Source organism: Electrophorus electricus, chromosome 3 (assembly GCF_013358815.1).
Source record: "Electrophorus electricus isolate fEleEle1 chromosome 3, fEleEle1.pri, whole genome shotgun sequence".
Taxonomy (NCBI): domain Eukaryota; kingdom Metazoa; phylum Chordata; class Actinopteri; order Gymnotiformes; family Gymnotidae; genus Electrophorus; species Electrophorus electricus.
The window spans coordinates 17,898,161-18,042,167 of NC_049537.1; the positions used below are offsets into that span (position 1 = coordinate 17,898,161).

At 39.0% G+C, this 144,007-nt stretch overlaps 9 protein-coding genes across 16 annotated transcripts; 4 read left to right on the plus strand and 5 right to left on the minus strand.

Moving 5' to 3' along the window:
- Nucleotides 1–22,008: 22,008 nt before the first annotated feature.
- On the minus strand, nt 22,009–26,884 carry zfp36l1b (zinc finger protein 36, C3H type-like 1b). The gene is made up of 2 exons (XM_027000764.2): nt 26,669–26,884; nt 22,009–25,439 (listed from the first exon to the last, which is right to left on the minus strand). Exons 1-2 carry the CDS (start codon nt 26,717–26,719, stop codon nt 24,441–24,443), a joined length of 1,050 nt encoding a protein of 349 aa, XP_026856565.2. The 5' UTR covers nt 26,720–26,884; the 3' UTR covers nt 22,009–24,440.
- A 15,062-nt stretch (nt 26,885–41,946) lies between these two features.
- nid2b (nidogen 2b (osteonidogen)) lies at nt 41,947–51,970 on the minus strand. Its single transcript, XM_035524119.1, is given in 19 exon segments — nt 41,947–42,055; nt 42,135–42,213; nt 42,216–42,257; nt 42,663–42,820; nt 42,982–43,144; nt 43,251–43,380; nt 43,626–43,795; nt 44,003–44,227; nt 46,577–46,690; nt 46,927–47,076; nt 47,934–48,062; nt 48,180–48,352; nt 48,384–48,584; nt 48,770–49,003; nt 49,092–49,167; nt 49,238–49,343; nt 49,602–49,895; nt 50,309–50,435; nt 51,939–51,970. Coding segments are annotated over 19 exon segments (2,712 nt in total).
- Nucleotides 51,971–52,025: 55 nt separating this feature from the next.
- On the plus strand, nt 52,026–54,970 carry ptger2b (prostaglandin E receptor 2b (subtype EP2)). Its single transcript, XM_035524575.1, has 2 exons — nt 52,026–52,929; nt 53,103–54,970. The coding sequence occupies exons 1-2, from the start codon at nt 52,090–52,092 to the stop codon at nt 53,382–53,384; spliced, it is 1,122 nt and encodes a 373-aa protein (XP_035380468.1). The 5' UTR covers nt 52,026–52,089; the 3' UTR covers nt 53,385–54,970.
- A 10,758-nt stretch (nt 54,971–65,728) lies between these two features.
- On the plus strand, nt 65,729–71,291 carry psmc6 (proteasome 26S subunit, ATPase 6). Its single transcript, XM_027000792.2, has 14 exons — nt 65,729–65,843; nt 66,350–66,429; nt 67,109–67,148; nt 67,226–67,278; nt 67,361–67,428; nt 67,548–67,662; nt 68,283–68,370; nt 68,475–68,536; nt 68,637–68,760; nt 68,943–69,004; nt 70,223–70,343; nt 70,532–70,612; nt 70,691–70,762; nt 70,857–71,291. The coding sequence occupies exons 1-14, from the start codon at nt 65,759–65,761 to the stop codon at nt 70,973–70,975; spliced, it is 1,170 nt and encodes a 389-aa protein (XP_026856593.1). The 5' UTR covers nt 65,729–65,758; the 3' UTR covers nt 70,976–71,291.
- Nucleotides 71,292–75,124, minus strand: cgrrf1 (cell growth regulator with ring finger domain 1). Of its 2 annotated transcripts, none has more exons than XM_035524330.1 (6): nt 74,860–75,124; nt 74,467–74,603; nt 74,007–74,184; nt 73,560–73,707; nt 73,349–73,456; nt 71,292–73,156 (listed from the first exon to the last, which is right to left on the minus strand). In XM_035524330.1, the coding sequence occupies exons 1-6, from the start codon at nt 74,961–74,963 to the stop codon at nt 72,830–72,832; spliced, it is 1,002 nt and encodes a 333-aa protein (XP_035380223.1). In that variant the 5' UTR covers nt 74,964–75,124; the 3' UTR covers nt 71,292–72,829. The 2 variants fall into 2 exon arrangements, with proteins under 2 accessions (XP_035380223.1, XP_035380224.1); XM_035524331.1 differs by having other exon boundaries at nt 72,987–73,137.
- A 63-nt stretch (nt 75,125–75,187) lies between these two features.
- On the plus strand, nt 75,188–84,814 carry ddhd1b (DDHD domain containing 1b). 5 transcript variants are annotated; one of them, XM_027000834.2, is made up of 14 exons: nt 75,188–75,266; nt 75,613–76,274; nt 76,389–76,565; nt 76,916–77,044; nt 77,298–77,445; nt 77,558–77,667; nt 77,760–77,866; nt 80,616–80,872; nt 81,299–81,374; nt 81,935–82,084; nt 82,243–82,307; nt 82,463–82,641; nt 83,636–83,890; nt 83,962–84,814. In XM_027000834.2, exons 2-14 carry the CDS (start codon nt 75,635–75,637, stop codon nt 84,141–84,143), a joined length of 2,475 nt encoding a protein of 824 aa, XP_026856635.2. In that variant the 5' UTR covers nt 75,188–75,266; nt 75,613–75,634; the 3' UTR covers nt 84,144–84,814. The 5 variants fall into 5 exon arrangements, with proteins under 5 accessions (XP_026856635.2, XP_026856634.2, XP_026856631.2 ...); XM_027000833.2 differs by having other exon boundaries at nt 75,200–76,274; nt 80,616–80,694; nt 80,788–80,872; XM_027000830.2 differs by having other exon boundaries at nt 75,200–76,274.
- A 1,063-nt stretch (nt 84,815–85,877) lies between these two features.
- On the plus strand, nt 85,878–91,089 carry stxbp6l (syntaxin binding protein 6 (amisyn), like). 3 transcript variants are annotated; one of them, XM_027000836.2, is made up of 7 exons: nt 85,878–86,171; nt 87,068–87,224; nt 87,386–87,516; nt 87,642–87,918; nt 88,077–88,184; nt 89,039–89,199; nt 89,553–91,089. In XM_027000836.2, exons 2-7 carry the CDS (start codon nt 87,071–87,073, stop codon nt 89,574–89,576), a joined length of 855 nt encoding a protein of 284 aa, XP_026856637.2. In that variant the 5' UTR covers nt 85,878–86,171; nt 87,068–87,070; the 3' UTR covers nt 89,577–91,089. The 3 variants fall into 3 exon arrangements, with proteins under 3 accessions (XP_026856637.2, XP_026856638.2, XP_026856636.2); XM_027000837.2 differs by having other exon boundaries at nt 85,879–86,171; nt 87,045–87,224; nt 87,750–87,918; XM_027000835.2 differs by having other exon boundaries at nt 85,881–86,171; nt 87,045–87,224.
- Nucleotides 91,090–104,947: 13,858 nt separating this feature from the next.
- gjd2b (gap junction protein delta 2b) lies at nt 104,948–106,154 on the minus strand. Its single transcript, XM_035524616.1, is given in 3 exon segments — nt 104,948–105,153; nt 105,156–105,775; nt 106,084–106,154. Coding segments are annotated over 3 exon segments (897 nt in total).
- An 11,621-nt stretch (nt 106,155–117,775) lies between these two features.
- Nucleotides 117,776–122,992, minus strand: znf770 (zinc finger protein 770). Its single transcript, XM_027000765.2, has 2 exons — nt 122,908–122,992; nt 117,776–122,438 (listed from the first exon to the last, which is right to left on the minus strand). Exon 2 carries the CDS (start codon nt 122,394–122,396, stop codon nt 118,818–118,820), a length of 3,579 nt encoding a protein of 1,192 aa, XP_026856566.2. The 5' UTR covers nt 122,397–122,438; nt 122,908–122,992; the 3' UTR covers nt 117,776–118,817.
- Between the last annotated feature and the right edge of the window lie 21,015 nt (nt 122,993–144,007).

The window sequence follows — 144,007 nt, forward strand, 5'->3', positions numbered from 1 at the left end:
CAGGCCTGATTCAGTGATTGGGGACATTGAAACAGGGATCTCCCTTCTCATGCAGAAAATGGCAGCTGTAAAAGGTGCCCACCCGTCTTGCTAATGTTTGCTTCCATACGACAACCCAAGTTGCTGTCGGAGTTCTAAGCACGATGACTTTTTCCACTGAATAGGTGGAATGCTAGGATAACTGTCATTGTTGCTTCAATACAAATAGATTACCTCACCCACATTGTTGACATTCCAAAAAAACTAGTTCGTAACCTAGAAGGCTAATGTAACATCATGCTACTTAGCTATGCTAAATGGAAAATAAAAGAAAAATGTATTTGAATTCATTATGAGATACTCATAAGCACTTACTCTAGCAATTATAGTAATCAGACGATTCGTGACTATACAATCCAATCCATCATAGAGTTTTACAAAATGTTGTTTACAGAATAGGGAAACTTATATCACTACTCTCCACAAACACAATTTTCCTCTTTTTTACCCCCAAAAAACCCTTAAAGGACCAGTAATATTGATAATATTACTAAACACAGAATTTTGGCTGGGCTACACATGTATAGCTAGCTAGCTAGTTACTTGTCTAGCTAAATAGTAGTGTAGTAAACCTGAGACATATTGACTTATCCAGGTAACTGAATCTATGGATTCACCTCTTTCTCAAGTCATTAGCTAGAGAATAACATTACATTTGTTTTGTTACCGAATTCATGTCCAGATTTCTTTCTAACATTAGGTAGCATTATCCTACTTGAAGATGCCACTTAGTTAGCTAGTTAAACTAACATAAGCCACCATGTCTCATATTCATCAGTAGGCCAGTTCCAAATGACCTTTTTATATTACAGTATCTTCCATGCCCAAGCCACTCTCCTTAGATGCCTCTCACTAAGTATGAACACAGAAGATAGACATGGACACCTATGCTTTCTTCCAATAAAAAAGGAGCATAAGATTTGAATTTTCACTGGACAACAAAATAGTCTGTATATATCTCAAGGATGCCAAGGACACTTTCATACTGCCTTCATTTTCAAGAACTATCATAATTGTACATATACACAGGATAACCTGTGCCATTAGAACTACTTTAGAGCTTTACAAAGGGCCCTGCTTACTCCCTTCATTCCAGCAATCACAACATCACAAGCTCTGATCACGGGTCACCAGGTACACCCCCCCCCCCCTTCATCTGTGTTGAATTACACCCACATTTCCAGAAGGCTAGCTCAACAATGAGGTTTAGCACCATAGACCCTTCAAGCTCATTTTTAACACACAATGACACAATGTCCTCATAGTCATGAGTCATAACAGCTGAGACAGGTTAAGACTCAGAAATTGAGAACAGATTATTACCTATGTCCAGACAAAGTATAAAGGTGTGTAAATTAGGGAAGTATAATGAACAAGGATGAACTCTGACATATCTAGCTATGGTAGCACAGCTAAAAGAATAGAGCCAGAAGAAAAGACAGACATGTGGGCACCATGGAACATCAGCACTCCACCTCTCTCAGTAAATAAATGTGATTGCCAAAAAAAAGTTGCATCATAACATCCAGTTTACCAGCACTCTGAATGCCCATGAACCCTCAGAGCTACACCTTTACCCAAGACGGGGGGTATTATTTAACCTTTACCCAAGAAAGGAAGTATTTAATAAATAACTATTATAAAAACCTTTACAAATAGGTTTTCAGGCTAATTATAAATATTGAGATTGTGTCTGAGGCTCAAACATTTACAGGATGGTTATTTTAAAGTGTGGGAAATTTATAGGAAAAGTCTCTGCCCTCTGCAGTAGATTTCCCTACTGGGGCTACTAATAAAGAGCACCTTTTGACCAAAGCAGATGTGATGGGTCATTGCAATGGTCTGGTGGAAAAATACACGGGTACACTGTAAGTGAGATACAAAAGAAAAGGTGATTATTGGCTCCCAGTGCTCCAGTGCAAAAGAAAAACTATATCCCATTAAAACAAACAAAACTATTAACACATTCAGTAAGGCACATTCAGTATTTACATGGCTTTACAATTTGAAGAAAAACTCCAATATACTTTCCAGAAATTATAATTGAACACCACCTCTCTCAAATCTTCCCTCCAAAACATTAAAAAACAAAACAAAGCAGAAAATTATGCAGTCATTTCTTGTCTTTTGGGCAGGAAAAGTCCCCATACAAGTCCTGTTAAACATACAGTACAGTTTCTTTTCCCACCAAAACACAAAAGTCTCTACACAGAAATAATCACAGGTAAGTTCATGTTTCTCTTAACCTATATTTGTTTACATACTTAAAATCTACAACATTTTCTGGCCAAATAAACAAACTCTAGTAAAACATTTATTAAACTTAAACAACATATTTTAAGAACAATATTTATTCTCAAATACTTACAATAAATTTCTCTTCCCCTGCAGGTTATAAATAATAATACTACCACAATAAATAACACTACCACTTCCCTGCATGTTAACATTCACTCAACCACATCATCAATAAAGGTTGGCCAAACAGTTCTTGCAGGTTAATTTACATAAATCTATATATAAATACACAGCATAGTTACATCTCAAACACAGAGTCCATATGAACACACTGTGGAGTTTGCTAAGCTACTGTGGGGCAAGGCCTTTCGGTGCTTTCTAGGTTATTAGAAGTATTTTATTAACAATACAAAATTTTACTGGGAACCAATGTAATATAGATGAGATAGGAGCACTGTGCTGAGTATAGGAGTGCTGTGTTTTGAATTAGCTGGAGCTCATTTAAGCATTTAGGGGTACAGCCAGATACTAAGACATTACAGTAGTCCAATCTGGAAATGATAAATGCATGGACTAGCTTTTCTGCATCATGTGAAGATATTATGTTCCTGAAAATGGAATAGGATTAAGTGAGCGACTGATGGAAAGGTGCATGCACAGAACCCATGTAATTAAGGAGGGGGGAACCATTGTTTATGAGCACATGTATTTAAGTGCTGTCGTCCCTAAAGCTAGTTGTTAAGTTAAACATTCAAATATGAAATGAAGATGCAGACTTCAGAATTAGTTAAAGAGATTAGCTGGTCCATCATTTATTGCAAGTTAATGTTAACAAGCATTACTGAGACTAGAGAATGTCTAGCAATCAAACAAAGAACCCACATTTTTATACAGTGGTCAGAATTGATTATGTATTTACCACACCATTTTACATACTAGGGTTTGCATTTGCCACCATTGCATCCAAACCAGACATTAGTCAACATATGCAAACTGATATTCGGCACCCACACCAGTTGTAACCCGTTACCACCACATTCCAAGAGAAGACTTCTCTTAACCTTGTCTTAAAGAAGAATGTTTTTTCTGTACCATCCTCAGCCTGGTGGAGAGGTCATATATCTTACCAAGAGGTCCATCAAAGGCTACCCAGGATCCTTTGCTAAAGCCTGCAGAGGCCTCTGGCCTGTACACAAATCATTCTAAAAGGACAAAGACTATACTCCTTTATGTTTTACTTTATTAATATATCTAATGCAATGTTAAGCCTCTTTTGCCTGTTAACACTCTTTTATTACCTCAGCGCGAAAACTGAACGGTATAGACGACGTAGGCTAGAAAAGCGTGGGGATGGCGTTTGGAAAGTGTTCTTGTCGGCGCGAACAGACACGGGAAAATCTCAGTGTTGCAGCAGAGTAGGCTGCGTCCTGAATAAAAGAAGAGCGATGGGAAAAGAAAAACATTTTAAGCGGGTAAGCGCAATTTCAGTAAATATGGCATATGATACTGTAAGGTGATGTTTAAATATGTGTTTTCATGTTTGTTGATTTTGTGCCTAATTTATGATGTGGGATAATCTGTTTCCTGATTCTGTGAGGTTTTTTTTGTTTTGTTTTGTTTTTGTTTTTTGCGTTGTAGGGTTTTATTAGGTGTGGAAATATTTTAGTTATCATAAATTGTACTGATGAAATTATTTATGCACGTGTGCACGTGTGACCACGTTAAATGGCAGTGAAGTCCTTTGTGCCTATCTCCAAACCAGATTCTTCACTCTTTGTATTTAGTTTTGTTTTTTTCAACTGTATTAATAAACTTGTTGTCTGCTCTGGTTACTGGTGGTGTTGCTTTTTAAAAAGGCCTCAGATCTTTGCAATGTTCCTGATATGGAAAAGGGCTGTCCTGGAAATATTTTTTAAAGTGAGCTTCAAATGAGAGACTGGGATCCATAATTACACCAAGATTTTTAAAGGTTAAAAGTTAACTGGCTGAGACATAAGTGAATATCATCAGCATTAGCAGTGGAAACTAACACAGTATTTACATATTGTAACTTTGAGCGGTAAGGAGGCGGACGTATGTGCGGAGAACAGCGAGATTTAATTGAGGAAAATAGAGAATCAGAGTCATTAAAGCAGTCCAGGGTCTAAGAGCCAACACGGAGAGCATGGGGATACATGATTAAACGGGACAAGAACTAGGATACATCAGTAACATACAATAATTCAATGACCAACAAGAAATGGTTTAAATACGCGAACTTAACGAAGGACAGGTGTGGAAAATCAAACAAGGGGCAGAATAAACGAAACTAAGCCATGGAACCAGGGAGTGCAGGAAAACAGACGACAGGGAAGTCAGGAGGGTGGCCATTCGTGACACACATAATGTCACCTAAAGGAAGCATATATAAACAAAAGGCCAGGGGCCCTAGAAGAGATTCTGATGGGACACCAAAACTAACTTTGGTGTATGCTGAGGCTCCATTTATGTTAACATACTGTCACGGGACGTTTTTTTTTCTAGAATCTTGGGAATAAATCGGAGGTTTGAGATCAGCCTGTAGTTTGACAGTTGACATGGGTTGAGGTTAGAATTTTGGATAAGTGGTCTGATTACTGTTAATTTAAATGATGTAGGTATGTAGCCAGGGAGGCATTTATTAAATTTAGTAATGTTTCAATTACTTCAGGTAGACTTTGTTTAAGAAGGTATGTGGGCAGTGAATCTAACAAGGAGGTGGAAGATTTTGAGTATAAGATTAGAGATGTTGGTTCAGGTTCTTGGATAGGGGTAAATGATTCTTGTGCCTTTATTGGCATGGTTATTTTGGTGTATGTAACTGCTAATGTGCTTAATTTTCTCTTTGAAAAGCTTCTACTTATGTTGTAAGTAGAGCTTTGGTGTCAGTTATATTCCTGTTTATTTGGGCAATTGTACTAAATAAAAATTTAGGATTAAAAAAAAAATTTTTCTTAGAGAACAGAGAAACCATTGAGCATTAGTAAGTGCTTTAACAAGGCTCTCCTTCCATGTGAGCTGGAAGAATACAGATTTCATGTGATGGCACTCTTTCAAGTCTTCTATTGTAAATTGAAAACATGATTACACCACGATACAATTTTTCAAAGTTTATTTGTCACGTACGTAGTCATACATGGTATAAATTGCAGTGAAATGGTTTTGTGCTCTGTCTGAGCTGAGGAAAGACACAGGGATATATATATATATATATATATATATATATATATATATATATATATATATATATATATATATATATATATATATATATATATAATGTGTGTGTGTGTGTGTGTGTGTGTGTGTGTATGTATATATACACAATGTATATATGTGTATGTACACAATGTACAATTCCAGTTTTACAATTTACAGTTTAGTTACAGTTATTTTATGATGTCTCTATGATGTTATTGACATCATACACAGTACACTGAGTGGTCCCCACAGTTCATCAGTTGCCCTGATTCAGGGCCCGAATGGCCTGTGGGAAGAAGCTCCTCTTCAGTCTCTCTGTGTTGGTCTTCAGGGAGCGAAAGTGCTTCCCTGACCTCAACAGAGAGAAGAGCCTGTTGTTTGGATGGGTAGGATCCTTCACAATGCTCCTGGCCTTGGTCTGGCACCGATTGTAATAGATGGTCTGCAGGTCAGGGAGTTCCGTATGAGTGATGCGCTCTGCTGAACGCACCACCCTCTGGAGCGCTTGTCTATCCTGCTTGGTGTTGTCTCCAAACCAGATTGTGATGGAGATTATTTCCCTGGCAATTTTTAAGGATCATTTTTTATCCTTAAGTGGAGCAACATCACTGAGTGTGCAGCAAAATGCTAAATGCTAACTTTTAAGCATTCAGTCATTTGTTCAAGTTCAAGTTTAGTTTATTTGTCACGTACATAGTCATACATGGTATAACTTGCAGTGAAATGGTTTGATTTGATCACATTCTGTAGGGTTTGAGAGTACCTCAGTCAGAAATTATAAATCTGGAGATTTGCAATAAATCTAGTTGCAGTGGCTTATGTGATTGTGTGTGGTAGTTAGGCCAGATCAGTATATTGTGGCTGATATGTAGTTCAAATTAAATGAGGGAATTGTCTGAGATGGCATCAGACTGGGGTAGTATGAATATGTTCTCTATGTATATACTGTATTGATGCACTAAATCAAGCATACGTCCGCCAGAGTGTATGGGTTCTCTTGTACACTGAGTGAAAGCAATTCTAGAACTAAAGGCAGATCAGAAGAACTTGGACACCATCAAAGTGAATGTTATAATGGCAATATGGTGCCAGTGTGTGGGGCTTGTCATATACTGTTGTTAGTTTTGTTTGTTTTTTATTATGAAATTTGCAGACTCTCTACTGACTTATGATGCATTTTGCCTTTTTTAATATCCAATACACCACAGAAAAATGATAAGGTATGACTTTAGCAGGCAGAGAACTTCTCTTCCCCCATTTTTATCAGAGATCCCTGCTTATGACTGCTGCACTCCAGCTCTACTGGCCCAGACAGAGAAACCCAAGGTAACGTCTAAACAACTAAAACACTGCATTCCAGCAAAAAATCTCATCCCTTGCGTGAAACACAGTGGTTCTAGTAGTATCATGTTTTAGGCCCGTTTTGCTGAGTCTGAGCCAGGACAGGTTGCCATCATTGATGGAACAATGAATTGCAAATTCTACCAGCAAATTCTAAAGGAAAATGTCAGGCCATCTGTCTGTGAGCTGAATCTCGAGGCTTATGCAAGAAGACAATGACCCTATGCACAGCCTATGTTATTCTACCAAAGAATGGTTAAAGAAGAATGAAGTTAAGGTTTTGGAATGGCCAAGTCAAAGTCCTGACCTTACTGCAATAGATTTTCTTTGGCTGGAGTTATGTCAAAATATGATAGGATTTTAAATATGCATTAATATTAATATTAAATATTTTTAATATTCATGTTTGCTGTCCTACCAAACCATTGTTCAAAGACTTTTTAAATATTATTTTCGGTTTAATCTTTGAGTATGTGTCTGGACCTACACAAGAACATGGACAGACACTAGATCTGTTTTATCATGTGGTTTAACTCCTTTTTAACAATTTAGTTTGTGAACCAGTTTTTTCTGATCACATGTCTGGCCAGCCACTGTCCATATATTGAATTCCTTGATTGCATCACATTTTTCTGCTTCTTTTAATGTGCTTGTTGAGAATAAATGTGGGCTTCCTCTTTGTGTAAATACTGAGGAGATAACCTCAATTTTTTTTTCAGCTGCAAAAATATTTTGGATAAAGTTGCCCAATCAAGAGTCATGTGTTCTAAATCTAAATCAAAGTTTTGGCTGAACAATGTTACTCGCACAGCTGGACAGGAAGGTAGAAGAGCTGAACACAAGTGGAAAAAGGCAAGTTGCAAGTGTCATTTGATACTTTCTCCAGCTGTCCTTTAAAATATCAGAAAATTAAGGACAAAAAGTCTAAATATTTTTTAAATATAATTTTAAAAAACGATTACAACCATTGTGTTCTTTTAAATACTATTAATGGTGTTTTTGATACCCCTCATTCATCTGGTTTTGAGGTCTCCTTGGATACCCATGAAAGTTTTCACATTTTTTTGCTGACAAGAAAAACCTCCATGAAGGGAGAAGCTGTGATGTTAGATTGACTGATAGGAGGAGGAAATGCTTTCTTTGTTTCTTTGTTGCCTGTGATGCTATGGTTGTTGTCACTCTGTGTGATGGCTTCTCTTGCTCCCTCATGATCACAGGCTAGCCTGTGCTAGCCGAATAGCATGATATTAAATCAGTCATATTTTCTTACATTTACAGAGCGGCGGAGAAGACACTTCATTTGAACAAGTAAAGCTCTCATAAACTATTGAACATGTTTTACACCAAGCAGAGAGAGATTTGTGGAACCGAGTGCAAACATAGCTTGCAAGCATAGCTTAAGAGCACTGTTGAGTAAGTTTTGACATTTTGAATGGAGTCCAAGTGTTTTGCATGTACAAATTTTGAATGGAAATAATATTGTCAAGTAGGTTATCAAGCTTTGAATGAAAGCAGTGGTTTTGTGCAGTCAAAGCACCGCTGTCTTATCAAAGTGTAACTCCTCTGCAAGTGAGGAGGTCCACCCCCTATCACAGTTACAAGTTCATTTGTAGTCCATGATCACACAACGTCCATTGTACATATGCCTTAGGTCGGAGTTGAGGTAGTTGGCCGTTACTCTGTCTATGTAGTCCCTTTTGGCTAGCCTGATAGTCCTTTACAGGTATAGGCTTTCCTGTAGGCTGTCAGGTCTCCAGAGTTGTAGGCAACAGCTCTGGCTCTTAGTTTGGCCCGAACCTCAGCATTGATCCAGGGTTTTTGATTTGGAAAGCATCTGACATTGATTTTAGGGACGATGCCATCAGTGCATTTACTGATATAGCTGGGATGGAGTCTGTGTACTTATTGATGTTGGTGCCAGCTACGTTGTGAAATAGCTGCCAGTCTGTGGACTCAAAGCAGTCCTGAAGTGTGAAGATGGCCTCCTTGCTCCATTGATAGACTGACTGGAAAACTGTTTTTTTTCCAGTTTGAGTCTTTGTCTGTATGCAGACAGGAGAAGAATGTAGGTATGATCAGATTTTCCAAAATCCATGCATAGGAGGGGTTTATAGCTGTCTTTGAGTGCAGTGTAGCAGCGATCAAGGGTTTCCTCTCCTCTGGTGTGTACACTAAGGTGTACACTAAGAAATAGTGCAAAATACAAAAATCTGCAGTTATCCTGGAGCTCTCACCAATGCAGCCATTCAAAAAATTCAAAGGCTTTTTTTTTTTAAGGCAGTGTTCTGCTTAATTACTGCCCATAAAATTGTAACCCTTGATTAACATTAAGCTGAACAATGGCCATTCTAAAGGAAAAAATATTTAATGGCTAGGCTCAAACCACTGATAGGATATGGATATGGGCAGGAGTAGGAACAGCAGCTGTGCCTCTTTTCATAAAACATCTTAAGTGGAATCTTCCCTTAAGATTACCCTTAAGTATTCCTTAAGTGTGTTGCACAAATGTTTTACCCTAAAAGTTATTTTAAGGGAAATGGTCATACGCCCTTATATTTACCCTTAAGTATTGATTTTTATTAAGTACTCCCTTAGAAACTATTATTGCAAAAATTACCTTAACTGTCAGTTCCCTTGGGATACTTTAATAACAAAATCTCCCTGTAAGATCAATCTCAATTGATAACACAGGCTGTTTAAAGCATCTTATATTTGTGAATAATCATATAGTCTACCTTCTGAGATATACATAGGGCCCTAATTTTGCTTTATGGCAAAATAAGATAAATTACAATTATTAGCTAACTAGAGCTTGTACTTGCCTTAACCTTGCATTCTAATCAGAATGGGTAACTGTCTCAGTGATGTCTTTGCAGTGTCAGACAGTTTGGCTGGGGCATATGCCTCCTATCAAGGTAATCCATATGTAACTAGGTAAACTACAAATGTATCTATTTTACTTCTTACAGTGTGTCAGCTCCTATAGCTAGCACACTCATCTCTCTAGTAAATGACACAAAGCAAAATATTTTTTGTGCATAGTTGTCAATGCTAAATGATTTTATTTTGTTGTTTTTCTATATTTTCCATCTTGACTATTTAAACTGGACTCTCAAAAGTTAAAAAGTTAAGCTATTACATTAAAGTGGTGTTTCACTAGTGACTATTGTCATTGAAAAAATAGAACATTACTGCAATCAAACTTCATTCGATGTAGTAAACCTCTCAGAATTTTCTCTTAATTAAAACATTTTAGGGCCTTTATGCAGCATCCTTAAGTAATTTTCTTGGTTATGCGAAAATAAACCCTTAAGGTTTATTCTTAAGGGAAAAATGTAAGATGTTTTTTGCAACCTGACAGTGTTCTTTAAAGGAGTGTGTGAAGTTCCATCAAAGTTCTTCTAGCTGTCTCTTTGTGTTCTACTTCAGAAAAATGAAGTAATAAAAATAAAGCTTCATTCTTTCTGAACAGCTATCTATCTGCCTTGTTTTAAAGGATGGACATATGCAGTTTATCTAAACAAACAAGGACACACTGTGTGTGTTTATTGTGTGTGTAATTTGAGTATGTTATTGCAACAATAATGCAGGAAATTCTCTTTAAGTAGCAAAATGGCTGATTTTATCACTCCCTGACTCTTTGATCCCCTGGCAGAGAAGGTGCGCTGATGCTTACTCTCTCTCTCTCTCTCTATCTCTCTCTCTCTCTCTCTTTCCCACCCTCCCTCCACACATTCAAAGTGGGTGCACGCTCACACATATGCACCCCAAAACCCAAATGCATGTCAGACAATGCATGTCTGACATGAGCTGTCTGTGTCAGACATGAAGTAGACTATCTGCTTAAAGGGAACAAAGCATGAGTGAAAATAGGTTGGTGATATAGTTTAGTCTGTTCCATCAGTGCTAACCACATATAAACCATGTCCAGTAGGACCAGTGTTTACAACAGTTCACTTATGTAAGGGCAATTACAGAACTATTTCTCCCATGTTTAGACTTTTTGAAATGGGGTGAGTGCCTCCATGGAGGAAATGGGGAATTTATGAACCAGATTGTTTCAGCTGATGTGATGTTAATTCCTATATGAAGGTAACTTGTGGCACTGCTATGGGTAAGAAGGGCTGGACTATGAAGAGCAAAATGCATGGAAACACTGAAGAGGATCTTCCGCTGATGACGTTTATCTTTAAGTAAATACTGAGCCAGTTTGTAAAGACCTTAGGAGCATAGTGTAGGCTACTATTGAAGAGCCACAGGTCAAAATGAGAAAATGTTCTTAGCTGACAGGAAGCTTTGGGGAGAATGAGGTGGTGAGGGGTGCAGAGCTGTCTGTGTGACTGGGACACAAACCTCTTCACTAACTCTTAGAATTCTATATTAGTGCTAGCCACTTTGCTCAGGAACACTAGGTGCCATCCTGGCCGAAAGACTCCCATTGCTGCTCTGAGGAGGAGTGTTTTTTTTAATGGTCTAAGCTGTAACAACTCAAATGTTGCAGCTTGGTTTGATGTCATTTTACAGCTTGGTTTGATTATTGTTGGGGTTTGAACTGGCTGTACAAACAGAGCGTCTTAGGCCCGATGGAGAGTTCTAATGACCTCTATTAGGTTTAAGATTTCAAACAAGCAAGGATGGTCTGTTACTCCGAGAGCTAGTATGTATACCTCCTTGGGTGTCAAAGTCATTGCCAGTCTCTCTCCAACCAATCTGCCTTAGGACGTGGCCTACATGTTACTTTATATTGCAGCACGTTTTAATAAGGAATTTATTTCATGAAAGCTCTTATCTCTTCTCACGGCCTTCCAGCCTCCATCTGACAGGTAAATGAACAAAGTAATATGGATTTGTGGCCCTCTCATCTGCTGCACTCTTCCCTTAATTTCTCAGGTCACTTGGGGCCAGTTATCCTCAAAGTGTTCAGTTAAGTTCCAATTTTACAAACACAAAAGTGAGGCACAAAAATGATATTATTGCCATCAACATATGATGATCTTTACAATGAAGATCTTTAACATATTTACTGGATCTTTACAATCCGGCATTTCTGACCTCATTGTGATCTCTCCTTAGTTTTATTTCTTTTAAAAACTTGTCTTCATATATTTAAATGCAAATTCACAGAGGTGTTCTGTTTTACCTTCTTTTTCATCGTTATTTTCTTTGAGACTGTTGGACTACATAAATTAGACACTGACTTGATCAATTCTTTCATGTATGTGGGTGTGTGACAGAATGGCAGCCAGATTATATAAAAGGTTCAAATGTAGTACACCTCAGAGAACACCTATGTCTGTGTCAGAGGCATGTTAAAACATCCAGACTGCATTAGTATTGCATTGCTGGAGTCTACACAGTGTTTATAGGTGTGCTTATCTGCAGATTAAGTGGACACTGCAGTACAGTTTGAAATCAGAAGCATGCAGAAATTACATCATGGAAATCAGGGCAGCTAAAGTGGGGTTAGGGAGGAGGACATGAGCACTGGATGAGCTACAGCCAAACATCTGCATCAGGTTGCTAAGCCTGGATGGGGGTCTGTAGGTGCACTGTGAGGTATGGCATGGCCTTACTATTGTTGACATAGAGAAGAATCTCAGCATCTCCAGTCAATTACTATTCTAAGCATGGCCTCATCTGGAACACAATTTCTGATGTAATTCCTCAAAATAAATTAAGTTGCAACCTCAACTTAATAGTCATGCAGTCCACACAGTTGTTTGGCTAACTCACTTAAAGAATTTTTGAATGGATTGTTAAGTAATAAAAAGGACTATCATTCTGCTGTGTGTGTTCTATGTGTCTGGTGTTCCTAAACATCAATTGCTCAAATTGTTTTCAGCCATGATTGTAGTTCACTTTGGATAAAAGTGTCAGCTAAATGTCATAAATGAAAACATAGAATACTGTAATTCTAAACTGTTTAATGGAAGACGAAAGCTCTGTTGTCTTCATACTTATTCATACTAATATATCATACTTGAGTCAATCAAAATCAACATTTCAGCTGGGGCTGGGACATTCCCCAAAAGTAAAGGCAAGCAAGCAGACTGTCACAGCTGAGTTTAGTAAATGTTATACTCTAGAACTGTTTAGGCCTGCTGTTTGTTTCACCAGTGTTCTGAGAATGGAGAAAGAACTTGTAAGTGATATCAAATCACAAATTAAACTTCAAAAATCTTGTGAAATCATCAGGAATTTATATTTATTTGTGTCTAAATAGCCTGCTTCAGACTACTAACACTGGCACAAATTCCACCCCACTCCTTTTGAAGGTATGGTGCCACCTCTAATGATGGGTATGTTGACTTGTGCATTCCTATTGTGGCAAACGTCATCAGTGAAAACAAGAAAATGAATTGACTAACAAGTTTTCTTAAGCGTTCATGCTGGTGATCATCAATTTTCATCAGTATTGGAAGTGACAAGTTACAAAGTAACGCATCACTGTAATTTCACTGCTTTTGGAGATAAAGATTAATTTATCTAATTACCTTATCAACTTAAATAATGCAATTACAATGAAATTTAAATGGCCTTGTTACTCGTTACTTTTCTCTTGTGTAAAGATATTAATAGACAAATGCAGCCTATTCTCCCAGTTTCCTGTTTATGATCTAGCTTCACCCAACATTACAGTGGTTCAATGAATTAATAAATCAGTCAGCATGAGCCCACATAATGGCCAACAGATGTGTTCAGTAGTCCTGCCTATGATGTTGGTGACATGTTTACCTCTTCATCAGATATGTGCATCACACACATTGAACCTCATTTCATGCACTGATGTGGATAAGTGGCTGATGTCAAAACTTGAAACAAGAACAATATACAGAAGTGCTACCACAAAATCTTCAGGGCTGTGTAATAAGGTGATTTGGTTCACAGTGGCCTCGGAAATTATGAACAAGAACTGTGTGAAGCAGGTGTATTAAGACTGGTATAATTCTGGATACTCCACAGACAATCAGATGTATCCAGGTGTTTTCTGTCCTGTTACAGACCCAAATACTCCTATGTACTAGGTTTGAGAGCCTGATTAGAACCATTAGTTGCCATAGTGAATAATTGAGGGTGCTTGCAAGAGAACATTTGCATTTCACACCTTGGACTACCAGGTATTCTTCGATTGGTCAAAACTCTTAGCTTGGATTGGTGGCACAATAACTTACTCCTTCTTTCCTCCCAGTTTTTGTCTTCATGATTATATATGATGGTGATTGTAGTAATAATAACAGAAAAATGGAGAAATTTATTGTTTTGACTTGTTTGTCTCTTCCTTGGCTTGTTGCAAGTGGTGATCCTGCCCTCTGCTAGATTCTCTTCTTGGATCATCTGGTCAATGTATTGTATTGTGCACACAGATTGGTTTAAAGTGGCTACAAGATACTGAACAAAGGTTTTGAAATCACAATGCATGCATAACATACTTTCAATTTTTGAATGTCGAACATTTTCTATTATCTCAAGGCTGCATTAACTAATCTATGCACACACAAATGTACATTGTGCACAAAAAAAAAAAAAAGTTCCTATCAAAAATCCTATCATGGCCCCTCCAGCGCTCCAAAGTTATGAAATAACCATGATTTGTTTATGTTACCTTACCTTGTTTCTGGATCATGTGTGCGTGTTGCTTTCAAAACATACTAATAGGCAAAAATACTAATAAGGAATACATTCAATCACATTAAGATGTAAAGCAGATAAAGAAATACGAATGCATTAGAATATGTGGTAGTCATACAACAGACTACAGGAATTACTTTCTCACTCGTTTTATCCTTTTTGGAGCTTTGAGTTGATGTCTGACTCCACTCTGTCCAACCACCCAATATTCTCTTGCAGCGAATAGTTAATTTGGCTCATGGCACATATTCTATGCATGAACTGACTCAGTGACCTGGCTGGAAAGATCCCCAATATTTTATATTCACTCAGAAAATGGACAAACCTCAGTAGAGACAGGTTTTGTGTAATATGTCCCAAGTGTGTGGACACATACACACTTGAAGAATCATACACCATCAGCAGAACTGCTTTAAAAAAAATCAGCAAAACTTGCTTATATTATTTTCCACAAACCCTCACTGGAGAGGGCTCAAGTGGTTAAAAAGTAAAAAAATATTTTTAAAAAGTATTTTTAAAAAAAAGTAAAAGTATTTTATTCAAGTCTACTTGCTACAAGAAGGTCCCTCATTCTTTGGAGACTTTTGTGAGTAAGGTCTGGATTTTGTATGAAGAATGTAAACACCTTAACATGCCTAACTAATGTATGATGCGGGGGGGGGGGGGGGGGAATAAATGTAAAATCTGGCAGGATGTTCTTGCAGAACCTAATAATTTTGTAATGATGATGAATATTTATAGGTTCCTTTAAGCATTCTCCATAGGCAGTGTCATGTCTTGTTGTTTTTAATTTGCTGATAGAAGAATGGTTCAAAGAAGAAAAAAAAGATTTAGTTGGAGTGATACCAGAACCTAAAGAAACCAACAGCAACATTAAGACATACCTTGAGCTTTTGGTTGATGACCTCAGATCTGTGGGAAGGAGCTGTCATGATGGACTCTTCACACTTGGGATGCCAGGTTTACAGAGCAGCTCTACTCTGTCTCTTAAATGATATCCCAGCTTCTCATAAGTGTGGTGATTTTGATAGCCATGGAACACTAAGAGGTAAGTTGTGATTTTTTAATGTTATTTTTATACTTATATTGTTCAGTGTTTTCTATTATATGGAATGAATCAAACAGTTAACCTTGTCTTATTTTCTTTTCAGGATGTAACAAATGTCTGAAAACATTTAAGAAGATATCATTTTGGGGGGAAACAGGCTTCTCTGGATTTCACTGTTGAACTTTGACTCTGTCTACCTCTGAAGAACACTAAAAATTTCCAAAGATGACAGAGAAGACCACAACAAACGCAGCCCAGAATGGTGCTATATGGTCTTAACTTTTCTTCCTATGATGCTACCCAATTCGGCCCATGCACAATTTACTTCTTGGAACTGCTAGACATATTTTAAAACTGTGGATTGAGCTTGAGGTATTGACCATCCAGAAGCTTTAGGAACTTTAAAAAAGAATGGACTTCCTCATGTTCAGATCTTGGAAGGATTCCTCAAAGATTTGCATCAGGGTTTAATGAGTTCATTGCAGACCAGTACAAAAACTGGATCACCATCTATTCTTTGTTATGTTTGTATGCTTAACATGCACTTACATTTAAAAGATTATGGCTCTGTCTATGCTTCTTGCAATTTCTTGTTTGAGCATTTAAATAGAATGTTGAGACAGTACTATAACAACAGAAATATTGTGGTTCTGGTTATGAGGCATTTTTAAAACATACTTAGCAGCTCCAGATGACACTGCAGAGTTCCCTTACTGCTAAAAAAAAAAAAAAAGAAAGAAAAAAAAAGAAACATCAAAATTTATTTGTACAGTGCATTTTACAACAGATATTGTCACAAAGCAGCTTTACAAATGTCCAAGTCCAAGCCCCCAGTGAGCAAACGAAGGGTGACAGTAGCAAGGAAAAACTCCTTAGAGCATGAAGAAGAAACCTTGAGAGGAACCAAGACTCAAAGGAGGGGCCCATCCTCCTCTGGCCGACAACAGACATCACAATAATAACAGTTTAAAGAGAAAAATAAATTTTACAAATGAAATAAGCAATTATTGTTTAGTCCAACTTTCTAGAAGTCCTAGTCTTGTCCCGAGGTGTGCAACCGGCCCAACCGGCAAGAGAATGTCCATTAAGGGCAACGGAGAAGTAGTTGTCTAGGGTGGGACTAAGTGTGGTAGGCTAACTATATTAACATCCTATCCAAAAAAGAAATAGGTTCACTCCATCACTCCACTTATGTACATAAAACAGTATTCATGTACTGTATGTCATCTGCAACAATTCTTATACCAAATGTGGACATGGTCAATGCCTTCCAGAATGTTTTATTAGACTCCAATAGACAAACGTTATCAATGTTGAAAAATATATATATCCTGATAGCTTAGTCTCACAGGTTGGCTGGTTGGCAAATGTTTGCAGTACAGTAAGAAGCCTTGGGTTGACTTTTTGTGTAAGCAGTAGGGCTGAAAGGTCTGCATGTGTTTGTACAGTGGTGTGTTTGTAATTTAAGCTTTGAAAAGCCTGTCCTTGACCCAACTGCAAAGGTGTGTCCTATAAAATGCAAGCCTCTATTATTCAACATGTAACGGCAAAAATAAATATGGCTGCACCCTCACCAAGACAGACATTTCTTTGGAAAAACTGTGCACATTTGGGGCATTCATAGAACAGAGACTGCACCATTATTCCTGCCTGTTCAGTGCATTACAAGCAGGTGGGTACTCAGTACAATGCGAGTCATACTAAGGAGGGAGTATTTGTGGTAATTTCATTTTACTCTTTGTTTTTGTAAACTTTATATCTTTTCGATTCATTTTACAATAAACTTTTATATCATATTGTTTTTCCTTTGATTTAAAAAGTCAGAAAACACCAAGATGTCTCTGCTATCAGGGATTCTTTGCTGGGCCACTTTCCAACAACATACAGTATGTGTAAAAGTGCTTGAAATTGTTTTTAGAAAATTGTACTGATTCAAGATAGTGTCTGTCAGATTCCAGAATAGAAAAAATTATAAAGCAAATATTGACAGTTAACACCTACTTTCCTGAACTTCTGGGGCGGTGGGCCTTCAGTACCTAGCTCCACCCAGATCATTGACTGTTATTGGCATTTGGAAGGCCAAACAATTAAACTAACAATGTGATTAGGTGGGTTCCTGAAAACGTCCATCTAACAGTTGTATTCATATATCTGCAGGTGTGTTTGCAGGTCTGCATAATATAGTTCTGCAGGTATCCAAATACATACTTTATTCTGTCAAGATATTTCCCAGACAGTACTTTTCACACAGTTGACATTATTTTCAACTGGATACTATAGTACCTTGCACTAGTTAAATTTAAAGGTTGAATTTTTTTTCTACCATGCCCTGGCTCAAATTTCTGAGATACCTATTGTTGGATTGAACAGAATCTACTCCAAACTACAGTTAAAATGTATCAGTGAAAGGGAACATCAGTTTTTCAAATAGTACTGTTTTGCCATGAAGCCACTTACTGTGGCACTGGGCATTCTACATGGAGAGGACAATTGTTTTTATAGAACAAACCTACCGACACTGAAATCATTGATGTTCATGACCCTGGATTTTAAAGATGGTCTTGCAATCCTTGTTGGCCTATCAGATGCAGTTGTTCAGGTTAGTTGTTCATTTGACTGATCTTTCATTCAATCACTCACACAATTACATTATTTTTAACATTTCACTCACATGGGTGTATAAGGTTATATTCTATATATGGACTCAAGGTAGAAGAGCCAAAACACAGATTGTACATAAATCTGAGTCTGGGTCGCAATTACAAACAGGCAGAAACATATACAAAACACACAACACAAACATAGAGCAAAGCTCATACTGTGAGCATAACAATTTAGACCTATAAACACAGTTTCATTTTATAGTGATTAATCTGTAGCCTATAGCTATATATCAACTATATTTATAATATATAATGTAATAATGTTTTATCTATTCTTGTTAAATTCTTGTCATTTATTTCAGGCAACTGAAAATAAAAATGCTGTTCTGGTTGCTGTGACACTACCTTACTTCAGGTTAAGTTGGTTATGCGACCAAGAGAAGAAGGATCTGGAAAAGAAAAGACTGGTAGCAAAGTGCTGAAAACATGTCTCCAAGCTGGATCAGCAGCAGAGAAAACTAAGACAATGCAGTGCCTGGCTCCTACCAAAAAGGAGGAATTATTTTCCTTTGAAGAGGATGAGGACACCAGTTTCACTGCTGAAACCTAAATAACCAAGTACCTCAAATCAGGAGTGACAGAGATAGACACTTTGTACCAGTTTCCAATAATAAAGAGAAGTTCTTAAACATATCGCAGGCACTTAATCCACTTTGTCAGCAGAAAGACTCTTTAGCCTCTGAAACCTGATTATCTCTCCAAAGATAAACATGCTAGTAGATCAGTTTGAGAAGCTTCTGCTCTTGAGGTACAATCATTGCTTTGATGGTTAGGAATGGTGTAGGTCACTGGATAGAGATGTGGTAGCCTTGTTAATATTGCTGCCTTACTGAAAAGTATCTGCATTTAGTTTCTTATGAGGTTGAAAACTGGAAACATTAATTTTATCCACCATTACTGATATCTTCAGTTGCTAAATGGTGAAGCGAGATTATTTTTGTTACACCATTTGAAGATACGTTTGTTAAACATTATATATCCAGATTATCATATCTCTGAGCTATATTGGATAGCATCTCAAGGCAACTGTATTTTGTTTGTCTTTGTGAGGCTGAAAATACTTTTAAGCTTGACTACCATTATTGAACATGATGTTCCCAGTTGGTGAATAAGTTGAGATGGTTTGAAGGACTTATGGTTGCAAATGATGAATCTTAGTGTGTTTTTGTTTTTGTAAATCACATTTATTTATTTTCTGTGATAAGAAATTAATGCTAAATGTCTGAGAAACAGTTATTTCATTTCACACTGACAAAACCATATTAAAACAGACTTGAACAAGTACTTCATTTGAAGGCCTGTTGCGGCTACAATAAACAGGCCTATTAAAACATATCTATTGTGTTTTGTTATTTTACTACTTACTTTTCATCATAGTGATAATGAAAATGGTAGACAAAATTTGTTATTTTGTCCCACAAACTAAAATAAAATAACTGTGCATTGATAAGAGAATTGAAGCAACATTTAAATGATGCTTTTATATGTAGTGTTTGGTAATGTGATTCAGTTACTTTTAATAGGAATAACTAGTAAATGTAATGCATTACTAATTTTCATTAACTTGCACAACACTGGTATTCCAGGGAGAGGTATGTGTGGAAGGAACAAACCTGGTATTCAGATTACTCAAAATGAAAAAGAAGTCATGGTGGAAAACTAAGTCATCAAAAGCAAAAGAGGAAGAAAGGGTGTGTTAGAATTGTATAATTAAAATTTATCATGTTTTTAAACTAAAGGAATATAAAGTCTGAATTAAAATGCCTGTGGAGGGAGATATGATTATACCAGTGTAACACACAATGTCCAATGTCTAGATATGTTGTATGAGCTGATTAGGGAGTAAGGCCACATCTCTAATAATTACCTCAGGACTTACTGTGTTTGTAACAGTTGGCCTCACTCGGCTACTGATTGACAGAGTTCTTTTTCATAAGACAAGACAACAGTCTTGCTCAACTACTTCTGGGCCTTGGCTGACTGTTGCTATAGCTGCTGTTCCCATGACTTCTGTTCTCATGGTCTCTATTTTGGAGGGAAGTCTGCCTGATTAAACTAACAATGGTGTTATTTTGAGTGGTTCCTCCGTTTTCTGGTTCAACCTACCTCCTTTCCATAGTTTACTGTTGTTTATTCTCTGGGGTAAGTAACAAATAAGTAATTATTAGACAAACATTCAGAGATTCAGCGCTTGGATATGTGTAGCATCTATTCATTGTAAATGTTTACTTTAAGGCTGGATTCCAATATGACACCCATTTAGATAAATCTACACCGAAGGACCTCTGAGCTTTCATGCAGTCTGCCTACAGGAAACCAAAACTGGGACAGAACCAACAACAGGCCATGTCTGCACCTTCAAGTGTCTTTCTCTCTCTCTCTTTTTCTCACCTTGCTTCCCACCATGTCTCACTCTTTATCTCTATCTAAGCACCCCCAACCCCTACCTTCCACACCGACATGTTCTGTGGCTTTGTATGGGTGTGTATTTCAGCTGTGTGTAATATCAGAGCTGTGCAGGCTGGTAAAGCGGTGTGTGTGTATCCACTCTCCTAACATCCATTTTGTGCTCAGGGAGGGAGGGGTGTTGTACCAGCTAGACAGGACAGGAGACTTGCTAATGCTTCAGACTTGAACAGAAAAATCAAATCAGAGTCAAAGTCCTAACAGAACAAAGTCCACAGCATCCCATCTCAACCCCCACTCCAACATACACTGTCTACCCAACTCAAAAACATCAGACATACACTTTTACTTTATGTGTCAGTTTAGGTATCAGATATGGCTGAATTTTTGGAATTTGCACTGTAGTGAAATTTGATTATTTTATTTCACAAATTACATAGTTTAATGAGGCTGTGCCTTTGTTTACACTTCCATTTTTTCCTTCTTTCTGCCTTTCAGAACTGTCAGAGGTCTGAACAGAGGTCTAACAAGGTTAAGCAAATAACCACTCCTTCCTCTTGTACTTATTTAAAACTCCCTGAAATATTCCCTCTTGTGGTGAGTTTACTTCTGTGTACTCACAGTCCTCTGCACACTCTAATGAGGGAAAACAGCTGATAAAGGAATTACAAAGTGTGCAGTATGAACATTATTTAACACCACAGCTGCCATTAAAACACACACACAGCTTTAGAAAGGCTTTTGATTGTTGTTGAGGGTGTCATCTATTCAGTTCTTGATTGTGTTGTGGGTACTGCTTTTTGGTGGGAGCATGGTAGGCCAACTGACTTTCAAACTAAACTCCACTTCCAGTTTACCTTCTGGACTGATAGCACTGTTCAAATATGTCAGAACATTTTTAATGGAAAAACTATAAAGGACAAAATTTGCCAATTTCTGACAATGATATTTCCAGTAAATTCTCAGTTTTACCCTTGCTGAATCGGAGATGTTAACATAGATATTATCTAATAACACCGGTTTTGGTAAAAGTGGGATGTAAAAGAAAAAAATATTAACTGCTAACAGAGTCTGGATTAATGCTGTTACATAAATATTTTGAAAATATATTACCCAGTAATGTTTAACTAACTAGGCTGGAAGCTGCTGTTATTGAAGGAAGTGGATCACAAAGTGTTGCCATAGCTTACAAGTGCAGTCAGAGGGAAGATAACAGCCAAACACGACTCTCCCAGCCTTACAGAGGGCAACAGCCTTTTCCTGTCTCATGTTGCATGTTTGCATTAAAAGCACATCACTTTATTTGAAGAATGATTTCAGTTTTTTAGGGGAGAAACCTTATCGAAGGAGAAAGTTAAAATAATGTTACATAATGAGATAAGTAATGGATAAGTAACAGATCAGAATCAGCCAGATGCTTGCAGATAAAAGTAAATGTTTTTAATGATGAAAGGGCGATCCAGTAACAGACAACAGGTCAAAGTCAAAACCAGTAAAATGAGAATTCCAAACCAAAAGGTACACCAGGAAGAGAGTCAGAAACAGTCCAAGTCAAAGCCAGAGAAAAAACACAAATACAAGCTACCAAATCCAACAGGGAAAATCCAAAAGCCAGTCAGGAAACAGGCGAGGACAAAACACAATGAACCACTCAGTATGCACTGAAATAACAAGGGCAATACTTCATACTGGAATAAACGCAACACAAGTCTTAATAGCCACGGCAATGAGGAACAGTTGTACATAATTAATATTCTGATGAGGATGAATGTGAGCTTGATGTTGATTTGGGTGATGGTTGACTGTAGAAGTACACCTGATTCTCCTGGGGATTCTGGGAAGGGTTGTATGGCTCTGACAGGCTTATGGTGCCAGAGGGAGGAATGACACAAGGGCAGCAATTTTTTAAAACTGTATTCTCTGAGCAAGGATTCTTGAAGCATTTGGTCAACAGTATTCCAACTTTTTACTAATATGACTGTCTTTATTTATTTAACCTTTATTAAAAAAATACAAACACCTTTCTCTGGATGGCCTGATGCTGAGCTGATATCAGTCACACATTTAGAAAGAATATATTACATTTTACAAATATGAATTGGTTTGGTTTATATTGCAGTTTGTCATCACAAAAGACACAACATGAACTACTGTAGTGAGCTTCCTCGGCTGCTACAATAGGATACATTCAAAAGGTGCTCTCAAATTCAGTCCTGTTAACCTTTACTTTTCTAACAATCTTTCTAAACATTCTTCTGGCATGTACAGGTGGCTAGAATGATCTAAAAATACATCTTTGTGGAAGCACATCATGTGTAAGAGACACTAATGGAAAAGATGACCTTGAATTGTTGATGAAAGATTAAAAAATAACCAAAGTAAATACACAGAGGCATATTTACAGTAATTCTCTTAACAGTGATCTATTTTAGATGCATGACAGTGTGCTTAAAGTTGCAAAGTGCCATCAACACATGAGATTTGTTTTATATTGATTTAGGTGATTTGTCCTTGCCAATATCAAGAAAAATCAGTGCTTTGAGACTCCTATCCTAAACACTGCAGTTAAAGGAATAGGACTGTTGTCAAGAAAACTCAGGCTACATTCCACATGGTCATCATCACATTACAGGAGATCAGAGAGTCACACAAACACACACACAAAATAAAACTGCAGTCCAACATCAGGGAGGGAAAAAGTAAATGAAATGCAACATTTTGTTTAAATTAAATTAAATTTTGCACTTCAAAACATATCATTGTGTTCTTACAATATGTCATTTCAGTTTCATATATTAATTGTGGAAACACAAGTCTACACAATTTTATTATTAATACAGGTAGTCATAATTTATGATAAAACAATAAAATATATTTTATATTTTATCAAGATAAATACAAACCAAAAAATGCTTACAATCAGTAATAAATAATTTTATAAGTTAAATAAGCCCTGCCAAGATAAACCTTCAGTCTGAAAGTTTTTACAAAGAACAAATATGAACAATAATAAAATTGCTGTAATAATAATAATAATAATATATTAACCATAATACATGTAGTAATTTTGAATTAATGACTGAACATTTTGTTGTGCTAAATGGAGGAAAATTAGACACTTGACAATTAAACACTGTGAAGTTGACTGAGTCTGTCAAACAAGAGAGGAAGGGAAAGTTGACTAAAGTTCTTGTTCATAGCTGAAAACTATAGCATACACCACTCAGGTATCTTATATTTTTGGGACTGTTACTATGGCAGCAACACATACTGACTGACATCTTAGAACCACAAGAAAACATTTCACATCTCTGTTGATTCTTTGCAAAACATCCAAGTTTTGTATAGAAAAAGTAGCACAAGGTCTAGGCACTTTACATAATGGAAGGCCATTTCTTTTAGCCATTTAACAGAGACTTACCTGAGGTTATGGACATTGGGAGCTGCTTATTGCATTCCCTAGTTTTTTTTGTAGGAAGGCCTGCTGTACTGGGAAGAGGCTTCAATGCAATGCCATAATATCTGGTTAAACAAGATTCTTTTACATTTTACCTTGTTACAAGGACCTTGTCATGTTCACTATATTTGTATTTTGGTTTTTCATGCAAAGAGAGAAACGTAGATATCACATAAATACCAACCTTACTACTGTTTTGTATTAAAATGGACTGTTGGGCCCGTGAGGCTCAAGTCAGTGCTACTTACGGAACTAAGGATTCTGGTTTGAATCAGTAGCTATGAAAAACACTTTACTGCTACATCCATCCACTTCTCTGCTGTAAACAACGGAGAGGAGGGAACGATATGGTGGCAATCATGCTATCTCTACATTCACAAATCCTCAATCTCACTCACTCCTAATCATCAGAAATGGACAGCCGGCTGAAAATGGGGAGTCTGCGTGTAGCATCTAGCACTGGAGATTCAGAATCACTGTAGCTGCCCAAACTGCTCTGGTAACTGTCAGGGTCAGAGAGGGAGTCTGTTGGACTTGGAGGGGATTGTGACATTGGGCACATAAAGGGCATGGTGGGTGAGGGCAGGGCAGGCATGTCCAGGGCTGGAGGCCCATCTATGTTTGGCCCAAACAGGCTGCCAAACTCCTGGCTAGAGTAGGTGGAGGTGCTCCCTGGCCACTCTGTCAGTTCCTCCATGGAAAACAAGGGTGGGGGTGTAATCGAGGTGGGGTTGTCTGTGGTCCCCCTGAAGCTAGGAAACCAAGCAAAGCTCCAGCTGTGCTGGAGGCATGGGCACTCCAGCTTGTTGAAGGTGAGAGGGGGAGGCCCATAGCACTCCTCTGCATTGTGGATGAAATGGCAGCGTGAACCATAGGGACAGAAGCCGATGGTGTGGAAGGTGCGGCATGGCTCTGTCTTGTATTTGGGATGGCGGCTCAGGCTGCGCAGCTCATGCAGCCCATGAGCAAATTGGCACTTATCGCCATACTTACAGGAGCCGTTCTCCTCAAAGGGCCTGCACATCTCAGTTTTGTAGCGGCTGGAGATAGTCTGGCTGCTCCCACCACTATTAACGCAGCTAGAAGTCGTTGGCTTCAGCCACTCCCTGGTTTCAGAGTAAGAGCGCTCTCGGAAACGGTTCTCCTTGTTGTTGCTGCCATTTTTAAGGGTTGGGGTATCCATCTTGAAGCTGCTCGTAAGATGGTTTGTGCTACATTTGGAGCTGTGTATAGATTCAGAGTGGCGGCACTGGTAAAGTCTCACTGCAGAGGCTCTGATGACGTTTCTGTCCAACAGAGAGGCAGCAGAGGTGGAGAAAGGTCTGTCAGCACCAGTACAGAAGATAGACTCCACCTGTGGCTGAGCAAAGCCACTGCTGTAGCTCAGCAGTTCACTGGTCTGAAAATAATAAGCATCAGAGGAGATTGCTAAAACTGGACATTCAGCTGGATCCTCACTGTGTTGGAGATGGACCTGAAGATGCTTTACCATCATCTTATATCTTATGTGGTAAGATAGGACAACAGGAACAACAGTAGCAGTTAAAGCTGTCAGTGTTCAGGGCTCACTTAGAATCTGTTCTTAAACTTCAACCTGTCTTATTCCACACCTTCAGTATACATTTTTATTCAACCATAAATAACACCTTTAGGAGGGGATGATACACCATCACCACCTGCTAGAGTCATGGTGACTATAATTTTGCACTCAGAAGAGTATGTCCCTCATGAGTACAGATAATAGTCCTTTAAAACATTTAGCTAAAAAAAAGTCTTATTATTATATAGCTCCATTGAAGATTAAATGACTGAAAAGAGCTAGTAATAAAGGTCCCAGAACTGGTTTTAAAAATTAGGGTACAACCTTTCATACACTGGGATTTGTCCTAAGAATCATATAAATAGTGATATTAACTAATTTTTTTTGAACAACATAAACAATGTTTTCAAGGTAACTTTAATTAAGGTATTAGTAGGCTAGTAATTATCCTTCTTAAATATTTGTATTATAATAAAAACATAAGAAAGACGATATTTATACAAAAATAAGTGTAATGTGTATCCAAAACCCATACCATGAAATAGAATGTCCATTGAGTTTGCAATTATATGCAATTATATTTACATTTAATATGCAATTATAATATGGAAATGAATCAATGACATGTTTCTGTAATAAACATTCAAGATGAACTGTTGCTTAGGTCAATCAATATACTATTCCAATTTAACAACGAAAATTACTTATACTGAAACTCAAATCCTGTTCAGCCTCATTTTGTAGGGAAACAGCGGCCCAGCTATTTGGTTAACTGGCTGATCGAGTCAATCGCAATCATAACATACATATGTGATGCGTAAAACCGAGATTAAAAGCGTGAAGTGAGGCTAGTGTCATTTTGCGAGTCTTAATCTTTTCTTAATCTATTATTATAGATCATGAGACACCATCTTAAGAAGGGGGAATAATCCAAGATTGAACGCTCTTGGCTCAACTGTTGCAAGATTGCGTCTACAAAAAAGTACAGTGTGCATTTTTCAGTTTGAAATACACGAGTTGTTTTTACAGCCTGTATCGAACGGTCTAGCACAATAAATGTACAAAATAGATCAGTTAAAAATGCATACCTTATTCGTCATTTCGAAGTCGAAGAAATGAGATCCAACAGTTGCCGTCATTACTGCTGATCGAGTATATCTGAAGTAGTTACAAGTTGACAAAATGATGTGTTTTAAGGCACGATGGGTATATTCCTGGGTTTGTGGAACTTGCGTCCCGCAAAAAAGCCCCCTGTCCTGAGAAAGTTCAGCGCATTTCCTTTATAAAAACTAGCACAGTTTTCTTCAAAGAGAGGGAGGGAGGGATTTTTCTCGGTGATGAACGCTTGGATATCGGTGATAACTCCTCCTCTTTTCCGCACGTCTCTCATGGTTTGACAGTCAGAACACGCCAACTTCAGGCAGTTTCAATCTCATAGCTGTAAAGACATAACCACTGCTTGACTGTTTTTCTTCCTAAAGTGAGACACCACGTGTCACTTCAGAAATATTTCACAGTTCCTAAATTAAACTTAATATTTTCAGATTGATCTTTTTTTATTTAAATAAAAAAAAAATATATATATATATATATATTTATTTTATTAAGGTGAAATAAGATGTAATGATAAAATGTGCAACATAGTCCCTTTTAACACTTCAAATATGAATACATGCTAAAGCTATGTAACAAATGACTTTAATAAATTTGTAACTTGTCAATTCAGTACCTCAGGAGGTCTCTACCCACCCTGTGTGCTATAGTGTATTTTTGTTTTGGCGGTCTTGGCTTTGGGCCCTGATTGTTTGCAGGAGGTTTGTGGTCAAGCTTTCTATGCCTCTGTTAGTTTTTGGTTGCATTCTGCTGTTTTCCACAAAAGTCTAAACAGTTTCCACACATTCATTTAAGCAGTCCTATCTCCACACACCCATACATCCATATAGCCTCTCAGCAAAATCCTGAACTCTCTGATTGCATGGAATATTTAGAGAAGCATTTCTCAAGGTCACCACTCAGCTCATCTGTGGTCTTGCTTGAAAGCACAATCCATGGAATATTCAGATTATTTTGTGTCCATTATCTTGCCAGACAACTGAGATGTACATTAATTTTTTAAGCAGTTAATCAGGGAGCAAATAATTTTCATGAGGCCTTAAAAATGTATCATACAGCAAACGTTCCTCCCTCTGAGGAGTTTGAATATGACTCTCAATTTGTAAAACAGATTTTTGTATCTTGACTTTAAAAGGCATTGTACAGTGGATACCTGAGAGATGGAGAGAATCCTGAAATTTTAAAGCCTGAAAAAAGTCAAAAGAATGTGCTTTAGATCTCTGCAGCAGTACAGCACACTGCAGTTCCATATCTGTCTCTCCTTTTTAAATTATGATCTTGTAGAACAAAAAGGTCATACTCAAGGCACACGAGCAAACTCCAGATGTGGTGTAATGCAAGTTCCCAAGTCAGATTAATTTGTGTTTCTCTTCTGAATGGGTATGTCAGAGCACTGGGTCTTTTACAGTCTTGCTGGAGGGCACAGTTCATGCTTTCTTCCCAAGGCTGTTCAAATATTTAGTTAATTAATATTAATATTCATATTATTCTCTCAGAACTTCCAATTGCCTAAGAGCAGTAAAAAGAAAAGGCAATGCAAAAAGGTTGCTCAAATTTAGAATGCCTTTGCAATAATAAACATATAATGGACAACCATATCAGCAAAAGACCCTGCAGAGCTCCTGCTTGCTGTAAGACATAGATAAGATGTCCCTGTAGCTTCTTACACACATCCAGTGGCTCTGAGAAGGAGGATGAATAAGAATATGAGAGCAACAGTATGGGCAGCCAACAGCCTCACAGAGCCAAGCAGCAAAGGAAAACACAGCAGTCAACTGTTCAGTACCACAGTGTATTCAACAAAAAAATAAAATGTTTTGCATTTGAACTGGACTCAAAGCCCTGTAGATATTATGTGTGATATATGTTTTAGACTAAGCTCATTGTACTATAAATAAGATAAAATGTCTTGGACCTATATAAACTCAGAGTTGTCTACAGTTTCTTGTGTCCCCTTTGGGAGTGCACTGACTAGAGCACATATTATAGGCTTCCAGTGATAATAACTGTTCATTTTCCACTTCTCCCCAATTAGCTGAGAGGGAGGGTTTGGTCCAAAAGCTCCAGAAGCAATTGGTTGTTTCCCCTCAAGAGAGCTGCAGCTCTGGTTTTTGGGCTGGGAGTTTTCAGGCCTTGGGCAATATGACCCATTTGAACAAGTCCTGAGTGTTTAGGGTGCCTACACTGTGTGGCCACCACTCAAAGAACTTCCACAATCGTTTGTGTAAGGCTAATAAAAGGATTCAGGGGATTTTTTCATCTTTGGCTAATACAGGTTGACACAACCATGGATCCTAAGAAGACACATATTATTTATAAACCTTGTAAAAACAAATCTATGAAAGACAAGCATAAATGTTTGTTGAATGTTGCAGTAGGCCAAGGGGAGTGTGCACTTTCGGTCATGCTGGATTGAGTATTGTCTGGTCCTCTCGTTTTAATTTATATGAAGCAAACTGGCTTTTTCTGTCATTTACTACCACAAATTGTCAGTTCATCAGCTGTAAAATACATAAACTGTGTCATTTATTTTAGAACTGGAAAAAGTGTATGAACAATTAAGATTTATTTGAATCTTCATACAGTTTTCCTGCACAGCACAGCACAGTACAATAGCTCTCTTGTAATTTGACACACACTTTACTATTTACTATTGACAATCATATTTTTCCTTGTTTTCTATTGTTATCTGTGTGGAAATCCCATGTTTTTTTCAACCTGTGTTCTCTAAAAGGGCTCTTAAAAATATTTGACTACTGACTTGGTTGGCTTTTGCAATTGAATGTAGACTGGTTAATTTTGCAGTTCACTATTAATTTAGTGTTTTGGATGTCACCATGTTTGAGACCAGAGAGAGAGAGAGAGAGAGAGAGAGAGAGAATGGGAATTTTGTCTGACATGGGAAGTTCATTAATGTGAGGAAGCCAGCTGTGACTGATTTTACTATGGTATTTTATTTTGACAAAAGCCCATGGGGCGATAAGAGCATATATTTTTAAACTTGATTGTTGGCAAAGTTTCACCATTTACAGAGCTGGACTGGAGGTTACCTTTAAGTACAAGAACTATTTAGTTTTTTTACTTGCATGTTTTTGTTTCCATCTTTCATATAAAGACCCTCCCTTTATGAAAGGAGACATGGGTCTTTTTATGAAAGGAGACATGGGTCTTTTCAGTATTTGGTGGTGCTATATAGCAGCAGTTTAAGCAAAACAAAATATCTATAAAGCCTTTATAAATACTGTAGCACTATTGAACTTTTTCTAGATATTTTGTTATTTTAATGAATGAATAATGTTACACTTATATAGCACTTTAGCAGAACCCAAGGACAATCAACACATCTTACAATCAACAACAATTTTTATATCCAGTCAACAAGCTTATTTTATTTAATAAAACACTATTCCTATCTGTGCATTGTTAAGATCTTGGACAGCTACTACAAAGTTTGAATGACTGTATACATCACCACAACTCATAAAATGAGTAAAAAAAAAAAACAGGAAACAATTTGTTGCTTAGATTAAAGATGATATGGAAAGGTCATCTTATATATAGAGAGAGGAAATAAAAAAATAGATGAGTTAGAAAGAAGGGGTAGGGTACAAAGTCTGGAGAATGAGAGAGAGAGATTGGGTAAAGTGGTTGGAGAAAGGGTGGTGTTGTGCCTCTGGAATGTGGGGGGCCACTCATGCTGAGACTGATTTTCTCATTTCTCTCTGCTGTAATATAAGGAGATGTTTTTTTGTTTGTTTGTTTGTTTTTTTGGTCACAGGCCTGGGCCATGCTCAAGCTGATTGTGTGCATATGTATTTTTGAGTACTTGTGATGCTGTGTCCTTGAAAAGACCAAATCTACCCAGGTAGGAGGAAGCATAAAAATGTCAAAACTTTAAAGCTCATTTCCAGCCATTGTAAAATATTAGAAAATTAACTCGAGATTATATTTTTATTTATTTTTAAAATATTGTTTTTGCAAAGTTGTCATGACTTTGCTGACATGTTGTGTGTATGCTTTAATTGACACGTGATCAAAGTCAAGTTTATTTATATTTACATTTACATTTACGGAATTTAGCAGACGCGCTTATCCAGAGCGACTTACAAAAGTGCTTTGTCATTTACTCATAGAATATATCCTAGTACAGTACAGTAGGTTAGAATCAAACATTCCAATGAACTAGAATACTGTAGAATACAGGGATGAATGCTGATAGCTAGAAGTACAAAATACATAAGGTCTATCATAAACAATGACAAGTGCAATAAACAATAAGTGCTACAGTTTGTTAAACAACATAAACAATACCCTACAATAAGTATTAATTTAGTCAGTCAACATGGGAGCAGTGTTAGTTGTCCTTTAAATATTCTGCAAATAGATGGGTGTTCAGTCTGCATTAGAAGACTGCAAGGGACTCTGCTGTCTGGACAGCAAGTGGGAGTTCATTCCACCATCTTGGAGCCAGGTCAGAATATAGTCTCGATGATTGTCTTCCATGAGGCCTAAAGCACACTATTTCAAGCCAAGCCAAACTTGAGGTTCGAAGTACTCGAGGTATGGATCGGGCTTTGACCATTGACCTCATGTATGAAGGGGCTGGTCCATTTTTGACTTTGTAGGCAAGCATCAAGGTTTTAAATCTGATGTGTGCAGCTACAGGGAGCCAATGAAGGAAGCACAGCAGTGGAGTAATGTGTGAACTTTGGAAGATTGAAGACCATTCGTGCTGCTGCATTCTGTACAAGTTGTAGAAGTTTGATTTATATAGTGCTTTTTACAGCACAAGTTGTCACAAAGCAGCTTTACAAATGTATGGGTCCATATCCCTAATGAGCAAGCCAAGGCTGACGTAGGCAAGGACAAACTCCATATGTAGGGATTAGAAATAAACCTTGGGAAGACCAAGACTCAAGAGGGAACCCTTCCTCCACTGGGCAGTCCAGCTAGTACCAGTCCATACTTTATCATGAAACTTTTAGTCCTAGTAGCTAGTTCAGTGATGTGGATCCTCAGTCACTCCAGTGGGTCTATGGTGGGTGGGCGAGGGTGCTTCGGCTGGCAAAACTGGAACATTTTCTAGATGTTTTGTTGCCGATGAGCATGACTAGTCCAGTGTTGGCATCATCTATGCAGTAGCATGCAAATAGAACAAAAAGATATAGATTAGATTTGTCAAGGTATACATTACATGAACAGTCCATATACAGTGCATGAGCCAGCGATTAGTATGTGGCTCCAGCAGGTTTATCTATAGCAACACAACTAAAAGGGAGGGCCTGAGGGTGACCACATTCCTGATCATCCAGATTATCATCACAAACTTGTCAGCAGATGAGGGTGACTGGACAACAGTAAGGTAATAAAAACTGTTTACAGGAAAAAAAGATGTTTAAACATTGAATTAGAAATATTAATAATATAAAACATAAAAGATCATTAAAAAAAAGGAGATTAAGTCATTTTTTAAAATGAGAAGTCTTCTCTTGGAATGTAATGATACCAAGCTCCAACTGGCATAGGTACTGAATATCAATTTGAACATATTGACTAATATATAGTTTGGATATAATGTTGGAGATTCCAAACACTAGTATGTAAAAGAAGGTGGTGTTACATAAGTTACATAATCACTCTTGAAAACTGTATAAAAATTTGGTGTCTTTGTGTGCTTGTCAGACATTTTACAGAGGATGCCTCAATAATGCTTGATGATGTTGATCTGCAATAAAGAACGGAACCAGTTATTCTCTTCAACTAATTCTCAAATTTTTATACTTGAATTAAATAGAAATTATTATGAGGCATACTGAGGAATTTAGGAACAACAACAGCATCAACATCTCAGATTACCAGAAAACTCTATGCCTGGGGGCTCCAGGCTCTGTACATTTATATGCAGAAGGCTAACTGAAAACCTGAGAAAATAAAGTCTTAAGCCTAGATTTAAACATTGGGAGTGTGTCTGAGTCTCAGATTGAAGCTGGAAGGTTGTTCCATAACTGAGGACCTTTATAGGAGAAGCCTCTACCCCTGACTGTAGTCTTACTCATTTTAGGGACTATGAGAAACTTTGCATTTTGAGAGCACAGTACGTGAGGTGGGTTATAGTATTCATTGAGTTCACTCAGACACTGTAGGGCCAGACCATTTAGCTCTTTGTCAAAAATAAATTTTAAAATAGATCTGAAATTTAAGTTGGACCCAGTGCAGAGCTGAAAGAGCAGGACTAATGTAATCAAATTTTCCAGCCCTTGTTAGGACTGTGGCTGCTGCATTCTACATTAGTTGGAGTTTATTTAGTGACATTTTAGAGCATCCAATTAGAAGCCCATTACAGTAATCCAATGTTTATGAGATAAAAGTATGGACCATTTTCTCTATCTGATAAGGAAAGTGTCTCAGTTTAGCAATATTACGTAAATGGAAAAAGGTTTAGTAACATTACATACATGTGTGTTAAATGAAAGGTCAGAGTCAATAGTAACACCTAATTTTTTTTACAACAGATTTGGTTGTTACTGAAAAGCCATTAAGGTTTAGAAGAATATTAGATACATTGCTTCTTGCAGCTTTAGGTCCAAGCAATAGCATATTGGTCTTATCGCAATTTAGAAGGAGAAAGTTAGTCAGCATCCAGTTTTTTACTTTACACAGTCCTCAGTTTTGTTAATAGTATGGACATCATCAGGATTAGAAGATACATACATAACTGAGTATTGTCCATGTAGCAATGGCAGCTAATACCACGCTTATAAATCATTGTGCCTAATGGTAGCATATGTAATGAGAATAATATGGGACCCAGTACTGACCCTTGTGGGACACGATCTTTTACTATTCTGAGCTCAGAGCATTCATTATGTACAATGACAAATTTATAATGATCTGTCAGATAATATTTGAACCAAGAGAGTGGTTGACCTCTAATACCAACAAGTGTATCCAGCCTTTCCAGTAAGATGTTGTGATCAAGGGTGTTGAAAGCAGCACTAAGATCTAAAAGTATAGGAAAAGGTCATTTTTCCATGCCACTTTAAATTCCTCTAATTTAGTATTTTGCCATTTACATTCCATCATTCATATGGCTTGTTTGAGACTATGATTGATGTGACCAGGAAAAGGTGGCATATGAAAGGTTATGTTCTATTGGAGCAAGTGAGAGCAAGTGAGAATGCTACATTTCGAAGTCTGGTGGGCACAAAATAAGCAGACCCCTCATAACAGGTTGCTCTCAATCTGCTTCCATACAGACTCTGGTGTTATTTATTTTAAATATAAACGCAGTAGTTTTCAGCGGTTAGTTTAATTTTACAGCAGTCTCCTTTAGATATTGACAATTGTACTAATTACAACTGGCACATAATTATTGTGGCCAATATTCAGCAGCTGTCTGAGTTTGTCCTTCTTGTCTTTTGACCCTTATCAGCTTTTATGGGAAAGAAAGCCAAACATTCACAATTTGTGACATCTGTGACAATTACAGATGGAAACATGTTACTACCAATTTTTTTTTTGTCTGAATGTGTCTCCATTTGAAAATTAATGCAACAACCAATTTTTGCAGGAAATTTCATCATCATAAAGTATTTTATTGCTAAAATTCAGTTTGATGGAAATGAACTAACAAATCGATTATAAATCATAAATACTCTTTAGAAATATGATTTTAATGCTGACAAAACTCAGAACCTGCTTTCTAGCATGTAGGCCATCTCTTTGACATGATTGGTTGTAATTATTTAATCATATTTTTACTTGTTTAGCAGGCATCAAGGGCTAAATAATATGCACACACTGCAAAATGTTATTAGTCCAAATTACATGATGCCACTGTTAGTGAAACCCAACCACATACAGATATATCTGCAAGGAGGCAGAGAACTAGAAAGAGCTGGAAAAAGGAACATAGAAACCCAAAACATGCATACACTCAATTGTTTACATTCTAGAAAAAGCATAAGATATAATGGTATCTTTACCACTGATGTGATTAAATTACAAGTGGACAATCTGTAAAATTAAACTCCCCAACTTCATACATGGGTGCTGATTGCACCTTCTATCAATAAATACATGATTGATGTTGACTTAAATAGGATTGAAAAATCACTCCAAGTACACCTCAAAATGCTGGAGTGTCAAAATCAAGACTAGGGAATACTTTTCTATAGTAGAACAAACCCATTAATGCTCAGTAAACTTATTGGTGTGAAGTGGGGAGTGTCAGAAAAGAGGTGTGAACAGAAAAATATTTATTCAAAATGAAAGACAAATGATAAACTGTAATTCACAAATGTCACATTTGAATACAAAAGCGGTAGCAAAGCACACGCAACACAGAGTATAGTCAGGAGACTGACCAACAATCTGTGGAGCAAACATGAGGGTTTAAATAAACACACTAATAGACAAGTAACAAATAGTAGGTGCAACAGATAATGAGCTAACAAGAGAGGGGGTTGTAACAACACAAAAACCAAACAGAAGCACATAGTGAGCTTTCACACAGATATCAGATTTTTTTTCTGTTTTGCGCCAAACACCAGACCTTACTGCTCTCTAACTTTTTTTTTGTTCCTTGGGGTTATCTACATCCTACCTGGAATTTGACAACTTCTACTAGACATTGGAGAATACTCTATAATCAAAAACTACATCCAAAGAACTACCTAAAAATTGAAGTAACGTTAACATGCTTCCGTTGTTCAGTTTGCAGAGCTAACATGTTTAGATATTCTTTGTTTGTCCTTACTGATAGTTTTATCTGTGAGAAGTGTAGATTCATTTCTTGTCTGATGGAGAAGATTCTGACGCTAGAGGTGTGCATCCAGACATTAGAAAGTGTTAGACTTATCAAGGAATTAGAAGTACAAGCTCTGGATGCCTTAGGCGAAGTTCACAAGCCCTCAGCACTAGCAATACAGCCGTCGCAGCAGGGCGATTGGGTGACATTATGGTGAAATAGCCGAACTTCCCACAGGAGCACCACACCTCTCCCATTCACGTGTCCAACAGGTTTGCCCCACTCAGCGAGGCACCCACTGAGAAGCCTTTTGAAAGAGCTCTGGTTATAGGGATCTCCACTTTGCGACATGTGAAATTAGCTAGGCCTTTAGGGACACCAGCAGCAATAGTTAGCTGTATAACAGGGGCCAGGGTGCCAGACATTGCAAGTAATCTGTAGGTCTGAGGTAAACATATGTTCTCTAAATTAATCACTCATGTAGGTACTAACAATATATGCCTTCAAAAGTCAGAGTTTACTAAAAATAATGTTGCAGAGGTGTGTCCATTAGTAAAGGCGATGGCCAATGCTGTAGTGTCCTATGAATCCTATGAAGTTGGACCAGTGGTAGTTCAGTGGTACTTGTGGTGTAGTTGGAAAGTTGCTGGTTCAAGCCCCATCATTACCACTGTTGGGCCCTTGAGCAAGACACTTAATGCTCAAGTTGGACTCACTCTTAAATGTAAGTTGCTTTGGATTAAAGTATCAGCTAAATGTAGTATGCTCTGATCCCATCCTAATGTGGTATGGCAATATAATGCAGAGCTGTTGATCTGCTGGATGTCCAAGTGGTGTTTACTAAACAATGTGGGGTGCATAGATAGACACATATGTACATCTTTTGCCCCCCAGCAATAGCTCTGTGCTACTCCCACTTTGGGAACAACTGCCATAAACAATTAATGCTCCCACAGACAATCCTAAAATGTATCTGTGTACCATGTGTTTTTTGATCATCCAGCCCTATGCTCCTGTCTCTTCTGCACACTTTTCCTTTATTTGAATTGTTTTCTAATATTGGTGATTTTCTGTTACTGTCAGTGTTGCCATAGGTTTGGTCAGAACAGGGCTTAGCTTCAGCTGGCATTTTACACTGTCTTGGGCTAAAAATCAACCATAACCACAGCACTGCATATTTCTGTGGCTTTATGGCTGTTTTTTATTGCAAGTGGCACCGCAAAATGTGTCTAAGGATATCATATGTAGGATCCCATACAGAAAAATAACTAGTCAACAAAATAAAATAGAAAAAGAAAATAACTTTTTGTAGTTTGTGTCAGAGCACTTTCCAAGAGATATTAATAATTCTGCATCACACAACCTCACCCTGTTTTATAATAGTTTTTACATGTTGATTTTAAAGTAGGCTTTACAGTGTTTTAGCATATCATTTGATTAAAATGTGATCATATTGACACCAGCAGATCTAAGTTCAGTCAGCCAAGGGCAGTATATCTGCTATCAAACCTAGTGTGACTTCTAATGTACAGTTCTACATGACTACAGAAATAGAGCATGTCTGTAGTCAACCAGCTGTTTTTCCCTCAAGTAATAAGAGAGAACAGATGATTTCTGGGTATCTACATGAGAGTATCCGCAATGTGATGTAGTCACTGCAGGGTAATGCAGCATTTAGAACTGCATTCTTCCCAAAGCACACACTACACAAAATTTTGCTAAGACACAAATCTGCAGTTTCGTTTTCACTATAGATTTCAATATAAACCATTAGCTTGAGGTGTGGTGCACTGCGGATTTAAAGGGGTGTGGTATTAATTTTCTGCTAAGTGGATCAGTGTGCTATCTCCACAGTTATGCATAATCACCGACGTTCATTGTAATTAAAGTCATAATTGTTCTTAAGCATTAAAATCCTGTGTGTGGTGGCAGGCATTTTCTGAACGGAAGATTTGTGGAAAGTTCAAATAAGTGTTAATTTGAATATGCTGCTTCCTATAATCTCTAGCACTCCTCACACACAATGGGAGGGTACATGAGTGTCGGCGAGTTTCCAATAACTCTCGTCTTTCCCCCGCCAAATCTAGCAGGATAACACATATACAAATAAACAGGTTCACATGGGCTCAGACTATGCTGGAAAATATTATTTTGTATTAGCTCTCTTCAGTCCAACTCACTGTGCTCCAACAGACATCTGAGTCTGGTTCTCTGGTTCTGCCATGGATTCCACATGGCTCACTCTTATATGCAGGGCAAAGTCAAGCTCCACTTCACTGCTAGAGCTTACAGTTATCATTAGTTATCATGTTCCAGTGCTGACTCTCAGGATGAACTGCAGCATAGAATGGTCTCAATCTGCACTTTTTAAAACAAATGTCTGCACTGTGTAATTATAGTTACATATTAATAGTGTAACAAAGCAAATCATGACTGGAAAAGCAGCCAATACATAAACGTTTTGTGATGTCTGTTAGAATGTGGGCATCAGGGCTGAATTATCAATCATGTGTATCATCATCAACTATAAGATTAATGTGAGAATATACTGGTTCGCTAAACCATTCTGGTTTTATTCTTCACATCAGTTACACTGTGAACTGAACTCCTTAGTACTGTTCCAAGTGTTTTTATCCCATCACAAGTCATTGGTTTATTTAGTGTAGGCTCTCAATAGACAAGACTCCAATTGGTAGTATGTATAACTGTATGTATGTATGTATAATTCTGACTCATATCAGGTTTAATACCAAAAGGGCAAACACACACGCGCACACACACACACACACACACACACACACACACACACACACACACACACACACACACACACACACACACACACATACACACACACACACACACACACACACACAAATAGAGACTTATAGAGACATACTGATCTCAGAGCATAATTTGCTGTACTTGATGTTTTTTTAGTAATTTTACCACTAAACATATATATCATGCTTACAGGTTTAAGTCAGTGTACAAGAGATTGATATAAAAGGTGGAATTATTGACCTAATGTGTCTGGTGAAGGCAGCATTATCAGATGCACCTGCTAATGCTGGACTCCTCTCTGGACATTCCAGTCCAAGGAAAATAATGCAGGCTGGACTGATATTACAGTAGGACTGATATTACAGTAGTACTCACAGTAAGAGTTAGTATGAAGGCTACTGCAAAAATAGCATACTATAGGTTGTATCCAGGTATTAGAGACAAGAGACATGAATGGAATAGAAAACAAAGAAGGGCTTCACTAGACACACACACACACACACACACACACTCAGAGGCCAGCATAGTTGAAATGGCAGAGCATTATTTATACCAAATATTATATATGAGGGAAGATAAGACAGCACATGTCTGTTCAAGTCAACTGGGGAAAAGATGGTACAGTTTCTGACTGCATAAGTACTGCTTTGCGTCATTCACTTCACCCCTCCAGATTCCCCCTCTTCCTGTTGTGACAACAACATGAGCTAGCTGAATAAACCTAAAACATGTTTTTCACAAAATCAACTCATCAGACAATGAAACAAGAAGACAAAAGTGCCTAGAAATCCACAAAATGACCACAAGTACTCTATAATCACTGAAAGGCCATCATAATCACTAAATTTAACTTTGTGAAGGATCCATAATTGTACTAAATTTTCCTAATTGCAGAGGAATAATTAACTAGATAATATGACTATGACTGCACCTCCCTGACTGTTTAGTATTATAGAGCACATAAAGCTTCTGTACATGCCAGGACATAGTGCCAATGTTAATGTGTGATGTAAAGCTACAAAAAATGAGCTCATCAGTCTGTGTTAAGGGGGTCAGGTTGTGTAAAGACCACCCTTCATGTGATTTGAGGGTGTAGCAGTGCTTTTTTTCATAGTGCTTTTCTCTGACAAACTGACAAACATTACTAAGACTCACTAACCTGGGCGAAACTTTGCATTGAAAAGTGCTGAGAACAAGAATGCATACCAGGAGTTGCGTTGAGTTCATCTGGCCCTCAAACTCGCATTCCTTTCAAGAAATCAAGCCCTCTAGCATGTTCTTTCATGAAAAAGAAATGAGCAGTGGGAATGAAAGGAAAAGGATCACAAAAGATTTTATGGTCACATTTGTCAAGCTTGTCCACGTTGAGCAATGTAAGAAGTATCAGCACTGTGGTTTAACATATTATTTGTAGTATAATTATTTTCTTTCTTTTTTTTTTTACATTTTAATTTTCATTTCTCTAAATGTCAATTTATTATCTTGGCATCATCTGACAAAATACAAATACAAATGTCTGATTCTGTCATTAGGAACATAGTACATTTTTTATTGATTACATAAGCATATTATGTATTATTAAGCAAAGACAGCTTATAGAGGAAACACTCTACATAGAGCTCATGTGCAATGACAGGCATTGGTCACATGTCATATTAGTGGCGTGGGCCGACACAAAACGCTTTTCCCCAAGATCTTAGTCTCATTTTCATAGACTGTGGGACAGGTATCAAGCTCTTTTATAACATATCTTCAGAGTACACTTTCAAAAAGTGGTTGGTACAAAATCAGTCATTTCAGAAAGTGATGTAGATACAGTGTCTCCAGCATACATTACCCCTGTGCTCACTGTATTACCCCAGTCAAGGTCTGGTCTGCAATCTTCTCAGTTTTTCAGTGCTTCTCTCTCTCAGTCTCTCTCTCTCTCTCTCTCTCTCTCTCTCTCTCTCTCTCTCTCCATCTCTCCATCTCTCTGTAACTCTTTTCACTCCTCTATTTGCAAGATGGCTCATGCTTTCATTTCATGGAATGCTTTGCTCTGAGACCAGTTATATTAGTATAAAATCAAATATATAATCATGTGCAGGTTCTATTCTGGAGTGAGTGGGAGTTCTTTTGGAGTTCAGCATACTGAGAGAACAGTGTGATGATAGGAGATGTGCCCCAGTCGCTCCATGCTGAGAGAGCAATGTGCATGCAGTGTGTATTTATGCAGTGAGCAGCCTGACCTGGTTGCCATGACAGCAGAGCCTGTTGACATCATTTCTGTGTGGTGATCTGAGGTAGCAGTTGGAATTATTTTGGTAGAGAATGTTTGGGGTAAAGTTAGGTGGGTGGGTTTCTGGTGACAATTAGGGTTACACTGAGTTCTGAACTGCTACACACAGACCTCTAAAACTAGAGAGGCAGTCTGTCAAACCAACTCAGCTTGACAGAGTTATTTAAACAGCAGGTTATAATGCTCACTTTATCTTATTTTCCTTTTGACATCAGATCTGTGTATTTTCGACAAGATACCAGCATATAATGAAATGTGTGTCAATACATAACTAATCTAGCTTGGAAATGAAAAGATTGTAGTCCATAATTATTCTTTTTTTCACTTATTAGATTTCCAAGAAAAGATCAAATATACAGATGGTGTGCTCATCACATCGTAGATTTAAACCACAAATCCTAATACAATCAAATATGTATACAGCATCTAAAACAATACATTAACCATCTAAGCCTTGGGCCTTGATAATTTCTTTTTGAAACTCTGGGGGTTCAGTTGCCAGGCCAATGTTCACACCCCAGACTACACTACTGAGCCACACCGTTCAGCAAGCCTGACTGAACCTGCTGACCAGTGTGGGTTCTGTGGATCTGTGGCTGGTTAGCGTCCTCTGCAGGCTCAAAGGTAGAGCCTAATTCTTCTTCACTGGTGAAATGTGGCTGTTACCAAGCAATTACTGCGTCCTAAAGGTAACTGCTCAGATGAGTGAGGAGATTGGTGAGAAGCCCACAGCAATATGTGGAAGTTGGAAAGAAATACAGGAACAATCCAATTACTCACAAGCTCTTTCTGTCTGTTCTAATTTATGGATCCAATGTTTTGGCAGTAGGGATAGTAGAGCAAAAGCAACCATTATATTATTTTGAGAATTTTCTAGACAGGTTTATGATCAGAAAGCTTTAAATAGCATCTTAGAAATACCACATGACATGTCTGTCATCATCTGAACATGTGGAAAAGTTCTGGCATAATTTCCAATAGTTATACATGGCCTATGCTGAAGTGCATCTGTATTGTATCAGTCCACTCTACCCATTTAATCAATTATGCTTTTTCTCTTCGCAGTCACCCAGTCATGTAATCTATTGGTCATTGCACTGTAGGAATTCTACATCACCGTTTTGGCGCATGTGTAATTTGTCTCTAGGTTAATAGAACCACCTACTGGAGAGAAGAGTGTACTGCTGCTTAGAGATTTTGGCAGAAATACTTCATTTTATTAATTTCCAAAAGTAAACATATTTAACAACTGCAGCATGTAATTTCAGATTTTATTTGATTTCTGGCCATCTGATCAAATTTTATTACTTCATCAACCATCTTGTACAATCTTGTTCCAAGATTCCTTCAGAATCAAAGTAGCATGATAAATCCACATGAACACACTTGTTTTAAATAGATTAGTCATTTCTGTTTTCTTCTTTATTTGCATTAACACTCATCTACAAACACTGCGGCAGGATGAATCCAATTCCATATAAATGGGATTTCTGGACTGGAATATAATCAGTCTGTTTGTTAGTGGCTTTGTTTATTACCAATATTCCATCCCTGTAGGAAAAGTCCAGTCAGTGGCAGGTTAAAGACTGGTAAAGAGTTACTTTCAGTGATACTGCAATGGGATACTCACCTCTCCCAGTCAGTGTAGTACATGAGGCCATTATAAATGGCCAGACTGAATGGATAATCAAGCCTGTTGTTAATCACTGTCTCTTTGTCCCATCTATAGCTAGGCATTCCAGTTTTTTTGTTCCTGTGTTTGAGGCAAGACAAGGCAAAGCAAGTTAATTTATACTGCACATTTTATGCAAAGGTTATTCTTTCCTAAGTCAGCCCCAGAGCCATTTCAAGTTTACAAAGGTGCCATTTTACTAAGGGCCATTTTATAAAATTTAGAAAGTATACAAAGCTGCTTATCAAATAAAAGGAAGCTATTCACCTCACTGCAATATGCATGAATATATCTGGATTCAGCCTCCTTTCACAACCATGTTTGAGACTTAAGTTTAGGTTTTAAATGGACTGGGGAAAGTTGGGGAAATCAAAGTATGTGAAAGTATAACAACTTGTGTGAAACTATGGCATTTGTATGTTATTCATATGTTATTATGGCATTTGTCTGGTATTTGTATGGTATTACTGTGCATTAGATTCTCACCTGCATCTGCCCAGCACAGGTGGTTTGTTAGAGGGTCAATGGTCAGGGCATTGGGCAGCCCAAGCCCCTCATTCACCAGGACTCTCCTGTGGTGTCCCTCTAGTGTGCAGCTCTCAATTCTGGGGGAATCATGGTCCCAGTCAGTCCAGAACAGGGTTCTGAATAACACAAACAGCACAAACTGTAACTCTGAAATAAAAGAATCTCTAGTGCTTATTCCTGTAAAGAGCTGTATTGTTCACTGGGTGACATTTGTTTTACTTACTAAAATGCACTACTACAACCTGTATCTTTGCAGGCTTGGTTTTATGTCACTAACCTACTGGTAGCATCCACTATAATGGCCCTGGGGTTGGCAATATTAGAATCAAAAAGTATTCTCCTATTTCGGCCCTCCAGATCAGCCATCTCGATCCCACTGTCCACCCAAAACATTCGCTTGTTGACTACATCCACTGCCAGACCCTCTGGCTGGACCATATCTAAAAGATGAATGGGATGAATGGGTAAATAGATTTGTGGTATGGCTGGATGGGCAGAAATTGAGGAAGGTGAAGGTATGTTTTTGGTACACGGCAGTTGTATTACCTGTGTGGATAATGGTGTCTGGCTCTGCTCCAAACACTAAGCTGACTCTGCTAATAGCACGTCTTGCCACATCACTCCAGTACAGAGTATTTTCATGGTAGTCATAGCTAATCCCAATAACAGCAGAGTCCTAAGGAAGATCACTGCCCAGGTTAGTGTCTATTGGTACATTAGCAAGGAAGTTTCTTAAAAGTGCATTTTTTGGACGGTATTTAGATCTGACCATTGTAGGCATTTTGTACAATGCAATAAACCAAGCTTCATATAACTTCTGAAAATCTGACCTCAGGAATCTAAATAAATATTAAACTTATTTGGTTCTGGGTTGTTTGGCTGCTGGGGCCTTTTAGTCATCCACTGAGATCCTCAGCCCACCTGTAGAGACAGCAACACAGATGACTTTTCCTGGACTGGGTGAGTGTCATCCAGAGGAATAACTCCAATTTGTGAACCTTGGGCCTACAGAAGTGCTGGTCCTGAAGGGGAGGACTTTATTACTGGATACACCAATGACTCTGCCAGTGGTAGGACTTTAGTAGATATGCCTGCAAATCCCCCAAAAAAGGTGCCATTTTAAACACTATAGCTTTTTTAGAGTTGAAATTAACAGACACCTACAGTTGAAAGTCACTTGGTGTGCATACAGTTTAACATCAGATACAATGAGTTTGTGTTTAGTTAGATTAAGAAAAAGATAAAAGTATAATTGTATAATTAAAACATGAGCATTTCCAGATGATCACTGAATTTACAAGCTGGTTTAACAGCATCATGTGAGCGTGTTCCCATCAGCTCCCTTCCCTGCAGGTCCACACACCAGGAATAACTGCTATTGCCATAGCACTGAATGGACAGGAAGTGGCCATGAGTGTCACACTGAGGCATATAGTCCTGAGGGGATGGCCTGCCACCATAATGACTTAACAGCACTGTCCTCCAGCGCTCACACAGGTTCTCAGCACATGGTACCAGAGGGGCTGTGAATAAAAACACCGCCATTAAGATTTTGAGATGTTTTAACATTTTATTTTAGTAACCAGAAACCACAGGAGGGATTTTGTATTGCCAAAATTAACAGAAATGTTTCACACTTTCTGTGAAGTTCCCAATACAGATGCTGGATTGGGTTCATCATCCCCATACACTTAATGCCAAATTATTTTACATGGGAAGCTGCACACATTTCCACTGTCCGTGTTACAGATCTTAAATTCTGCTGAATGTTCCTGAAATGTTTAATTGCAATGATACCCTCAGGATCATAATTATCTCAAATATAGCAGTGGTTCTATGCTTTCTCTACATATGGCCATAAATATGTCCCAGATGTCTCAGCACCCTCAGGAGTAAGAAGGATCATGTTGTAACAGTTTCCTGTGTAATGCAGGAAAAGGAAAAGTTAATGCTTTGATTTGTGTGAAACCAACACTGTTAAAACATTACAGAACACGCACCCCCCCCCCCCCCCCCCAACACACACACCCACACACATATATATATATATATATATATATAACACAATAATTAGGAGGAAATAAAGCACAAATGAAAACAATGAAGGGCAGGAATAATAAAATGACAAGAACGCTAGGACACAGGTAGGCTTGGATCCAAATGTAGAAGACTTTGATGGGATCACAATACAGATAAGAACTGTACGAGGAGTTTGTAGGATCAGAGTTAGTAACCAGATGAGCATGATGTAGAGAGTAGTCAATCAAATCCAGGGTCAGAACTGGTAGGCAGATTCCAGAGTGAACTGAAGGGCTAGAAGCGAGACATAGTCTGGGGAGGAAACAGAGGTTGGTTGCAAGAAAAATCAGCAATAGAAGAGAATGTTTGGTATGCATACTAAGATGGCAATACTTCGCAAAAAGGTCTGAGAGAATGGGAGTCTATAAAAGGCAAAAGATGGAGATAAACAGGTGTCGCCCATTAGTACTCAGGAGGAAGTGATCTAGGTCTGGGTGTGGTAAAACTAGTGGGCTGAGTTGAATTCATAACATAAAACACCAGTGAGGTTAAGCATAGACTAGAAACAGAAATAAACAAAGCCACATGGTACTAGTACCGTAGAACACCAGGAGTTCCCAGAGCACAACGTGTCAGACAGGACAGGATGGAGACCATGTGGCATTGCACTAGAGGAGCAGGGACAGGAGCAGGAACAGTTACTGAAGCCAGGCCTGTGACATCAGCAGAGCTAGGGACTAGGGACAGGATATAGGTCCAAATCCAGGTATGGACTGCAGATCAGTTCAGATTGAGAGCCAGGGCAGGGGCCAGCATCCAGAAAGGAACAGAAAGCAGAGCTGGAACAGGAGCCAGAACAGGAACAAGAATAAGAGCAGGAATAGGAGTCAGTGCTGAACCAGGAGCTGGAACAGGAAAAAGAGCTCAAACAGTTGCTTGTACTAAAGAAATAACTAGGACTGAACTGGAGACAGGAAAAGGAATGGCACATAAAACAGGAGCAGTATCTTCTGCCACAGGACTTGGGATTGGCCCTGCATCTTTGGCACAGGATGTGAGGACAACACAAGATGCAAGATTGGTGCCCTTCATGGCACAGGAAGTGGGCTCAGTGCCCTCCATAGCTGGCCAAAGGGAAGCTTGTATATGCTAGACCAAAAACATGGAGATTTCCACTCAAGAGCCAGCCTTCAAAGGCTGTAGGAGCCTAACAAGTGTAATATCCATTGTCCAGAGTGAGACACAAAACATTCATAAATACATCCAAGCAATGACCCCCAAAGAAGAGCTATGAGAAAATGCCTCACACAGAAAGTGCAAAGGAGCCTGAGACAATTCAACACATAATAGGACTGAGAGAAACAATGGTGGCAGGCATCATATATAGAAATTTATGCAAGGCATACGAGCTGGATACCCCAAGTCCAAATTAAGTTCAAATGGGAGGAGCCAAAGAGGGTGTTGGGGAACAACAAGGCTAAGAGGGATCTCCTGATCCAGACATATCCAGACAAGGAAATAGTGGTGAACTAACCAGACATCATAAGAATAGGTAAAAGATAATAAATGTGGTAGTCACAAAAGATGGAAACACACAAAAGAAGGAATATAAAAAGTTGAAGAAACACAAGGGGACTGTGTGAATATGGAAGGTTGATACAAAGTTGTCTCAGCTTTTGGAATAAAGCTCACACTGATAGACAGGTAGTGTTTTTGAATACCTGGAAGATCACAGTTTGTGGGTTCCATGCCAGGCAGCGTCCTAGTCCCCACTCTCTCCTGCCCCCTGCTGTTCACACACCAGCAGTGACCAGTAGAGCTCAGACATTGCAAGGGCTTGTAATGACCCTGACCGTCACACTGGGGGATGTACGCTTCCAATAGGGTCTCTTCTCCCCAGTAGTGTAGTGCCTCCTGCAGCTTCTGTCTGTGCTGAACACAAGTAGCCACAGCAGGTTCTGCCCTCTCTGGATAGAAAACAGTGTGGCAACTTTTCAAATGTACTGTCAGGCAATATGAAATGCTGATGTAACAGAAAGTAAACTAAATTAGTGGGTAATACTAGAGCGCACTTTTCTGAAGAACTATACATACAACACATACAACCATGATATAATTTAATAATAATGATATATACTCAAGGAAGTTTCAGTTGAGAACAAGGCCTTTGTCAACAACCAAGCAGATTAGAAGGAAAAGCTGCCCATTTGCTGATAAATGGTGAATTTATTTTGTGGTTGGCATAGGAAGCCGTCCCCATCATAGCCTGGCCAGCACTGACAGTGGAAGGAGCCCAGAGTGTTGGAACAGGAGGCCAATGGGTGGCACAGTTGTAGGAGACACTCATCAATATCTGCAAACAGAAAAGCACATTTTATTCCATTCATTTACATGTCTTTTTCATGAAATACATTTTCCATTTATTTTATTTCTGTATGTTGGTTCAAGTAATGCTGGAATTTGTTGCAGTAGTCCTCATTGTCACATCCGATCCTCCGGTCTCTCCTGTCACTACCTCCAGAAAACTTCCATAAATTTCCCACCAGGCACATTAGATCTAGCTCCCCTGATTGCTGATTGCACCTTCCTTTCATTATACCTATTCTGTCAGTGTATTTAATCCCCGTATTCCACCCAGTTTTCGTGAAGTCTTGCAGAGCATTCGTATACATGTCCTAAACTGTGCGTAGTTGTTGTCCCCCCGTGGGTCTCTCTGTGTGCCTAGTCCATACCTGGTATTGTCTGTCTCTGGTTTGTTAGCCTGTCGCTAATGCTGAACCTTCCTTTGATGCCGCTTCTGTTCACACACCTTATACTCACATGTTCACATGTATGAGAATTTTTGTTATATAGAAAATTATAGAACATTATAGATTGTAATTAAAATTTAAATTTGATAAAAATTAACTAGTTGGTAATAGTAATAAATATTTTATTTATGGGTTTTGTGGTGGTGTATGTAGGATAAATATACCATTGTCCTGACAGCCTCAGGAAATGCACTGTCATACAAGGCTGTGCTCTTTTGATTTTGTTTTGACATTAGGCATCTGTAGGAAAGGGTGTGAATACAGAATTCTACCAGAGTATTTCACAGATATCTGAATGCCACCCTGAGAGCTTCACACACACACACACACACACACGCACATGCATTCATTATGATAACTCCAACCAAAAACTACATTAGGTAACATGCCCAGAGGACACCCACGCACATCTGCCAGTCAAAGTCAAACTCGTAGCCTGTTTCACAACGACAATGGTGGCTTCCTGGCATGTTCACACACTCTGTATGGGCACCACAAAAGTTAATGCCTTCTGTACACTCATCCACATCTGTGCACAACCAAATACCTGAATTTTTCCATTACTTGAATTAAAAGAATGATTTATTTCAAAATCCCAATGTTTCAAACTGATGGCAGCACTGTGTAAAATGTGAGTAGTCTGTACCGTAGCAGTTCTTCCCATCCCCTCTGAAGCCCATAGCACACTGGCAGTGGTATTGGAGCCCCTCTGCTGGCAAGCACAGCGCCATGGGGTCACAGTAGTGTTTCCTGGACCTGCATGGGTTCACCTCTACCAGCCCTGGAAGCTCACCTGACAAACAGCTTCATTTAAAATTGCTTCAGAACCTTAGTCATGCTATGAAATCACCAGTGTGATTCTCAAAATGATTCTTTGTTTGTGTACATAACCATTGCATGCTCCACATTCAGCTGCTGAAAGTCTGGTACAGTCCATGGCCCATGCATACATCTCTGAAAACCTATGTTCTGATGCAGCAAGTAGGAGAACATCTCAGATCCAGCATTCTCTGAAACCAGCATGTACTCATGTAGTGCAGATGATGTTATCCTTGAGACATAAAGATACTACATTACAAACATTACACACAGTGTAATGTGGCAGCAAGAGCTGTGGCATAGTCAGTACAGTAGCCATCCTGGGAGCATAGTGGTAGAAGTGAACCACACAGACTGGATGCCCTGCTGGCACTCATGGTAGGTGGCGTGACGCTTGAAGTTAATACAGAGGGATACCCTTGGGCATCTTGATGGACCACAGAAGAAGGCATTGCTATAATACTGGTGTGATCTTCATGGATGTAAAAGTCCTCATCAGTTGTTGTAGAGCAAGCGTTCACAGTGCCATCACCCAGCAAGGCATGTGCAAGAGAGTGGCTGGGCCCTACAGCACGTACCACCCTCGGGAACGGGACACGGCTGCTTCCAATGTGGAAGATCCACAATCCCCGAACACCTATGCTGCCTTCCCTGGGAGATACAAAGCCATGAACACTGAAAAAGATGATGCTACTTAGAGATAAGAAAAATTTCTAATTAGAGCAAGCAAGGCACTCACTGATAAGAGTGTCCTGGGGGTTTCCTTTGAAATGGAGACGGCGTGGAACATCTCCTCTGTGTTGGATCCGTCTCCCCTGTTAAAACCAGCCAGAATACTGAGCTCTGTTGAGCCAGTACTGCTATTGTGTGTGTTATTGTGTGTACTAGTATTCTGTAGAGTCCCAGAGAACTCCAGCCCATCCACCGGATACAGGAAAATGGCAAAGCTGTCTGTCAAATTTCCTGCCAAGACTACTTGAAAGCTGCTTACCTATAAGCAGTAGAGGACATTTAGGAAGTATGTAAAAAATTAAAGATAAATATTTGGCAACATATAGGAAATTCATAGCCTTAAAAGGTAGAATGTCAAAACCATGCCAGTTAACTGTAAGTAGTTTAAAGTGAGCTATAAACAAAAATTAAGTAATGAACATGCCTGGAAAAGTCAAAGATGAACGAGCATGTATCACTAATCCAGCAAAATCACAGGAAATAAAAACCTAAAATATGAAATCCTAGATGCTCTCACCCAGTGTCCTGTCAGAGAATCTTTGTTAAAACATGCAACATGATCCCATGTAGTTATAAACATGTGGGTGGGCTTAAAGTGGGACTCAGGGAAACCTTGGTGAATCATCTCATCCACATGATTGAGCATGCTTACAGAATCATCTGTGCGGTAGTAGATGGCCCCCTTTCCCACTCTCGTGTCAATATCAGCCAGAAAAGGTACAATGGCTGGAAAGCTCAGGGGAAAGCTACTGCCCAAATATTGAGATTCACTGGGTGGAAGCTGAGGAGACAGAATGCCATTGGTGGCCACCTGGGAAATGGATGAGATGGTTCAACATCTCACTAAAATAAGCACAAAATATCACATATTTTAGTCCCTTCAAGCTCAGATATATTGTTCTTTTGATCGGTGATATTCCCTTGACACATAATGCACATTGCTAAGTCAAGTAAAGTTTCAGTCTTCTAGCATGTACAAAATGTAAACTGACCAGTGTGCTTGAGCTATTAACACTACTATGACTAATGATAAATTTAAGGTACAGTAGAAAGAATTTATTTATTTACTTACATTAGAACCCATATGTGGGACCACACATAGTAGAATGAAGTCAAAGCAAATTTCATAGTTTATTAATTTAACAAACATGGTTTTGCAGTGACATTTTCAGGCTTTTCAAATTTGTAAAGACAAGCTTTGTAATGAAATGCATTGTTACTTACGAAAACAACACTGAACTGAGTGTTGTAGAAATGCAAAGGCTTTTTGAGCTTCAGACCGCTGGAACGCTCATCATTACCCTGCTGCAAGACTAAATCACCTTCAGATGTTCCAAAGGGTAAAAAGTCACTTTGATTGGCAGTTATCACACAGAAATAAATATTATGGAATATGAAAACTTTGTATGCCTTCAATGTGTAGTTCTGGTGTAGCTGTTGTACATCAGTGAAACACTATCACCCTGAAGTTCAGGAGCTGAAACAAAGTGCTAATTTAGGCTGAGAGCATGGCTTGACCACAAGTCATAAAAATACCAAAATTTCTGAGGGCGTGTTTGGATCATGCCTAGCAGCTGCATAGCTGTCTGATCACTGACTAGTCAAGGACTGAAGATACTATCTGTTAACTTTAAATACATTTAATTGATTATTCAAAAACAGACAAATGAAAGACCTACATTTACCTGCTGCTTTTTATCCAAAGCAGCTCACAGTTATGACTGAATACAACTTAAACAATTGAGGGTTAAGGGCCTTGCTCAGGGGCCCAACTGTGACAACTTAGCAGTGGGGTGGGGGGTTGATCCAGCAACCTTCCAATTGCATAGTAAGTACCTTAACCGCCGAGCTACCACTGTCCTAACCTATTTGTGCTCTTCAAATGTATTGCATATCTGCATTATTATAAATAAGCAGCATGTTTGTAAATAAAAATAAATAAGATAACATATTATACAACACTGTTTATAACAGGCTCATCCTTAGCTGAGAACGGTGTGGGCGTGATCCTAATTTTCCAGTGAGAATGCTTGATTGACAGCTTGCTGAGACGAGCCTCATCTCAAAATGAAAACATGGGCATAGGTACCAGCTATCTTCGTGGATTGTGTAAATAACAAGGTATCGTAGCATATATCATTTGTGTTTTTGTCACTTTATTCTGATTTAACACCAGTTTTTGATACATTTAGATGGTCAGGGATTAAAGTTTCAAACATTGGATCTTCTGGTTTAAAATTATGATTTAAATGTATAATCTTGGGAATAATGTTCAGTAACAATAATCATATTGGGTAAGAACTTTATTTTTTAAAGTTAGGCAAGATTACTGCTCGAATTTCAAATAGACGTCGTACGTATCCTACTGTGTCATATTTTGCAAGAGTCAGACTCCGCCCGCCTCGATCCCAAGATGAATTAACTGATGTAAATAATAAAATGGTCTACCTCCGGTAGTGTTCCATTTCAAAATAACATATAATACATTTTTTAGAATTGTTACGTGTGTACTTATATGCGTATATGTATGTCAACTTGAGTTAAATTCCCATAAGAAAAGAACAAGTCCTCCGTAAGACTGCACCCATGGCAGTCCCTTGACACTCAAAAAAAAGCCCTAATAAGAAAAGTACGAAAAGGAACTCGGGTAAAAGTTATATTTCGCTTCATTTGTCTTATAAGCGATAATATTACATTTGCAGAGAAGATGATTGCACTGTATTTCCCCGGTATATTAAAATACCGAAAATGTAAAACTTAGGCTACTGCGAGTGAAAAAAAAAAAAAGTAAGTCCCTAGAGTGAGTCAGTGTTCGTGTGTTGATAAACGTTTTGCTGAAACTCCACCTCTTCACCGTGTAGCCTGCTCTCCGCGCCACTTGGCCATTATTGTGCTGTGCGTAAAGTTTACCGTCCTGTCTGTACGTATGGATCCTAAATTACTTAAATGATGATATATGTCGTGCTGTTAGGTAAACTAACACAAAAAGAGAGCGTTTCTGAAAAATGGAAGATTCCCTGAAAGATCATCAATTTGGGCAAAAAATGCCAAATCTGTCAATGGAAAAATGCCGTAATGTCAGTACAGTTCTGAGCGGAACACCCACCACTTCTGCAATCATGTTCTCTGCTGGTGTCCTCGGTAACGTAGTCGCGCTCGTTCTCCTGAAAATAAGACGTAAAAATCAAAGCGCTTCCCTTTTTCAGGTACTAGTGACTGCGCTGATCATTACGGATCTTGTTGGTACTTTTTCCGTCAGCCCTCTTGTGATTACTGCCTACTCAAGGAATCAGTCAATGATTGGGTTGAGCGGTAATGATAGTAACAACACTATTTGCTCACATTTTGGTTTCGCCATGACATTTTTTAGCCTTGTAACTTTGGCATTACTGTTATCCATGGCTTTGGAGCGTTGGTTTTCTATTGGACTGCCTTACTTTTATGAGAGACACATAAACACGCGCTGTGGATACGTCGCAATCATACTAATTTACCTGGTCTGTACTTTATTCTGTGTCACGCCTTTCTTCGGATTTGGGAGGTACGTTCAGTATTGCCCCGGAACATGGTGCTTTATCGACATGAACTCAGACGAACTCGGACATAAAGTGTACAAAAACATATATGCCTCTTGTTTGCTCGCGATGATAGTATGTACGGTGCTTTGCAACGCATCGGTCATCTATCATCTTCTGCTCATGTACCGGAGACGCAAGGCGAATAGGAGCTCTTTCAGACGTCCAAAGGGGTCAAAGCGCTCGCTGTCCCTCACAAAAGAAGTAGAACATTTGGTGCTTCTCGGGTTTATGACGATTGCGTTTCTCATTTGTTCACTTCCGCTTGTGGTAAGACATTTTCTATGACTTTTCTCTACTGCATTGCTTATCACTGGTTTTGTTGTGAATGAAAAGGAATTGAGTTTTACTTAAGAGCGCATTGTTTGACTGTATTGAATCATTAGCTGGAATCAGTCCACAGCTAAATGTTGAGTGCTGATATAGTGCTGCTCTCTCCACAGATTCACGTTTATATCAGCTCCTCTAGGGACACAAAATATCCTGCAATGGACCTCACAGCTTTGCTGTTATTATCCATGAACCCTATCATAGACCCCTGGGTCTTCATCATACTAAGCCCCCCTGTGCCACGTCTGCTCTGGGGAGTGATATGCCATGCTCCACGGTCACAGCATAGCCATGACAAGCTAGGCATGACAAGACCCCAGCCCACCAACAACAAGGACCACTGCATCCTTTCTGAGTCCTTTCAGACAAGTCCGCCCATAGAGTTACAGACATAAAACATCTCAATGATAGCTTCTGCATGAGGGATGGGAGTTGCTTAAAGCCTTCTTCCATGGATTTGAGAGACCATCATCTGTTTAAACCATATTTATTTATTTTGTCTTTATTTATTACACACAACATAAGTGTACTATTGGTTCATCATAATCAGATCAACAAATAAAAATGTAATCCAAAATTTCTAAGATTATACTGAATAGTCTTTGATTCGTTGACACACTTATACTGTGAAACGAGGATTTGTAGATCATTTTAAAATAGCTCTGAACTTCAGAGGCTCTATATATTTATAATATCATCTGTTTTTGTTTTCGACTCCTAAGTCCTTATCAACCAGTACAGTGCTGTCCAGATGATTGTCATTACAACACTGAACTCATCAACCTCAGAAAGACTGAACTCAGTCAATATGAGCATTTACAGTAAGAAATAACTTGTTTGGAAATGCCATGTCTTAATAGTTATATTTTTAAATACTTGTCAGTATATGATTAGCTGAGTTTTAAAGCACTGTAAAATATGCATTTATAAACTTATTCATGTTTACCAATCCTTTATTAAATTAATTATATATTTCTGTTTATAATATTGAGCAGTCACCCATACACTGATTTTACTCATGCACTGCTAAACCAGCCAGCTCCACAAAATCTCCATGCCTTGTTAATCAACCTTTCAGCAGATTCTTAAAGAAAGTCTATCCGATTTTGAGATTGTTCATTTCATTGTACTCTGTACTTGTGCATATGTATAATGACAGTAATGAATTGTATAATGACAGTGATGAAATGAATTAAATTAGTTTCACATTTATGTACATCATTCCTTTTAAGACTACAAGATTAGATAAGACTAGATGTAAAATGGAAACTACTTGCACCACACTAATACAGCACTACTCTCATCTATGTTTTACTGTTATCAAGATTTTAATCATTTTATTTACCAACAGTGAAATCAGAAATTTGTCTATATCTATCACTTTTTTCTGTGCCTGGTGTAAAGTCTTGTCCTGATAACAACAATCTCTTATGTCTAGAAAGCCATTTCAGCCTGTTTTATACATCCCTACATTTATTTTAAAGTGAACTGTCTTTTGGCTTTACTGTGTTGTGATAAATGTACTGGAGAAACAAGACCATTATTTTGTGCATTCATCCTAACACAGGAGATGAACATCAGATAAATGAATCAACTTTTGACCATTATAGCACTGTCTATTAAGTATGCACTTATCTTTCACTGCAATCAATATACGATTTGATAATATAGATTATGTATACATTTTTCTTTGACATTTGGGTTTTAGTGAATGGTACCTGTGTTTTTAAATAAATGATAAATGGCTTCAATTTCCAGTGCTGATGTAACAGGTTTATAACATCTGGCTTAAATGAGATCCTTTAGCCATTTAACTTGGCATCCAGAAAAATACTCAAACAGCTTACAAAGGCCTACTGATCTGGTATATTCTGCACTTGAGGGTCAATGTGTATATGAATACATTTCTTCATTGTACCACAGGCAAGCATTTTGGACTGTAAATTGTGTCGTTTTTTAATACTTTTTGTGGAAAAATGTTCGGCTAACTTTTTCCACATGAACATTTTCTACATCCCATAACCAACAAACACTAACATGCCTATAAAAAGTTGTTTAACTTTTGAATTCACCCATTGAGACATGTATTATATCCATTTGTTCAAACTGTTGTCATGTGTTTTGTCTTTATTTGTGCAGTCCTGTGTTCCAGTCATGCCTGACTGGCAGTGGCTAAGGGTCTGGAGAGGTATCATACCAAGGCAGCCTGGGGCAGGACGGCTCCATTCTTTCTGTTTATTTAATTTTCATTCCTTTAATTGGGCATTTAGGGAAAGACAGAAGCGCTGTATAAGGGATCAGAGCAGCTCATTTTTAATCTAACAAGCAGCTGTACCCTGTCAAGATGTCTGCAGCCAGAGAAATGCTGTCAGGCAGAGTCAGCCTGGAGTCAGAAAGCACTGACCAGTCAACTTACCATGACCCTCACAACTCACTAACGAGACCCAGTGCATTTGGGAGAGGGGACCTCTCACTTCACCATAGCAACACAGGACAAAAATTGCTCCAAGTCCCTAGAACTTTCAATAGTGGCAGTGGTTCATTTCACCAGAATCAGTGTAAAAAATACTTCTGCTAATGTAGGTCATTCTCAGTTTGAAAACACTGTGAGACTCATGAGCTGCTTGCGGACCCAGACAGACCTTCTGAACCTACTGCACTAACAAAATTCATCCCAGATTGGACTTTAGTTTTATCTTAGAACTCCATAAATGTAAAATGTAACAAAAAACACTCATAGATGTTATTGATTAATGTGGTTGATATTTACAAATCCTTGTAAATGACTTTTTGTTTACTGTAAAATTAGTGGAAAAGCTTTACAAACCAACATGAAAATGAAAAGTGATGTATGATGCTATAGTTATAAATTATATGTAAGGAATAGGATTATGATATTTACTATAAACTTTCCCAAAATGTACATGTACAAAGTTAATGTGACTCCACACTCAAGAGTGGCCTCACACTGTGCCCCTCTCAGCTATCTACATGTGTTTGTTGCTATAAAAAGTAATCTGATTGCACAAAAATACAAAGACAATAAACAGTTTTGAGTGGATGTATAAGAGAGTTGTATGCGTTTCCCAACAACTGCCTGGGAAAACTGGAATAATGCATTAGGCTGTGAAAGTCTGTGATTTGGATGTTTTGCCAAAATGTTTCTGTTTTTGGAATTTGAACTTCCTCAACTTTTTCAAATCCTGATAGCATCTCCTTAAAGGCCCCTTAATATTAATTTCCTATTTAAAGGGACAGATTAATTTCCTGGCCTTGCTAATTTCATACAAAACTGTATCAAATCGGTTTCACAATTACATACAAAATTAGCATTTAGATCTCAGGCACATATTTTTAAGTGCCTTTACCATGTCTTTGAAAAACCAATAGAAATATCAAATAAAGAAAATTCATGTTTTGACTTAATTCAATTCTGTCTGATATGTCTTAAAAATGTTTATTTTTATGGTTTGTGTTGTTTTGGCCTGTGAAGTATATAGACTAACAATCAAAACTCTGGAATATCGTGTCATGTTTTATTTAACACTCATTATGATAATTTGAATAACTTCTTTACTTAAAGTATTACTTTAATGTATTTTAGGAAAACAATATTTGATTAATATTATATATAATAAGATTGTCAGATACCAAGAACTACTTAATTCCCCCCCCCCCAGGATTACTTAGATATTAGATATATATTAGATATTAGTAATATTTCATACTGCTGTGACATATATGTGAAGTATACAGTCAAGACATATCATGCTATAAGCACCTTGTGTCTCGACTGCACAGTGATAACCAGTGCTGGTTAAGAAATATGAATCTACCCTCATTCTAACTTCCTCTGATCCTTAAGGACAAGTGCCTGACATCATAGTATGACTTGTTCCAGCATGTCCTATTTGTGTCTGTGGATCTCTAAAACGTCTTAAGAAACTGTTCTGTTGCTTCCAGAATGTCCTGTCTGCTCCTGGGTTCCCACAGAAATGAAGTGCTGGTGTTTCTAAAAAGGACCAGCTGTGTTTATTCATGAGGCTACTGAATCATCTGTCTTACCCCAACCTCCCCTGTCTGGTTTTGTATTTATATTTATTTATTAGATTATTTATTATTATATTTATTAAGACTCTCTATACATCTTCTGCATTATGTAAAAAAGAAAACAAAGCATCTGTTATAGTCAAACAGGAAAATAATAGCTTTGGTTGGGTTGACGTTTTAGATTTACTTGCTAAATGTACAGAGATACACTAGATGAGGCCAATTTGAGAGAACATAATGTGATTTGTACCTATGGGGTGAATCTCAATGTGGGGTCCATGCCCTCTTCAGGATTGAAAACAGGAGCAGAGACAGTGAAGGTGGAATTTTCTGAGTCTGAGCAAGAGGTGGTATTTAATATAACACTCTTACATGTATACTTATATAGTAAGTTATTAATTAGATAGTAAGATTTCAGGCTTTTCTGTATGACAAATATTACATTATATAGCTTACTTGTTCATTCATTTACTGATTACTGCTGGACAGTAATGAAAATGTTTTTCTAAATCATATGAATGATGATGATTATATGGCTGATTTAAACATTCAGGCAGTTGAAGGCTTTGTGACTATAAAATCAGTCACTTGTCTGACAGCCTGTACCATGTGACTGCTCCTCTTCTTACATCATTTTCAGTATGTCAGTAACATCTAAGCTCCTCTTGTCAATGCCAGAGTCCTTCAGAGGCTCAGACCTGGAGTGTGTCAGGGGATAGTATAAGCACATTAGAAATGTGCTGTGAGAGCACTCCCACAAAGTACTGTCCAATGCACTTTCCATTGAGTCGCACCTCTCGGCTAATGCACTGCGGCCTTGAATTTTTAAACAGCTCTGCATACCATAAGAGACAAGTGCTTAACTGGCAGTAGAAACAAGGAACAATAACAGTGTATTTACAATTATCCTGTAAACACCTGGTTAACTCTGCTAGTAGTGGAGAGGAACACAAACTCTACCAAGATTCATTAGGCAACTTTAAATGTTCTGTTTCATAACTGAATAATGTCAGGTTCTGCGAGCTGAATTTGAAAGTATATCTTAATTGACCAATAAACCTGATTCTGAACATTGCTTGATTAGATTCATTTAATAAACTTGTTCCTTCAAAATGTGGTAGGATAAAAGGTAAAGAGGAAATAAAATGGATATTTTATTGCATTTTTACTTTTTGTCCTGCCACATTTAAAGAACTATTTTCTTTTAATCCAAGGTATTTTCTCATGAAATCATAAATTAATATTTTTTTTAATCCTAAATTAATATATATTAAATTTGGTGATTTTATCCATTTAGGGATGATATAGTCATATATGTAATAAAGCAGTCTTTTACTATAAGTACAATGTGGAAACATTGTACTTATAGTAAAATACTGCTTTATTCTGGTGGAACATTTGCCTTCTGACTCATTGGTGGGGTTTATCTGTTTTGTTTTCTAGGATAGAATACCTTGTTCACACGATTTAAATTAGGGAAATTGAAACCAATACTGAGCCTCAGAGTGCACATGGAGGGTAGGGGGATCAATGGGTGAAAAAGATTTTGTGAGCCTGGCAAAACCTTTGGTGAGATCTCACAAACTTGTCAGTTGTACCAGAGGGGTGCTGTATAATGTGTATGCCACAGCTGCACTGTTTAACAGAATACGAGAAGGAATGTGTTATCATAAAAAAAAAAACATCACAGCTGAAACAAAATGGAAAAAAAGAAGCACAGAACGTAGTGTTAAATATGTTTTAATATTGGCACCAAATAGTAGTTCCACAACAACAACAATTATTTGCTTAACACAATACAAAAGGCATATGATTGATATAGTTGTGCAAATGTTTGCAAGATGTTGCAAAAGTATATCTTTTTACATCAATTTTGCCCCTCTATGTACCTTCCAGGTCTCCGTAGTAATGTAGCACAAACCTTGAAAAACGTTTATGCAGAACTTTAAGCCACAGACAACAAGAAAGGTTCAAATGGAACATGTGGTAAAGATCACAACACAGTGACAGTGTGCTGAATGTTGACTACCAGTGTTTACATATTATGGCTCTGTGGTGTGCTTATAGCTGTACCAGCCTTACTTGGTTTTAGATACATTGTGGCAAGATTGTGATACGCATACTTTAATAATGGAGAATTAAATATTTGTCCACTTGAAAAGCACTCTTACTATCACAATATTTTTAAGCTACTTAATAAATTGTTTATCGAAGCTAAACAGTTGGATACTCACTGTTACTTGAATAATTTTCCGTGAATAAAAATAATGATCCTTAAATAAAAAGTATGTTGACTGAAGTAATGGTTCATAAACAGAACACCATTTAAAACCCTCTCATTTTCTGACAGAATATTTGAATGCTGGTTAATAGCCTTTGCTTTTGTGAGTAAGTTTATTACATAATCTAGTGGCTCTATTGAACAATTTGTATTTGAATCATTTGAACTATTTGTACATAAATATAAATAATTACTTAACAGTGATAATAATTACAATAAAGAGTAATTAATCTCTCATTATTAAAAGTCAAACATCTGGCGAAAGTGTGTCTGACCCCAGTCTTATTAATTAAAATACTATTGTGCTCTCTCTTTGCAGTGTTTATGGAATAATATTGTGAGATTTGGTTTTACTGCTTTGACAGGGTGTGATTGGTGGGAACTCCAGTTAGCGTGCAGGCACAAGAGAGGAGAGAGATAGCTTGGCCAAGAACCTAAACTTATCTGATGGTTCTGTCAATAAACCTGTTTAAAAATTACTTGACCCCTTTGTTGTTTCCTGCTTTATTCAATCCCAACCTGAAGAAGCTCTAAACAAGGTTTTCCCCTCTTACAATAATCTCAGAACCTCCCTATGTCTTAAAAATGTTTTAGCTCCTGCTTTAACACTGGCCATCTCCTCAGAAACCTGTTGCTCTTACATCTGCCAGCAATACCAAATTCACGGGCTCAATACCCAGGGAGTACACATGATGTTTTCTGATAAAAGTCTAACTAGATAAAAACATCTGTGAAATGCTGAAAAGGTACATTTACATTTATGGCATTTAGCAGATGCTCTTATCCAGAGTAACTTACAAAAGTGCTTTGTCATTTGCTCATAGAATACATCCTAGCCAGTAGAGTAGGTTAGAGTCCAATGTAAACTGTAATGTAAAATGTAAACTGAATGTAATCAGACTGCCCCAGAGTAGTCATTAGTGAACATTTTCATACATATAAATCTAGTTGATGTAACGTATACTTCAGGCTTATTCACTCTTTGTATAAGATAAATTAGCATGAACTATAGCAAGAATGTACACTAGCGGTAAGAATGATTGAGCCCTGCCTGTATGGCCACTAGTAACCTGTGTGTATGCTGTGAGTCTTAGGGGAATAGCTTCTGAGGGCCTGTGTAAATGATGTTCAGCTGTTTCCTCTCCCTGTCAACACTGAGTCCCTGTTCATGACCTCCAATAGGAGGATAATTAATGAGAGAAAGGAAATTCAGGCAGTATCAGTCACTAGGAGAGGAGGACCCACCTAAGCAACTCACATTACCTAAAGAGGAATTTATTATTTAACTGAAAGTAGAAATGTTGGGAGTACTGTCAGATCATTCACAGCCCATAGATAGCCCATTCACAGTCCTCACATGCACCATTTTGGACAGTGCTACAAAATGCATCATGATGAAAATGTCATTTAACATCAAGTTTAATTCATTTATCATGTTCATTTCAAATTATTCACTTAATAATATACATTGGCAGTTACGTTTTGACAATTTTATAAGGTCCCCTTGCATTAATATCTCTCCCAATATTTTTCTTTATGATGAAGGAGTTGTATGAGTTATTTGATGATACTTAAAGGGGTCTGGTGATGAGGTAATTGACTGATTGGCTGTGTTAATTTCCCGCTAATACGGACAGTAAACATCATTGTAGTGTTGTTTAATAAACAAGCAGTACATCCAGATTCTTTTAGTTGATTTATTAACAACTTCTAAGACCTTGTAGCCAGCTCTGTCTAATCCTGCTCTTCTCTTCTCATTCCCGTCACACGTTAACATAACTATACTACATCCCTTCATTGATTTAGCAATACAGCCCAAACAATATAAAATATGAGCTGGGTAATTTTGATTAAATAAAACCCCCTTCCACATAAACTTAATTCTGGGAACTTGTTTCCTGTCTCTGAACCTATATCTCCATTTATTAACTAATCTGAAACAGCCTTTCATCTCCTCCATTAGTCCTTACTCCACAAGTTATTATTTCAGTTACATAATCATGTCTTTGAAATTAGCTTCTTTCTTTGTCACTGGTTCTGGTTCCACTACATCATCAGATTTTGGAACCTGCAATTCTGTTTTAGTGGAGTGTGTCTAAGGTTTTTAACATTACAAACAGCCAGTGTTCCATCTTCTGTGTTCACAAGTTCAAAGGTCTCTGAGGTTGGTCTGAGCACTACATAACGTCTATCTTTGCAGATAGGTTCCAACTTTCCATTGACCATGTTTGCAATGTATACAATGTCTCCAGTTTTAAAATTATGTTCTTTTGCACTGTTTCTTTTGTCTGTATAGTGTTTCATTTTTTCTTTGTATTCTCTATGATGACTCAATGTCTATTAATATGTATAATTACATACATAAGGGAGTTCTGTGCACCTGCATCGGGCTCTAGACACCAGCAAGAAACGCAATGGCCAGCCTCCGGACACCGGTGAGGAATGCGCTCACCACTCAGTGACCATCAAGCCATGTCTGCAGCGCCTCAGGATGCGCTGTCAGCAGCAGCCACACCTCTGGACCCAGTGCTGATTAATGCAGCTCCCCTGGACCCATAATCTGCAGCATCTGTGCTTTCAGGCTCATGGCAGCAGCAGTATCTATGGATCAGCCATCATTAGCTGCTGCACACCCTGACCCTCAGCAAGTCCCTGTCTCCTGTGTGAGAAATGCCCATCAGCCAGTTCTCAGCCAGGTCTCTGGTGTGAGAGATGCTGTTCAGTCAGTCTCTGTTCCTGGCATGAGGTCATGGTTGTGACCTCACGCTGAATGTGTCAGTTCCAGTGCCAATGTCTGTCTATGTTCCAATCCCCGTGTTGTATGTTCAGTCCCTAATCCGGTCTATTTTACAGTGTCCTATTCAGTCCCCCATTGTCCTGCATCCTGTCCTGTCATCTGCCTAGTTCCCAAATTAGGTTCTGAATTTGCTCCCGTGGCATCTCCAGTCCTGGTCCTTGGCGTGATCCCTGATCATCTACCTATTCACTGTCTCACCTCCACTCTTTGTTCCTGCTTCCATGCCACATCTCGTCATGCCTGATACTCCTGTTCCTGAACCTCAGTGTTTTGCCAAAAGTCAGTTCCTGTTCTTAACATGGTTCCTGTGCCTGTACATGTCTAGTCTTGTTTCTGTTCCCTGGTTCTTGGTTTGCTGAGGGTTTTTTTGTGCGTCGGGAGCCATGTGTTGGGGGACGGTTCTGTCACATTCGTCCCTCCCTGGCATTGCGGATCTCATGGCAACTCTAGCTATTTTGTTTACTTCCTGGTTTTGTCTCCTCATGCTTCCTTGTTATTGCAATCACCTGTGTCTTGTTAGTCATTAGTCATTATATAAGCCTTGTTTGTTCTGTCTCATCAACTTGTGTTAGGTTTCTGAGCTGTTAGTTATTGTATATGGTTCACCTGGTTATTCGGATTTCTGCATGTGTCTTTGGATTGCCCTTTGCCTGTTCCCTGTTCTATTTTGGTTTGCCTCTTGCACTGCTTTCTGGATTTTGACTTTTGCGAGTATATTGGATTCCGTTTGTGAACTACACATGGCCCAAACCTTATGACCCCAGACCTGGCCTGGGGAACTCAAAGACTATAAAAAATACCCCACTAGGAATTTAAGCATGACTTCACAGCCCAGAATACCTAGATTGGAAAGATTTATTAAAAGTCCATATTCTTGAAGGACTACTGTATTTTAAATAATGACCTGTAAATAACTTCATCCTGTTTTATATGTGAATATGTTTCGGTTAAGAAGGAAGAATAGCTAGCATGTTAAATATTTCTTACCTGGTATGCATGAGCCAATCAGCAGTCAGGGTCGGAGGGCGAGCGGAAAGTGGAAAAAATTGTGAGGGGGAGGGTGACAAGAGCTAGTTGCAATTAAGTGGGTAAATCACTTGGTTGTGCAAATGGTTAAACTTTTGCAGCAGACTAGCGGTGTTTTCTGTGAATATCGTCGAGAACCCTGGATTGGGCTTTTCGCGGTGAGCGAACTAGCAGGCTAGAGAGCGCAAGTTGACTACTGACATTGTGAATCGCCACGGACTCGCAATGCAGTCAGCTGCTACAGCTAGCTGTGTCCATTTCAGAGAACTAAAGTATTAGTAAGACCAGATATCTCTTTGCCCGAAGCTGTTATGGACAACGCAGAGGGGCCTCGTCTGCTCCGAGCACAGTGCAGACCCGCACGTGAGCCGTGATGACTACGGCAGTTGTTCACGTGAGTTGGTTTTACCCTAAGGTGAGAAGCAGCCGATGTGTTTAATAGGTCAACGCACCCAAGCGTCGATTCAGGCCTACAACAATAAGTAAATCGTTATTGTGTTTAAACTTATGTTTTGGTGATTATGGTAAGTATTACCAGAGAACACTTAGCTACCTACCAAAATCCTTTATTTATTAGTTATTATTTATACTTATTAAGGGAAAGAATTCGGGAGCACTTTCCAAACATAGCTACGGAGGCTAGGGGGCGCTACATACACATAACAACCCAAGTACACTTGATTCTAAGTAAAATCTAACTAGCCATCACCACTGAAATGAGACTCCCTCACTCTAATTTTGTTAACTTATTTCAGCTATTCATAAAATGATTATACCTTTGTCCTAACCCTATTAATGTAGTACTTGTATATTCACCTTTACACTTGTTAATACTAAATGATTACATGTAAATCTCAAGTATAATAGACAGAGGAAGATTATTTGAACTATTTATATTAGGACAGTTATAATACTTAAGTAATAATCATGCTTTCTATCTTTTTCTATCTCTCTTTTCTATACTCATCTATCTTTCTATACAAGCCACACTTTCTGAGTGTGTGGTGTGTCTCCTAATGGGAAATGTAACTGCTTTCTTTATGTAATTGTGTGTTTATCTTGCTTGTAAGTGTGTCTGTTTTCCAGGTAGAAATATGTGGACTAAGGTATCAGGTGAAATTAGTGTGATAAAACAATCTCAATTAAAATAAATAAAATAGAATTTGTTGTTGGTCTTGGTGTAATCATGTTCTTTTACTTCCATGTTACAAACTCAGACTTGCAAGAAATAAAAATTACAAATAAAAATACATTAATGCAGAGCTTTTAAAATAAACACAATTTGCCTTAAGAAAGGCGCTTCGCTCTGCAAACAATTTTGACAAAAGTTCTTTACATTTCATTTTTCCATTCTCTTTTCAAAACAGAAAATCAGTTAAACAGAAGGTACATGGATGGACCTTTCATTGTTTTTCCATTTCTATTCTGGCAGAATGATCAGTTTCATTATTTTTAAAGATAGAGTCATTTGCTACAACATAATGAAATGAAAACAAAATACAAAAAACTAATATGAACAAACAAATTAAAATAATATTTTTCTTCCATTCCTGCTTGTGACTAATTATGAATTGAGCTGCAGATTTTAACACAAACCAGAAGTTTTTAACACTGATAACGCCAAACACTAAACATTTTTAAACTGAGAAAATGATTCTGTTAGATTGAAGATGATATACCCATTTCATGCTCTAATTAAAAAAAAAAAAAAAAAAATATATATATATATATATATATATATATATATAATGTATAACATTGCTTATACATGTTATGTAACTTTTCACGTCACCTTTTTACACATCCTACATTTTGTCACGTCCACATTATCTGCGGCCCATTTTTTAAACAACCTGCAAGATATTTTAGAAATAAAATGAATGTTGGCCCGCTAATAAGTGTGTATGTTTAATTTGTCAGGAAACAGTGGCTGTAATGAGGGAGTATATTTGTTGAGACATGAAACATCACTCTTTGAAATCATGCACTGGTACTGAACGAGAACAGAAGGTGAAACAACTTGCAGCTAGCCTGTCAGCTCAACAAGTGCAAGAAAATGCTACATGGGCTAGCTACAACGTAGCCCAAAGGTAGATAATTAGTCACTCATGTAAAAAGGAAGTGTAATTGATGATAATTAAGTAGGCCTATTACTTATGTGTTTTATTACATAGGGCCTGTGGCTGCACTTATTTTTCTCCTGACCCCCAAAACAACAACAACAACAAAGAATTTGGACACCCCTGTTCTATGCCCATATTAAGGGTTATAAATGGGCACATAAAACTGTATTTGGACATGTTTCTGACCAAAGTCATGTACTTTCTAAGCAGACATTGGCAAACAATTGAAAATACTGAATAAATGCATATGGTACCTTTAAGTCTAGCTGTTTATCAGAAGCAAATATGTTTGGGTTTTTCCTCATCAGTTTATAGTAAAACTATATTTATTTATTTTTTAATACAATGAAATTGCCACACTGGCGTAATTAGTACAAACCTTGTTTTTGCCTTTTTAGTGCCAATTTTAGAAAATACGGGTAGGTGGCAGCATTACGACATGTGGCGTTCAGTCTGGTTAAAGTCCTAAAAGAAGAAAAGAACGCGGAGAACATGGCTGACAATAGGGAGAAGGGACTACAAGATTACAGAAAGAAATTGCTTGAGCATAAAGAGATTGATGGGCGTTTGAAGGAATGTAAGTGACAAACTCACGATTTCTTTATCGGTCAGACAATGAAATACTCACCTGACATGTCTCAATTGCCATTCATTTAGATCGCCGGCCAAACTGCAAGTCGCTTTGTCATGCAGTCTCATCGACTGTAACCTAGCTAGCGAACGAACTCGTAGGTTTTATAATTAGCAGTAGCTAGTAGTTGTAGCTAACGTTAGCTACCTCATAGATTTTCTAAGTAGCTGGGAATCCTAATCGTTCTGGTTAACAACTGGATGGTAAAGTAACTCGCAAAGCTGGTATTGCTTCTGTTTAGAGAAACTAGCTAGCTAGCTATAAACTTGGACTGATTCATTGATTCGTTTATTGCATGACAAGGTAGAAGCTTGTTATGCTAACTAGCTAGTTAGCGGTTCAAACTTGCCTAACATCTACAACGACTAGTATTGAGAATTAATTAGAAATTCATTCTATGCAGCTAACATTTTTCCAGTGTATATCTAATTTATTCATGCTATTGTTTTTAGTGAGAGAACAACTGAAGGAACTTACTAAACAGTATGAGAAATCTGAGAATGATCTGAAGGCTTTGCAGAGTGTTGGCCAGGTGAGTAGCAACTATAATAAATATAGCTAGCAAATTTACAACTGCAATCCAGAGTGTTTTTAAACAGGTGGAATGATTTAACTAATGTTCTAATAAACGGAGTTTCTACATCTTATCTAGTGTTGCATGGAGTTTAGCTTTTAAGTCATGTAAGGTTTTTGAAAGTAAAGTAGTCGTAGTAAATACATTTCAAGCTAGTACAAATGTACTGGAATATAACAGATGTAGTGTGGTGTGTTATGGCCTCCTTTTAAAAATTTACTGTGATTTTCCTTTCAGGAAATTAAAGATATATTTAAAGGGCAAAGAGACACATGAAAAAGAGACATTCTATGCTAAAAGTAAATGTAACCTGTGAAGTGCTCCTAAAATTACAATAGTCTTGGTGACAATTTAGTTAGCTTGTTCTTGTAATTTTGATCTGTAGATAAACAAAATTCACATAATGTCACTGTTCACGTAATGTTACTGTTAAAGCAATGTGTAGCGCCTTGAAATGTAAATACATTTCCATTTATCTCTAAAAATATCAAATAATTTTGAGCTCATTGGGAAAACATTGTTAAATTGCTGGATTTGACTAGTCTGTTGAAATTACCTATAATGCAGGAAATTGACCTAGGATGTAGTAGGAGGATTTCCCAGGTACTTGTAGCTAATAAGTGTTTATATTTTGTAGATTGTTGGTGAGGTGTTAAAACAACTGACAGAGGAAAAGTGTAAGTCCTTTTAGACTTCATAGATTTCTGTGTGTTGTCATTTTAAAAAGCTTAACACATTGGTTTTGTTTTTTCAGTTATTGTCAAAGCTACCAATGGCCCTCGCTATGTCGTTGGTTGTCGTAGACAGGTAAGGCCTCTTTCCAGTATCCTTCAGGGCCTGTATGGCTGCATGCTTCCCTCACACAGCTAACCTACTACATTTGTTACAGCTGGACAAAACCAAGCTAAAGCCAGGAACCAGAGTGGCACTGGATATGACTACCCTCACCATCATGAGGTGAGGAGATGACATTCTTAAAGAAAACCCTTTTTTTTTTTTTTTTTGAGTGAGTCAGAAAATTGTTGTCTTTTACAAATGAAGTCTCCAGGATCTCTCTGTTGTGAATATATTTGCAGGTATCTGCCACGTGAAGTCGACCCACTGGTGTACAACATGTCCCATGAAGACCCGGGCAGCGTCTCTTATTCGGAGATTGGTGGATTGTCTGAGCAGATCCGTGAACTCAGAGAGGTGAGTTTACTGTTAATACACCAGTGCAAGGTTGACCTGGATCCTACAGGAATGATGGGAAAGTGCACCATTTATTTAAGGGTAAAAAGTGGGTTACAATGCACTGTGCCTTTTTTTCTTTCCTTTTTTTTTTTTTTTTTTTAAAGCTGGGTCTGGTTGTCACTCTTGTTACCAAGCAGCAATAGTGTAATTACTGTCAATTGGCTTTTTATCTAGCTAATGTTACTTGCCTTCTACAGAATGTATTAGAACAATAAAATACTGGTCCAACATATCATGTGCCACACAAATAAGACACCAAACGTTCCCTTCTTTTTTAGGTTAAAGATTATTGGCCACTGCTGCATGTGTACAGATGTTATAGCAGGCCTGCCTTTCCATTTATCTGATTAGTTCACCAAAAATATTGGAATTGCTATTTATTTGTTTGTTTATCCATTCAGAACTTGGGTCACATGGATTGCTGCTATGCTCCTGGGGAACAGAAAAGTAATGGGTGTTGTGTACAAAAGCAGTGAGAGAAACACATAATTTTCTCTAATTAGGAAAGGGTGCCTTGATCAGCAAAAAAGTGATGCAAATCTGGCCTATAGATTTCTTTTTTTTTTTTCCTCCCTCAGGTGATAGAGCTTCCGCTGACCAATCCAGAACTGTTCCAACGTGTGGGCATCATTCCCCCAAAAGGCTGTCTGCTCTATGGGCCTCCAGGTGCCAGCCTCAGTACTTTAATGAGCCTTAGCTTGCTTCTTTTCAAGCATAGCTGTGTTCAGTTAAAACAGTGACGTATGTAACTAGTCCTTGTATTCAATCAGGCACTGGTAAAACCCTTCTAGCCAGAGCTGTGGCCAGTCAACTTGACTGCAATTTCCTAAAGGTAACTGTGTATCTGCATTATTCATGTATGGTTGTTGTAGTGCTCTTTTTGGAAAAGTGTTGTTTAGTAGAAAAATAAGTATCTCATGCCATTTCTCCAGGTTGTTTCCAGCTCCATTGTGGATAAGTACATTGGTGAGAGTGCCAGGCTGATAAGAGAGATGTTCAACTATGCTCGAGATCACCAGCCATGCATCATCTTCATGGATGAGATTGATGCCATTGGTAATAATGCTTTCTGTATCCATGGAGTCCCAAACACTGTCTGGCCTGTAAAGTGTGAATGATAATATTTGTTCATAAAGGAGGGGCAGGAAAGACCAAAGTAATGTCATTAGTGATGGCAGAAGGGACATTGACTGGATTTGAATGAGGCTCAAGCTTTGCGTTTTTAATGTGCTTTAAAGGTGGCCGCCGTTTCTCCGAGGGAACATCTGCAGATAGAGAGATCCAGAGGACACTCATGGAGGTATTCACTTGTCAAAGGGTTTTATTTTAGTTGATTGTACTTTTTGTTAAATAGTAAATAAAGTTGTGTATCATGTTGTATTGCATTAACATAAAATTTAAAATTAGAATTCCTCTTTGTCAATTGATATGCATGATTTAAAGGCTGCTGATACCAATTTTAACAGAGATGTGTCTTATGACCTATATTATTGCTGTTATTAAATTGCATCTCAGTACAGGCCATTCCATACCATAATGCCAAGATCTGGAAATTCATCAGTTAAAGTAACCCTACACTTTACATAACACTGCTAAACTGTATATAGGCCATATTTACAGCTACCCATTTATTAGGACTAGGCCTCCTAAAAAAATAGATGTTTTGTTTTTCAGGCACAGTGCACTTTCTACCAATACATGCATGAACTAGCTAGTACTAGGAGCAAATACTTGTAATCAACTGAACTCACAAACCACACTTTCAGAATGAGAAATCTGAAAACGTAATTCTTGGCAAAAATATTCAGTAAATAAATGTTTGCACATTTTAGTTTACATGGTGTTAGCACATTTAGCTGTACCGTTCATGGTAAAAGGTAGCCACTGCAAATGCAAATTCACAGTATTGAATGGTAAAGTGTATGAAACTGACTTGGTTAGCTAACCTTTTAACAATAAAAAAGACAGTTTGTTTTGTGTGTCTGTTTATGCAATTTTACCAGTTAACCATGCATCTTTCTCAAAAAAAAGTTGCTACAAACTAGACAATCAGCTACCTACAGACTTTGTAGTTCACTTGCAAATACACATGTGGTTGCACATTTAGATTTTGCTGAATGTATTATAATTTGATCAGCTAGTTAGCTGACTACGCAGCCATTGTATCGATAGACAGCTACTCACCTCTCAGCCCAGCCAGCAATTGATTCATAAATGGAAACATCACACCTATCATTTCTGTATTTAAAAAAAAAAAATCATTGTAACTGAAGGGTGATGTAATAAGCCATGTCTGTATCTTCACTGATCAATATTATTTGAAAGTAAATAAAATTATACAGTTCTGCGTATAAGTCCTTAACAATTTATGATCCTCAAAGTTTGGGTATTACATTGGATTTAGGGTACGCCATATTGGCCGCACTTCTTATAAGACATAAAATCCTTATTAACCCGAAAGATTGGAATGAATGTGTTTGGTATGTGGCCAATTACCCCATGAGACCTGTCTTGGTAGTTGCTGAACCAGATGGATGGATTCGACACTCTACACAGAGTGAAAATGATCATGGCTACAAACCGTCCTGATACATTGGACCCTGCCCTGCTGCGGCCCGGACGACTGGACAGGAAGATCCGTATGTCACACAAATAATTTCTTCTCTTGAGTAAAAAAAGTATCCCAGCCTTGCATGGTTTGTGCTGAGGAAGTGGCCAGGGTCCTGGTGACCCCAAAGGTGTTTGAATTGGAGCTGAACAGCACTGGTACTTGCTGGAGTAGCTTCTGCCATAAATACTGCCTCCCCAAGTGTTTTCTTTGCTCTAGATATTGAACTACCCAATGAACAGGCTCGTCTGGATATCCTGAAGATCCACTCAGGACCCATTACCAAGCATGGTGACATAGGTGTGACTCCACTCTCAGAGCACCTTCTCGTTTAGCTTTGTTCTCTCCTAATGTGTGGGTTTTTTTTCTTCTTCTTAGATTATGAAGCGATTGTCAAACTCTCGGATGGTTTCAATGGAGCAGATTTGCGAAATGTCTGCACTGAGGCTGGTAAGGAAGAATCCAGTAACAGAGCAGTCATGTACATGAAAGTCGGATGAGTTTTGGTGTTTGATGTCTGAGTTTCCTCTGTTTTACCTCTCAGGTATGTTTGCCATTCGCGCAGACCGTGACTATGTAACTCAGGAAGATTTCATGAAGGCAGTACGAAAAGTGGCAGATTCAAAGAAGCTGGAATCTAAACTGGATTATAAACCTGTATAAACTATTAATGTCACCGCCAGCTGCCAGATGTGCAATGTTTTGCCTTTGGGGATAATACACTTTGCCTTTTTGTTTTTTAATTGCAGAAACTTTTGTTTTTGTGAACTGTTGATATTGACATTGATATTATCTATTCTTATCAGAATGGCATCGTCCAGCCTGCTCAGCTCTGGGCTAATGCATATTGTGCAGTCTAATGCAGTGACTCTTGGCTGAGTATGTATAAAATGCATACAATTATTTAGAACCATTTGTACCATTATAAATAAACATGGTTTCTGCCTTGTTCATCACATAATTAAAGTTTGATACTGAATAATAGGATGATTTTATTATGCAATGAAATATTTCTGCAGTACTCTTAAAGAGATTATAATTTAGGACATTTGGTTGTTATAGTAAATATTGTAGTCAATATTTAATACAATGAGTACTTGGATCTATATAGTAGAGCAATGAAAGATTAAAATACTACTATTTTACTTTAGTACCGGATTTAGTTAATCTACTAGTTTGCCTCTGGATTCAACATAAACAAGGGTGACTTTAGATACAGCTTGCTGATCTCCTACCGGAATAACACCACTACTGAGGAAGCAGGAAACATCCAGCAATTCTTAATTGCAACAGTTGGTGAAAAAAAGTAATTGTTAGTTAAATGAAGGTGCATGGTCTCCAATTGTGGTTCTATTATTTTTTTAGCCCTTGATCTTAGTACTGCTTTTGATAGTTCATCACAGTATCTTACTCTCATATAAAAAATCTGTGTTGGACGTACCTCTGAACCTACTTCTTCAATTTCACCTGTTTCCCTATTAGACTTTTCAAATATCAAACACTGGACTGGCAAATTCTCAAGTTAAACCCTGCTAAAATTGAGTTTGTGTTGGTAAGGTCCAAAGCAACTTATAAGTTTTAGTGATTTCTCTCATCTTTGATATTAACCATTGTCACTTCAAATGTAGTTCATAACAAGGTAATTACCTTTGACTACACTCCCCTTCGAAACATTTATTAACTAGTAGTGTTCTATATGTGCAGTATTGCCAGAGGTGCCACTTGCCACTAGGCAAGGCAGGCAACTGCTTGAGGCCCCCAGGTCAGTTGGGGGCCCACGAGGGCTGACAAACTTTAAACTACAGCAGTGAGTAGCAATGTGCAAAGTTTGCAATGACAATAGGAGACCTGAAATCCCTAAGAGGGCCCCAACAGACTAGAATCGGCACTGAGTACTGCTCAACTCCGCCCCTCTGTTTTCATGATTCAGAAATGCCAATCCATCTCATTTAGGTTACTGTACTTATTTTCTGGTGTTCCTGCTAAAGTGCTCAATAAGCCAGAAATACAACAAGAATTCAGCAGCTTGGCTAATTTCTACAAGACTCAGTACTGCTCTTCTCTTTCAGTTTACACTGGCTTCATGTAACAGTGCACTGAATGGTCCTGCTCCTTATTATCTCTGTGAACTTCATCTCTACACAACCTCCTGTTCACTCAGATCCTGACATTGGCCTACTTTCCACTCCATATGCTAACACTGTCCATTATGGGAGTAAGATCATGTAATGCTCCTGCTTCCAAATTTTGGAACACCCTTCCACGTTATTGAAAGCACAAGTAAAATTTTAAGACCAAACTTAAGAGACACCTATTCACTCAGCACTACCACATCTATATTAATAACTGATTTTGTTGTGTGTACTGATACATGTATCAAAAACAAATTCTCTTTTTTTTGTCTTTTTCCTGTTTTTTCTTCCTCTTGTGTTTTTTGATGCTGCAAAAATCCTTTAACAATTCCAAAGGTTCAAACATTTCTCTTTTACATTGATCTACCCTCTTCACATGGTCTTTTTACTCTTCCACTATGTTCTCAGTAGGTGCTTGACTGGATAAAGTGAAAGACTCCACAACAAAAGCCCTGCACATTGGGCAATGCTGAAAGTGAGTTACACAACTGTTACACACGCAAGTATGTCGGCATGGCAACAAAACCCTGTTTACTGGGGCATTTTGGCACACAACACAGTCCTTTCCTGGTGCTTCTGGCCATTCTTCTTCCTCTTCTGACTCCTCCACTTCCTTATCTGGTGATTTAGTGTGTAACTTCACCCCCTCTGTGGTTGGGGTGGACACAGTATGGCTAGGCAGCCTATTATCATCTGTGGAAACGAAGAGAGGCTGTGGAAAAGACAGGTAGTAACTTCAGTCATATTTTAATACTCAGTGAAATGATGGCACATCATTAATTAGACATAGGATTACTGAGGGAACACAACAAGTTTGAGGTTAAAAGTGTTTAAAATGATTTGGCTGAAGCAGCTGTGAGCTGACTGCAGAGCTTCTGAAGATCACACTCTAGTACTGCTCTACCTTTAAGTCATACATGTTCCCATGAACTGTGAGGAGGTACTGAAATAGGATCCTCGTAGACAGTCCATATTTTTCATCAGGAACGTGGACCACCGTGACACTGGCAACCTTGGGAATCAGGGGATAGAGAGAATATAGGTTTATATGTCCTATTAGTTATTCATAATAGCATTCTGAATGTGCTACAGTACATAAAATCTGTGTTTCTCACTATATTGTAAATGTCTCTGTCATTAGAATTAGCCAAAGTGAGGACAGCAACTAAGGGATAGCGTTCCCGGGGTAGCAGCCCAAAATCTATAACCCCAAGAGCTGCTGGCAGCTGGGTCAAGTATTCCTCTTTCTTCTCTTTCTGTATGCTGAGATGATGGTGAAGGTGAGATTGCACAATTGCAACAAAATCACAATTTTAAATCAGATTACAATACTTTTACATCAATAGTGCATAGGAACGGTGCAGTATAAAGCAAATATCCCCAGTAGGCAAACCCATCTCACACATGAGCAAATAGTCTAATGGTATCGATTAGTTATGAACATTTCAAGTCATAGGTCAAGTAATTAATGACTATCCAGGGATTACACAACCTGAACACATCTGAGCAAAAAAGCAAGCAGTAGAGACCACCATGGTATGGAATTAAGATTTAAAGGATACTTAAATGTTTCGCAGTGGTTGTACTGAAACTGCAGAGCCTCCTGAAATAAGTGTGGGGTAGTGAGTCTGGGCCCATGATGGTGCCTCTGGAGAGCAGTCTGAAGGGCCTGGACACCACATCCCCAGAAACAGCTCAATACGGTGTTCTCCAGGCAACACGCCCGCAAGATCACACCCTCTAAAAGAACATGGATTTAGAACGTATTAAATTATATATATATATATATATATATATATATATATATATATATATATATATATATATATATATAATTTAATACGTATATATATGTTATATATATTTTATATTTTATATATAAATAAAATATATATAACATTATATATACGTATTAAATACGTATTAAATTATATTTTATATATATATATATATATATATATATATATATATATATATATATATATATATATATAAAACAGACACACAAACAAACAAACTTACCGGCTACTGTGCTCGCCATTGTCCCCAGCTCCAGTGCGAAGGGATTGGTTACCTGGACCATCTTCTTATCTGGGACAGGTAAGAAAGATACGGCTTCATCCGAGCTGCGCAGGATGACTGGTACATCAAATCCAAACCTACGGAAGCAGCACGTCCCACATTAGCTGTGCCAGTGCCTGATATCTTCGCTAATTCTGCTTCTGAAAAGGGAAGCACTAACCAGAATCCATAAAGACAGCTAGCGATAACTATCAGATTAATCACCCCCAATCTTTAGAGATTAACAAACTGAGGCTTGCATTATCTACGTAGCTAACACATCACCTTGACATAATTAATATAAGCGTTAGAATAAGCATATATGCACACATCTTGTCTCGACATTAATCTTACCAGCCCAGAACCACGGCCACAGTAATGATGAAACATATCGATATCACACTAATGTAAAAAAGAGGCGAGTACTCATATAACTTTACTAAAAGCTCAGCAGCCATACCCTAATTAATATCTAAAATATATTTTTACATAAAGAATTTGAGTGGCAGTAAATGAAACTAAGAATAAAAACTAAAGTGAGCAACAGTAAGTAATTGCTAGCTATTAAAACGAACAGCCGATTTGTCAATACTGGAAGCGCCAAAGAAACATAACGTAAACTTCCGCTTTTACACATTCTACGGTGGCTTGGTTGTTCAAATTGTGTTCATTAATGCTACGCACTCAAGGGAGGAGCACAATTCCTCTGCTAAAGAAGACTGCTGCTTCAATCAATGCGACAGAAAGGACATACTCAAGACGTAAGCGACAGCATATGAACAGCTTACAAACAATTTGCAGAGTGCGATTCTAAAATAGTTATTTAGCTAATGTACTATATAATTGTAGTGCTGCTATTTAAATGCGCTTTGTACAGATGGTGGTAATTACAGTTGACACATTGGAGTGTGCTTTTGAAGCCATTAGACTCGTTACCACAGTAAGCTGACAGGCGTTAAAATTTGCAATTTTTTACGCACCAGTAATGAGCAGTTTTAAAGAAGACTCATCTCGGAACTCTCCATCACAGAGTAAGGAGAGTAATGTCAGTCACTGCGACTGGAGTATAACAAATGATGCATTTGCGTCCTGTTACAATGAACCTAGGCGCGAGGACATACAGGGGGGGATGGATTCGGTGCAGTCAGGCTTGGATAGACATTTGCCACTGCTTCATGGCCGAACTGGGCTATCCCAGGACAGCATGCTGTTAGGCCTTGTGGAAGATGCTTACTCAGACTACCATGGGTGTCTCGGATCTGACCCAGGATCAGACTATCTTGACATCACTACCGAGCCAAACTACAGTGAAAGTGACCATAATGTCACAACAAAGAAGCGCAACCGCTCCAGCAGCTCCAGGCACCGCGGTGAAGCTGTGACAGAGCTTGGACCAGAGGAGGTGCGATGGTTCTATAAAGAGGACAAAAGAACCTGGAAACCCTTTGTTGGACACGATTCTCTGAACATTGAGCTGTCTTACCGAAAATTTTGCGACCTTAATCTAAATAAGGTCAACTGCCAGGATCCCAGCAAGTCAGAGGTGGTATGTGATTTGGCATCGGAGTGTAAGGCATCAGGACAGAGAGAATCAGAGGCGCTAAGCATTCAGAAGGTGCCAGCAGTTACAGCAAGCGAGGAGGCAGCATGCCGAGCATGCGAGAGGGACCTGGATTCAATAAGCATCAGCGTGGAGGCGGTGTGTGTCCGAGGTGGATTGTATGAGGTGGATGTCAAAGAAAAGGAGTGTTATCCAGTGTACTGGAACCGTAAGTAGGCTTGCTCTCTTATTATTTTTATATAGGGACTGTTGAAAAGTGGTGTACTATATAGACACCCAGATATGTCTACAATGAGTTTTTTTTGGGTTTTCCATCACACAGAGCAGGATGGGATACCAGTGATGAGAGGGCAGTGGTTTACTGATGGTACTTGGTTGCCTCTGGAAGAGGAGGACAGTGACCTCATTGAACTAGAGCACTTGGCTTGTTTCCGGGGCCACCAGATTGAAGATTCTTTTGAAACTGAAGCAGCAATACCTGCAGTAGAAAGTAAGGATGGTAAGAAAACAGCTGAAAGGAGCTGTGACTGTAACTAGGGGGTTTTGTGGTGGACAGTGGGGGTGAGGGCAGGGGACAGTGTGAGCTAACTACAGCTGAATCATACAGGGCACACAGTGATTATGACTGAATGCAAATGCTGTGCCACAATGCAGACATCCTCCCTCCCACTCTTTTTCTCTCTCTCTCCCTTTTCACTCAAACTCTCTCTCACACATGCATATATTTTACATAGTTTGTTCTGCTTTAGACTTATAATAAATGATAACTTTTTTCAATGAAAACTTTTTAAGTAAAGAACAGCTCTGACACCTGGGCTGCGTCTTGCTGTTCTTTCTCTTTCTCCTCAGTCATTCACAGCCTGAAGCTAAGTCGCAGTCACGTTGATTGGCACAGCGTAGATGAGGTCTACCTGTACAGTGATGCCACCACCTCCAAGATTGCCCGCACTGTCACACAGAAACTTGGGTTTTCCAAAGGTTAGCTATCAGTATGAGGCTCTCATGTCCTTTTTTAATCTTATGACATTATGCACATCCACAGGTACAGTGTTCCTGAGCCGTATTCCTGGCTTATAATGGTGACATTATTGTTTATGGTGAAAGATGACAAACATCATAAGAACCACATAAAGTATCGAATGCTGGCTTTAAATTTCCATTGTAACAACAGATACCTGTCCTAAATTAAGTTTTTCTATGAATGTTTGTATGTGCATACATGTGTAACTAGCATCCAGCAGTGGAACCCGCCTTCATCGGGGCTATGTAGAGGAGGCAGCGCCAGAAGACACGCCCCCTGCGGCTACCCACATTGTATTTGTAGTGCATGGCATTGGACAGAAGATGGACCAGGGGCGTATTATCAGAAATACAAGCATGTAAGTGGGCCTCTGCCAAGGTGCTCTCTTGCACAAAGTACAATACACACTGCACACTGTGCGCATATAAATCTGCATCTTTATGAGCCACTGTGATTCTGTCTATATATAGGATGCGTGATGCTGCCAGAAAGATGGAGGAAAAACATTTCTGTGACAGATCTTTGGAACATGTGGAGTTTCTTCCAGTGGAGTGGAGATCTAAACTCAGTCTGGATGGAGGTATAAGCACTCAGCATGGCTGACATAGGGTACCTAAAAGTTATGGCATTGCAGTATTAGCTGTACATTGAATAGTGTGGCTGCTGTTCCAGATACTGTGGACTCTATTACACCGGATAAGGTGCGGGGCCTCAGGGACATGCTAAACAGCAGTGCCATGGACATCATGTACTACACCAGCCCACTGTACCGGGACGAGGTACAGTGACATGGAAGTATACCCCATGGCTTCTTTGTACTATCCTATGTCAGAGCAAAAAAAAAAAAAGTTTTTGTTATTATTCAAGTACTGGAAGCAGTTACTCAGACAGCAGAAACTAATTTGCAACTAATATTGATTTTTATAGCTTGTTCAACTTAGAACTGAGGCAAACATACAAGGATACCTCTGTTACAACACAATATTTTGTTACAAACACCATACTATTAGTACTATAGCAGGGTTTAAGAGTGAATACCAAAAAGGTCCTGTATGGGGCAATATTCATTACTCACTATAATAAATTCACAATAGGTAATCTGGTTCATAATGGTTAAAGACAATTATATCCACCTTTTTGTTTAGATTGAATAATTGTTTATTTTGCATCTAACGGGATTGTGATAATGCTACGCATTTTGTGGCAGATTACATGCCATGACTTGTGACGATGATAAAATGTGAAATACCTAAATAATATTGCTTTCATTATGATGCATAGAAAATATGCCATATTTTTGCTGAAAAGCAAAACCTTCATTACATTTTGTATCAGAAGTGAATGTAATCCATCTTTGCTTTACATAGGATTTCAATGTTTGCTTTTCATTGCTTTTCTTCATATGAGCCAATGGTTTTTATTCTGTTTCCAATAAGAGGTATGTAGGACACTGAAATACCTTTACTGTCCAATCCCAGCCCTCTACAAAAATGTCCAGTAACTATGATGAATAATGTAAGATTTCCATATATTATTTGCTTGCGTGTTTATCATTGTTGGAGAATGAGGCCTATTCGAGTTCAAATCTAAATGCTCAGGGTCTAAAATCAGCCAATCTTTCCATGTTCGATGCCTTGCACATGTACTGTTTGAAGAGATTCCCTGTACCTTAGATGCAGAACACCATGGCTATACTTGTGTCCAGGCTGGAAAAAAGATAAGTAGATGGGTTAAGAGGCTGCGGGGAGGGTATCTTGACTGAGACCAGCCAGGATTTAATTCGTTTTGGTCCATTTTGGGTTCATCTATCACAATTTGCTCCTACTTAATTTTCTTAACAAACCAGAGAAGTACTATAAACTCTGAAAAGATTCAGTCCTCAAAGTGGACTTTAGCCAACTGTCATCACCTTGTTGGCTTATAGTACCTCAGGGCAGAAGCGACATTGATCCATGTACTTAGCAAGCTAGAAATGCAGTTCATATATTAGTTAGCTAATACTTTTCAGACAACCTAAAATGGTACCTATTATATGATAATGACTCGCTTCCCTTCACTCTGCAACTCCAGTTTGTTTTTCACATGCTCATTTATCTTTCACAAAACAGATTTTGTTAGCTAGCATTCATGGGAAAATTCATGCAAGCTCTTCCAACACAGTTTATAAACACGCCCCCGAAGCTTGGTAGAGGGCTAGTTGGAACTTATACTGTATGTGAATGGATGGTATGTCTTCACTGACTCTCACTTTGAATCTTTGAATCCACCAAAATGACCAAAATGCAAGCTGTATACTGGTTTTTGACTGGACAACAAGGTTGCCATGTAGCAACCTTATTTTTTAAAATCTTTTCCCATAGTAAATGCATGCCAGAATGTTCAAAACCTTCACACACACAGCCATGCCCACTCTAAACGGTTACACGCTAACTGGTTACACGCTACTAGTTATCAATCAATTGGGACTTCATGCAACTAGCAACCACTTGGGACTCCATGGCAACCACATTGCAACGTTAAAGCAACCACATGATAATGCTCTAGCAACACCTGGGACTCCATAGGAACCACTTGGCAACCACCTGGAATACTAACCACATAGGAAGACCATAGCAACCACCTAGCAACTACCGGGGAATCACTTTAAGCTCTGCATTTTATTCAGGAAATGCACTTTTAAAATAATGGGTTTTATAGAAGTTATTTGGTGGTGATTTATAGTAACTATGTTGATTTAACACATAATTGTAGTACATTTTTCCATTATTGCAAGATCTTTATTTTTGAAGAACCTTATTAAAACTAAATGCCTGCATATAAACATCATTGTATAAGCTTGACATATCTTATTACTTAATTTAACTATTAAAGAAATTGGATTAACACTGTTGATCAATGATACAAATCTCCATTTCTGTTGCCAAGGTGCATGCCATCTCTCTGGTGATGTTGCTCCTGAAACTATCTATATTGCTTTTCATGATTTCACACTGTAATTATTGTTTTCAGATGTAGCACATAATATCCCCCATACTGAATGCCAATACGTAGTGCCAAAATCTCTCTTGGTCAGGTGTTGGCTAATGATTACTGAGCCCGCAAAAGGATATAGTGGAGATTTTAATATAATAAGTAAAAAATAAATAAACAAAATCTCTTGGTTGCCAAATAATGTTTTATTATCCAAAGCCTATAAAGGAAATGATATTTGGTCAAAGATGTACAAAGTATTACAAGCTGCAACCAAAGTATTAAAAAAAAAAAACATTTTAAGAAAATTATTCTGATGTTCGGATGAAAGTGCATTTAATGTTTGACATCCAGTAGACTGACAACCTTTTAAATCATATTTACTCTGTGCATGTGTAGTCTTATTTCCTTTACACCCAATTTAAACCTATTTCAACCTAACCTCAGTAAGCAAAGATAAATTATGATTTATATAATTAAATGTTTTCTTTTCATGTTTCCCATTATCATACAGACATGCTAATACACATTCTGTTTCTGCATGTTGTATTTCTGCAGATTACCAAAGGTCTGACCAAGGAGCTTAATCGGCTCTATACGCTATTCTGTTCAAGAAATCCCGCATTTGAAGAGAATGGTAAAGTGTCCATTGTTGCCCACTCACTGGGCTGTGTTATCACCTTTGACATCATGACTGGTTGGGACCCTGTGCACTTTCATTATCATGAAGCGCCTGATGCCATGGAAACAGACTTGCACCGGTGGGGATATGAGGAACCGCGACTGCTGGAGGAACTCCATCATACCCGCATGAGGTACCCATCACTGCTCAATACTATTCTAATCTCCTCTACCTAACTTGCATGAGGTACCCACCACCACCACAGGTATCTCCACTTTATCCGCTTGAGTGCCTGCCACCACAGCCTCCATCCCACATGGAGGAGCATAATTCTCAGTACTCCTTGAGCCTGTGCACAGAGATACAGCCCCACAATTAGACTTGAAATCCACATGATTAGGGACCAGAGCCATTCCTAAAATGTACTAGGTTTTAAAACCTTTTGTTGTATGTTTGTTTGTTTTGTTTGGTGGGACACATGACTGAAAAAGCAGGATTTTATGTTTATGTTGTCTTTGCCTTGGTTTCCATGTGACACACATACAGTGGAGTTTTGGTAAGAAAATGGACTCATGTACTGCAGTCTATTTTATGTAATCTGTCTGTTTTTCAATGACAGGTTGAGCAGTTTGGAGGATCAGCTTCAAGGCCTGAAGTCTTCAACCTCTAGTTCGTTTCCAGCTTTGAAATTCAAGGTAAGATGGCAAATAATGCAAATTCTGTTCTTCATAGGGCTGAATTTGATTGACACTGTTTATATTATACTAAAGTTCCTGAGTTTTCTCCATGCAAAAAAACAATCTGAATTTACTCTCGCTGTAATTTATATTTAAAAAATACCTCTGCTATTCCTAAAATTATTGTTGTGAGAAAGAAGCCTTGCTGTAATCATTTTAACATGGTCCATCTCTATTAACCAATCAGGAGACTGTTCTACAAGGAGGCAGGTCTTCCTAGCTGTCAATTTTTAAAGGCCTGCATGCATCATATAGAATTGTAGACTTTACATAGAAGCAGTTGGAGGGAGGGCACTTAGGAAGAAAGTTTTGGATGGAGGACATGATTGAGTGGAGGGGCTGTATGACCTCAGTGCTCTCTACTAGAAGTCATCAGGAACATTTAAAATTATTACCCCAGATTTAATTCTTTCTTTCAGTTGTCTCCACTGAAATTTAACTCAACCCTGAATATACATTTCTTCATTGTTTATGTCTGTTACTGTCTTTCTATGTCATTATGTGAATCGTGGTTCTAGGTGGAGAACTTCTTCTGTATGGGCTCTCCTCTGGCTGTGTTCTTGGCTCTGCGTGGTGTACGGCCTGGTACCATGGGGACCCAAGACCACATCCTTCCCCGTTCCATCTGCCAGCAACTTTTCAATATCTTCCACCCTACAGATCCTGTGGTCAGTTGATCCACAGTTTTAGCATGGAAAGATATGACAGGAGTACTAATAATGGATCATAAATGGTTTTCTAGGAAAACTGTTCAAAGGACAATTTCATCTTATATTGGACTTGAACAGAATATGAAAACCTGTAGGATGTTCTCTTTTTCTTGCAGGCCTACAGGCTTGAACCTCTTATCCTAAAGCATTATAGTAACATTGCACCTGTTCAGATACACTGGTAAGATAAATGGCATAAAGTCAAGCACGTCTTTACTACTGGTGCTGCTCATATATCATGTCATAAGAAGCTAAACTCTTAAGCTCAATACTGCAAATTTGTGTGTATGAGTGGGTATTAATATGTATGTGTCTATGTGGTGGGGTGGGCTCAAGGTACAACACCAGCAATCCAACTCCATATGATCAAATTCCACCCACACTGCTCAACCCGCTAAAGGAAAGTGCATCGGTGTCGGACAGCGAGAGCCTCCCAAGTCCCTGCACCTCCCCCCCTCAACCCCGCCGGCACTATGGCGAATCCATCACCAGCCTTGGCAAGGCAAGCATAATGGGTGAGCACAACAACAAATGCATCCACCTTGTTTCACTGGAGCCCATACAAATCACCCAGCTCCTCTGTGGACAGAGTGGCACTCTGAGTGCTATTTGAATGTGAAAAGTAAATAAATGTCTGTTCTTGTTTATCTACTGTTTTTCCACTGGAATTCACAAAATAGAGACTCTCTTCTATGATAAGATGGTTGACTTGTAGCACAATCTAGTTACTTATGTAAGATAGTCATGCAAGTTACACTTGCTAGCTCTAGTTTGAAGTCTCTTTAGGCTCTCTTTCACAAAGGTTAAATTACTTTTTCCAGAATTATCCATAAAAGGAACAGTTCCAAACAGATTGTCTGTTTGGTTATTATGCTCATTTTTGTAATCCTAAATTCTCTGATTCCTGTAAGGTGAGGATAGGAAGGATACTTGCAATGCTCGCTCACTTGTTAAATGACACCATTTAAAAATGGTGGTTCATAAATCATTTTTTAATATTCTGTTTTGTTCCCTTTTTTCTCCTTAATTTAGTTATATCCAATTCGCATCCATCAGCTAAATCTCCTCTGTCACATGACAGCTGCCAACCAGGGAGGGCAAAGGCTGTCACATGCTTCCTCGAACACACATGCAGCCAACCACTAATTTTCGAGCTGCAGGTCATGCAACCTGCAAGTAAGGGGCCAGAGTAATCTGCTCAGAGGATAGCACTATCCTCCCCTTTCTGATGCATGAGAAAGTGTCACTTTAACTGACATGGGAGCACAAGTATACGCCTGCCTCCCCAAGAGCATGGACAGTTGGCTCTGTTGGGCTCCCAACCACACATGGAATGAATTCAGTCTCACAGTGATGGGGTGAACACTTTTTTGTTGCACCAGTTGAGAGCCCTAATTAGTTATGTTCAATTAACTCTAGCTCTTTAGAGCAGGAACTATAGGGGAAACGAAATCAGCATATGAGCATACGTGTATGTGTGACTGTGTATGTGTTTTTTTTTTTCCTTAGGAGCAGCAAGCATCGGTAAAGGCATTGGTGGAATACTCTTTTCCCGCTTTGCTCGTTCAAGTGGGCAGGTTGCTGGATTAGAGGAGGAGCCCTCAGACTCTGAGGGTGGGGCATGTGAAACAGAAAGCGGGGCTATAGGAGAGGATGGAGGAGCTGCTGAAGCAGAGGAAAAGACAGAGGAGAAACAAGAGGAAAGGAGGGAGGGAGAAGCCAGCATGTCGCAATCAACCTCTGCCATTATGGACAGCTCCACCTGTAAGTTACATTTTCTATTTTTATTTTTTTTTCCATTTTGTTTCTAAAGTAACAAGTGGTTCCTCTATCAGCAGGGCTGCATCAGCGAATTGACTTTGAGCTGAGGGAGGGCCTCGTGGAGAGCCGTTATTGGTCGGCTGTGACTTCGCACACTGCCTACTGGTGCTCCCCCGATGTTGCTCTCTTCCTGCTGACATTTATGTACGGGCCTAGCAGCACAAAAGAGAGCACAGAGGACAACCCAGAAACATAACACAACACACACACACACACACACACACACACACACCAATGGGTGCTACACGTGAATATATACACACACCCAACATGCACCTGAAGTGGCTATATAATTGTCTTAATAGACCCAAGTCACTGTGCCACAGAGAACCTTTCCTTTGCCTTGACATTTGGCAAACACTTTGAACAGTCTCTGTCCCTGGCCACTGAATTTCATTATCTGGCCAGTAATTCTAATAGTGAGTGTTCTTCCAAAAAGCAATGAACAAATTACAGTGAAGAACACACTAATTGCAGCCAATTTATGATGGTCATTTGTACTGTGTTTCCTAACATTTCCGTTTATCATTGCGGCTGCGTAACGTTTGCATCCTGCCAAAACTAGATTGGATCTTCACTCTGACCCCAACCAATAGCTCTACATTTTGGCCATATTTACATAAAATACTTTTAAAGCTTTTTCATAGGTCCTTCCATGTTTACACGTGTCTCAGCAAAACAAACAAACAAACAAACAAAGTTAAAACCTGACCGCTTTCATTTTTAACTAACTGGAATGCAAGGGTCCAAAAATTGCTAAATAATGAGCTTTGAGTTCCTGTATCTCATGTGCTAAAGCTCCGTTGTATTTGGACGCTGACACAGAGTAATCATGTAAACTATTTGGAAAATGAATCTCTAACAAAAGTGTGTGTGTGCGTGTTTTCTCAGTTTATGCTTGATCCATTTATTGAATGGTTTACAGCAGAACAAGCACAGGCATATATAAATTCGCTTATTGATTCATTTTACACGTTACCAACACCAACAAACGTCATATTTGTGAAATGTAACCGGTGAAATGGTAGCTTATGTGTGTTGCTCCTGTATGCTTCACATTTTCCTCTGGAAGACGGCAAACTCTGCACGGTCAGGTCAAAATGTCGGGGAAAAGCCTTGCTGTGGTTTTCCTCTATTGTTGTTTTGAGGAACACATCGCTAAGCGCAAGAAGCCACCTGAATTTTGGATCTGACAGTTATTATTCAAGTTGCATTTAGGATCACATACGAAAGTGACTCATCACTCATCACTCATCAGATTTGAAAAGTTCTGATTTGTGTGTCCACAAAGCCATGAAAGAAATATTTGTCACTTTAAGGCAAAATAAATAAATAAATTTAGGCGCTGCAGGTTGGTTATGTGAACATACGCGTATGAGTGATCACAGAGAGAGAGACTGAGCAATTGAACATAATGTTATTTTATGGAGAGATATAGATTCACGATAAACTAGTTTAAAATTGTTTAATTATGTAGCCACTTTATTTTCTGTTGGTATTAATATGATAAATATAGAATTGTTGAAAATTTGATTTTATTGCTACTGTAATTTGCACACATACTATAGCCGTTATGTGGCCTGAAAGATACATTTGGATCTGCAAATAATTTACTTAATGTCGTGCTTAATTAAATCCTTATACATGGATCTCCTTCGATCATGGACACTTCTGTGATAAATGCACTATACCGTCACGGAAATGACGTCCTTTAAAGAGATTAATTGTATTTCAGAAAAAAAGGCACGTAACCTGAACTATCTTTGTGTTGTCATACATAGACTAAAATATCTATTATTTCTAGTGTTGTGTATGAATTAACCTATTTTAATTCCACTTTCCAATTTCGGAACCCTGCATTACAATAAAATTAGTCTGTCATCTAACCGTCAGTGGGTTACAAATATCTGTCAAGTGATTTAGGCAGTGTAATTTGTCCTCACGGACAATAAAAGCAGTCCACAAACATACAGACGTGTTATACTGGAATAATTTTGCTATCATATTGTGAATATTGCTTTTAAATATATAAGACTGGATGCAGCATACATTTTACTTCACGTGATCTGCGAACCGGAGTGGGGGTCCCAACTGCGCGTGACTTGGCGGAATATAACTTCAGAATCAGCTCTGTACAGTAGTCGATTTCACGGGAAAATGACTTGACTGCTTATTAACAAACGATCTTTATATCAAACAGTTTGAAGACAAGAACAACCAACAGGTAACGTGTATTTTGCTGTATAGATGGGAAAATCTGAACGGTTTTGATGTGATGCCCAAATTTTCGCCCGCAAGCATTTTGTTAAAAGTAGGTGCTGTTGTTGCAGTGTGGGTAGCTAATATTCCTTATTAAATTAATATATATAATTTGTATTTAGATTAAATGAGAACAAAAATTGCTAAAATTAAAAGGCACATTTGTTAACCTTTAGGAAGCGTTTCGTGGTATACACTGGAGAAAAAAATATGCTTCCCAATATTTTGACCGTTAAAGTGTTGCCTGATGTTGTCTGTCGACTTAATAATATAAACATGCTATCTTCCATGTTGTCTTAACCTTAACCAGTTTTACAGCCAAGCATGCATGCAGTATCCTGTTTGGTGTTTTGTACAATACTGTATATTTCTTACACAAGTATGTGTGTTTTGTACCATACAGTGTATTTCTTATATTTATGTTTGCCAGATTTCAGGTTTCCTTTTTATTCTTGTTTGTATTTCTTCCTTTTTCTTCATATATTGTGTTGGTACTCTCCCAGTTTTTTGCTTATGCTATAGTAATCTTGTGTATTATCTGATACTTACAAACTACAACATTTGTTTCAGGGTTTGAATAATTGTTTCTGGGGCAACAAACTCACTGAGCTTCACAGTTTGATAGAAATAACAAGATTAGTAATTGTAGTGTTTGATGGATACATGCAAAACAAAAAGCTAGAGAAGTAGAATTAATTTTGTCATGGTATAATTTATTTTTTCAGAACACAAATAAGAATCTTTTTTACCTTAATATTCTAACTGCTGTTTTGGGTTAGTCAGGAGTCTGCAGAAGATCATGTTTTTAGAAACTGGCATGAAATATTGAACCATGTAGTTGCAGAAGTCTTCTGCACTCAGATCATGAATATCCAGTCAGCCATCAGCAGGGAGATCTTTACCCCACGAAATGAGAAGTTACTGGTGGTGATCGAGGTGAGGAAGAGGAGGAAAAGGAGACTGCCCTTCCTTACAGCTGGCCGCAAGCGTGACTATGTGACCTTCCTCTGCTTGTCAGGTAAACTGCTGCTTGTTTATTTGCAAAGATTTGGTTGTGTTTAATCATATATAGTATATTTGAGTCGCCTATCTGTTTTATGTGGGTTCATAGCCATGTTTTGTCTAATATAATTAACATCAGACTGAATATCATCAACATCATCCTTTCAACTTCCTCAGTTACAAATAAGAGGCCCACTCAGGTGTTCATCACCAAGGTGAAGCAGTACAGGGGTTCCCCTCGTTTTGCCAGGCGATCCCAGTGGTCAGTAGAGAAGCTTCGTCAGGTTGATGGCATCAACCCCAACAAGGTTTCCTCATTTCACACTCACAACATTCACATTGCGTTTCCATGTCAGCCTTTGATTTGATCCCTTTTACCCTTTTCCTCTGACCAATTAGCGCTAACCAGTTGGCTCTGACCAATCATTTTCAGGACAGTCCAGAGTTTAACCTGATTTTTGATCACAACTCTGACCAGTGGGTCGCAAGCTCTGTCGCAGAGAAGTGCATGTTTGTGCAAATCCTCTACCATGCCTGTCAGAACTACTGGGAGGCCAAGCTGTGCCAGGGCAGTGTGACTGCCCCTGGAGATCAGAAGGCCTCTGGGACCTCTGGAGACCAACCCATGATTCTAGCAGCAGAGAGCAAGAAGAGCCTTGTTGCTTCACGACCAACTGAGTTCATCAACTGTCAGTCCAAACTGTTGGGAGGTGAGAGTTGGTGCAGAGCACCCTTCCTAAAGAGATCCTTCATGACAAAATTCTGTTATGACTAAGAGCAAATTAGCATTACAGGGGATCTACAGGTGTTGAATATTTAATGTAGAATACAATGTACTTATCATTTATTTGTTTGTTTACTGTTGTAGATGCCTGCTCTTTTAACATGGTTATCTACCGCTGTAAGATCTTCCTGAATCGAATGAAAAACACATTGATTTTGACCCATGGCCAGCCCCAAAACAGCAGCCAAAAAGGTAGACAAGAGAGCTTGCTAAACTCTTGAATTGTTTGTTCAAGCTCTGTGTGCATCTGTTTGGAGCACTAATTGTCTATCTCCATTTTAATTTTCTGTGTACTGTCCTTAACAGAAAAGGGGTTGTCTGTTTGAGGGCACAGTGGTATGTGACAGCTAAGTGTGGTGTGTGTGTGTGTGTGTGTGTGTGTGTGTGCGTGTGTGTGTGCGTGTGTGTGTGCGTGTGTGTGTGCGTGTGCGTGCATGTGTGCGCGCGTGTGTGTGCGCGTGTGTGGGCCTTTGTCAGCTGAGATGCAGGGAGGCTCCTCTGCCGTGGGTGGCTATGTGGAACTCTCTGACAGCTGTTGGATCTCCTGGCAGGGTTGGAGAATGGCTCCATTACGGGGCTTCAGAAGCCACTTTGTTTAGCAGGGCGAGTGGAGACACAAAGGCTGGCATGTGAGGCGGGGTTAAAGGGGTGAACTGGCACCAAGCTTCACGACATGCTGCTGGGCTGTGAAATGTAATGAATAGGAGAAGTGCCAGGGTGCACATGGACAAGCCTTATATCAGTGTTCTGTTTCAAGTTATAGTTTAATCTGAACAAATCTAAACTGTATGACCAAAAATATGAAAAAGAAATTGAACCGAGTTTGGCCTTTCAAGTGCTTCCACTTATCTGAGAGTAGTTATGGACTAAAGAGTGAACAAAAACAACTAGAGCTAAATGTCAGTGTACTGGACCAATCTGCTTTTTTCTGCCTCTGTGGTCAAATTTATTTCATTATTTAGCTTTATTATTTGCACGTGTCTAGTATTAACAGTCATAACAATCATAGCTGTTTTTTGTTGTTCTGCTTCTTGTTATGATTGCAGACTCAACTGCTAAAGTGTCCAAGCCTAGTCCCTCTCCTCCAGCACCAAGGCACGTGGGCCATGTTGTTCGGAGGGCAAGCCAGGTGCTGAGTGAGCGCACTGAAGACAGGCCTGCCCGCATACTTCCTAGAACCAAACAACTTAGTGACGCTGCCCACAAAGTAAGGAAATATCATCCCACACCCATTCACATGCCAATTCATCATCAATGCATGTGTGGTCATTTATTTCAGATAATAGATTAGCCTTTATTGTATTTTTTCTCTGGAGCTTGTAGAAATAAAGTGATTAATTGAATACCAAATTTCACTTTTAACAGTTTCTTAAAAGTGCCTGAATCTCAGTTCCTGATTTATGTATATTACTATTTATTATTCTTGTACTAGTTGTTCTATAGATATACTATACTATTATTGTTGTGCTAGATATATTATGTACTATACTATAATGTTGTAGTAGATATACTATATATGTTGAACTAGAAGTCTTCTTTTATGTTTTTCTCTGTTCTCAGATGGCCTTGAAGCAGCTGAATTAGAAGACCATTTGCTTTTCCCACTGCGCAGCTGACTGCTTTGCACACTTTTTAAAAAAATCTCCTTTCCCTCAGAGATAGCAGTATTGTGTTTGAGACTCTACTGTCTCTTCTAGGTATGTGTGGGCTTTTGCTGTTTGTGTGAGAGGCTGCTGTCTAACAGGATTCTCTCTCATGCTGTACCTCACTGGCAGTCTCAGAGTGTTGCTGACACTGAATGCTCTTTGAATGCTGTGTTGCTAATGATGTATATCAGCCTTTCTGCCAAAAGAGGGCTGCCTTGCCTTGAAAAAATGTGCTTTGCCAAGAAAACCTTTTTTGCTCGTGTGAAACTCCAGAAAGCTTTTTGTGTATTTTAATATTTTGTGTCGATTGAAACTGGACACTTAATAATGCTGAAAATAATTAATCAGATTGATGTCATTTGGGCACACTCACGTTGTCAGATTGTACATGCATATCATATGTGTAGTAAATGCTATAGTGGTACTGTACATCCACTCTAAGGATGTTAACTGCTAGAATATGAACACTTAACATTGAGTGATGGTAGGGGCTTTTTCTAGAGGGAATCTTTGCTCCCTTCTAAATGTAGAGACAGTGTGACTTGTTTAATGTGACATTTGCATTTCTGGGGCATTAATAAGATAAAAATCAGCTCCTCTTTTTTTTTTTTACGTAATTATCTTCTAAACTACATTGGTAAAGACATTTGTTTTTAATGTTTAAACCTTTATTGTGATGAAGTATACTATGACTTAAAATAATTAAATTTGTCCATTCTGATGGGCTGATGGTCGCAGGGATGAGTAAATAGGTAGAATAGTATTTGTGAAAATAGAGCCGGGATATTGTTAGCCCATGTTGATACAAAAACACTAACAGATTTTAGATGAGAATGTAGACTACATGTAGACCATAGCTTTCAAGTATGAAGTGAGTGTGCAAATGAATTGACATGAGATTTAGTGTAGTATTAAAGCATGCCAATTGCTGACTGTTTTGCCTTTTGTGGGTGGGTCAGTGATTGTGCTCACTGCACTGCGGATTGTGCGCACTTATCTGCTTCTTCAGGTTGGTGGAAATATGTGATCATGCAGCAAGATATGTTCTATATTATCACCATACTTTCTTATGTTTTACCGTCAATTTCTACACTGTTTATGCTATTTCATGTGCCTTAAATATTAATGTTGGATTTATGTTCTAAAACTGGTCCTGGGTCTTAGTTAACTATATTCATTCATTTTAATGTCATTCACAGTGCAGGTTAATAGTTCAGGGAGAAAGCACCCATTTATACAAGGCCAAAGAGCCAGAGAATGTTTTATGAGGTAGGCATGCAAATATGGGCATTGTGCATTTTGTGTGGTGGTTGTGTTCTCTAAGTCCTAATAACCTAGTTGTAATTCCCATCGTCTTTGTCGGTGTCCTTGTCAGATCAGGTCCATGGAAATTAACCTGGGTGAATGTTAACACTCTTCTTTTGATACAGTAAAAGAACTGGTTTACCTCAGGTGTGCAGTAGCCTTTTCTTTAGCAGGGTCTAATAAGTGCTGCTCAAATAGATTTTATCACTAAACTCCAAAAATAATTTTACACTTTTGCACCATTGGAGGGCATTCACATATAAAACAATTGGTGACTTTCCCAACATCATTTGTGACTGGGTTCCCCAGTTCAAGCTTTATTTTTATGACTTGTGTGGAGTGAGAATTCCATCAGTGAGCAGGAAACTCTCCTCATGCCAGTAGCACTGTAATGGTTTCCCATTTAAGTTATTTTTAAGCGCTAAATAGGAGAAGCCTTGTGCAACAAGATCAATACTGGATTAATACTGGCCTTCCTAAAGTCTCTTGAGATGAAACAGTTCAGTGAAAATTTTGCATTTTACTGTATTTATTTTGAGAAACACCAGAAAAAAACATTTATGAAGCAACCTTTATAATAGCCATTGATGCTCTGACTGAGGCTTCAAAAGGTGAGTCCTGATTTGAGCGTTATAGACTTCCTGTGCTTGTTGCTGGGAGTCATAGACGGTGGTGCTGTTGCTTAATATGTAACCCCAACTTGAACAGTGCATCCTCATGACATGAAGGGGTTAATCCATCCTCATTTCATAATTTAATGTTATGTATTTTGCAGTACAAGTTAGAATTCAGTACAAATCAAATTAGAAATTAGAAATTAGAATTCAGTCCAGGCATGAAATGCCTTCAAAGCCTATTATTGGCACGATAAATGAATGTGTCCAACCCTGAGCAAGGATGGTGAGGTGTCATTTAGAAAACAAGTACAACAATCCCATATCATTCTCAGAATCTGCTTGTCATTGAAGTTTAACATTAGACTATATTCTGACTCCAGCATAACCTCTGAGTGGGGTCTTTTTGCACAACAGATGAGTACCTCAATGTACAAAGATTTTTTACAGCTTGGCCACACAAATTCCTATTTAGAAGTCATATCCAGGTGATTTCAGATGGTTTTCAAAGACAATAACTAACATCCATGTAGTCCAAAATAGTATTAAACATGTCACTTTGCTTCACTGTTTTTAGATTTTTTAAACTCTTTTGAGGGCACATTGCAGAAATGCACCTACATAGCATTTCATTTTAATTTAATTTTGAGAGTCAAAGAAATCACGTTTAGACAGTGTTTACACAGAGTTTACACTGAAAAATCTGTAAGTGAAAAAATTTTAATGTAGCTCTATTCCCTACTTTCACTTTGGGTTTAGCACAAGTGCCCAAATTTCTTTATTTCTGCTGATTACACCACAGTAGTTACAGAAACCTCAACACAATCACTCAGAAGATCTTATCTCAGAATCAATATAATTTTGTGCCTGGAGGAAATGAAGACCTAGAAAAACTACAAACTTACACTGATACATTCATTACATGTACTAAACAAACATTGTGTTCCTGTGCCAATGTGAACTGAAAAAAAATAATCTTATTTGTATTGTGAATACAGCAGGGCTAGAGGGTAGGGGATTAAGGCCAGATTCAGGTAAACAGGAAAAGTGGGACATGAATGTGTTTTCTACTGCTTTGCATATATCTGACTGTGTGTGTGTGTGTGTGTGTGTGTGTGTGTGTGTGTGTGTGTGTGTGTGTGTGTGTGTGTGTGTGTGTGTGTGTGTGTGTGTGTAGTTGTTTCTGTAGCTGGGTGATGGGTCCCCTCAGGAATGGTTTAATCCCTGTCTCCTCAGGACAAGGAGACTAGGAAAGACTGCACTAGAAATTATTACCCATACAGGCATTTCAGGTTTTTAGAATAAAGCCTGTACATTAATAAATCTAAAATATTTATTGGAAGCCTCACTTGGCATGTCTACAGAATTCAAATTATGTATGTGCAATGACTAAATGATTTAACTAATTAATTTTGCTCAAAGGTTCTTACTTTGAACATCCTGAACTTGGTGACTATCTTTTCTCTCTCCCTCTCCTACTCTTTCTTTCTCTCTCCCTATAGTTCAGATAATATCGGAATAAAAACTTATTTCTCTCGCCTTTACAGTCACATAACAGACAATACCTTATCACTTTGTGACACTGTCTAATCTGATTCTAAAGTACCAGGAGTATATTCTGTCCACTTGTGTAAGCACTTTGGTTTGTGTGTGCATGTGTTTGAGAGAGAGACTCACCTTAACCAATAACAGCCTGTCTTAAACTCCTTTCATTTTTCTAATCCCAGACTTGTTGCTTTTTGACACCAGTTTGTGTGCATGTAAAGTTCATGGGCAGGAAACAGAAGATACAGTGGGCATGAATAGACAGGAATTCTGAGAAATTGTTGAAAGTTTTGGTTTCATTTTTAGCATTTACTGTGCCATTAAACAGTAGGAACTGACTTATGTTTTATATATACTTATTTCTATTTAAATTTCAATTTCAGTTTTACTTTATGTTCAATTTGTCAGGTCAATTTTCATTAAACTTTTTTTCTGATTACCATTTCTTATGGCATGGTGATCTCAAACAGAACATGTAATGGAATAGTAATGGTGTGTGTGTGTGTGTGTGTGTATATATATATATATATAAGTATTATACACTGAATACTCTTTCATTTAAGATGATCTATATTAAGATGATTACAATGATTTTGGGAAATGGGTCCCTGATTTCTCATCTGACTGCTACTGTTGAACAAGCACTAAAAAGAAGTGACACTGTGACACAGTGATACAGATTATGTATAATCCATGCTAATTTATACATCCCAAAACAGCACATAGTGTAGAAACCAGATGTATCAAATCTACAGTCATTGTATGAAATCAAGTTTCTCTCTGGCAGTATAACAAAGGAATAACAGGGGCACAGCCTAGCTGCTGTAATCATACACTAGTTACAGCACTAAGGCCACTGCTGCTTCTCTTCCCTCAAATGAGATTCTAAATCTCCGCTCTTGCTTGTGGTCAGAGCTATAGCCATATATTTATAACCTCACAGCATCCAGCTGTACACAGCAAACACAAACACACATGAGAAGAGCTGCTAGGGCATTAACAAATTAGAGAGCAACACTGGAAAAAGAAATGTTTCTATTGATGCCTCACTTGGGTGCTTCCTGTCCTATTGATTCACTCTCCAAAACTCATATCTCTCCAGGCTGGGATGAAGTACTGCAGTTTTGCCACAGTTTATATGTAATTGCAAGAAAATGTTATCTATCTATCTATCTATCTATCTATCTATCTATCTATCTATCTATCTATCTATCTATCTATCTATCTATCTATCTATCTATCTATCTATCTATCTATCTATCTATCTATCTATCTATCTATCTATCTATCTATCTATCTATCTATCTATCTATCTAATCTATCATTTACACTGCAGCTTTAAACCTCCCAGACAGTGTACGATACAGAGACATTTTGACATGAAAGTAAAGGCATTTTTCAAGATGAATATGCAGTAATAATTCAATGAGAAAATCATCACCCAGACTTCCAGCTGTGTAGAGTAACAGTTCGCTTCTGTGGCGTCTTTTGGGGCAGGTGGCAGAGCGAGGGTTGCTTTGCTATTCAGGACCACTGAAGAGCTGCCAGTAACACTGCAAGGCTTCATTCTTTATGCCTGCTGGAATCACACTTGTTCTCTTTCTCACCTGTACCCATTTAATTACTGCTCATTCCTCCATGAAAAAGGAATTCTATTGGAAGTCTTTTCACTTTACAGTATTTTCCTCTTCATGAGACTATAGATTTATTTTTAGTAAATCAATATTCATTTTAACATGCATATGGTGGAGAGTGAAACTGAAATGTTAGCTGATTTAGCAAAATGCTCTACATGAAGTCTATAGTGGACTATAATGTAGCCAAGAGACTTAGTGTACTGAAAACAAACTAGTAGTGTGGTTTATCTGCTAAATGTTTCACTTGTGTACTGGGGGCTTTGTGCCTTTTTAAATGAACACCATACCAGAAATGCCAGCTGATCCATGAATAATATATTAGGCAGAATCACTGAAAGTAAGCTGCTTAATATAGCTGATATCAGATAAGTTAAACATTGTGTTTGATTATTGCCAGATGGATTGGAGGGTAAATATTAAACTCCATGTTGTGGATTGGTCATACAGCACTGGTATTTCCATTTTCAATATTCCCACTCTATCACTGGACTGCTGCCATGCCTATAAAGGAATTGTTATTCCTCATTCATCCATTTGAAAGGTCCAGAATATTTCCCAGCTATATCATAGTTCGACTAACCATATAGCTAGCACTGGCATAATCTTCTAACAGAGGTAGAAACTCCTTTTTTTGCTCTCCTTTTTTTAGTGAATCTTCCCACTGCTGCTCTTACATGGTCTGTTTGGATTAATTTCTGATTTACAGTAGTGTAAACTGGTTTCCAGTCAAATCCAGTAAATCCAGTTTCATTACTGGCTGCCTGTTAATATTCTCAGAGAGTATTTTACTATTGAGCAGGATGCTCCCTGTTTTCACACTGAATTTCTCTTCTGAATGAATTGCAACCCCCCATTATTTTGCTGTGCCTATAATGCAAATCAGCTACTAAATATTTACCTTATTTGATAACTCTAATCTTAATATTTGCCAAGGATTGCTCTCATAGTTACACTAGCCAGCTAACCAGCCTTTTTGCTTGTTTGTTTGTTTGTTTGTTTGTTTGTTTATGCCCAACAGTCACTCCTTTATGTATTTTTACTCAACCTCACAAACCGAATTCTATACTACAGTAGCACTGGCCTGCATTTGGGAGTGGGCTATTCAGGAGCACAGTGACACTCAGTAGCAGAGAGAAACCTGGTTCCAGTTAATCCCCTAAGTCCTGCCATCTTCCTCAAAGTCCATAGATGGTGATGTCAATCACGTGCAGACCTATGGTGTGCAAGTCCGCATGAGTGCTCAGTTCCAAAATGTGCATTTGGGACAGACTCGAATATTGTGACCTGTTGTTTTCATTGCAGTACTTTCCTACTTCAATACTTGAGCAATAATCATTAACAACTAATAACAGATTAGTTAAGAAGTGCAATTCATATATATATATATATATATATATATATATATATATATATATATATATATATATATATATATATATATATATATATTTTTTTTTTTTATATATTTATTTTTTAAATTGTTTTTTTTTTTTCTTCTCTGCCATGATAGTCAGACTGCTTGACACAAAATCATTCACCATGATTGGTCCTCACTTGTATCTCACAGAATTTTGCATAATAGGCTGTTTAATTTGGGACTGGGTTAGAGGCATTAGCAGAGACAGTGCTCATCTGCCTTCCACTCTCCAATTTTGAGGGCTCCCAGAACGTTGTGCACTTTTCCATGTGATTTTATTTGGTTACAAACATTATTCGTTTTTATGGCCCTATTGTACTGGCTTGATGGTCTGAGGCCAAAAGGATGCAACGTAAAGAAAAAAACACAGCAACGCAAAAATTGCAGTGGGATTAATTCCTTTTATCATTACATCTTTGTCACACAAAATCACAAAATCATGAGCATAACACCAGGGTGAGCATAAACCAACATAACAAACAAAATGCTAATCTACCCCCTGGAAACTCACTTTGTTAAACAAAAAGAATAAAAAGTACAACATAACATCGCTAACTCCCTAATAAGAAAACAGGAGCAAAAGTGCAAAAGAAAATGGCACTCACCCCTACAGCTCCAAATAAAGAAAATATAAATAAATAATTTTTAAAAATACACTCACACTCCAAGACACCTTAGTACACAAATGGTGATTTGTGTGAGACTCAAAACTTCCATATTTGTGTGATCTCAAACCTTCCATTTATACCCAAGATCGTAGAAAAAGCTGTAGCTCAGCAGCTAAGATCATATCTGAATCATAACCAGATACATGAAGTCTTTCAGTCAGGGTTTAGATCTAATCATAATAAAGAAACAGCACTGATTATAGTAGGTAATGACCTGTTGTTGGCTTCTGACCAGGGTTATGTCTTTTTGCTTATATTGCTTGATTTAAGTAAAGAATTCGACACTTGAATACAACATTTTACTTGATAGACTCGAAAATGTTGTTGGGATTAGGGGCATAGCCCTTTCCTGGTTTAAATCTTATCTAGCTGGTTGCTACCAGTTTGTTAACATAAATGCAGACTTCTCAGCATATAACAAGGTTAGCTATGGTGTTCCACAAGGATCTGTTCTAGAGCCTTTTCTTATTTCTTTATACATGCTACCTCTAGGTGACATTATACATAAACACAGTGCTAGTTTCCACTGCTACGCTAATGATACTGAGCTATAAGTCTCAGGCAAACCAGAGAATATATAACATCTTAGTATTATTAACGAATGCATAAAGGATGACACTAAATGCTGAGGAACATTTTCTCTCACTTAATCCTGGCAAAAAGAGAGGTGCTTCTATTAGGCCCAGAGACGGCTAGCTTCTCACACTTTAATTACTCAATGAACCTCAATGGTCTCCCAATCACATTTTCCCTAACAGTTAAAGATCTTGGAGTTATTATGAATCCCAGTCTCTCCTTGGAAGCTCACGTAAATAATATTTCTAGGACCGCCTTTCTCCACCTTAGGAACATTTCAAAGATTAGGAACATGCTCTCCTCACATGATGCAAAAAAGCTAGTCCATGCATTTATCAGTTCAAGATTGGACTACTTTAATGCCTTTCTATCAGGCTGTACTACAAAGTGCCTAAACAAGCTCCAGCTAGTTCAAAATGCAGCAGCTAGAGCTCTTACTAGAACTAGAAAATTTGATCACATCACTCCTATCTTAGCTATTTTACTGAGCTCCCAGTAAAATTTTGTATTGATTATAAAATACTTATAATGACCTACAAAGCACTGAATGGTCTTGCCCCATAGTACCTTAGAGAACTCTTAGTGCATTACAATCCACTATGTCTGCTTAGATCAAAAGGTGCAGGCTCTTTATTAGTACCAAGAACAAGAAAATCTACCACATGGGGTAGAGCCTTTTCCTACAAAGCTTCCACACTATGAAATAACCTTCCTGTAAATGCTGTCACTTCACCTCTCTTTTGTCATTTTTGTTGACTGAGAGTGGCAGAGTGCTAATGTTCCAGGGTGCCCTCATGCCTGTGGTTCCTTCTGGCTCTATTCTTTTAGCTGTGCTGTCATAGTCCATCTTTGCACATTATCATTCCTTAATTTACACACCCTCATACCTGGACATACCTAATAATCTATTTCCTCTTTCTGCTGAGGTACACCTACCCCTGTTGTCATGATGTTACTGAACCTCAACCCATCTCAGCTGCCATGACTACTCCCACCAGCCCCTGATGTCCCCTGCTGTAGCCTACCACATCTTCACCCCAGCCAACTACTTCTTTGTTGCCCTTAATGGACGTTCTTTTGTGAGATGGGTTTTGGACGCGTCCACACCAATCGGGACAATACTAGCACCTCCAGAAAATTGGACTAGACATTAATTGCTTATTTTTTTCATATAATTTTTTTTTTCCTCTTAAAATTGTTACTATTGTGGTGACCTTTTTCAGACAGAGGAGGATGGGCCCCCCATTGAATTTTGATTCCTCTCAAGGATTCTTCCTCATGCTCTAGGGAGTTTTTCCTTGCCACTGTCACCCTTAGCTTTCTCACTGGGGGCTTGGCATGGACATTTGTAAAGCTGCTTTGTGACATCTGTTGTAAAAAGCGCTATATACACTATATTACCAAAAGTGTTCAGGTGTTCCAATCACTTCCATGGCCACAGGTGTACAAAACCAAGCACATATGCATGCAGACTGCTTCTACAAACATTTGTGAAACAATGGGTCGCTCTCAGGAGCTCAGTGAATTGCAGCATGGTACCATGACAGGACAAGTCCAGTCATGAAATTTCCTCACTACTAAATATTCCACAGTCAACTGTCAGTGGTATTATAACAAAGGGGAAGTGATTGGGAACGACAGCCACTCAGCCATGAAGTGGTAGGCCACATAAAATGACAGAGCGGGGTCACTGGATGCTGAGGTGCATAGTGCACAGAGATTGCTAAGTTTCTGCAGAGTCAATTGCTACAGACCTCCAAACTTCACATGGCCTTCAGATTAGGTCAAGAACAGTGTGCATAGAGAGCTTAATGGAATGGGTTTCCATGGCCAAGCAACGGCATCCAAGCCTTACATCACCAAATGCAATGCAAAGCATTGGATGCACTGGTGTAAAGCATACCGTCATTGGACTATAGAACAGTGGAGACATGTTCTCTGGAGTGAGAACTCATGCTTCTCTGTCTGGCAATCCAATGGATGACTCTGGGTTTGGCAGTTGCCAGAATGGTACTTCTCTGACTGCATTGTGCCAAGTGTAAATGTAACATTGCTGCTGGCCCGAGTGCTGCAGGGTGCGGGGCAGGACGCACAGACTTCCTCCTTCATGCAAAACATTTATTAACACAAAACACGTGAAACAGAGGTGGCACTCACATACAACGTTCACAATAAACACAACCATACATTTAACATTAAACGAAAACATATGTACACTTAACGGAAACTACACAAACCAATGTTACCACTACACAGATCTAATTAAACACACACGTAGCGACAATGACCAACAATGGGAGCCCACACGGACAGGGGTTTAAAAAGACATTAACGCTAAATCCTGTACCTGGAGGGGTGGTGGGTTGGGGATGGTGGTTACAACACAAATAAACACAGTACATGTGGATGCCCCTGCATGTGGCAGGCTGTACCACATGACTAATGGGGGAGGAGCAGTCCATGACAGAACCCCCTCCCAAGGGGCGTGACTCCCGAAGTGTCTACCTCTGTGGCTGCAAATCCCAGGCTGCCATGCACATACACAGACAGACACAGCACGGCTAAGCCCGGCACCCACCTAATACAAGGCAGGCCCATCGGACACGTGGGGGTGTACGTCCACCCTGGTTCCATACGTGTAGCTTCCCCTGATGGTCCTCCTTACTCCTGCCGATCTTGGAGCGTCCCAGTGGAACTCCCCCTCCGGGACTTTGAGCTAACCCTTCCAGTCCTCCTCCTGGCAGGTCCACAGATGCGGAAGAGCTCAGGTTCTCTTGTCTTTGGACACAGGTCTCTTCAACTCGATCTTCAACTCGATCGGCCCCGCCCAACACAAATAAATACAGTACATGTGGATCCCCCTGCATGTAGCGAGCTGTACCACATGACTTATGGGGGAGGAGCAGTCCGTGACAGTAAAGTTTGGTGGAGGGGGGATTATGCTGTGGGATTGTTTTTCAGGAGTTGGGCTCGGCCCCTTAGTTCCAGTGAAAGGAATTGTTAATGCTTCAGCATACCAAGAGAATTTGGACAATTTCATGCTTCTAGCTTTGTGGGAACAGTTTGCGGATGGCCCCTTCCTGTTCCAACATGACTGCGCACCAGTGCACAAAGCAAGGTCCATAAAGACAGGGATGAGTGAGTTTGGTGTGAAAGAACTTGACTGGCCTGTACAGAGTCCTGAGTTCAACCCGATAGGACCTTTGGGATTAATTAGAGCGGAGACTACGAGCCTGCCTTCTCGTCCAACATCAGGGGATGAGAAAATCTTCATAGTGCATCACAAATGTGCTTCTTGAAAAATGGACAAAAATTCCTTTAAACACACTCCTAAACTTTGTGGAAAGCCTTCCCAGAAGAGTTAAAGCTGCAAAGGGTAGGCCAACATCATATTAAACCCTATGGATTAAGGTTGGGATGTCATTCAAGTTCATATGTGTACAAAGGCAGACAAGTGAATACTTTTGGCAATATAGTGTAAATAAATTTGATTTGATGATTTGATTTGATAACTTCTTGAGGCTTCTTACAAAGCCATTGAATGACTCTTAAGCCCCTGTTAAAAAGAACCTGTCACACAAAGGATCTGCATTTAAATGCATTGTTGAAATTTCCATGTTTAAATTTTAACAGGCTACATTTACATGCCAAGATTTTTGCTAGTCAAATTTAATTCTTTCTGATTATCGATTAAGAGTGAGCTATTTATATACACGCTCTACTCAACAGTGTGAAGCAAATCTCCATTTACATTCACACCACAACTAATCAGATCCAAAATTATGCTCATGAGTAGAGCACCACTTCATGTATGTTACCATAACAATGTGAGTCCAGTCAGACAAGCAGTACTAGCCAATGATGTAACATGTAACAACATGAGTTTTCAGTTGGCGCACTTTAAAATTATTAATTGGTCCTATACTTGTCTGAACAGCTTGTTATTGCAAACTTTACAGCCATCTATCTTGCTAACACCTTTAAAGTCTTTTTACCTGTGAGTTTCATATCATTTATTGTTCGTGTTTTGTGCGAATAAGTGTTTGTCTACGTCGAGAGAGCTCTGTGCATCCTGTTCCTTGCCCTGCGGCACTTGAGCAGCTCTTGTTGGTGTTGCCTCAAGACATCAAACTAAAAAGGGGTGGACGTGAATATGCACTTTAAACTCATTTCTTAAATTTCAGATTTCGAAGGCATTTGAGAAACCCCTGCAGTACTCATTCTTTCTCTTCTCACATCTTTCATGAATTGGTTTGTTATCTGCTAAAAAATCTCATCCCAACTCACTTGGGCTCCCACAAGTTCCTACAGCATGTAATCCAGACAACCACCCTGTGTTAGAGATTGTGAGAATTTGACAGCAGGAGAAATCTCATGCAGAGTATCTCTCAGAAGGACTCCTTATTTCCTCAGGCTGGCAGGCATGTTTATCCTCAGGCAGTGTTCTTCAAAGGGATTTATGGGACTTTTATTAGTTGACATTAAGTAGACGTGAACAGCACTTGTGAGTAGTGCCAACAGAAACATCTGCTGGTGCAAATGATCTTTGCAGTGGAAGTAAAACAGGACGTCTTTATTTAGCTTGTCTAACCCTAATAATATTAACAAATTTGAGTTTGATTAGTCTTTAACTTCACTATAGGTAAGCAGGGTTTAGAACTGGCTGAAAGATCAATCAAGGCATTAGTTTTTGCATAACTATTTGTCCTCAATAATCTGCCCTTTCCCAGCACGAGTCTCAGGTCAGACAGGATTTCGGATGGATAGTCAGTCAGGCTGACGTAACAGCTATAGTGTTGTCTGAAGATACTATGAATTTTCATCATGATCATCACAAAAGTTTTCTGGTTCTGGTTCAGTCCTCAAAAATAATGAAAGATTGGGCATGTTGCCCAGATGACCTCCAACGGTACTGAGAGCTTTCTGGCCAGGTGGTGTGCCCATACCCATGCGAGTTGTCCATGCAGGTATATGTTCCTGCTCACTCTTGTCCATGTGTGTGGTGTTCATAGTTACTACATTTTCTAAAATTATTCATTTGTTTTCTAGCTAAATTATAACCTAAACTCAATGGTTTTGTCAAAATCTATTTTATTCTTCAGACTTCAGAGCATTATTTTAGCTCAGTTCTGATGGCCAGTGAAGCTACATGACCATCATCATTGAGAGCACCAGGGGATTTCAACACCCATGCTCAGATTAGGAAGATCTAATAAAAATAAACACTTAATATATAATCTACTAACATCTCAAACACGTTTGTAGTAGTAAAATACTAAAATTGTAGAAATGCTTTACATTGCTAGATATTTTGAAATGGTTAGCTAACTAGCTAATGGTCATACTTTGCACTCTTGATGAGAAACACAAAACCTTTGCACTGACTTATCAGTTACCTAAAGGAAATGATTCTTTACAGCTCAAGCTACAAATATGAAAAATGTGTTATTACATTTAAATCAGCTGTGCATTTTAAGATCTTGTGCAGTATATAGTACTTAAATAATGCACTGACCTTTAGGTTTGACCACTTTATACTTCTAAAAAACCAAAGAAACAAACATCATCAACAAAAACAACAATAATAATTTTATTTGTTTTTCATTTAAAGGTAGCAGCTAGGTACATCAAGATTCTATGATATATGCAAAACTGATTGCTGCTTGTCAACTGCTCTGAATATGAATAAATGCAGATGTGGAATTTTAAGTGTAAAAATGTATGTATTGTAGAAATTTGAAAGCAAAAAAAAGGCAACAGATTGTATGGATCTTTCATTGTTAGTAGAACTTGAAGAACTTAAATAAAACTAACTAAATTTATGGCACTTCATTTTGACTTTATTTAGTTGCACATATTAAAAAAAACTTAATTTCACATAAATATTTTGAGTTGATGGTCAATCATGGGATTTTAACCTGAATGAGGCCATCTGTTACTGAGGTAGACTCTCAGGTTTGCTAAGCACCAAGTTGTACTGTTGGGTCCTTCCATCTTTCACTTTCTCTGCCTGACTTTGTCATCTTCACTTTCTCTGTCATCATCTTGGTCATCTTTGTCAGGCATGTCCTCTCAGGTTGGCTTGGTTGATCTGCTTAGGGAGGGAGGGCCAGGCAGAGCTGCTGATGCAGTATTTAGCAGTTTTTCCATGACCTAAGGTGAAAGACAGCTGATCCATGAAAATGGGTGCATCTGGTGCAGCAAACCTTCCTAGATAATTTCCCAGTCCCTCAGTGTGGGGACCTTTCCTAGCACCTAGTGTACTGATCAGGACATTTCCTAACCCCAACCTGCCCTAAGTGAACGTTACTGCCATTAACGATGCTGTCATCTTCATTCTGATTCCACTGGAAGGGTCACTCTCCATCCAGAAAGGTTTAAACAGCATGGGGCTGACCAGTTTTAAAGTTTACAAACAGACAAGAATTTTTGATGAAAAGCTAATCAATGCACGTGGAGAAGTAGATTAAGATATTGCATTGGGCAGAAGCACATGACTTTGCCTGAGATCTGAACCAAAGCAGCTTTCCACATTCCAGCTGTATAATAGAGGGTAAGAAAGCAATGCACAGCACATAGGTCTCATAGTGATTATAATTTTTTTTTTTTTAGTTTTACCTGGTAACTGGGGCAATTTACACAAAGTTCACTGTAATGCATCCTGGAATATAGGAATATGTTTTGCTAATGGAAAATGATGTGATCAATTATTTGATATCCCTAATCCCACATCCTTACACATTAAAGGGAAAGAGGACCACATTTTTGGATATCCACACCTGGAATACAGACCCCATGTCCCAATTCATGTCAAGGATTAAAATATAGCCTACAATAATATAAATTTAATATACAGGCATAATACACTACATACAGACACACGCGCGCGCACACGCACACACACACACACACACACACACACACACACACACACACACACACACACACACACACACACACACACACACACACATCAAAAGTTACATACGTTAGCGTCTGCAACAAAACAGACTCCACCGCCGATCTGAACATCATCTTTAAGCAGTGGAGCGGTGTCTCACGGTAAGGTACTCGGTGCTACCAAAATCATGGGATATCCATTCCATCTTCTAAACACATAACAGGGATGATTTTTATAGCATATAGGCTAAATAAATAGTTCTTGAATAGACTTCAAACAATCGGTAAGCAACACGACGTTACGAATCTCAGTCGTTAAAAGGAGGACAACGGTTGGATTATCGAAAACGAAAACGACAACCTTCACAGCACTTTAGAATGCATTTGTCTTTTCAAAATCATATTTGGTGCAGCGCATGTTTGCCATCTGTTCGCCTACTAGTGCGTCCCAGTAACACAGTCTAGACTATATGATATTGATATTGTATCTTGTATAATAGTCAAAGTAAAAGTAGTAGCTACTAAAAGTTGCTTATGTGACATTCAGTACAATCACATAAGCTAGTTTTTAATAGTCTATTCGCTATGACCGCTATAATATACGATGTAATCTAAAGAAGACCACAAAAATGTGAGCCCGTTAATTCCTACACGTACGCCGAATCACTAGATTGAGTGCGGGCATGCTAAATCGGGGCAAGTCCATTCCGGATTTCATAAATTGACTTTCTCTTTGCTTGCACACCCCGCACCGTCGTTTTAATTTTCCTCCAGCTAAGATGGTTGAGTTCTGCCAAGTTGAGAACTACGCATATTCCACTGACGGCGAATATAAAGACCAAGAACACTGTTACTCCGTGGGTCCTGAAACATAGCACTCGACATCTTTGATACAAGGGGATAGATCACACTCGCAGACCGCGGGGACATTGAATCCATATAGGAAGTACTGACCCACTAAGAATCCTATTTCTAGCGCGTTTCTGAAAACTACCTGGATGATGTAAAACCTCGAGATTCCTTCTTGTCTCAATTTAGATTTCGTAGATCTAATGGATACATTGGGAATATCCTTCATTTCCAAACAACCGGGTTCTGCCTCCTTGGTGGAGTTTTCCGTATTTTGAAGAAATCCGTTAATAATTGTGTTTGTAATCTTTTTGCTGTCATCTCGATTTATTGAATTGGGTTCTTTATCCAGAGACAGGTAGACGGTGGAGTACTTGCACTCTTTTTGTTTGGCGGATTGGTGCACGGAGTAAGTGATGAAGCATAGACTCGGGGTGCACATCATAACTATCTGAAACACCCCGTATCTGATATGGGAAATAGGGAATGCCTTATCATAACAAGCCTGGTTGCAGCCCGGTTGTAATGTGTTGCTCGCGAACATGGATTGCTCGTCGTCGTAGACTGTTTCCCCTACTATTGCTACGATTAGAATTCGGAAGATGACGACCACCGTCAGGAGGATCCTGAGAACAAACAATTGAACAATTTTAAATGTTGGTTTATTTATATTTAATGTAGAGTGATGGACATGATTATGGGAGCCAACCGAGAGTAAACTAGAGCTTCATTATAGACCGTGCGCCCAGAGCGCTGCTACTGCTGTTTTGTTAGTATATATTCACAAAACTGTCGTTATAATTACCAACCCATTTAATTGTAGCACATATAATAAGCATATTGCTGCGTTTGGGTGCTGAAACTACTGAATTACTCACTTTATATGTTTGCATGCATTTAAAAAAGAATAAATCAATAATCAACATTTGCTTACCTTCCAATCATAGTAGAGTGCTGCTGAACAGCTGCTTCCAAAAGGCGTTCGAGAATCGTCCATTCCCCCATAAATGTTCATCAGAGTTGGTATAACACGGTGGACTGTGCAACTTCCAATGAGAGCTATTGTTCCCTGTGTGTTTCTCCAAATGCGGGCAATTTATGTGGCGTAGGCATTTTCGCTGATCACCTTGCTTCAAAACCCGCCTGATGCTCTTGCTCTTTTTTTTTATTATTATTATTTTTTATTTATTTATATATATATTTTTGCGATGGTACAGGTCATATTGGAACTTGAATGGGTTGGGGGTGGTGGGGGGGATTGTTGAGTGTCATGTTTGGCCCTTTGCTAGTCTTTGCAAGTTTTGCGATTTCTTTTGACAACATATACCACCATTACTTTCTACTATTCTTCAACTACTACTACTAATACTATCGCTAGTACCACCAATCTAATAATGTGTATAATTTATTTCCGTTTATGACAGGATTGACTGTGTTTATTCTAATAGTTCCTTTGTATTAGCTCATCTTGGCTTCAACTTCAGACAGTTAATAGATGTCTGACAACTATGACAGTTTAAGCCATACTTTTCCAGATCTGCACCAAGAGCTGGTTCCCTTTGAGAGTGAGTTCCCTGAACCTTCATTCATTTATACAGCCCCAGGCGCCCGTGGCCTTCCCTCTCCTTATTTGATAGCTCCTGCGCCATTGAGGGTAAAGTGGCCATGAATGGAAGGAGAGAGGAGAGACCCCTCATCCTGGAATACAGCCTGACGGCCCAAGTATGGGAAGAGACTGGTAAAGCATGGTGGGGGACACTTCGTGAAATTCCTTAATTTTCAACACGCCAGAAACAATCAATCAAAATAGACAAATAAGAACTTAAGTGGTAGCTTCGCTATGCTATAGTACATACCTTCCATATCAGCACGTCACTTCAGTAGTAAGTGATAAACTGCAAACTTATATTTGAATGGAAAGGAAAATAATCATTATATACTTAAATTCCTAAAACATAATCCAAAACAATAATGAAACAACAGGTTTGAGCATTAGTGCACAAAAGATTTGCTAAGTACTATTATTATTCTCTTCATAATAAAAATGATGAGCATCTTACTGTAAATGAAATATTTGCTTCTATGTTAAAAACTGGATCAACATTAGGAGTAAATTTGTAGAGAGAAAAAGAGAAAGAATGGATTTGTATTAATGAGCGGAATAATATGCTGAGGTGTGGAAGTAATTTTATACTTTTCCTCAACTGACCTATAACAAACCTATTATAATACACTGGCAACATCATTCGAAGCTAACACTGTTATTTCACAATAGTGCAAATCAACGTACATTGTTTCATACATAGAGGCAAATCTATGAAAGAGAAAAATCCAGGCTCTTAAATTAGTTTTTGCTAATATATCAGGTAAATAGCAGGCAGATACTTTCTCATGTAAAAGTTTAAAGAGGCACTCAGATCAACCAGTCTTGATGCAGAGTAATATTAGTGTAACATGATTTGTCCTTGGCTATAATAGTCTCTGACTCTTTGTATTAAGCACTTTAGACATGCTGGAGTCACTGTTCTGAGGAGGAATTGTGACCAATGTCTTGTTTTCATGTGCTCATTTGTGTCTCAATGATTAGCCTTACAGTTTGACCAGTCTATCACATGCATAACTGCTCTGTTTAGTGATGTAGCTAATAGACCTGTACCTAGCACAGGGGTGCTCAAATCACATGGTTTGATCGAGTGCTGATTTTTCACCCTCCCTTGACCTAGAAGACAGCTGTGATGACAAAGTTGCAGACATTTTCCCATTAGTGTATGTAATAATGCATAAATAGAATATGTACCAATACAATATTAAAATTGAACATGGTGTCAACATTGGTGTCCTGTATATCAGTAAAAGCTGTAAGTAACTCTTTTATAGGCTGCCTGCTTTGCTCTGAAAAGAAGAGAGCATCATCATTTATCCAGAATCCAGTGTAATTTTAAATATACTTTATACTGACATTATCTTATCAGGCTACAAATAAAACATAGAACTAACCAAATACATAGAACTGTAAATGTAACCCTGGAAAAAAATACAATAAATATCTGAGCAATCAATCAGCAAAAAATTGTTGTTAAAACAAAAAACAATGGTGTTTAATGCAACAACAAGCAGGATGTATTTGGATGTGTTTATTGCAATCTGATTGACTCTTGAAAATGTGCTGCATAATTCCGTGGAAAGGGCCCATTTAGCCTAAGCAGAGCAGTGCAATCTTTGGAAGCAGTATGTTCACGTTCAAACAGTTGCTTGTAATTTTAATCCACTGAAGTTTCTGTTTTTGCATAAAGCAGACTATAACATAGGCTAGGAAACACGAAGGCTAGGATAACAAAACAGGATAATAAACGAAGGATTTGAAACAGACAGGCTTTCAAACATCCAGACATTAAACCAAACACAATGAACCGAACACAAACGCAACCATCAAATAAACATAAACACACGTATTCAAAGAATGACAACCATTAATAAACAATGAACAGCAAAGACACCGGGAACACAACAGTATTGGTATGGTGATAATAGATCATCATCATTAGAGATTTAAATGAAAAGATAAAGTGTATACCTAACAGAGAAGCATTATTATTTACACAGAGCCTCTATAAACTGTTTTGGAGTTGTATAAGATATAAAGGCCACTAAATTGTAATCACATGTAGCACTCATCCTTTCCAAGAAGACCAACCCTGATGGGGCCCAAGTGGGGCCAAAACATTAGCAAATGGTCCCCTGATTTTAAAATGTTATTAGCTGGGCTTGGAAGTTCCTAGTTAAATTACATTTTTACCAAAGCTAGCCCCTACCTGATACTTTCAAATGAGACCAACTTTCTTTCAATAAATTAGGCTAAGTTATTAAGTCATAACCATGGCAGAGTTATTAAATGTTAATTACAGTACAAGTCATTATTTATTATTGACTATACAATTGTGACGGCGGCGGCACAGGGAGCAAGAGGCGAGGCTGAAAGAGGGTGCTCTTTATTATCCATAACTTAAACAATTGCAAAGCAGTGACAAAAGAAAAACAAAGGCGTTTTGAAGTAGCATTGCACTCTTGTGATAGTTCACTAATGCGAAGCACTGTCCTCAGGAACCTGCGGGTTTAAATAGTGAGGGAAAGAAAAAAGGAACAGGTTAGTAGGATTAATAGGTATCGGATTGGGATCAGGAGAGGGCGTGTTCCTGAGCAGGAGTGGGCGTGTCCCTCCTGCTGGATTACCAGACAATCGTGACAACAATAAAAGTAACTGAGATCATTATGGGACTTTCCACCTCTAATGGAATCTAACTTGGACTCTGTTTGGACATATGGAACAGGGCCAAGTATTTCAGTGGGAGCCTTGTGGAATGCTGAACCTGTGCCACTGTGATAATTGGACATTTTCCTATGTAGTGCTAGACTCAGACCAGCATGACTGAACAAACCTGTCACCATTCATATTCACTCTCTGCTCTCTCATGCACATACAATTTCACACTACAAGAACATTAATCCCTGCAGGGGTTAAATAAATGTAAATAACATCTGTTTGAAGGCAAGAATATTATAATTAGTAAACAATACTGTGCAAAGTGATGTGTCATATACTGGATGTCCTAATAACATATTTCAGTCACATACTATCATATACAAAGTATCATCACTTATTGCTGTGTGTCATTAAGCCCATAGTGCTAGTATGTGGTGTAGTAGGTGTGTGGTATGGTGTGTGCTTGACTGTATTTTCCAGTGGAGGTATGTGTTAAACACCTGGTTCTCTAACATCTGTTCCTCAGAAAACTACTGTAGGGCTTCTAATAAAATGACATGTGTGTCTGCACTTAGAAGAAGGGGGTTTTGGGGACACTTGTGGAGCAACTGTCAGAGTGTTTGTGGAATGAGAGAGGCAATGTGGACAAACATGGTTATAGGACTCACAATTACCCCACCCCCTCATTACACACATACTCCTACCTCCCCAAAATAAAAAGTACCTTATACAGTACAACCACTCAACTGTCTAGTTTGGTGTGATATCCAGTTGAGTGAGTTATCAGTAAAGTTCATTGAGTAAAAATGAGTACAACCACATTTCTTCAGTGAAGGTCAGACATAGCATAAGACTGAATGACTCTGTCCCAAACCTTTGACAAGCATACATTATAATTATTAGACTAAAACTGTAACGTGTGGTGGCCCGAGTGCCGCAGGGCGAGGGGCAGGACGCACAGCCTCTCTTCGACATAGACGAACATTTAATTGAAACATAAAGACGACGGCACTCACGTGCGTTACAAACAATGAACGCCACACAGTTACCACTGAACAAACACGATTACATTTAACCACGGCAAGAAACACATTTAACGTTCCCACATTATGCCAACTATAACTGACAACACTGCACACAATGACAAGAGTTTAAATACACAAAGACTAACACAATACAGGTGTGTGCAGGTGTGGCTACGAACATGACCCTCCTACTGCACGTGCCTGGCCAAACCACGTGCCTCGCAGGAGGCAAGCGTTCCGTGACAAAAACAATAATAACTACTGAATAAAGTGAAATCTGTTTACAAAGTCATCTCTAAAGATACCAATCACTTCACTGGGGAAATTGATCTATATCATAATTTCATGTGGTCTTTATTAGGGCCTAGGTGTCACAGTTCCTGTGGTGTACACTGTCTTTGGTTTGCTTAGAGGCAGCTGCTAGTGGTCGCAGTGGGCAGTGTAGGGGTTGGGAGGTGGGGTGGGTGGCCTTGAAACTATAGAACCTTCTCAAACAAGGCTCCAATGTAAGCACAGCCCAGTCAAAATAACCCAGCCTCTTTACCTCAGTAGATGCCTTTAATTCTGACCTCTGCTCCAAAGGATTGTTACCACACACACTTAATTTTCTATTAATACTGGCGATACTGTAGATGGGCAGCAGTGGTGGGACCCAAGAGGCAGCCGCCAGGATGAAATGCCTGCTTTTGTAACTCAATCATGAACAGAGCCTTGAGTAGAGGCACAGGGTCACACAGAGTGTTGCATGTAGGCTTTCCACAAAAACATGAGTCATGTGTCACGTACCTATGATGGAATGCAGAGAGATTGAGAATTTAACCATTTTTCACCCAGATGTGCAGTGTCACTTCAGGGTGTCACTGGTTATTCACCACGGCCTGGACCTTATCGCTATGTTTCCACCATAACTGTGCCGCTAGCCTTTGTGTGCACCTGTGGCTTTCCAATAACAGCATTTGTCTATATACACATAAGCTTTGTGTTACTTTGTTATTACTTTGATAAGTTTCTTGATTTCCCAGTGTTCTTTATTGCAGATGAGTTCTAGTTTTCTCTGAATTAGCCTCTTTGTAGATCTCATAATTATGGATTACCTCAGAATATTTCTGCCAGCCAATTACCAGTCTTAGTCTATGATTTTAATATTTCCAGTACACATTTAAACATATATTGCAATTACATTATATTGCTTCAGTGTCTCCTGTATTAAAGGGACCTTTCCCTTTTGACTTACTAGTTTGAGATCCATTTGCATCAGAACAGTGCTTTTTATTCATTCTCTTCCAGTGTAAATGTCATCACTCCCCAGTGAAATTGATCTATCACACTTCAGCTCCACTCTTGCAGGAAGAAAACTACATACACCTTCTCCAAGTGCACTGATCTGCCACCTGATCTAAACTCTCTTGAGAGAACCACTAATCATTAACCCCACTACCACATGACTGTAGAAATACAGTTTAGACCATCCTTCTCTAGTGATGAACACTATAACCAGAAATGGCTTAGGGCACAATGAACTGTGCCAGCTGCTGTGGACCAGCAATTCACCCACTTTAGCCATTGCCATCCAGTAAGCCACCAGCTATGGCAGTAGCCCAGCCCTGCTCACATCTCCAGCCAGGTTCAGTGTCATGTTTGAAGAGAGATAAAGCTTTAGGGGACTAAGGCATTAGCACTGTTTCAAGTTGATATGGCAGGGACCTGCTGAGAGATACACTTTGTGTCAATTTTCCATCCCAACAGCACACACACACACACATTTTGGAATGGGTCATTATGTTAACATAAACCCCTCCCCCATCACGATCTTATTTTGGAACTGTCACACCCTTATGGAGTTGCTAGTGGTTGTCTGAAAAAGGATGGGGATTGAAAGGGAGATGCTGCCTCTATCTCTCTGCCTGAGCATTGCTCAAGTGGAATTGGCAGTTGTGCAAAAACCTAAGGATGAAAAAGTCTATGTGGGCATCAGGAACTGCAGCTCAATACTGCAACATCAGAAATGTTGCTGAAAAAAGAGGATTATTTTTAGGACTTTTAAAGGGTGTTGAGAAGCCCCAAGGCTGTTGTCATTGCCCCATATTTGAAAATAATACAATAAGAAGTCTCATCTTTGAAGTTAAGAAGAGACAGTTCTGTGTACTTTATTCAGTCTAACAGCTATGGAAAACAAGATGGTCTCATCTGATTAGGCATATCTGTTTAGGCAATAAATTCAGTCCACAAATTTGTTAAATGGCAAATAATTAGCCATGAGGATGTGCTGTAGCTCTGATGGAAATAACCACTAAAAGGCACCAAACCAACTGATATTGAGCTGTAACACATCAACAAATGGCATTAAAGCAACACTGAGCCAGTGAAAATATGACTGGCAGAGGAATGCAGCAGAAAGGATTGAATCCAAGGACCAGGGCTGCTTCTCAGCTCAATTCATGTATATTTAGCCACAGTCTGAAATAAGTAAAGTTTCATGCAGATAGACAGGAAGCACACAGACAGTGAATGGGTTTACAGACCCTTACAGTCACAGAACAAAACTCTGGCACACAACTAGTGCTGAACAGGGAACTGCAGATTTACAAAATGACTTGAATAGTAAATTAACATACCGTTCTTATGTCAGCATTCGCACCATTCTCTGTGTTTTCATAATTAAAGCATTTATGCTTTTATCAGAACAGTAATAATTTTGCAATCGCATGAACTTGATAAAAATTCAAAAGACTAGAAGGAGCTGGAAACTTTGCAGTTATCACATACAGATTAGGCAAATATTTATATTCAATTAATCACTAAATCACTAAATAAATAGTTAGATAAAATTAATAGATTGACCTATTATAGAGCCACTCTCTGCTACAATATGTAATATGAATAGAGCCACTCCTTGCTATAATATGTACTATAACATGTATAGAACCACTCCGTGCTATAAAATGTAAGTCTTAATTTCTAATGTTATGCAAAAGTGACTAAGATCTGTGGATATTGGTTCACTGACTAAAAGTGCTTTCTTTCAGACATGCAACATTGCATGATTATGCCACCTTAAACAGGCTGAAACTTGTTTATGCTTCAATAACCTCACATCTAGTTAATGTTAATCCTCCCTTAATGGGCATATCAGTGAGAAAACTGTTAAAAATCTGTAATTTATTCAAAATTCAGCTGCTGGTGTCCTTACACTCCCATTCTCCATAAGTTATTTGCTGCCAGTGAAATCTCGACTAGAGAACAAAGTACTTAGGTTTTCATTTAAAACACTGTTTAATCATGGCCCTCTTTTTCTCTGAGCTCTTTTACGCCAGCTCACACATGACCTTTTGAGTTTGGCTACTGGTGGTCCCAAAGACCAGATTGACCTATGCAAGGAAGATTGTTTAGTGAAATTATTTATTTGTTTAATTATATATTCTATTCCTTTTTGTGAGGTGGTATAAAAGACAACACAACTGGATAGCTGTTTACATCATTGACTTATAGATTTATCTCTGTGTGTGTACATACTCGTGTGAGCATGTATATAGTTTTCTGGTGCATTTAGTGAGCTGTGGGCCTTGACCATTGACCTCATGTATGAAGGGGTTGGTCCATTTTTGAATTTGTAGTCAAGCATCAAGGTTTTAAATCTGATGCGTGCAGCTACAGGGAGCCAACGAATGGAGCGCAGCAGTGGAGTAAAGTGTAAACTTCGGAAGATTGAAGACCAGTCGTGCTGCTGCATTCTGGACAAGTTGTAGAGGTTTGATGGCTCTTAGAGGAAGACCAGCAAGTAGCAAGTTGCAGTAGTCTAGCTTTGAGATCACAAGAGACTGCACAAGCACCTGGTTAGCTTCCTGTGAAAGAAAGGGTCGAATCCTTCGTATGTTACAGAGGAGGAATCTGCAAGACCGGGTTAGATTAGAAACATGAGATGAGAACAACAACTGGTTGTCCAAAGTTATGCCCAGACTACGGGCAGCTTCGGATAGTGATACCAGGGAGTTCTCAAAGGAAACAGTAAGGTCATGGTAAGGGTTAGGAGTACCTGGGATGAACAGAAGCTCAGTTTTACTGGGGTTGAGCTTCAAGTGGTGGGCTGTCATCCATGACACGATGTCAGTCAAGCATGCAGAGATATGTCTGGAGACCTGCTTGTCAGAGGGTGGAAAAGAAAGAAATAATTGAGTGTCATCAGCATAGCAGTGGTAGGAGACACCATGAAAAGATATTACATCACCAAGAGAACGAGTATACAAAGAGAAGAGAAAGGGGCCCAATACTGAGCCTTGTGGAACACTAGTGGAGAGTCTACATGGTTTGGATGTGGATCCTCTCCATGTCACCTGATAGGACCATCCATCCAGATAGGACTGAAACCATCTCCAAGCAGAGCCTGTCACACCAAGCCTGGAAAGAACAGAGAGAACAATGTTGTGGTTCACTCTGTCAAAGGCTGCTGAAAGGTCTAGAAGAATCAAAACAGATGACTGTTTGGCAGCTTTAGCGGCATGAAGTTTCTCAGTCACCACTATGAGGGCCGTTTGTGTAGAATGTGCCAACTGATTGGGATCATGCAGTTGCTTCTGGGTGAGAAAAAGAGACAATTGATTATAAACTGCTCGTTCAAGGGCTTTAGAGAGGAAAGAGAGAAGTGATACCGGTCTGTAGTTGGCAACGTTGGAGCTGTCAAGTGTGGCCTTCTTGAGGATTGGTACCACCCTGGCAGTTTTGAATGCAGTAGGCACGTATCCAGAAGATAAGGAGTTGTTGATGATGACAGAGATGAAAGGAAGCAGATCCCTTGCATGAGTGGTTGAGGGTGAGGTCAAATGCTGTCAATAGCAGAAGGATGCAGAAGGAATGCAGCTTGTCTGATGGAAGGTTGAAGTCACCAAGGAGAATGAGTGGATTTCCTTCAATGGGGAAATGACTCAGAAGGATGTCGAGCTCATCAATGAAGTGATCTAGGGAACCTGGAGGGCGGTAGATGACAATGATAAGAAGGGAAAGACACTGCAATGGCATGAAATTCAAAAGAGGAGATGGAAAGTGTAGAGAAGGAAAGTGGAGTGAAACGCCACTCTCAGGACATTAGTAAAGCTGTGCCACCACCCCTGCCAAGACGCCTCGGAGAATGCGTAAATGAAAAGGCAGAGGACAGGGCAGCCGGAGTCGCCGAGTTCTCAGGGGTGATCCATGTTTCTGTCAGAGCCAGGAAGTGTAGGGATGCTAATGCTGAGATGAAGTCAGCCTTCTGGACAGCAGATTGGCAGTTCCAGAGCCCTCCTGCCACCACGATATGTGATGGTGTGAAGCGTTGTGAGTCAGTGAGGTTGCTGAGATTGCGACATCTATGATTGTGTTGAGGAGATCTGTGGGATGTGTGGACAGGAATTGTGAAGCATATTTCAGATGCTTGATTTGTGGATGTATGAGATAAAGGATTGAGATAATATGAGAAGATACTTAGCTGAGTTTGTGAAGTCCTCTAGGTGAGAGTTTGTATGAGGACGGAATATTGAGAAGGTCTGAAATTGATAGTGTCACGATACGGCCCCTCCCTCCTCCTCAAACATCTGTGTGCATATGTGTGTGTGTTCATTAGTCTGCAGTGCCACACCCTCTCATGTCGCCCACCTGATCCTTGTTGTGTGTAATCGTCGAGTGTGCATATATATGTCTCGTGTGTCGTCATATGTTTGTCAGTGTTTGATGTACTATAGCATGTGTGCTAAGTATAGGTGTTTTGTGTTAATAAAACGTTTGTCTTAACGTGTCTCGTCCCCGCATCCTGCTTAAGCCTCGTTCCGTCACAGATAGGGTCTAATATCTTTAATAGCTAATAATCTTTGTCTGATTATTGAACATATGATAGATCTGAGTTGGAGGTATTCAAGAAACTTTACTTACAATGTCACGTGTGGTCTGAGTTAGATGTGAGGAGGCAGTTATTTGTTCCGAAAAAATGTTCTAAAATGCATAATACCTTTTTACAATTTATTTGTATGGATTTGGTATCTTTTTGGTTGTTGGAATGTCAGTGTTGTGCCATATGGGTATTTGTTGTGTGAATCTAGAGTTTGTGAGCTTCTGAAATTTTATACTATCATAAATAGGAGTGGTATTTGAGTGATGGACTAATAAAACATAAATCTATTTGCTTTTGTCGCTTAAAGATTGTCCTACTTCTCTCCATGATTCATTTGTCTGACTGGGTTTTATGCATTTGACTATGTACTGTAAATGATTAGCAAGAAAATATTGCCGAAAGTAAGGAGCTTCAAGCCCTCCCTGAATTTTAGATTTTTGTAATTTGATTCTAGATGGTTTTATTTTCCAGTAAAATTTGCAGATAATGGAGTCTAGTTTCAAGCCAGGAGGTGGTAGGCTGAATAGGAAAAATTCAAAATAAATAGTTACTTTTTGTAATAGTAGTCAATTAAATTAGACATTAAACAATTGAAATACAATTCAATTAGACAAATAGACATTGAAGGTTATTTATAGTTGTGAATAATTCAGTTTACTCAGCTCTGACAGCTGGATAGAGACTTTGATGGCCAAATATGTGATGTGATGAGTTCATAGGGGAATGGGGAGTGATCTGATCAAATCATTAGAATAACTGGAGATTCTGGAATACTTTTCAGTTGATTGAACAGTCTGCAAAACTGAGATTTTGCAGAAACAGTAATATATTGTGGGTTTCTGAATTGTGGGTCTCAATATTTTTGATATTTGTATTTTGTCATACAGTTGTATTTCGTCATACAGTTGCTGCTGATGGTATCTACAGAAAGAATAGAAATGGTGATGTTAAACATCCCTATGTAGCACCTCTGTGCAGCATGATATTTGGTGATATGAGTCAGTATAAGTTAGTCTTGACTGTGACCTTCGGTGTTTGTGTAAAGTTTTGTTCCAGTTTATAAATGATTCTCAGAACCCTAATTTATCCGATGTGATAATAATGCCCATTTGATTTTATTAAGGCATACTCTGTGTCTGCTCCTTCTGATTTGTGGAGAAAAGTGTATGGCATTAGTGCCTGGGTGTGTTTGATGAAGCCAGTAAACATATTTGCAGGTAAATAAAATGTTCCAACAGTTCCACTTCTGCTGAGAATTTTCCAAATTGGGCTTAGTATTTGGAACATTGAGTCAAACACAGCAAAATTGTCTTGCTACACATCTAATTAGATTATTTAAATAATTTCAGACTCATCCTAGTAATCCTCTTCACTTCTTGATTTAGATGGGTCAGATTATTAAGAGAATAAAGAATAAACTTAAAAAAAAACCTCTAAGACACCATGTTGATTATCAAATATATTTACTGTTAGGACTGATTATATTTATAAAATCAACCAGAGATTGATTTGTCATGCTACTAGAGCCCTCTGAAACTGGCAGACTTTCATGACTCCACACCCTGGTAAAAATCTGTACATTAGAGACAACCATACAGAGCAGCTACAATCAGTTACAATACCATAAAGTTGTGCATCAGAGATGACAATTTATTACCTAAACCCCAAGTTTTATTAGCCAGCCTTTACAGGCACAGCAGTCCTTAAAGATATCTTAGGGTAAAAGTTAAACATTAGTAATAAAAATAATCATGTAGGCATGTAATACTTGAAGAATATAGAAAGACATTTGACATATACCATATTTTTTATATTAACTTTTATATCAAAACATACATCAGAGACTGGAAAGAAATCACAAATGGAATACAGTACCATGGTGTTGCAGGTCGAGCATGAAATTAGTTATGAAGTGTTAAATTCAGTCATAAATACAGACCCCCCCCCCCCTTTTTTTTTAAATAATCTGAAAATAACATACCCAAGTTTGAATATTATCACCCATTATCACCAACCCATGAGTTAGGTTCAGGTGAGCTGTTTTTGCTTCCAGTTAAAAAATTTGTTTAGAAAGACATTTTGTGCCCTCTAGTGCATAAGGATGGAACTTCATGGGCCAAAGTAAACAAAAGCCCACAAATTATAATTATGATTACATGTCTGGCATTTACTATTGATTTATTTCTATTATCCACAACAACTTCACAAAGTATCCAAGTCATTATATCTCAAATATGAATCAAAGATATTTAAATTATGATCTAAAAAGATTTCAATTTTGTATACCATCCAAGCATATATTATAAACAAAGCATAACATCCAAAAGGTAATAAATTAACATCATTTAGATTAAAAATTAAAAGTATCTGATAAAATTAAAAAACAAAAGTTAAACAACAACAATAACACAAATGTCCACTGCTTCTGTAATCTAGCCTAAGAGGGATATGTAGTTGTCCATGACCCAGTAGACTGTGAATGTACACAAAGTTGCAAGCAAGCCCTTATGAACAGTACAGAACTGTTACCTGTGGGACAACATATGTGTTTTTAGATGCCCTGACTGGGTGAAGGCTCGATCACACACACTGCACTGGAATGGCCTCTGGCCTGTGTGAATCACATAGTGCCTCTTTAGTTTAGATGGAGCTTCAAAGCTTTTGAAACAAACTGCACACTGATAGGACTTCCTGAGTCTCTTTTCAGGACACTGGACTGGACATTTGTGTGTGTGTAGTTTCTTTAGTGTGGCAAAGCAGCAGCTGCAGACTGGACAGATAGGAAGGTCATTTGGAGGCTCTGTGATGTGTTTACCCGAACCTTCCTCAGCAGTTTCCTCTTTAGGCCCTCTGAGCCATGTTTGCTCTGGCTGGTCATAACTGAAGCCCACTCTGCCACAGTCAGAGTCTGCAGGAGATCTATTGGAACCGTCTTCAGGAACACAACAGTGGTTCCCCTGTGAATTCTTCCTCTCCAATCTTTGCTCATATTGACCAGGATCAATTGACTGGACCATTTCTTGTTCCAGACCATCCAACACTAGACTCATAGAGGTGTCTGCTTCATGTTTGAATGTGGGGTGAATAAATCTATCCCCTTGAACATTCGTTTCTGTCTTGATCTTGCTGTTTGCAGTATTTGAACTGGAAGCAATACATTCACTGCACTGATTACTTGCATCAAATTCTTGAGAACTGCACTCCTGATGATGAACTTGCTGTGTGTATGTGCAAGCACCAGACACAGTCCCACAAGCAGAAGAGACAGAATTCTGATGTTTCAACAAGTTACCTACGATCATAGTTCTGTCTTTTCTACTGTGGACCCACTGGTGACACTGTAGATGACTGAGCTGCTTGAATGACTTGTAACAAATCTGACATTCAAAAGGTCTGATCCCTGTGTGACTCAGCAGGTGTCGAGAAAGCTTTGAGGGAAAGTCAAACGTTTTCAGACAAAACATACACTGATTCTTATTTCTCTCTTTTTGTTTGGATGAGTTTTCAGACAAAAGCTCAGCAGAGGGAACTGTGTACTGTTCTCTACAGTCCCTTCTGACTTCTCCTGGAAAGCTGGTGGTCTCTGTATCTTGTGGACATGGCAGAGGTGTGGGAACTCCCTCTACAGTGTGGGAATGGGATATGTCATCATTTATCAGTGCTTGATCTTCACTGCTTTTCACAAACATACAGTCTGGATCAGCTTTCTGTGGAACTGTAAAGTTTTCTGAGTCTTGTGAGCAGTTATTTATCTCATTCAAAAGCTCTGATGTCATAGGGACAGCTGTAGCCTTCAAATTAGCAGTTCGTTTGTAAGTCCCTTGACACATTTTTCTTTTAAATGTGTGAACTTTCAGGTGGTTCTGTAAATGGCAAAGCTGTCTAAATGACTTACTACAGATTGTGCATGTGAATGGCTTCACTTCCATGTGAATTAGTGAATGTCTTAAGAGTTTGGAAGGGAAGTCAAATATTTTCATGCATGTTGTGCATTGGTGGCCACATTCTTTAGTTTGATTCGTTATGTCTGTGTGGTGAGAAGTTTCAAATGCAGAACAGGCCAAATTTTCACTGGGTATGGCTCTATATGGGAGAGGTGCAAGATCTCCTGGCATACATTTTGGAGGTGCTGTATAGCTGGCTGAACTATCAGCTATATCGTCTGTAGCATCTCCCTCTCTGCTGTCACATATAAAGGGCTCCTCACCACTCACAATGACCTCTGAGATACTTGGGATAGCATTGGAGTCTTGAAGGCCCTGTCTGTCTACTTTCTTCTGACTTAAAGTACAATTAAATATTCCTCTGCTTTCTCCTTTACATCTGTGAACCTTTAAGTGGGATCTCTGTGTGAACGCCCTGCAGCACACCAGGCATTTGAAGGGCCTTTGCCCTGTGTGGACCAGAATATGACGCCTGAGTTTCGATGGTGCACTAAAGCATTTTAAGCACACTGTGCAGCAGTGCCCTTGTTTGCTGTTGTCTCTGGTTCCTGTATACTTATAACCTGAACCCTGTCCTAAAACAGTTTTGTCATTTGTTCCAACAGGTGACAAATTAACACCCTTATTCATGGCAGCTGGGGCTGCTTTGAGCTTATCAACTGAGTTGACTTGCTTTGGTTGGTGGAGAGTCAAGTGTTTTGCTGATCTTAACTTTCTGCTGAGACTGTTGCATACAAAGTGTTTTAGCTTAGCCTTCGATGCCTGATTGGAACAGGTCTGTGTCTGACTGATGAATCTATGCAGCTGAAGTGAAGAAGTCCTTTTTTTCCTGGGAACAATGTGAACACTGTAATGTGCTTTCAGATGGGCCCGCTGCCTAAATGCACGGCAGCATAAAGAACACTGGAAGGGTCTCTGACCTGTGTGAATAAGACAGTGCCTTCTTAGTTTGGATGGGGCACTGAAGCACTTGAGGCACAGGGGGCATTCATGCACTATTTTACTTTTACTCAATTTTTCTATGACATTTAGATTGTTTAACTTCACCATTTCAGCATCTTTAGAAAATAACTCCACATTTGTGCCATTTTCTTTTGTTGGGGTCACTGCCGAATCATCCTCAAGAGCTTCATTTTCTTCAGACCACTGTCCCTTTAAAGGCTGCTGTGTACTCATGCTCGTACTGAGTATGAGTGGATGACCCTGATACTGAGAGATGCTACTGATATCAACATTCTCTGATTTACTTTTCACTTTGATTTTTCTCTGTGAAAAATGAGTCGTCATGTGAATTTTCAAATGGGTTAGCTGACGAAAAGCTTTGGTGCATAACTGACAGCCAAAAGGCCTCTGACTCGTATGAATCAGCATGTGCCGCCTAAGCTTTGAAGGTGCAGAAAACACTTTCATGCACACAGAACACTGGTGGGGTTTCGTCATTTTGTCCATCTTTGCCGGTGCTATGTTTTTGTAAGAACCACTCGTCATGCTCTCTGATTGCACATCATAACTGCAAATTATACTGGGCTGCTCCCGTTTTTCAATACTTAATCCAGGTTGGATGCGGTCTGGAGTTCTGTTTGACTCAGAACACTGGTCTTTCTCAGGGCAATCATTCTCTGCTTCGGCCATGTCAGTGAGCTCACTGTAATTCCATTGTACAAAGTCAGACATCTGCTTCTCTGCAATACGACCCTCAGCATAGTTTTGCTGCTGGGTATGAGGGCTCATTGAGAGGGAGTGTCCGTGATCTCTTACATGGTTCTCAACTGGCACTTGCTTCCATTCATTGTCACTCCGTGTCAACACAGCATTGTACCATATATTTTGTTCAACCAGGTTGTTCTCTGATATCTCAGTCTGATCTGAAATGGTCGCCTGCGGTCCAAGATGAAGGCCATAACTTCCCTCAGAGTTTATGCAGGTCACCTGGGAATCTTTTGAAGTATACAGTGAAGCATCTCTAAGCTTCATGTGACTCTCCAGGTGTCTCTTCAAATGAGTTGACTGTCGAAACGCCTTTCTACACACAGAACAAGTAAAGGGTCTCTGTCCAGAATGTGTTAGCTGATGTCGTCGAAGTTTTGAAACAAAATCAAACTGTTTCAAGCAAACTGAACGCTGGTGTGTCATATTCTCTTCAGATGTTGCATTGTGCATGCACAATCTTTCCCAGATCTTAAGAACCCTTTGAGTGTTGAGCTGAAAAAGAGAATTCACATGTTAATTAAATTAAGTTAAAACAGAGGTATTATGGCCAAGATAAAACATACATCTTAAGTCCTCGTACAGCAGATTCACAATAAACTGATTCACAATAAACTAAATCAACAGTTAAACTATAATATTTAACCTATAGTTAACTATCAAGAGATTAATAATTAACGACTGAAAATCAGTTGTATAGCTCTGTATTCTGTTTAATATAATAAGATGGTGAAAACCATTAGCTTCAGTGTTACCTCAGTTAAGAAATATTGGCAACCCTTTTTCTAGTCCTGACGTTGTAATGACTAAGTTAGCTAACGATTAGCTAGCTAGGTAGGTAGGTAAGTAAGTAGCTAGCTAGCAAACTGCTAATATTGTGTCACGTTTTGCGATAAACAGCAGCAAAAATATTTACGTCCACAATACATTGTTGTTACACTCCAACGATATTTCCATTACTTACAGCAATGACTTTGGTATGTGTAATAAAACTCCAAAATGTAATATTTCAACGAGACATCAACCGCACCGTTCCAAAACAATCCATTTTCCGTCTTTTAAATATGGACGGATGGAAACTGCTGTTGAATTAAACGTTCCTAGCCATCACAAACCTAACCAAGGATAGCATCCACATTTCATTCAAGTGAGTCATTAGTTGGTAACAAAAACATCCTATTTTTTGTTTTGCTTTGATATGCATAATCTGATTACCTCGCAACGCTCATGTGCTTCAATCAGAAATGTTTGTCAGAAAGTAAAAAAAGCCAACGGTATTTTGTCATTCTTCTTTTAAGTATCAAAATAATTTACATTTTTTTGCTGTTCTGATGTCAATTAAATATACTTTTAAAGCTAATTTTGTTAGAAACAGCTGGAAGAAATAAAATAAAATATTGTAAAATCTTATTTTGGTCCATGTAATGCTTTTCCATCACTTGAAATACCAGTTTTGACTGTGTCCTTGAACAGCAACCAGATGACCTAATATAAGTCCCACATGGTAAAGCAGATGATCACTATGGTAGAGACTTCACAGTATTTTACACCACTTTGGTATGTGAACATTACTTCTTCTTGATTTCCATATTAATCAATATAAGCCAGCAGACGATATTGACATAACAAAGATATTTGTTATGCTTGTTTATGATTAGGGCCACTTTAAGAAAAAAACAAAATACAGTTCCTTACCATTAAGAGTGGTCATACTAAATGCAGAAATATATGCTCTTTCCTGTAATCAACTTTTGCTTCAACAGTATGAGACGGGTTTATCCACTCATATCTGTGTGTTACAACAGGGTTTTAACAGAGATCACTCCAGTATTTCCACAGTGCCCATATACAATCAATTTTTTATTAAAGATCAAAAACTTGTCATTTGAACACAAGTCCATTACTCTATAAAATTATAGGCATCTGATGCTTGGCCAAATTTATGGGTCATCACTTTTTTTGCTCATGTCGGATTAAATTACCCATTATCCATCTTTTATAAGGAAAACTGGCCCCTTATTATTTGAAGCCAAACACAAGATATTTAAAGATTATTTAAAACAAATCTAGAAATTGCTAGAAAGCATCAGATGGTTATTTATTTTCACGGGGAAACCTTCACCCTCATGGTGTCGAGTATAAAGCTAGACTTGTTATTTGCAGTGCAGTAGAAGATGCAAGTGTTTTGTCAAATAAGTGATACTTTTGATTGAAGATCACATTTATTTATTGAAAAACAAGCTATTCACAGATAATTTTGATCATTATTTATTCAGAGTATTACAAAGTGAGGAAAAGAGCATAATAAAAATGTCTGAGTTTAGATTACATAAACCATTTTATAGCTTATACGATGTTTCTGATGAAAATTTGCACATTATACCTTCATTCAAAATGTTTGATTCAAATGCATTAATGACTGCAAGGGAGAAAAGATAAAAACATTTTTGAAAATTATTTTGTTTATTGGAATTCATTTTATTCATTAGCATTTTCACTGTACAGTAGATTTTGTTGTAGACAGTTTAGTCAGTGAAACTAATACTACTCATATAGTAAATAATTTAACTTAGAGGGTTAATTAATCACTGAACTTTTTGCTCTGCAGGAGAAGATGATTTGCCAAGTGGCTCCTGAGCGAATGTCGGAAGAGCGGCTAGTGTGCTGGCAGTGCAGGAAGACAGGACACCATGTCAGTTAATGCTGTGAACCAAGGCCAGTGGTGAAATAGAAGCGGGGCTGCTCAGCAAGGGGTGAGTAGCCGTGGGAGGGAACAACTTTCAGTTTGGATGCCACAGCTATAAAGATTGGCTGCTGCCACAGATTTTAGGTTGACTGCAGTGTAAGCTGAAAGAAGCTCACTGCCATCGTTGACACCAGTTGTCAGTGTGACTGCTACCAGGTGGTGCTCCCTCACACTGTGCACAGCACACCAGGTGACAGGGAAGCGACAGTGGTCCAACTAAAGTTCATCACCGACTTGGCAGCCAAGTTGACATGAGAAGGAGGAAGTGGCTTCTGATTATGATGGTGGTGGTGTGGGGTCTGAGTCAAATGCATGAGTTCTGGCTCCTGCCTATACAGGATGGGTGTATACTCTGCTTGGTTTTCTTGGTTAAGCTTGACCTTAATAAGGAAACGCTAGACTTAAAGAAGAGGCAAGTGAAGCTATCAGCAGCAAGGAGTGGAAGCAAGGATTCAGGGTCCCCTTTCAGTATGCCCTCTGCTTTCCATGAGTGAAGCTGCCAGTCCTGGATCAGTTACACATGCAGCATCAGAACATATTGGTGGATCTCCAGGAGCAGGGAGATGTGCACATGATCAGCAACCTCATGGAGTTTGTCTACTTGTAGTTATATTCATAAGTAATCTTAAAATGGAAGTTTTATTGTACTTATTGTTGATAGTAAATTGTACATCTAAACATAGGGTTTTTTATTGTAATGATAATTTTGTTGTTTTCACAATATAAGCAGGAATAGCATAAATAGAAGCACTACAAAATGACAAAATGACGCCGCCATCGTCCTCATACCAAAATATAAACAAAGGCTGAAACGGGAAGCTCCGGTTCAGAGGGAGGTCACGCGCTGGACAGAGCAATCGGTGGCTGCTCTGCAGGACGCTCTGGATGACGCAGACTGGGACATGTTCCGGCACAGCACTGATGATGTCAATGAGTTTATGGAGGCAGTAGTGGGGTTTATTGGGAAACTGGTGGATGACATGATTTCAAGAACCACCATCAAGAAGTTTCCCAACCAGAAGCCCTGCGTGGACAAAACCATCCGTGAGGCTCTGAACTCTCGCACTGCTGCCTACAACGCGGGGATCATCATTGGGAACATGGACGAGTAGAAGTCTGTGGCATACAGAGTGCGCAGGGTGGTGAGGGAGGTGAAGTGGCGCTATGGGAGGAAACTAGAGACACAGTTCCAGCAGAGTGGCTCTAGATCCCTGTGGCAGGGACTACGGATGATCACGGACTACAGGAGCCCACCCTCCGGACTGATGAGTGCGGATGAGTCTCTGGCGAACGAGCTGAACACATTCTTTGCTCGCTACATCTAGCAGCGCTAATGCTAACATCGCTAATGCTAACAACGCAAATGGTGCTATTGGTGTAGCCAACGGCACATGCGCAGAGCCCACCATAGAACAGCGCCCTCTCATCATCACGGAGAGTGACGTGAGGAGAGTGTTCAAAAGGGTGAATACCAGGAAGGCGGCAGGACCAGACGGTATCTACAGGAGAGTCCTCAAAGCCTGCGCAGACCAGCTAGCCCCAGTATTCACCGACATCTTCAATCTCTCCCTGATGGTCAGTATCATCCCATCCAGCTTTAAGCGATCCACCATCGTCCCCGTCCCGAAGAAACCTCAACCCTCCAACCTCAATGACTACCACCCTGTTGCCCTCACATCAGTCGTGATGAAGTGCTTTGAAAAGCTAGTCAGAGATTTCATCACATCTTCAATGCCAGCCTCCATGGACCCGCTGCAGTTTGCATACCGCCACAACCGCTCCACTGATGATGCAATTGCACATCTGCTCCACACCACACTGACCCACCTGGACAAAGGGAGGGGTAATTATGTTAAAATGCTGTTTGTTGACTACAGTTCAGCATTTAACACTATCGTCCCCTTTCTACTCACTACTAAGTTGGAGGATCTAGGACTGCATACATCCCTGTGCGACTGGATCTCCAACTTCCTAACAGACAGACCACAATCAGTACAGGTGGGCAACTGTGTCTCATCCACCCTCACCCTCAGCACTGGAGCTCCTCATGGTTGTGTCCTAAGCCTCCTGCTCTACTCACTATACACCTACGACTGCACAGCCACTTCCAGCTCCACCATCATTGTGAAGTTTGCTGACGACACCGTTGTCATGGGCCTGATCTCGGACAATGATCAGAGGGCCTACCTGGAGGAGATTAAACACCTGGAAAACTGGTGCCAGGAAAATAATCTCCTCCTAAACATCAGTAAGATCGTGGATTGCAGCAAGAAGCAGGAGCGGCACTACCAACCTGTGAAGATCAGTGGAACCACGGTGGAGAGAGTACCTTGGCGTTCACATCTCGCAGGACCTGTCCTGGTCCTGCCACACCAACTCCCTGGCAAAGAAGGCTCGTCAGCGTCTTTACCACCTCAGACACCTAAGAGACTTCAGACTGCCCTCGAAGGTACTGCGGAACTTCTGCACCTGCACTATCGAGAGCATCCTCACGGGCAACATCACAGTTTGGTTTGGGAGCAGCACCAAGCAGGACAGTCAAGCAAAGGGTGATGCGTTCAGCAGAGCGCATCACTCATATGGAACTTCCTGACCTGCAGACCATCTATTACAAGCGGTGCCAGACCAAGGCCAGGAGGATTGTGAAGGACCCCACCCATCCAAACAATAGGCTCTTCTCTCTGTTGAGGTCAGGGAAGCGGTTTCGCTCCCTGAAGACCAAGACAGAGAAACTGAAGAGGAGCTTCTTCCCACAGGCCATTTGGGCCCTGAATCAGGGAAACTGATAAACTGTGGGGACCACCACAACCATGTAACTGTAAATATGTCAATTGTAAGATGGAACTGTACATTGTGTATATACATATGTACATATCCATATATATATTGTACATTGTGTATATAAATATATTATACATATATTGTACATACATTGTAATATATTTTGTATATATATATATATATATATATATATATATATATATATATATATATATATATATTTTTTTTTTTTTTTTTTTTTTTTTTTCCCTATGCCCTATAGATATATATTTTCCCTCAGTTTGGACAGAGCACTCTCAAACCATTTCACTGCGAGTTATACTGTGTATGACTATGTATGTGACAAATAAATCAAACTTGAAACTTAAAACTTGAAACATGCCTTGAAATTTACTGCTGATACATATCTCAACAGGTATCTTGCAACAGTGGATTGCTTTCAGCTACCATGTTGGCCACAACATAGTGGCAGATGCTGCAAGGGCCATTTGGGATTCCCTGGTGGTGTATTACATGCCAGTCCCAAAGGATTGGAGTGACTGCATCACAGTGCAACAAACGCTGGACCTTCCTAAACTCTGTTTGGTCTATTGATGAGAAACATATAATGATCCAGGCCCCAGTAACTCTGGATCACTCTTCTACAACTGCAAAGGGACATTCTGCATTGTCCTCTTAGCAGGTGTGCATACCAAGTATTGCTTCTGCATCAGAGATGTTGGCAGTTATGCGAGGAACAGTGTTGACCCTGGCTAACTACATGTTTGGTCATGCTCTTTGTGATGACACTTTCAACCTACCTAAAAACACATTACTACCTGGAAACCCAGCCATGTCAAAGAGATGTCTTAAAATAATCAAGCGCTAATGCATACTGCTGTGAGACAGAATGTGAGCAAGTGCAGAGAAGAACAAGATTTATTAGGGGCAAATCAAAAGTCATGGTTGTTAGGATAGTCCAGGGTCAATTTACCCACATGTAGAGTATGAGGATACATGTTAAGATCAAGGGCTAGGATACAAATGAACAACTAAACACAATCAGCCGCTAGAACAAAACACTTGGAGGCTTGAGCAAACGAAGGTGAGAATTAACATACAGGTTAGAAAAAATAAACACGACTCACATACATTCAGACACAGGCTCAGATATTCAGACAGACATTCAATGAACAGCCAAGACACAGGGAACCAGACAGGCTTTAAATGTATGAACTAGTTAACTCAAAATCAGACACAGGTGAAAGGAACAGGCATGAAAAAACAGACCAAGGAACAGAACAACTAAGATGTAAAGGAGAACAGACATGACACGGAACCACGGAAACAGTGACGCCAGGAGGGTGGCCATTCATGACAGAACCCCCCCCACCAAAGCATGCAACACTGGGGCATGCAAAAACCAGAACACCCAAGGCACAAATAGGACTAGGATGAGATACCAACAAGCAGACCGGGCAAGATGCAGAGCAGGGACAGGACCCAGACAAGACACAAGGACAGACAGAAATCGGAGACTAAACAGGAGCAGACAAGGGAACAGATACAGAAACCAGGGGAACAGGAGCAGACAGAACAGCAAGACCCATGAGCAGAAGCAGGAACAGACAGAACCATGGGAACAGGACAAGAACCTGGAACAGACACAGAAACAGGAGCAACAGGAGCAGAAGCACAGAACAAGAACTAGGAACAACACCCACAACAGAAGGACTGAGGAAGACAAAAGTGTCAAGAGGGAGGATGAGGAAATGCAACAAAACAGAGCAGGGGCAAAGGGACAGGAACAAAAACAGACAAGGGCCCCAGAACGGACAGGTTTAGCCAAAGGAGTCCTAAGCATTTCAGGGGCTACCTGTAGCAGCTATTAGGGGCACAAGGAAGTCTTGAGTAGCAAACATGGAGACAGGCCTGACACAAGGCGTGGGGACAGGCAGAGCAGCTTCTTCCACTCCAGGAAAAGGAAGCGGCAGCACAGCATCTTCCACACTGGTAACAAGAATAGGAACAGGCTGTATGGTGTCCTTCGCACCAGGAACAGGAACTGGCAGGGTGATAACCTGGGGACAGGCAGAGCAGCATCTTCTACACTGGGAACAGAGCCTGGCTGGGGGTCCAGCAGTGCAGCAACTATAGCCCACAGAGTTCGGAGAGTTCTGAGGGCATGGCTCAGGTGGTCAGTGGCAGGTCTGGGAGGTCTGGGTGCATGGCTCCGGCATTCAGTGGCGGGTCTGGGGTGATCAGCAGAGGTTTGTCAGATCCAGATGCTTAGCCATAGGAACAGACATGCAATGTCTTCTATGCTGGGAACAGGAACAGGCTCAGGCTGAGTGGCATCCCTAAACAGGCTGGGCGGCAGCATCCATTATGCCAGGAACAGGACTGGAACAGGAACTGGAACAGGATGGGCGGCGTCTCTCTCCCCAGGAACAGGAACTGGATCAGGACAGGTGGCATCTCATGTCGGGAACAGGAACACACTGGGTGGCTTGTGGGATAGCTACAGATACAGGTTGGGTGACCGAGGAGGAACACACAGAGACAAAACCTTCTCGGGTGGCTCCCAAGGCTCATGCGAGCGATAGGGCGTTCACAGTTGTGCTTTAGTGCACATTGAGTACTTTAGCCATGAATTGTCTGTGCATTCACTCCACCTACTCACGTCTTGCAATGCAGGCCATGCCTGCCTACAGCGTTGGTCAAAATGGGTAGACTCTTGGCGCTTACCTGGGATCTCATCATTGACAAAATACATGGGATCCTGTATTTTCTGGGAACGACGAGATTCCTGTGTACACACAATAAGTGTGTACACAGGAATCTTTGTGAGTTGGAGGAGAGTGGTTGAGGGTGAGGTCAAATGCTGTCAACAGTGGAAGGATGCAGGAGGAATGCAGCTTGTCTGATGGAAGGTTGAAGTCTCCAAGAAGAATGAGTCGATTTCCTTCAATGGGGAATTGACTCAGGAGGATATCAAGCTCATCAATGAAGTGATCTTGGGAACCTGGAGGGCAGTACCTGACAATGATATGAAGTTTGGTGGGGGAAGACACTGTAATGGCATGAAAGAGGAGATGGAAAGAGTAGAGAACATTAGTAACCTGTGCCACCACCTCTGCCAAGACGCCTCGGAGAATGTGTAAATGAAAAGGCAGGGGACAGGGCAGCCAGAGTCGCCGGGTTCTCAGGGGTGAGCCATGTTTCTGTTAGAGGAAGGAAGTATAGGGAGTGGAGGGATGCTAATGCTGAGATGAAGTCAGCCTTATGGACAGCAGAGTGGCAATTCCAGAGCCCTCCTGCCAACAGGATCTGTGATGGTGCTGATCGTTGTGAGTAAATGAGGTTGCTGAGATTGTGACATCTGTGATAATAGCATTGAGGAGATCTGTGGAAATATGGACAGAAATTTTGAGACACAATTCAGATGCTCGATTTGTGGATGCATGAGATGAAAGATCGAGATAATATGAGAAGAAGATACTTAGATGAATTTGCGAAGTCCAGTAGATGAGATGTAGATGAACTGATTGAAAGCACAACATAGCCTTCTTCAGGTGTTGATTACATATACATCTGTAGTGAAGTCGTCCTAATTTAACTCAGTTCAATAAAGTTCAATAAGTGCTGAATCCGCCCCACAAAACTCACACCTAAGACCAAGGCGAAACTACCCCTGTAGTGAGTAATTACAGCTAACAAGCAACTAACAACTAGCCTAGAATTTAACAGAATGTAAGGCAGAAGTAAGTGAACTCAGAGCCTACCTTAACCAACCAGAGGATAATCCCAGAGAAAAACCAAAGCACACCTACACACTACACAAGCTAGTCCCTTACACCTACACACTACACAAGCTAGTCACTACACCTACACACAACAAAAGTTATTCCCTACACCTACACACTACACAAGCTAGCCACTACACATACACACTACACAAGCTACAAAGAATTATGTGATGATTTGGATGGTTGTACTTCTTGTAATGACAGTTGGTTTGGACTAATGTAATTATGAAGGAGAAGAAGCTTATGGAAAGGGGCTCTCTTTTCCTCTTTGATGTCTTAGTCATGTGTGCATGTTATCTGAGGAAAGAAAAAACTTAAACCGCTATATTCCATTTGTGCCCCACTGCCCTTCCTCCATATATTCCTGACATATATTCCTCCATAAATATACACTTATATGCTTAAATATGCAACTTCTTACTTATCAAGATCTTTTATGTCAATTCCTGTTAAAATACATTGTTGGTTTAGTTGTAACATCTTCACTGTAAATGTTTTAAATTGTTTGAGATGTTTTAAGAATTTTAGATGCATTAGGAAAGCCATTCAGCCATTTAATAGTCTTTTAGATAAGATGGGGCCAGAGTTGGAATCAGTTAGCAGAAGTCCACTGCTTTCCAGGTCTATTTGTGGAGGGTTCATATTCTGTTAAATAAAATTTCAGCTTCAGGAAATGGAACAACAACAATATAGATACACTGAAGATAACTATTCAAATTTAAAGTCATGCTTAGTTCATCACACTCTTCTGATGATCCAGGTGCAACAGCTGACTGGGAGAGAAGCTGCCCTTTGTGTAAAGAGGATGATTATCCCAGCCTTCTCCGAGTATGTCAAGGAGGACATGCAGGCATGGAAGGAAGGCACAGTGGCAGAAAAAGATGTGCAGGCTGTTGGACAGATCAAGGTGACTCTTATCCTCTAGATGATGAAGCACATTGTAGATGCAGCTGGTGACTGCTGTGAATACACCCCACAAATGCCCAGTCCTGGTTAAAAATAAAAACTGCCATCAGACTGGTTATGTAAAAGGAAAAGGGTTCATTCATAATTATCAACATTTTCTGCTCCATGATCACCCTGCACACAAAAATATAAGTTTGGCAACAAACACTTCATAAGGTACAATGTGAGTCTCTGTAACAGGGGTCATCAGTCTTGTCTTGATCAGCCTATCATGAGAATATCAGTAGATCATCCGCTCTGGAATATCAGCTCACCTGTTTCCTATTTTACAATCCCTACAAAGACGCTTTAGTTTCATTCTTGTCTTGTGAAGTATTGCCACTACTATTGTTCTAGGAGCAGTGGTAGCTCAGTGGATAAGGTACTTGACTTGTAATGGGAAGGTCCCTGGCTCTATCCCTGCCACTGCCAAGTTGCCATTGTTGGGTTACTGAGCAAGGCTCGTAACCCTCAAGTTGCTTTGGGTACAAGTGTCTGATAAATATGTTGTTGTTTGGATTCTTTTGCATTTTTTGGTCTTGGATTTGAATTGTTTTCTGATGACAGGCTGGCCCCTTTGGCTGGTCTTTCTATGTGGTTTCTGTGGTTTTGACTCTGTTTTGTGTACTGACTACTCTCTTGTGAACCCCAGATTTTTTATGTTAAAATGTTTCCAGTTTTTACAAGAATGTCTGCCTGTTTGTGATAATTAGTAATATTTGTGATTAGTCACACCCCTGCTCTATAGGTTACATATGTCACCTATACAGGCTAAGACTCAATGCAGGATAGTCTTCAAAAGGAGATTCAAGAATTTTTGTTGTTTCTTTTACCTCAGTAGAAGCCCAGACCTCTGAATTGCATCACTGACGAAAGCCAGAGAGATCTTGAAGCTGGATTCTTATTTGACACACCAACATTCATTATATAAATTAAGAATACAAATAATAAAAATAAAGAAACAAACAAACAAAGGCTCAGGAGAACTCCAAAATTGTTATTCATCACCAAAACCATTTTCCTGACTTCAGTCTAAAATTATTTTGCTTGGTGATCCATATCCTCATTGAACTCATAATCAGGAGATTGCCATTGCCAAGTTGCCACTGTTGGGTCCCTGAGCAAGGCCCTTAACTGTCAATTGCTCAAACTGTACTTGGTCACAATTGTAAAGTTGCTTTGGATAAAAGCATCTGCTAAATGTAAGTGTATCCTGCATTTGGGTTTCTGGCATGGACTGTCAACACTAAGGAGTCCAGTTTCTCATCATCCAAGCTGCTGTAGTGTGCCCTCACAGATAAGTAAGTAATGTTTATTTATATAGTATTTATCGCAAACAAGAGTCACAAAGTACTTTACAAAGTCAGATTACAGGATAGTAAAACCACAAGTAAGACATGTTACAACGAAACCACGATACAACAGTAAAACAGCAAACAGTACACATATACAATTCTGATGCCATAGATTTACTGAAAGGCATGTTTAAAAATATGTATCTTTAACTGTTCTTTAAAACAATCAACAGAAATGGCAAGTTTTCTAGAAGAAAAGGCATTCCACAGTTTGGGAGCTACCACCGCATATGCTCCATCTCCACGCATCTTTAAACGAATAAGTGGAACATATAAAATACCTAGTTCACTTGATCTGAGAGAGTGAGGTGATACATGAGGAAAGACTCAGATGTCAGTCACAAGTAGGGGCCTGACTTTGCAATGCTCTACATGTAATATTAAGAATCGTAAATTGGATTCTGTATAAAACAGTAAAGGTGTTATGTGGGCTGTCTACCTAGTGAGTAGTCTTGCAGCTGCATTCCAAATCATCTGCAGATCATTTAAAGCAGGTCTGCTAAGTGAAGGGAACATTGCAATAGTCAATTCAAGATGAAAAGCATGTATGAGCATCTCAAAATCTTTTTTGAGACTATAGATCTCAATTTCAAGCGGACATATCAAATGAGAGTGACTGATCAACTAAAACACCTAGATTATGTATACTAGAGTAGGCAGCAGAGGAAAAATGTCCAAGGCTTTGCTTAATAATATACTCACCCAGTCCTGTAACCTCTTAATTAAAATACAGTGGTTAACAATGTCGAACGCAGAGCTAAGGTTGTATACCACCATGTCACGGTTAGTCCCTCCCAGGTTCCATGTTCCATGTTTTCCCCGGCCTTGTGCGTTTTAATTCCATTCCATAATTTCATTTTCTCCCCTTGTTTGATTTTCCACACCTGTCCCTCATTTCTCGTCTTGCTAAGTCCATGTATTTAAACCCTGTTGTGTGGCCTGTGTCTTGGCTGTTCATTATTTCTTTGAATCTGTGCGTTTGTGTTCATTGTGGTTGTTAGAAATGAATTGGAATGTCTTAATATCTGATAGCCTCTATCTGCCTGTTTCTTAAGTTTTGTACTCCGTACCTATATGTTTCTTCTAGCTTTCATGTTTGTTAGTCTTAGTTCTTCCTAGTGTCTTTGCTATAGTCTGCTTCCCCAGTTTGCCTTTGTGTGCCTTTGGTTCCTTTATCCTAGCCCTTGTTTTGTGTATAATGTATCCTCATACCCTCTGTATTGGCTCTATGACCCTGGACTACTCTGACTATGACCTTGGATTTGCCCTTAATAAATCTCGCTCTTCTCCGCACATGCGTCTGCCTCCTAACCACTCACCATTACACACCAGTACTGTATAATCAGCCACATTAGAAGCCATTGAAATATAATTTGAGACACTTAAAAGTGCAGTCTCAGTAGAGTGTCATCTCAAAAAATCAGACAGAAACTTGCCATAGACACTATGTTACTCCAAAGCCACAGAAAGTTGTTTGGCCACAACTTTCTCTCATATTTTTATAAAAAACGGGAGCTTAGCTGTCGGCCTATAGTTCACAGCAGTGTCCAAATTAGCTTTTTTTCATTACAGGCTGAATGCAGGTTCAAAATAGGAAAGAAGAGATCCTGCAGACAATTACAAATTCATAATAGACAGTACTGCCAGGCCGATAGTAGGTAAAACTGTTAAAATAATGAATTACATCCAAAGGGCTGGAAAAAGGCTTTATTCTCCCTATCAGATCAGTTAGATCCTCCAAGCTAACAAGTTGTAAGGAGTACAGTACACTAGGACGTGAAGGAGGACTAATATTGAACAGGTCACAGGCTGAATACTGGACCTATTTGCCAAAACCTCATTAACAAAAAATGAAAGAAACCTATTACAATTATATATGGGAAAATATGGTAATAATGAAATTTATAGTATCAAATAAGATTTTAGATTTATCTTTGAAATTAGCAAAGTAAGTTGCTCGGGCTTCCTTTAATAATACACTGAAAGAAAAATTTGATCTTTGAGATATATGATGCACTGCTAACCAGGTGGCTTTCCATAATTTTTCTGTGACATTGCTGCCTAAAACAATGGACGTTGTCCATCAACCATGGAGAAAGTAGAATAGCACCCATTTCACCCATGTCTTGGTCTTTAAAGGTGCCACTATTTCCAGCATCACAGAGCAATACTTGTTAAAAGACTTTGTTAAAAGCTCAACTTTCTTACAGTCACTACTAAAGTCAAAATGAAACTGCTCTAAAAACTTAATCAACATTTGCTTACATCATGCCTATGGCCAACAAATTAGTTAACCATTTACTTGTACAAATCAGGTACATGAAAATATATTAGGCTTTATTGGTCTGTATCTTTTAAGTCAAGGTAATCTTATTAACAGGTGAACTGATAGGTAATTAGTTGCCAATGCTAATCTTACCTTTATTGTGATATTACAGGTAAGTGTCCCTACCCCTGATGTCCTTATCTCTAACCTGTTAAAAAATAAACAGAGTAGCTAGGAGCTTTAGGTCAAATCTGGAACAACAATGAATAAAATTTAAGTGAAAAGAAACTAATTAAACTTATTTACAACTAGCCCCTCCACTCCTGCACCCCCAAAGAAATTCCAGGGAACCCCCCTCCCTGGAACCAAGGTGGTTCAGTCCTCAAGTGCAGGATCTAGAAGGCTTTTGCAATGGCCATGTGTTCGATCATGGCTTATTTACCGCTGGACTGTTGAATCTGCTGTGGGGGGACGTCAACACAATATGCAGACACAAAAAGGCAAAAAGAAAATGAAATGGAATCTGCTGCTTCAAAAAAGGATCATTCTGTCATGTGAGTAGAACATGCAGGAAAAAACAAGGAAGCAAATATAAGTCTCCAGCTGAAGAGTTCAATGAAATGCTTGAAAAAAAAACTATGTAACAGTAATAATGACCAACAACAGTCATGAAAACAGTTAATAAAGAGAAGAACAAAATAACGTAATCACACACAGGTAGTGTGTCGAAGGAGACATAACATACATCTCCTGAGTGAGGGGTGGCAAGAGACAGTAGACTAAAGACCAAGAGTAAGAGCACATGGCCTGCTCAATTTCAACCAAATGTAGTAAGTTAAACCAATGCTTGTGTTGATAATTGTAGTTCAGAATGTTGATTTATGGTAACAATATAAATAAACATAAAATTACGAGGTTTTATTGCTAGAAAAAACCTTCCAGGTTCATGCGCTTCACTACAAAGCCTCTGCAACTGGAGCACCTTTCAGTTAAGGTGAGGCAGATCTTCAAGAGCATAGGAACACTGAAAGGACAAAGGACTTTCATTCAAATGCAGTCATCATTATTAGGGTTATTATAAGGTGTATATATAGCTAGTTATTCAGCTATGAGGGAACCAATACTCATTTTCTTATATCTAAAATATGTAAGGCAACAAAAATGTGGAAAAATTTGGCTTACAATTTGTTTAAATTTAGCTTACTACTTTCCCCCCTGTTGTAGTTTGCTGACATTGACATCAGAAGAAATTTCTTTCTAAGTAGTAGGAAAACCAAAGAGTCTTTTCTCAAGGAACATTTATTACAATGCAATTTAAGGGTGCAATGTATGTCAGGATTTTAAGCAAACACTCTGGCATCCCTGAAATAAGATACCAGTAAAAACTGCATGGGCTATCTTGCTTCATATATATTATTATTTTGGTTTAAAATAGGATGACAATGTATTAGGCATTTACCCTTTGTCTAAATTCTGCATGAGTTCATAAAACCACAGAGCTACTGAAAGTAACCAATAGGTGGCAGTGTTGTGTAACAAAGATACATAAGGGTGTGTGTGTGTGTGTGTGTGTGTGTGTGTGTGTGTGTGTGTGTGTGTGTGTGTGTGTGTGTGTGTGTGTGTGTGTGTGTGTGTGCATGTGTGATGGCTGCAGAAGGGTGATTTTATATATGCATTCTCATGGAACTCAGACTTTATGCAAGAACCACCACACACAGTGCTAGACGTTCATCTCTGTCCTGGAAAGCTCTGGACCACTCCAACCTAAAAGCTAAGTTTGCAAGTTTTTATTTGCACAGAACATATGGTAAGATATGTTACTGCTAAACAGAGTATATTGCTAAATTACTAAAAAACCAAAAAACAAAAATCTAAATATAATGAAAATAATGATTGAGTCCTGCAAGCATCTGCCTAGTCACCCACATGAAGATGCGCTTGTCCGTACAATTAAGCTGCATGTGGGTGTGCTTTAATTTAGGTGGACACAGTGAGAGAAGCTCAGCCGGACGAATGTGACATTAACGGGAGATGAAGTCCAGGAGATCAGACGCTGCACTCACACAGTGGTATTTGTCACTGGCCCGGTCATGCAGATTGCAGCAGCACTGGCCACCGACTAAGATTAATGACGACGGACCTCTGTCTTTGTTTCTGTAAGCACCCGAAGAAGCAGCCAAACAGTGTCTGCACACATGCACTACCTATGCATGCATGTCTACATCAGATTGCATGGATTATTCAAGTAATCAGAATAAAATATAAAACATAACTCATTTTTATTTGATAATATCTTGTTGATCATTTGGTGAAAATTTGATAAATATAACATCATACATAGCTAAAGGTGTTGATGTTTCAAAGGGCAACCAAACCCTTTCATTCAAGAAAAATGCAAATGTTCATTATGCGAATCAACTGACAATAAGCTGTTTAGGATGCTTTAACATTACAGGAGCCTCCCTGAACTATGAAGCTGCAGTGTAGCCACATCCCCCAGGTTGTAATGAGGGAGTCTGTGCTAACCCAGCGCTCGGTCACTCTGCTATACAGAAAATGGTTTTCCTTGACAAATGAGGTGTCTGAGGCTGAGCTCAGATGGATGGGGGATTGGACTGGTCGTATCATGGCTCTGGGGATGTAGTGTATTTACTCAGTCATCCATCATCCACTGGCACACTCACTTACAGAGCAACTGCACCACACACCCATACTGATGTAATCAGTACACACAGGGAGAGGCTTATTAACATAGCCTAAGCTTTGGATGTGTGGATGTGTACCTCACAGTAGATGTATATATGTTGGTGTGTATGTGTGTTTGTGTGTGAGTGCACATACACCAGTTTGGGTTTGCTTTTGAGTCTTAATGTGAATATATGCACAGATATATGTTTGTGAAGGTGATGAGTATATGTGTCTGTGCAAAGGTTTAAGGAGTTGTGTGTGTTGACTGTTTATTTTTGAATCTCACTTACAGATTTGACTGATTATAAGTTCTACATTTATTGGTACACTTCTGTTTCTCTTGAGAAGATCCAGTGTTCCACTGCTGTGCAAGTTCACTGTGCTGCTTAATGCTGCAGTAATGTTTGTGTGGCAATCACGGCATGGACCCACTGTCCTGCTGCGTGTTTGAAACCCCCATACTGAACAAAATCAGCTAAATCTCCTCTGGGTTGTGTTCATGTCCCTCTAACAGGCCTACACTACCCATGCTGCTCTGACATGCAGTGTAGTTCCCAGCATGGGCACTTGGCAAGATAGGAGCGTGTGACTGATGTTCACTGCAGATGTATGCTAAAATGAGGATCAATCCACATAGATTTTGATTGCAGACTGACTCTAAGATAAAAATCAATTCCTCCCACTCCCTCTCCCCACCAGAATCCCATGAGACCTGATCTGCAGTAAGTTCTGTGAGTGCCAACTGTTTGCCCTGTGTAGACAGGGTGCAGGGAGAGCAGGCTGCCAATGTGGCCTGAGACTGATGATGCGATGGCTCCCTCAGGGGGCTTGAATTGTGATTAAACATGTTCTCTGCTGAGCCACTGGCCCAGGAACAGAAGCCAAGCGATGGTAGGTTTCTCTCTGAAGGCCTGCTCAGGGGAAGAACCCATTGGCCACCTTGTCAAAATAAATCTGAGTGATAAGTATTTGGGAGAAAAGAGAGTTGGTGACCTGATGTTTTTGAGACATGTGGAGATGTAGCTGGTTGTTCTAATTGTTGTGTAAAAACATTGTGTACCAATGTTCTGTACAAAGTACTAAAGTCACAGTCACAATGAATTACAATTAATGCAACTATATCTACATTGTTAATATAATATAGAGAACAGAACTCAGTGTGTTGGAACTTAGGCTCTGTTATGCCAGTAATTATGTAAAATTGAATATATAAATGAACTAAGCATTAGAACCAAGTAACTGATTAGGCTAAAGTATTTCTTCATTGTGTTTTAGCATGGCATCAATGGAGACTGTTCCTAATGTACCAGCTGCTCATTTTCATCTGTATCTCTATACATAAATTGATGACACTGTACCTAATGATTCTAGCTGCTGAAACAAAGTCTTTAAAAATGTACTTTAATGCAAAAAGTGGTTAAATCTTTTTTTTTTTTAAATCGAAGAGAACAAGGTGCCTAAAGCATTTTCCCTGTCGAGAAGGCTGAATGTGTTCAATATGCAGGTTTTTAATTGGTTATAATAGAGAGAAAGATAAAGCTTGCTGAAGTACATGTGTGTGTGTGTATGTGTGTGTGTGTGTGAATGTGAGAGAGAGAGACACACAGAGAGACTGAGAGAGAGAGAGAGAGAGAGAGAGAGAGAGAGAGAGAGAGAGAGAGAGAGAGAGAGAGAGAGGCAGTGGTACAGAGAAAAACCGATCAGGAAAAGGAGATAGAAAGGTTTTACTTTTCCACTCTCTCAGATCTTTGGCCAAGCACACCTCCACCCTCTCTCCGATTTGTCACCCAGCATGGGGCTCTGACAGTGAGCTGCCTGCTTCCCCTCTCCTGTCCGCTCCAATCTAATGAGCATCTCCCGTGTGCCGGGATGGAGGCGCGTTCCTTTGTGCAGGCCGGACAGGTGTCCGACTGAATGATGAATGTCCCTGCATCGTGCCATAATTGGCTCCTCTCTGTTTGGCCTCAGTCTGGCTGTGTGTGTGCTGGGCGACCACCTCCATCTGTCAATCACTTTGCCCTACTGCCTACTGGCCAGGCTCTGATAACTATGCTAATTCCCACGTTCACTTCTGATTGGCTGTTGCGGCCTTGGCCCTGGCTAATCCATTACAGCTCTGACAGTAGTAATACCCCCACATACCCCCACCCCCCAATACCAGGTCCTGTGTGCTAAACGTTATTTGACCGTTCCTGTCACGTTCGGGCTGACAGCGAAGGTGATGGATGACCTGCTCCTTGTTCATCATGCCCCTCACTTGTTTGTGTGTGACGCTGGAAAAAAGGAAATTATGCCTTGTGATTTTTCAAGATTTTTTCATTAAGATGCGGCTTAGCTGCTCCTAATGAGAGATGGTGCACAGTGCTAGCTTGATGATGATGATGAAAAAGGAACTATTGCTGTGAGTGAGTGACTGCCCATATTATGGCTGCCCATTAGGCCGCAGAAGCCTGCAACCATCTTTATTTTCCAGAGTAATTGCTCCAGATTTGCATGAAGGGAATCAAACAAGTGTGGATGACAAGCCCAAATATACATGCCCCACAGTGGAGCAGATACAAACCCTCTCTCAGCCAATGGGAGGGGCTCCACTCTTTAGTAAAGTTGCACCAAATGTATTGGCAGTAGTCAATATCAGGTTGATTAAGCACTTGAAGTATATAACCTAGTATTAGCAATATTAGGCTGATAGTGTAGTATGACATTATAACACCCATACAAACAATTAATGATAAAAAAAAAGAGCTCCAGTAGTACCCTGCTTGCACCATTATTCACTAATAGCCAGTAGTCGAGAAAGCAGTATTTATATCAGCAGTATCATTATGAGCAGTATCAGTTTCGGAATGCAACTGCACTCTTTAGCATGGTAGGAAATGGGTGGCAATCCATATGTTCACTGCTGGTCACTTCATATTCATACCAAACTAAATTATTTTAATGGTTCTCATCTTAAATGAACAGAGATATTTTGTGATCTAGAAGACTGTATATGTCTCAGACTGTATATGTCCTCTTTGAGCCTCAAATGTAATACAAAAGTGCACATTTATGTAGCTTGTCAAATCAGATTTACAAATGTGTTGCACTTACACCCTACAGGGCATAATTCAGATGGCCTTATTGTGATGACAATGTCATCAGCCCTTCTTCCCCAGTTGTTAAATGTCTTTAATGTCATCTTCATCTTTTAGTTCTCCAAAGTAATGTATCCCTGTTGGGTTTAACAGCAGCAAAGATGCTGAACTCAGAGGATGCCAAGCAATAGGGAGGCATGTAATTTGACTAGTTGCAAGGTTTGACATGGTGAGGGTGTGTGGGTTGATATGGTGTGTGAAAATTATAGTGATGGAGTTATGACCACAGTCCAGAGTTTGAGCATAAGATTTTATCTGCTGTAATGGGATAGCAATGATAATGGTGATGGTGATGTTGATGATGATGATGATGATAATAATAAAATTAGCACTATTAGCCCAATTGTACAAGGAAGCAGCTCGAGTACTTTTCAAAGCTGTAAAATACCCTCCAGCTTCTAGAATTAAAACATAGTAAACTTAATAACTTAAACATGACTAATGTAAAATAAAAGCAAAATAAATACATTTAACTGTTTTTTTACATAGATGTTGACTGACTGATACGAAGCAGTTTTTCTCGTGTCCACATTATAGTACACTTCAGATGTCAATGTTCCTGAAGTCCACACTGGATTTCAGTTCAATAGTGAATTCCCCCCTAGTCCACACTACAGTCATGTCCCCTTGATCACCTTGGGCCCTGCCCCGTTCCTCCCTATAACATTTCACCTCCTCCTGTCCCTTTTGTCTGTCAGCCTCCCTGCTACACTGGGGCCCTAACACAAAACAGATGTGCTGACTAGGGCATAACCCACACTCACACACACGTTCGCATGCATATCTCCTTTTTTTTTTATTGTACGGACAATGTTGGAGGAAAATGGTTTGTTTGCAGTGTGTAGTATTGTTCTAGTAAAATTACTGTCATTTGTACATTAAAATCCATATTTACTGCATGAATGTTTAAAATTGGACATTGTAATAAAATTAATGTCATTTTTATCATTTATATACCTTAGGTTCTCTTTGTTCATTCCATGTTTTATTTTATTGGACATACACGATGTCTAATTGGTTAACATATAACACAACATATACAACATATCTATATAACTAATCATTAACACATGTCTAAGTGATTGCACATACACAACTTGATAGACTGGGGAATAAGCAAAAGGACATTCTGTAATAAACATATCTATGAGAGAACTCACCAGTCACACAGCAAGTGGCTCTGCTTTTATGTCCATTGATTTTAACATGGGTATGATGTATGGGTGTGATATATATTTCCACTCTAAGGCTAAGTACTATAAAGATTCAAATGTATATATTCACAGACACACACACACACACACACACACACACACACACACACACACACACACACACACACACATTTTGCCTACAATTTGGCATTTAAAAAATTACCACAAATTGCCATATCTTTTGAAAAAGTCACCCCTAACTCATTACGTCCAAATTCATTACATTGTCCTAAAACATCAAAAACTATTTAAAGAAGCAAGTAAATAAGTGGCCAGTATTCTTTCTGGTGAGGTTCAAACAGTTACTGTGTGCAGGATGTACATGTGTCAGAGTGGAGAACTAGAAATAAAGATGAGGTTGTGATGTGGCTGTCAGGTGAAAAAAACCTGTACTGACATGTGTCACTTTTATTCTAGTGAAGCTTCCTGCATGCCAGTCTGGATTGTCTTCCTTCTGATCTAAACACAAATGAAAATCTACCCCAAATCCATTGCTGGAGTCACACGGGCACCATGTCGCTCAATGTGATGTTTTTTGCAGGGTGAAGGAGTTGAGGGTTGAGTTGTGGCATGTGATCAGTAAAAAAGTAAAACTTATTTATCCCTGTGGTGCATTCTGGGTGTCAGAGTGTTGTTACAGACTCCTGTGTGGGGTAAAGATACAAACACATTGTTTTTGCCCAACATGAAATGAGCTGCATGAAAAACATGAAAACATGAAACATGAAAAAAAGGCTTCTCTGAGTGAGAATGCATGGAGCCTACAGCCTGTCAGTGCCATTCCAATGACCTGTATTTCAACTTTGACCTATGACCTGCTGGCACACGTATTGCTGTAAATAAAGCTGAGAAGAATCCTCACTGACCAGCTTTTCTGAGCCCTGAATTTCCACACCAGCCATGCTGAGATAGTCTGCACTTCATAGATAAACATATTCTCACATAGCTAGCTATTTCAACATGACTACTTAGAGTTTCAGAGAAAGCAAAGATATACAGTGGAAATTATGTTTGACAACTCTGATTTAGCAAGTGTGGAGTGGTTGATATTTGACCACAGTTTATGTTTAATTTAAACTTAATTTTATAACTTCATTTTAATTTCACATTCATTTAAACCTTAATGAAAACTCTCAGTTGTTAA

Coding starts and splice junctions, on each gene's coding strand:
- ptger2b (XM_035524575.1), top strand. CDS start 52,090: ATGGAAGATTCCCTGAAAGATCATCAATTTGGGCAAAAAATGCCAAAT. Junction 52,930..53,102: donor TTTGTTCACTTCCGCTTGTG/GTAAGACATTTT, acceptor CTCTCTCCACAG/ATTCACGTTTATATCAGCTC.
- psmc6 (XM_027000792.2), top strand. CDS start 65,759: ATGGCTGACAATAGGGAGAAGGGACTACAAGATTACAGAAAGAAATTG. Junction 67,429..67,547: donor ACTACCCTCACCATCATGAG/GTGAGGAGATGA, acceptor ATATATTTGCAG/GTATCTGCCACGTGAAGTCG. Junction 68,537..68,636: donor TTGACTGCAATTTCCTAAAG/GTAACTGTGTAT, acceptor CCATTTCTCCAG/GTTGTTTCCAGCTCCATTGT.
- zfp36l1b (XM_027000764.2), bottom strand. CDS start 26,719: ATGACGGCAACTGTTGGATCTCATTTCTTCGACTTCGAAATGACGAAT. Junction 25,440..26,668: donor ACTTCGAAATGACGAATAAG/GTATGCATTTTT, acceptor TATTATTTTCAG/ACCAGTGAACTGCTGAGCTA.
- ddhd1b (XM_027000830.2), top strand. CDS start 75,491: ATGAGCAGTTTTAAAGAAGACTCATCTCGGAACTCTCCATCACAGAGT. Junction 76,566..76,915: donor TGCAGTAGAAAGTAAGGATG/GTAAGAAAACAG, acceptor CTTTCTCCTCAG/TCATTCACAGCCTGAAGCTA. Junction 77,867..80,615: donor GCCCACTGTACCGGGACGAG/GTACAGTGACAT, acceptor GTATTTCTGCAG/ATTACCAAAGGTCTGACCAA.
- stxbp6l (XM_027000836.2), top strand. CDS start 87,071: ATGAATATCCAGTCAGCCATCAGCAGGGAGATCTTTACCCCACGAAAT. Junction 87,517..87,641: donor ATGGCATCAACCCCAACAAG/GTTTCCTCATTT, acceptor AATCATTTTCAG/GACAGTCCAGAGTTTAACCT. Junction 87,919..88,076: donor TCAGTCCAAACTGTTGGGAG/GTGAGAGTTGGT, acceptor TTACTGTTGTAG/ATGCCTGCTCTTTTAACATG.
- cgrrf1 (XM_035524330.1), bottom strand. CDS start 74,963: ATGGCTGCTGAGCTTTTAGTAAAGTTATATGAGTACTCGCCTCTTTTT. Junction 74,604..74,859: donor GTGGCCGTGGTTCTGGGCTG/GTAAGATTAATG, acceptor CTGCTTCCGTAG/GTTTGGATTTGATGTACCAG. Junction 73,708..74,006: donor AACCACTGCGAAACATTTAA/GTATCCTTTAAA, acceptor CCATCATCTCAG/CATACAGAAAGAGAAGAAAG.
- znf770 (XM_027000765.2), bottom strand. CDS start 122,396: ATGCACAATGCAACATCTGAAGAGAATATGACACACCAGCGTTCAGTT.